The sequence below is a fragment of the Tachypleus tridentatus genome, chromosome 2 (assembly GCF_004210375.1).
Source record: "Tachypleus tridentatus isolate NWPU-2018 chromosome 2, ASM421037v1, whole genome shotgun sequence".
NCBI lineage: Eukaryota > Metazoa > Arthropoda > Merostomata > Xiphosura > Limulidae > Tachypleus > Tachypleus tridentatus.
This window is the reverse complement of record NC_134826.1, coordinates 72,311,793-72,455,971: the sequence shown is the minus strand read 5'-3', so window position 1 is coordinate 72,455,971 and position 144,179 is coordinate 72,311,793. Positions and strand designations below refer to the sequence as shown.

Here is a 144,179-nt window from a genome sequence, read left to right as displayed (position 1 = left end):
CAACCGTCAGTTTTGTTTTTTCACTGCGAAGCACACAAGGCGAATTTAATGATGCAACATGCAGTTGAAGCTTGTGAATGTGTTCGAGATTCTATCCAGTGTGTACATTAACTTGGTGTCTTACTTCAGAGGTCAGGCAGATACAAGACAATCTTTGAAAATATTGTATCGTCAGAGAGCCACAATAGTCCAGTTAAATACATCCGCCCACTGTGTCCAACACGCTGGTTGTGCCGCCTATCTGCAATTACATGTGCTAATGATCACTACAGTGACATTGTTGATTCTTTTTCTGAATTAGCAAATGAAAAATCAGATGTAGCAGTGAAAGCACGAAGTCTGCTGGACAGATTTGACACAGGAAAGACAGTTTTAGGATTGTTGATGGCTCAGCATCCATTAGCTGCATTAGAGGAACTAAACCGAGCATTCCAAGCAAAATCAGCGACAGTATCTGGCATGATTGAAGCATCTGCAGTGACAGTTGAGCAATTGCGGGTATTGCGAACAGAGGAAAATTACAAGATATTTAATGAAACTGAGAAAAAGGTAACTTCCCTAGATCTGGTACCTATTGAACTACCACGCATTCGCAGACCCCCCAGAAGGATCACAGGTGATGGCTTAGCACACTATTCTGCAACAGCTAGAGATTACCAGAGAAGCCAATATTTTGAATTTGTGGACACAGTCATAGAACATCTGACCACTAGACTCAAAGCAGACAACAATTAATTGAGGCAATATCTGGCACTTGAAAACATGATCATATCTGACAAGATTGACAACTCGGTTATAAACTTCTATCCAGAAATCTATGCACAACGGCTCGAGTTTCAGTTGCCCATGTTCAAAGAAACAACAAAAGCAGTATCTCTGAAAGGTGCGAAGGATGCTTTCTGTAAAATGCATGAAACAAGCCAGCAAATGTTTAGTAAAGTGTTTCTTCTCATGAAAAATTTGCTTGTATGTCCAGTATCCAGCTGCGAATGTAAACGCAGCTTTTCCGCATTAAGACAGTTGAAGACGTGGTTAAGGTCAACTATGTCTCAGTGCCGCCTTAACCATGTGGCAGTTTGTCACACTCACAAAGATGAGGTCGACAAAATAAATATAGAAGAGCTTATGAAAGAATTCATAAACAGATCATCACAAAGGAGGTCTACGTTTGGGAACATGTAGACTAGAGGACTAAATGAATCTTACTTTAATCAAAAGTATGAATAAGTACGTGCTACATTGTATTGATGTGTAATTTTCAAGAGTTCGCAAAGACATATTAATTATTTTTATCAAACAACATGAACAGTTTTTCAGTAGATATAAACTTATCAAGGGTAATTACTAATTTTATTAATATTTGAAAACGTAATTCATGCAATGAAAATTATTAGTAACCTTGTCGAGTATAATGGCCAACTTTTATAATGTGCAGTGTGCAGGAATATATTCATATGGCAGTTAATTTGTGACACGTCTTTATTCTATTAACATTTTGAAAACTGTTCACAACACTTCACTTGTACAAACCTACATGGAAACCTTGAAGTATCGTGGCAACAAGATTACTCTGTGACCGCATGTTTACAGCTTTCAGGTTTACGTAATCAGAGATTACCAATTTGTAAATTGAACAGTCCACATAAGTGGTTGCAAAAATCATCCCCCAATCGGGTCTAAAAAATTACGCCCCTGACCACAAGTAGTCTATTGTGTAGATTTACGTTTGACTACAAATGAAAAAACAGTTTTATAACAAAAATTCATTAACTATACGTATAAATAATTACATGAAGAGTAATTTTTCACAATAGAATAACTGAACATTTGTTGTTGTTTGTTTATTCGGACTAACAACGCTAAAATAGAGGGTTTCAATTCTCCGTGGCGATTAGAGTGCAGATAACTTATTTTGTATCTGTGCTAAACCAAACAAGCAAGTAGCAATAAACTGGACATGCCCGTAGGGCATGGGAGGTCATTTGAACCCTCCCACTTCGGAGGAAAATTGAATAAAAAAAGGAAAGAAATATGGATTGAATAGAGAGACAGAAAAATCACCGTAAGAATATAAAGATTGATATTTAACTTCTGTTTTTTCTTCACTCATTTCCTTGCCGTCGGAACACATACATGTCAGTAAACAACTGAACAGTCGATCAAGCGAGATGATTCAGTGACCACTGTCATTCTGTATCAGTTTTTTTGTCCCCTGCTGGTATAGCAGTAAGTCTACGAATTTATACTGCTAAAATCAGCAGTTCGATTCCCTTCGGTAAATTCAGCAGATAACCCCATGTGGCTTTGTTATAAGAAAACACACATCAAATTTTGTTTTCTTTTACGTCTCGTTGTAGTTGAATGATGAAAATATAGAATAATGTTTTTTACTGTTTTACTAATTAATAATTATAAGATAAATATGTAACAGATATATAAACAGAATAAAATTTTATGTTTTTATAATTAATATTTATCTTGTGATAATTTTTCTTAGAATTTTTGTATTTTAATTAGGTTATAAAAATAATTTTTCTTAACTGTATTTAACTATAAATTTACTTATATTTTGTGAATAATTTAATAAAATTTAAAACATTAATTTTTGGCCTTTTTTACATATTTTTAATCCATTTTTTGTTTATTTTAGCCTGAACATGGCATGTGGGATCAGGGAGTTAATTGAATAATGAATATATAGAATACTTTCTTTTTTTTTAAGATTACACTAGGCATTTTCATTTCGCTGATTTTTTTCCCCCTATTTTTGGACTAATCAGTTTTATCTTTTTTCTGTTCTGGGTCTTAGTCGTAATAAGCACAAAGATGCAGGGAAATGACATGCAAGTGGTCGTCACAAAGTCAAATGCTTAGAATGTGAAAAAGTCACGGACAATGACTACAGAAACAGACATATTCAAAGTTGCCACAGTAACATGTTGAAGACCGGTAGAAACCCAATATACTCTGAAATCGTATCAGAATTGCAAAAGAAGATATTAAAGTGTTTTTGTTTTTTATCTACATCATCACTTGCGATGGAAATCAAACCTAATGAACAGTCAGTAGAAGTAGAGACTGATTCAAGCTCTCAAGAAATTACTTTGACTGACCCAATTTTGGCAAAAGCCGAAAGCACTGTTTGAAAGAAACTCTTTTGGAAGAATTGAAACCTCTCATAGTAAACTCTGATTCGTCCAGTGATAATTCAGAAGATGATCAAAATGAAACTATTCAGAAAAGCAGTCAGCAGAAAAAGTTAGTGGTTTTGAACTTGTTGGTCCAAAACAACGACAACATTTCGAATTCCCATCTCAGATTATCTACGGGATTCGCCGATCATTTCAAACTAAGTGGTATAAAGACTTCCCTTGGGTATCTTATCATCAAGATTCTGATTTTGCGACTTGTTACCCTTGAGAGAAGTTTCTCCAAAATCTTGTAAGATATTAACATTTGTTAAATTGTCGAAACCAGAAAGATCGCAAAAACACGCTAAAAGTGGAAGCCACCCAAATTCAATGATAGCATGAATCCGTTCAAAAGCAACAAAAATTGTTCACATTTCTGTACTAATTGAAGCAAAAAACAAAAGGCAAATGAAGTATAACTGAACAAACTTTATTTTTCAAACGTGATAGAAACACTTGTTTTTCTTGCTGAACAAATCATTGTCATTAGGGGGACCGTGTAGATTGTCTTAATGTATGTGATTTTTCTGATGTAAATGGAGGAAATTTTCTTGAACTTTTTGCAACTGTGGAGTAAGAATCTTCATTAGTTTGAGGAAAAGTTCACAGTGCTTGTTGACCGACATAAACAATGGTTGATTTAGAATATTCAAAATGAAATTTAAGTCTGGTTGCGATGAACATGAGAAAATTAATAACCGAAAGTAAAATCCAGTGGTTTTCATGGTTCCATCTGCGATAAAACCATGAATGTCAGTCGTGACAAGCAACTTTCTCTCTGTCTTCGCTACGTTTCATAATGTGTTTGTTTGTTTTTTGGAATTTCGCGCAAAGCTACACGCCCCTCAGATTACGAGTCGAACGCCTTAACTCACCTGGCCATGTCGAGCCCATAATGTGTCATTAAAGAAAAGTGGCATTGAAGAAATGTATTGAAGCTACATTTCTCGCCCTTCTTAAAATTATTTCAAACGATCCCAGCACTTCGACCGTGAATAAAGGCCTTTTAGTTCCAATCTGTTACTTAGAATTCATCTTCATTCTCCTAGTCTTGGAAAAACTTTAAATGCAATTTCATCTTTGTCAACTTACCTCAATAAAAAAAATGGATGTCTTTTTGGCAAGAATATCTGTTGATGCGACAGTCAACACCGTAAGTCACTAGAGACAAACGAAAAATTTCTCGAAGGTATGGGACGAAGCCACAAGTTTGATGAAAGACATAAATAATTCAGGAAGAAGAAGATATCAGTTTCAAAGAACTGACCATTCTTCATCCTGACCACTGAATACCAATAAAACGTGCCTTAGAAGATGGATTTGCCATTTTTTTCCACTATTCAAGATTTTAAACATTTTAAAGAGCAAATTCATTCTCGTGTCGATGTAAATGATCAAAATATTTTTTGCGGGCTCTCTTCTGTTATAATGTAACCAGAAAAAGAAGACGCTACAGATGATATTTCATTATTTTGTGACTTTTATGGACTGAATGCGAATCAGTTATCTTCAGAAAGAAAGATTGTAGTTGGTCTTCTCGATCAAGAAAAACAAAATTCCCATTTGTCTTCTGGATATAATTTGTCAAAATGGATTTATGAGAATGGCATCTCTCAACTCCTTCCAAGTTATTCTGAGTTGGCGCAAATGTTTAGCACTGTTCTAGCCACTTTCTGTTCTGCTGAAAGATTATTCTCTGCTTTACGTCGAATCAAAATTAGTTACGTTCTATCATTAGGCAAAAAAGACTGTCTCATGTCGTCATTTTGAATATTGAACGGGAAATAAATTTTATGATGGAGAACAAAATGGAAGAGGTGATCAATGCATTTGCTCATCAGAAGAATCGTGAAAACTTATTGCTTATTTGAATTTTAGTTGGCCTTATGTTATATGCGTTAGAAAAGTAAAAATATTAACTGCAATGAAAAATACATGTTTATGGTTTTGAGTCTTAATAACAAAGATATGATATTACTTTTTCTCAGGTGGGAAATCTGCCCTTCGGACCTGAAACTGGTTGTTTGTGTTTTTATAAACGAATGAATCAAGAGATAACACCAATACATTATAGGCCTTGATCAATCTTGCGTTTCCTGTTCTGAACCTCTAAAGTTATTCTATAATTTTCACAAAATTTTCCAGTACCATGAGTCTGATTCCCTTCGACACCCTTGAAAAGTATTTTGCTACTGTCTTAGTTTGAAATAAGTATTATAAAAAAAACAACAGATATATCTCAGTCCATGTTAGTAAGTTTCTAGCTTTTTTGCTTAAAAAGAAAAATAGGACTATTTTATACATACAGTGAGAATAATTGCCGAACACCAGTACATGATATACTTTACATGAAGTACAGAGATTTCTATGTATTTCACGTTCACTTTCAATAACGACATAGAAAAAGTGCATAATGATGTTTTTGCTTTTTATACTATATATGTACATTTAATTGTATTGTTTTGAATTTGATTTACATATATATATATATATTAAATTATATTGCATATTCTATCATACAACTACACACATTAGGTGGTGCTTCAAGCTCATATTTTATTGAGGCTGTATGTTCAAGCGGGAAAAGAAAGGGAATAAATCCGAGAAATAAAATCTAACTAATCTTTAAGGACAATGTCTGAGCAGGAGGTAATGTTTTCATAAAATTTTTATTTCGAATTCTAAAAATTGTAGTAAGTTAGTTTTTTTTCAAACATTATTATTGCATGTTGAGTTTTGTTACTGTGGTTTAATCACTAAGTATTCTATACATTTGTGTATTGTTTAAAATGATGCATTTTTGTCATTTTAAGTTAACGATTTGTTTTTGGTAACGCATCGCAGTATAATTTCTAGAAATGCATTAGCTTTGTTTGACTTCCCTTTTTTCATCGACATGTTTGTACAATTGATACTACAGTTTGTACAAACGTAAAAGAATTTTGTTCTGCTACTTTAATTAAACAACTAAAAATATTTGACTATGATGATAAAAACAGTTTCACATATACCTGCAGTGACACATTGAGTCTTATGTCTTGTACTTAGGTTAAGAATGAGTGACGTGCAAGTGTATTGTAGTGTCGAGCAACTTTAACTTGAAGCTGAAGTTTAATAATGTAGCCTGTCTCGTGTGATTTTATCCTTTTTATAAAATGTATTTGAAGAACAAATAAGCAAACTCATTTTAATGGATTTGATTTAAAAAAATTACGGAAACGTAAATGGATTTTTAAGTTGAAATATTCACTACAGTAAATGTTAATAAAACATAGAAATTACTGTTAAAACATATTTTAATTTTAATGTTTGCTGCGTGTATTAAAGAACAAATTATAACAATAAATATGAAGAGTTACTTATATTTTATTTGAAAGATATACCTAAGAAAGAAACTTAAAATAATTTTAGATGAAGGAAAATGAACAGGAATACAGTTTAAATTTGTTTTCCAAGTTAATAAATATATTTTTAAGAAATCAACAGTTACCTGTTTATTAATAAAATGGGAAAATCTTCAAAGTGAGAGATAGCAAAGTTTACACTAGATCTCTTTTGTATAAATCATTTAATATGGATAGTTAGAAATAACACCATGATGTTAGATTAAGATGAAATGTGTTTATAAAATCAACAATTTGTTTTAGTACAATGATAACAGCATCTGATTTAATGTACTTCACGTTGTGACATTAGAGGGACTTAGGTTACAGAAATTTCATCATATAATATACTTCATATATAGATACAGTAATGTTCTTTCAAGCTAAAGATATTAGAGGTATAAAGTAAAAAGAAACATTCTGGCCATTGGAAATCTCGGTTGCACATCTGGCAAATTTACCTGGTTATTCTGTGGTCCTTCAGTTTCAGTGAAATAAGTAGGTTCATAAGATGTTGATTTGGTAAATAGTTAAATAAGAAATAGGTTTTAATACAGAATCATAAAGTGCCAATATTGTATTTTATTTCTTTTATCTGTCCATTTTTGTCACAGAATGAAACTGCATTTGTAGACGTAGTACGAGACTTCAGTTTCTTCCAACACATATTTACCTTTCTTTTCTATAATATGCTGGAATGTTTGCTTTACTTCTTAATATCTCATTTACAAATACTTATTTTGTTTATGTATAGTCCTAGATAAAGTATAAAGCAGTTAATAGGAATATTAATTGTATACATGATCATCAAACCTTGAGGTGTTGTACACATCCCAAGTTTTATGCTTGTATAACAACTAATCTCCATATATTTTTAATCTCTCATTGCAAAATTTGCATGTCAATTCAGTCATCCTACTTCTTACACCACTGCTGTAAAGATACATTTGCAGATAAGTTTAAAAGTGCCACATGTGAACTGACAGAGGTAGGTTATTTAGAAAGATGTCATTTGCAGAAGTTTCAGTGTGTGAATTTGTAAGCTTATGGTAGAAACATAAAATTATTTCTTGTTTTATGTTTAGAATACACATTCACCTTTCCATTTGCTGGAAAATGTTTTTATTTAGAACGAGATTGCCTTGCTGTTTTTGTGGCAGTCAGCTGGGGTTGATCTTAATGCTAGAAAACTGTGTTGCATCTTTGCAACTAAAACTTGAAGGTTCTCAAACATTTGCTAGTACACTCTTAAAAAGTAAGGTTTACTGAGTATCATTACATCCACTTTACATGCACGTGGCTCACCTAAACTAATAAGATTCTGAGAACAGATGATTACTGTAGTCAAGACTGACCGGATAGTTTCACCTACAGCTGGCATTCCAGTTGTGATTGTAATTTGAACTGTTTGGCATATCCAGACTAAGCATCAGGAAATGGGCAAGGCAATTATTGCATTGACTATCTAGCTGAAACCTAAACTAATAAAATTCTGAGAACAGATGATTACTGTAGTCAAGACTGACTGGATAGTTTCACCTACAGCTCTCATTCCAGTTGTGATTGTAATTTGAACTGTTTGGCATATCCAGACTAAGCATCAGGAAATGGGCAAGGCAATTATTGCATTGACTAGCTAGCTGAACTCATGCCATTTATCCTCTGTAGTCCTATTTTGTTCATCCAGGTGTTTGTGGCCTGAATACACTGATGATCATCCCAAATAAGCATCATTTAATTTTTGTGAAATAGTTTCAGGTAATTAAATTCAGTTCTGATGTTCAAAAGTATTTGAAAATAAAATGTTTACATATTTATAATAATAAAAGGATATATCTGTGAGTATAAAAAGAATCTATAAACCTAAAATTTTTGTCACCCATACTAAGTGTGTCCAGAGGGTGTTCATCTGGGTATTATTAGTTATCCATGTGCTTGTGCATGTTCATCTTTTAATTGAGGCAAGCTTGTGAAAAACCTCATAGAAAAGAAGTGGTTACTTATAACTTCTAATATATATGACTGCCAGTGCTGTTTGGTAAATAGTGTGTTCAAACAATGGCTTACAAAAGTATAACCTAAGATTGTTGTTAGTCTATGTACTGAAAGTATAGAATGAAGTATATAAACTACATAAACTACAAAATTTAAAAGAAATATTTCTTAATTTAGAATCTCCATTGATTAAAGAGGTTTGTTACTGGTTTTTTATTAAGTTTAAAATTAAATTGATATTTTTATTCTGAGGACATTTTATTCACTTGGCATTAGGCTAGGTTATCTCACATTATATCTAAAGTTTAGGCTTGTTTATTAATTTTATTAGCTCATACCAACATTCACAATATTTACAAGGTTTTGATGGACTGCTTGCTCCCCTGTGAATAAAATTGTAAGGATCAGACATTAATTGAGCCATAACAAATCATAATAGGCTCTGATAAAATGTAATAATTTATTATATCAAATATAAAAATATTTAATGAGGAGATAAAGTTTGTTGATGATAAATAATTTGCTGTACTTTCTTTACAACATGGTTTCTAGGAAATAAAATTTCTTTGACTGTTCTATGCTAAAAGAGGTTTGGAATTTACATGGTGATCTAGAATATATCAACCTAATAACCTAAATAAAGCTAAGTACATAAACGGTAGTTTATGTAAATGAGATACATGTATAGTTATTAATAATTAATACAAGGAATTAGTTTTGACATAATTATCATTAATTTTAGATTGAATTCCAGTTTTAACCGTGGTAAAATGATCATTATAGCCCTAGTTCTTTATATATATATTTCTCCTTATCTGTCTAAGTTTGGCCAAGATAATTAATTATAAATGTAGTTGACTTGATTTAAATTAATCTTTGTTTTTAATTGTTTTTCACATTTTTATTGACAGATTGTTACAACCACAGATGCACTGCCAAAAGAGAGTGGGCCTACAGACAAGGTATTCTAAAATAGTAATTGTATCAGGTTACAGTTAAAAATCAAAGGTCAAATTATTTATTTTTTAAGCAGTGAAATTGTGAATAGGAAAGTTAAGGGTTTGTTTTCTGACTTTTTTTTTCCTACGAATGTTTTTGGTTTTATATCATTTTAGATTCCATAAGAATGGAAGTGTGTTACTTTTTACCATTGCAAATAATGTTCCAGTTTAGTACTATTATCTTGTAATGACTTATCCAAATGGGCAAATATTTTGTGTACATTTTCTCACCTCAAGTAGACTTTAGTGGTTATATAAATGTATGTACAGTTTCACCTTTCTGTAGCAGTATAATTCATCCACAGATGTTTTCACCTTTCTGTAGCAGTATAATTCATCCACAGATGTTTTCACCTTTCTGTAGCAGTATAATTCATCCACAGATGTTTTCTTTTTCGTGACATTGATTTTGTAGTTACTTTCTTTTGCATGTTAAGGTCTGAGAACTTAACATTTTTCTCCTCGGTTTACATGCTTTAGTTACAGCAGTTTGTGGCAGAGTAGTCTCATTTGGGTTTTCAAAACCTAGAAAATGAGTACAAAATTCTCAGCATCAGAAAAGTCTTGCATCTTAGGAATGGTTCAGCTTCACAATTAAGTTGCGTGAGAGATGGTTGTCAGAATTTTTATGATCTCTTTAACTCAAAATGAAATAAAGCACAGGTGTTTAAAAACCTAGTTTTAGGTTTCAGGCTTGTCAGTTTGTCTGAATTAAATATGCAGGATGATATAAGGAAGTAATAATATATTAGCATTAAAAAAACTGTTAGATGCTTTGTACCCTAATTCTGATGTCACAGCTGAAATCAATTAAAAATTACACATTACCAACCTGATTAAACTCTTGCTCTAACAGCCACTGTTGAGCCAGTTAGTAAGATAGAAATCATTTGGATAATGACAAGTTTGTTGTATCTTGAAGATGCTGGATTTTGGATGATATACATCATCAGCACTTTTTCAGTGTTTTACTGGCATTAAAACTACATTCAATTATTGAAGTTAAATAACCAAGCTACTATTTCTACTAAAGTTTCTTAACTTTCTTTAAAAAGGAGCCATTCAGTTCAGTTATGCATTTATATTGTCACATATTTAGTGACAGGTAACTTAGTATGGTTTTGATAGTTAATTCAATGTTACAATAAAATAATTCTTATTAACACATTATTCAAGAGGTTTAATTACATTCTTGATTCTCTGAGTTAATTTTCCTTTTAATAGGGTACTTTTAATGTTACTACTTCACCAGCAAGGAAGAACAGTGAAGAGAAGGTAACTTATTAATAATTACTTGTCTATATTTAAATTTACTCTAAAAATTCATGTGTGTGAAATTCATTTTTAATATTTTCTGTTGAGAGTAAACCTTATTTTAGAAGGGTTTTTTAGACTTTAAATGACAAATGTAGGTAAGTTTGATTTCACTTAATGTATTGCATTGTGAAGAATAAAAACTGAATCATCTACAAATAATTAATCACGATTCTAACAAATTCTTAAATTTAGAACCAAAAGGAAAAGTTAATACATATTAGAAATGGGTTTGTTTTGGATTTGGCAAGATTAATATGACAGCTTATTGCTTTCCATCTTGGAACTGTTTTTCAGTTCTTGTATCAGAGCTTAGCTTGTTGAAGAAAAAATCAATATTTTAGCTTAAGAATGCAACATTATTATTTTTTTAAAGATCAGAACAGTGTGGAGGAAAACATAGTTAATGAAACTTACTTTGGCTTTAGTTGCATATTTCAAGAGGTTTAACTATAGCTAACTGAAAAACAGTTTGTGAAATCAAGTTAGACCAACATAGAGGTAGAAAATTTCAGTCACACGTCAGTAAGTTCCCTTCTGAGCCAATCAAAATTAATATTGTTCGTGAGATGAATTGCGGCATTTTCGTAGAATAATTATTGGTAAAAAGTGGTTAGATTAGCAAATTTTAACATAAAACAGCCATTGAGTTTTGGTTTGGTAACACTACAATTCCAGCAGTGACTTTTATCATGTTGCTTAGCAACAAAAATATAACCTAATATTGTTGTAAGAATAAAATGAAACATATATACAACAAAAACTGGTAAAATATTTGTTGATTTCTAGATTTAGTCTGTTGATTAAAGTGATTATATATAATTATATAACAGAAAATAACTTAATTCACAAACAATTTAAGTTTTCAGTTGAATGGATATTTTTACTTTACGAATTTTATACACTTGGCTCTAGGCTAAGTGATGTTGAAGTATGTCTTTACTTTTGGCTCATCACATAAACACTCGCTACACTTATAAGGTTTCATGGGGCATACATTCTTCATGGGCCCCTTGCACCACTGCAACTAAAATCGTGATGGGCAGACATTAATCGAAATATTCCATCTGGATAAAAGCATTTTGGCTTTCATAATGACTCCTATTTGGAAAAGTCAAGGGCCGGGTAACATGCATGCACACACACACTAGCTTTTATATGGGTTAGAGATTAGATTCAATCTTCTTAACTGTAAAAGTGGAAGTAGAGATAGAATTATTTACAAAATGAAAGCGTATGTTCTTTGTAAATCAAGGTGTTAATAGTGTAATGTTATTAAACCTTTTATCGTCTATTAAAATTACAACTTTAAAATATGTAGAAAAATAATTTTGTAGCCCACAATCTGCTTAGACTTGATGTGATTGCAGAATCTTTATAATGATGTTTTTGTGTAGGATGAAGACATCCCAGCTAGCCCTGATATTCACTTTGAACCTGTAGTAAAGCTTCCACTTGTGACCCTGAAGACCTTGGAAGAAGAAGAGGAGGAAATTATTAGAATGTTAGTTATTACAAATAAGGACTTGTTAGTAACAAAGTAATATTATAATTGACTGTAGGCTTTAAACTCTTGAAACTGTGCATATAAATTACAGGGGTAATGGGGCAGAAAGTTTTCATTTTGTGTGATCAGTTGTCAGATGTTTTGATGTGTGACATTTTTTGGGAATATTGCATAGTGTCAGCAAACAAACAAACAAAAAATGGCAAAAGAACCTTTGTGTTACACTTTTTACAAATGAATACGAGTTTGTTTAACCCTGTACAGTCACTTTGATTGTAACTAGAACTTTACATTTTGTAACTTGGAATGTAATGAGCACATCTTCATTAAATAGAAGTTTTGAGTATTTGTACATCATTTTTCAATTAAGTATTCTTATTAATGATTTTTTCTAAATTTAGGGAGCCTTTAATGGGTGAAAGGTGATTTATATACAGTGGAACCCCTCTAAACAGCCTCCCCTCAGATTCAGTCACTTCATGAAAGCAGTCATTCAGTCGCAGTCCCTTTTTTGTTTACATAATCCCTAATGATGTACAGTGGAACCCCTCTAATCAGGCCAGTTTGTCTCAGTCCTAAAGGTGGCTGCTTCAGAGGGGTTCCACTGTACAAGAATTTAAAGTGTAACAGTCAGTTCCATTTATTTAGTCGTAGCTTGTAACCTTTTTCGTCTACTTTAATTTTATTGTACTATGAACTTTCATTTAGCAAGTGGAAAGCAATTAATTTCAGAGGTAATTTGTGATAAACAATCAGATTAAATTGTGTGGTACTTATATTGTGGGTTTCCCCAGTGAGTTATCATGAATTATTTTAAGCCTTGTTACTTTGTCAGTTATTAATGTATATTACACAAGGAGGTTTGAGTAAACAAGTGACAGCAAATGAAAGAAAGGGTGGGAGGGGCTTATATGATGGGTTTTATAAACTGACACTTAGAGTTTGATATTATATATTCTTCATTGTCAATATATGTTGATTGTGGCTTCTATTACTTCTTGGTTGTTTTATTTATTGTTTTTTTCATATAGCCGTGCAAAACTGTTCAGGTACGACTCGAAAGAACAACCACCTGAGTGGAAAGAGAGAGGAACTGGAGATGTGAAAATACTGAAATCGTCACTGAATGGCTCATGCCGTATTCTGATGAGGAGAGACAAAACTATGAAAATTTGTGCTAATCACTACAGTAAGAAGTTTTGAAACATTTGTTAGATTAGTGCATCAGTAATAATATACCTGTCATACTTGAATATTTCCAGGTACATGAAAAAAATTCACCTACAGTTATGTGATTTAGATTTGTCTGAAAACTTAACTTCAGCATTAGGTGGTGTTTTTTGTTACTGGAGATTGCTCGATATTTTATAGATGGAAATATGTATAGCAACTGTAATGAAGCCATTATAAATAATTAGAGTAATACAACCACTATAAGTAATAGTTTGAAGATTATATATTAAATTGCTATGTTTGTTACTAAGTTCACGAGTGTAGTTTTTATTTACCCAGGTAGTTTGCTCTGATCAGAAGTTAAGTGTTTGGAGGTTACAAGGGTGAGTGTTAGTAATGTGGTGAACCCCACTCCCAGTAACTGTGGCAATTAAAGATTTCATCTTGTAACTTATCCCATTTTATTTGAACGTAAAGCTGTGCTAAATAGAAGTCTAATCTAGAACAGTTTTGGACTCTTATGAGTCCAGAACAAATTTTGCATTTTTTGAAGTTTTAAAGCAAAAATTTGTTTGAGGAATTTTAATGGCATATTCAGTACTTCGTGTTTTTTCAGGAATGAAACTGTGGTCACACAATATGTCACTAATTTAGCACCTCTCTCTCTCTCTTTTTATTTTCTTAATTCACCCAATCAGCACGTGTTTCGACTTTGATGGGACAAGAAACAGTTAGTTCAAGCAATACTGTCAAGTTATAATCTGTGATGATGAGAAAACCCACTTGTAGAGAAAATTATATATGTAAAAACGGCTGGTATGAGTAGAGAAAGCACTATGTAGAGGAGCGAACAACGTTTCAAACTTTGGTTATTGTCAGGTTTACAAAGAAAGAGGTGACTGACCAATAGTTGACCACGTTTAAATGTGGTCAACTAAGTGTAGGAATGTAGTGTGTGCTTAGATGTTGGATATATTTATTGATATAGGTATAAAGGAGTTCTTTTGTATTGGTTTATTTTGGGCTTGAGTTGTATAAGTAAGGCTTCTTTAATTTTCCATTTATTTATGTTTGTTTTTTTATTTAGTATTTGAGTGTTTTCTATGGTTATGTTGTGTTTATTTGATTTGCAGTGTTCGAAAACGTGTGAAGATTACTCTTTGTGTTCATTGAATGTGGTTTCCATTTTCCTACTTTTTTTCCAATATAGAAGTCATGGCAGTTATCACATTGTATTTTATAAATAATGTTGGTGTTTGTCAGTGTAGTTTTTACTTAGTATGGAGTTTAGTTTTGTCCTAGGTTTTTGAATAAATTTGGTATTAACTGGAATATCATATTTTTTTAATACCAGATTTATTCAAAAACCAGGCACTTTTTTTTTTTTTTGAACCTTGCGATGACCAAAGAAAGTCGAAATGTTGTTTGCTTCTCTACATAGTGCTTCCTCTATCTATACCAGCCATTTTTACACATATAATACTGTCAAGTGGTTGTTGATATAATGTGATTGTTAGCATTCACATTGCTGTGAAAGTAAATAAATATACATTACTTGGTACAAACAGTAGTGAAGTTAGACAAACATGGCTCTTAAACTTAAGTGCTTGTCAGTTGTATCACGTATATTCTTAAAATAGTAATTCAATAGTATTTTGAAAACAAGTCTACAATTGTAATGACATGTCCTTTGATCCCTGACCACAGGAAAACTGTAATGATAGAGATAAGATCTTGCATATGGGTAACATACTTATTGACTACAAGACACATTCTTGAACGACTAAAAGGAAATGCTTACTATCTGATTGTGGTGCCCCCTAGAAACATGAGAATAAAATCACTCTCAAAGCTCATGATTGTATCTTAATTTGTTCATCAAAGTCAGGTTACTGCAATGTACTGTAATTCTTTTTACAAAGTCCTTAAAAAAAAATGGAAGTTTCTGTAACATTCTGGCAGTTAATTTGTTATATATTAGGGTGGTTTTGGGGAATACTGCTTGATTTGTGTTATGACTTTTTAAGTATTTGTTGAACTTTATCCAGGCTTATTAGTGTAGTCTTAAAATAATTGTTTACAGCATATCAAAATCAAAATTTTGTGTAGAAAGCGATGATATTTTAAACTAAATTATGTATTTGTACCAATACTCGTAATTTTGTGTGGGTACGTATATGTTACCAAAGCTTACATATAAAAAGTTTGATTACAGCATTTATATTTTTTAAACTGATTTTGATTATGATGTTCATAGTTTTCTCAACAGTATTTAATTATATAATGTTATTAATACAGTTTTCATGGTGAGTCTGATTGCAGTATTTATAGTTTTAAGGGTGTGTTTTATGTAATTCTTTGAAAAATTTCAAAGCTGCTGTGACTTTTTTTTAAAAAACTGAGTTTTGTACAATTGTTCCTTTTATTCAGAAGTTAATTAGGCAAATATTTAATCTGTGCCTAAGAGTTGTAAAATACATTTTTCCATTTCAGTCCAACCTTACATGGCACTGAAACCCAACTGTGGAAGTGACAGAGCATGGGTGTGGAGCACACCTGCTGACTTTGCAGATGAAGAAACAAAACCAGAACTTTTAGCTATTCGATTTGCGACTGCGGAAAGTAAGCTTTCCTCACTTCTTTCTATGTGCTTTTATTTTCTTGTAGGAAATTTGTAAGATCTCAATGGCATTAAAAAAAACAAACAAACTTATGACATGCAATTAAGACCTTTTGATGTATGAATAAATAGCATTAAACATAAGGTAGATTTCATCTTTAATTCACTGTTAAGTGTTCTTCTAAGTGTTACCTTGTTGGAAGTTTTACTGAGGGTTGATTATTGTATTTTTAAATAATTTTGGTTGTGTGGGTCATCAAGATATGTGATAACCAGCTGTTATAAGGTTGTGATGGAATGGAATGTATGTTTATCATTTCACAGACAGCAATGTTACTGAAGATTGATCCTTTTGGAAAGTGTGCAAGAACCACTTCTAGCACAAAATGTCCAAACACTCACACCACAAAACTATGTTCAAATTGTACATTTAGAATTTCCAAGATGGGTGTATTTTGCCTTTGACATATTTGTGTGTTAAAGATTTGAAATGTGTTAAAAAGAACTGATTATTTCAAAAATGTCTGGTTATTTCATATCTGTATTTTTCATTTGATTTTCAAAAACCATAATTATATAAAGTAATTTATGAGTAACTTTGTGTTTATTTATTATATAACAAAAATACACATTACTTAGTACTTGATGTGATGTGTAAGGTTGTATAGCTTGGGCAGGATTTGTTGGCAGGTGATGTTTATAAGAGAAAGTATAATGTCAAAACATGTTTACATCAAAATGTGTATGATAATGTATACTGTCAGTAAATTTCAGGTTAAGTTTAAAAAAAAAAAATGAAATGAATGTTAATTGACAGTAACTAATAGTGTTGCATGTAAGGGTTTCTGAGGCTATAGCACTGCTTGTTGCCCAAGAATGTTTGTAGAAACAGTTGAACTTGCACCAGTAAATAATCGAATACTTTATGTTTACCTATCTTTAAATTAATCCATTGGATATCTAGTTTATCATAAAAACAAGGAAGTAGGGACAGGAAAGAATAAAGACAAAAGATCATTAATTGTATCTCGACAGGATTAAAGTAATAGTTCAGATATTGTTTTGAATTTGTTGATTTTCAGTGTAGCACTTGAATTCAAGGTTGTAACTTTTGTGAAGAGTGTATATTACATATGTTTACATATTACTACTATTTAGGAATAAATTATTAAGGGACCATTTTCAAAAATTGAAAGAGATGAACAGGGGGCCACTGTATTTGATTCAGTACATGAGCGACATCTTAGCAAAATAAAAATATATGTGGTTCTTATTTTATATTTTAGCTTCTTAATATCAGTAATTTTAGTTTCTAATTTATATAAAACAACAGGCTTAGTATTTTGACATCAGAAACATCTGATTTAAACAGTGCTATATTCAACATATACCATATGACTCACTACAATCTTATATTTGTGTTCCTTTAACATTTCCTTTTAAATTAAGAATCTAACTCGTATATAGTGTTAAAGTTTTAATTATTATTTATAGTTTGATTCCAAACTTATTGACATACATTGATAAATTAGTAGATGAATAAAATTTTGAATACAAATCAACAAACAAGATAACATGGCCTTCCGTTACCTATCACAAAAGGGTTAATTAAACGCATTCACTACTTGGTATTAATGAACTATATATCTGGATCTGTGGGTAGTTTTTTTAATGTATTCTATAGATGTTGAAATACAAGTTTACAGCATGTAGGGTTGGCAACAGGAAGCTTTGTGCATGTACGGACATCACAGAATATTACTGACCCACAAGAAATGTGTGTTTTTAAAAAGTATTACATTATCAAATGTTTCATGTAGTAATTGTAAGTGTTAAAATATGTAATGTTGGTTACATTATAATAACATCATGTGTGTGAATTAAAATTTAATAATTGATTATTACTATTGTAAACAAATGGATGAACTGCATTTATATGCATTGTGGTTAAATTTCAATAAGTTGACAACAGTATGTGATTAATCAAACTGTGACAGTTGAAGTACAGTCTGACTTATTTTTATTAACATGCATGCCATTTTTCCGCTGAAACGCGGATTTCCGCGGTTTTCAAACAGCCAACGATCACCCACAAGATTCGTGTAAATTCGAGGAGAAAATATGAGCGATTTGGGGGCCGGGTAGGTGGTTTTTGAGGAGAAATCATATTTTTTCAATGTTTATTGCAGAAACAAAAAATTGACCGCCATCTTGGAGGCAGTCTCGTCGCAGGTCTCGTTGTCTGGTATCGTGTGCATACCAGATGATAAAATATTCTCTATGCTCCAAAGAAACAACAGCGATTGAAATGTTTAAAAGCATTTCTGCAGCATAGCAGAAGTTGATATCAGTGACTGAAAAACATTTTATTATTATCTGCAGCATACAGTGCCAGTGGTTTATTTTAAAGCATATCATTAATTTTATTTTGAAGCAATGTCAAAGCTTTCCTTGATTTGCTGTTTCAGTTTGTATTGTGAAAGAATGAAAAATATACTGATATTGAGGTACCAGTAATTTACTGACAAGATTATATAGATGAACAATTTGAATTGTAGGTAGTCATGATTAGTCAAAAGAGTAATTTTATGTGATTTGAAAATTGTATGGAATATATGCAGCAGAGAAGTAGTTATTGGCAATGACTGTAAAACATTTAATTGGCAGCATACCAGTAGTTGATGATGATGATGTTATTGATGACAAAAAGGATAATAATGAAATGATTTGTATTTGAAATATTTACTGAGTTATTTTGGCTTTATTAACTCATATTACTAATATATTTTGATTTAGAAAAAAATTAAACTGAATAAATAGCAAATAAACAATCTTAAATTTCATTTATTTACTTTTTATTTTATTTGTTAATTTTAGATATTTTGATATATCTTCTAAAAAATGAATGCAAATTAAAAGAATAAATCAATCTGCTAAAAACTGTAAATGAAAGGCATGCCCCCGGACCCCCCTAGTCAGGCGCGGCTGTGGCGCCTCTGGCGCCAGGCTATATACCTTTTCTTCTTTTTTTCATAAATGTCATTGGCATGCCTGTATTAAACAACTAATGTTTTCAAATTTCAATGATATGTAATAGATTTAATAAAATAGTCAAGGAGCAGTATTACTAGTTCAGGAAAAGATCTGACAAACATTTGGGAATTTGATACTGTCCAAGATATGGGAACTGTGACTGATTGTATAAATCATTTTGCACAAAAGTAAACTAGAAGATACTGTTGACATTTACTTAAAAATAGTGGTCGTGCCTCATCATACATAGAATACAGAAATCTGATTCTCTTAGTCACTTATTTAATTAGAAGCAATTTAAACAGTACAAAAAATAATAATTTTTCCTCTTTTTTTTATGTTGTAGATGCTCAGAAATTTAAAACTGCATTTGAGGAAGCTAGAAAGTGGACCATAGATCATTTAGTTTCAGATGAAGAAACGGAGATAAAAGGTTGTGTAATGTTTAGCTTAAGGTTGATAGTACATTGTGAATAATGGGATATGTTAAAGTAATTGTTATTAAAATGTACTATAAAAACTAAGCACTTTTTTATTATTAATTACGATGTTTCACTTGAAAGGTAGGAGTGTAATGTAGATATGTGTGATTCCTTGATCTCTGTACCTAGACTGTTTTGTTGTTTTAGTGTTGATAGATTGTGAAACTTGCTTTGTTTTCAGGATTCTTCAAAGTTACAAAATTTTTACACAACTAAAAAATGTAGAATATAAATTATGGGTACCTCAAGTCTTATTTTTGGTAGCTTTAAAGTAAATTTGAATATTAGTGGTAACATTTGTTCATATTTTAAGTATTGAGAATATCCCCAACATTAGGTTGTGATTAAAACAGATTAAAGTTGGTAACTCATATCTTCTCCCACATTCTTGGATTTCAAGAATGTTAATTTGTTTAGGCTTCCAGAAAATTTTGTTCATGAAGTAAAGTAATATAGAGAGATATTTCTGCTTAATTACAAAATATTATCCCGATTTAATTAGGACCTACTTTAATGTGGATTAATGTTTTCTACTTTATTATGATCTTGTTTTCCATATCACTAAATGTGCTAGCCATTTCACCTGAGGGGACCTTATAAAGTAATGGTCAATATTTGTTTTTAATGATAAAAGAGTAGCCCAAAAGTTGGTCAGTTGTTTTCACTAGTTACCTTCCATCTCTATGCTAAATTAGGGACAGCTACAGCTAGTGCAGATAGCCCTCAAACAACCTTGTGAGAAATTAAAAACACATAAATGGTCTTGTATATAAACCAAATTGTTGATCTCTTACAAAGTTAACTGTTTTAAAGATGGATCATAAACCAACAAAAAACACTTGGAAATAAGACTTAAGAAAAGGTGTGGAACACTAATCAAATGATATGGATGATGGTACAAATATTGATTCAAAGATAACTTTTCATATTTTTACTTCTAGAATAATGTAAAATTTTAAGAAAATGTAATTTTAAACTGTCTTAAAATTTTTCAATTTAATAATTCCTGTATCCTTTATCACTTGACAACAATACATTCTTTGCATTTAGAAGTTTGTTTTATTTTGTTTTACTAAAAGTAAATCACATTTTTTGTTGTTTTTTTTAATAATGTAAGGTTTTTACTTGTGAGGATATAAATGGTTATTGTTTACTCTTGGTATTTATTGGGTTAAAAATTGTATTTAACTTAATCATCATCTTTTTCAATGAACTTGTAGTGGAATTGTGTGGTTGTTAAAATATCATGTATTTTAAGATAAATGACAATTATGTTTTTGAATGAATGATAAACCAAACTTTTTATAAATAATAAAAAATTACTGATATAAATGTTGTATTTATTATTTTAGATGAAAAGCAGTTGGCTGCAAATGGAGAGTCGGATGAGGTGACTGAAAAATTCGAAGAATTGAAAGTTGAAGAGGATGCATTGATACCTGGCCAACGAAGCAGTACAACAGAGAAGTCGAATTATACATCGGAAAATGCTGCAGAAGACCAGAAGAGATGAAACTAATCATTTCACCATTCTGTTTATACATAACTTCAAGTACGACAGGACACACTTAATAATAAGGTTTCTGCCATTTTTGGCATTCAGGGACCAGTTTTTACATCTCCCTTCATACTACTCCAAAGCCAGGACAACTCATATTAATGTTATCATGCAGTGTTTCGTCTCAGCTTGCTTTGAGTGTAATGTATAAGAACTTCTGTAAATTTGTTTCTTTCCTTTTTTAAGGGTATTTAGTGTTACTTGTATTTAGAATTGGAAATGATAATAAATTCCACTCTGAATTTGTCAAGAAAAACAGTTATTCCTTTAATTTTTTCTGATGTGGTGAATAAAAACAAATGTAGTGATTGGTCAAATTCTGGTTACATGTCGTTTATTACATCCTGTAGTGCACGTGATGTTTATTTTGTTCCAGATGATTATTGTAAACTGTTCATGAAACAGGAGTTTTCAACTGTAGAATTAAATATTAATAAAATGTCAGAGAAATTTGGGTTAATGAAATCGTGACTAGTGACATCTTGTTATTAGTATTTTTCTGTTTGGTCAGGTGTGTGACTGACTGTTTAGTGGTAACATTAACCATGGATTCTCAAATTTAGTTTAAATTGCTTCAAAATCGCATTTTGTACTTTGAAGTTGCATGACAGACATGATGGTCAAATCCCACTGTGGGAAGGACAGTTGCTACATGAATTCAGTGTTACTACGAGTAGAACCTTGAGGGTTTATAGTGAAGGGGTGGTGTAGATGTTGACGGGGGAGAACGTTAAATACCTCGGTGCTAGCAATTTTATCTTGGGAGAGCTATCAAATTCCTGGAACTCACAAAAGGTGTTCATGGCTCCACGTTTTATCTGAGAATGAGCTTTTAAGCTTCGAAACCTGCATCTTCTAAAATAGTTAGTGGTCATAGGTCTTGAATATGGTCGTATTAGATAATATATAATTTTTCTCCCTATCCTGGTGAGTATTGACATATCGTAGTGAGCTCCCTTAACCTATAATAATGAAGACATTATTAATCAGTTTTCGTTAAATACTAATTTTTACATCTGTTTTATATAGAAATAACAAGGAATTTATTTATAACTATGCAGTTATTTTAAGGGAAAAAGTTGAAATAAACTTTGGCTCAGATAAATGTTACATACGCTTTCGGGCTTAAATTATACCAATATGGAAGATAGCATGGAGAAATCTAAGCAAGTGCATTCAAAGCAATGAAGTAAGCAAAATACAATAAACCAAGAATTTCACTGATCATTCAAATAATGATGGATGACAAGTATTTGTATTATTTAAAAAAAAAATATCAAGGCAAGTAAGTCAAAATGGCAACATTAAGAAAAAAGACAGCAGTCGGTTATTGTGGAGGACATGTCTCGTGGTTTTAATAACATTAAAGTATGTAAGGAAATTAAAAAAATTTTCCTAGTGTTAGTTTCTGACATTAAGAGGTTAAAGAAATACTAATGTATTTTTTAAAATCAAGAACAGCTATTGTTATGGAAAACTTAGATAAATGGTTGGCCTATAAAAACGTTTAATAATGGACAAATTATTAAGTTACCTTATGCTAATGCAGAGTCAAAAAGTAGTATTACTCTGAGGTCAATCATAGTATGAATCTAGAAGTAGAATGATTAAATTGAATAGGCTGGAACAAGTAGAGCAGAAATGAAAAGTTGAAGAACAAGTAAACCTACAACTTTAAATAATGTTAAAAAATTAGAATAAAAAACTTCAAGACTGACGAATTCAGAAGTTCTACAATCCTTCATTGTTATAAATGCTAAAAACCGTTGTTTGGTGACAAGTGCATTGGTATCATGAAGTGTGAGTGGTCATAGGGTAAAACATTCAGCTATGTTTCAAGGGAGCAAACCAAACATGTAAATTGTAATGGAAATCACCATGTTAGTTCGAAACTAAAATATAATATAAAAAGAAGGAAAGACTTACAGTACTCCCCAAAAAATTATAAGAGGAAACCGTGCTAAAGTTCTAAGGTAGCGAAATCAAATTCACTGCACACATACAAAAATAAAGAGCTTATAAATGAGTGTAAGATAGAATTAATTTATAGTATTTTATTAACACGACTGAAGTACTGATTAATATTAAATATTCAAGGAAATGTTGAAGTAATATTCTTAAACGTGTCATACGACTTAAAGTCGGACACAAAAATAACAGCTATGAATCATGATTTTGTACCTCAAAATAATGGCACATAAGAAGTACTCTTGGGCTACTCTTTCACCAACGAATAGTGGTATTGACCGTTACACTATAATGCCCCCCACGGCTGAAATGGCGAGCGTGTTCGGTGCGAAGGGGTCTCAAACTTGCGACCCTCAGATAACGAGTCAAGTGCTTTAACCACCTGGCCTTAAAAAAGAAAGAAGAATGCATCTGAAAAGTTGTTATCTAGATTTTGAAAAAATATGTTTTGTTTCTTTGGAATTTCACGCAAAGCTACACGAGGGCTATCTGCACTAGCCGTCCCTAATTTAGCAGTGTAAGAAAAGAGGGAAGGCAGCTAGTCATCACCACCCACCCCCAACTCTTAGGGTAGTCTTTTACCGTAGAATAGTGGGATTGACCGTCACATTATAACACCCTTACTGTTGAAAGGGCGAGCAATTTTGGTGCGACGAGGATTCGAACCCGGGACCCTCAGAATGCGAGTCGAACGCCTTAACCCACCGGGCTATGTCGGGCCGTGAAGTTATGTAATAAAAAAAAACAGTTAAAGAATTAATTAGAAATCAACAATTTAAGGATTGCAATTTTTTGTTCTGAATTAGATAAATAAAAAGCAATTTATTTAAAAATATAATGGCCGATATAACTGACGGCAGCATAAATCCTAAATTTAATAATAAGTGGCATAATTATATTAATGAGAGATGAAATAAAGATAATAGATTGAAACCTGTATTCCCTATATGTATTAGAGAATATATAATTGAAGAAGACAAACTATTAAAGTTTAATAACAATAATATTACTTCAATGAAAAATACTTAAAGTCGTCAAAGATATAAAATAAGAACACGACACCAGGATGGGATAATATACAATATACCATGCTTAAAGATTGTAATAGCAAAATATATAATAACATAGCTGATATTTTTCTCTGTTCTATAAATTTGGTTATATCCCAAAATATAGAAATATAGTTTAATAACTGTGATGTTACAACTTAATAAACTAAAGAGTTTTTCTGCAGTTACAAACCAATTAGTCTAACCAGCTATTTATGTACAAGTTTTGAAAAAGAAAAATTATAGATTAATAAATATATTGGGGAAAGTAACGTACTAAATCCTTACCAAGATAGTGCCAGAAAAATTATAAAACATTTGATCATTTTATTACACTTACAGAGTTTATAATTAATGTATTCAATTATAAAAATCCAACAGGTACAACATTATCAAACTTCAAAAAGGCGTTCGATAAGATCTAGCATAATAGACTGGTCTATAAATTAATCACTGATTTTAGATTTTCCAATTCCTTAGTTAGATGGATAAATAACTTTATAAAAGGCAAGCAAAATTAAATTAGAACAAATAATAAATTATGTGATGGTTATTCTCCCGAATTGGTACTTTTCCAGGGGACAGTACTAAGTCCATTATTATTTAATTTATATATCAATAATATACTACGTCAAGATCCTGATAAAGATGATATTAATATAGCACAGTATGCTCATGTTATACTTTTTTTGGTAACTAAACATTTTGTATCTAGAATAATCAAAAACCTATAGTTAGATGTAATAGATTTCGAAACATGATGGGCCCGGCAAGGCCAGGTGGGTTAAGGCGTTCGACTCGTAATCTTAGGGTCACGGGTTCGAATTTCGGTCGCACCAAACATGCTCGCCCTTTCAGCCATGGGGGCATTATAGCCCTCGAGTAGCTTTGTGCGGAATTAAAAACAAACAAACAAACGAATCATGTTGCAAACTTTGGAAAATCTACTTAAACGCAGATAAGACTATATTTATTCTTTTCCATGAGAAAGGTTCAGCATGGTTCCGATATTTGAAAAAGCTATTTCACATCCTAAACATGTGAAAACTGTGCATCTCTTTATCCACCAAGATGAGAATGCAACAGCTCCTTCTATACCTGCTGACTAAAAAAAAACCCACTAAATTACTAATTGTAGCTACACTTGTACAGGTCGGAGATGTACCATTGGATTTGTAGGAGATAAAATCATAGTACTACAGGATGCAGGAGATCTTTTAATGGAAAATGTTCAATCTTCCGATACGGGTCTGTGCAAGTGTAATGAAAAGTCAGGGATACGAGTTAAACATGAAATAGTTATTGCTTATCTCTTGAAAGGTAAACAATTTGAAGTGAGAATTCGCAATTTCATTCGAATCTTTATTTTTCACTTAGAAACAACTTTCACTATCATAGTATTCTAATTAATGTGAGTTATTATCAATTTAAACTGCCCTGCATGGTCAGGTGGTTGGGGCGCTGTATTCGTAATCTGAGGGTTGCGAGTTCGAATCGTTGTCACCCCCAAACATATTTACCCTTTCTGCCGCGGGGACCTTTATGATGTTGTAGTCAGTTCCACTATTCGTTGGTAAAAGAGTAGTCTAAGAGTTGGTGGTGGGTGGTGATGACTAACTGTTTTCCTTTAGGAAACCCTCCAAGATACCCAGTCTTTAATATACAACGTTTCGATTAATCATAGTAATTTGAATTACATTACTTTTAAATCCCCGGCATATATATACGTTGGTACTAAGAAACACCTTGTTATCAAACACTATATTGGCTTTACACAGACAGTTTCGAACAGAAAGAATATTTTTAAAATTTATGAATATAGACATTATGGAGAAAGGAGTGGTGTGAAATTCAGTTAAGCATTTGAGTTTGTACATCTTGGGGTTTTTGTACATCTATTTCAGTTTTTACCATAAGCTCTATATTTCTATTTTATTCGTTCAATTCAGGGAGGAAAGTAGAAAGGATTTCGCTGCGATAGAACAGACCATTAACTCGCTTTTATGTAGTGAAACCAAAGTGATGACGAGAAACCCATTTGAAGTAAAAATGTATTCTCAAGACTGCTGGTTTCGGTATTAGAGCTTTAATTAAAACAAAGTACAGAACAACATTTCGACTTTCTTAGTTCATCTTCAGGTTAACAAAGAGAGAGTTTGAAACTGACCATTGCCGGGCGCATGTCTTAAGGACGAGAGTATAAACGGGTACGGGATTGTAGGGAGCGTTGCAGTAAGATGTTAGGTTATTAATTAGTATAGATATAAAGGTGTTCCTAAGAAAGTCGAAACGTTGTTCTGTGTTTTATTTTAATTAAAGTGCTAATACCCATACCAGCCCTCTTGAGAATACATATGATGGAGCTAGAATTGTTTCTTCTAGAGTATTTATTTCTCGTTCTTTTAGTATAGTTCATAGAAAACTACTTACAACGATGAGCTCGTGTTTTTTTTTGTTTTTGAAATTGTATCTCTTTTTGTTGTTGTTCTATATTTCTTTAAACCTTTGTCCGTGTTTAAATTTGTTTTGGGTTGAGTTGTTTGGAATTAAGCAGAAAGCTACACAAGGAGCCATCTGTGTTCCGCCCATTACAAGTATTGAAATGCGGTTTCTAAGATTAAGTCAGCAGACATTTTGCTGTACCAGTGGTGCGCAACAGGTTTGCGAAATATGGCACAACAATTTGTGGTTATTACTTTTCACTGTTTGAAACAGTATAAAACTGTGTTGGTAATATAGAAGTATTTTATACATAATTTTATAGTTGTTATTATTATTATCTAAACATTTGTAAATAATTTAAACCTTTAATAATAAAACTTATTCATTTTATAATTATTCTTTTAAATTTATAAGTTTTTATTAATAGTAATTTTAATTTTCAGCACATATTTTCAACACAATTACAAATCAAATAGTTTGTATCTTAAAATATTTTCTCCTTTGGGTTCCAGTACGTATTTATACTTGTTGTTGTAGGCAGTAATCGATGCTGTATCTTTTTGCTCTGCGCAACCTCTCTAACCAATCAAAATTTCCGTCAGTCACGCTTATTTAAGATGGCAGCATGTTTTGGTCAAGATGCGGACGAAAGTGTTTCAGATGAAAATTGTGCTTTACATTCACAGTTTTGGATTACTTCGTTTAATCAGATTATTGTAAAAAATGTCAGCCCGACAACTGTAATGTCCAGTACTAGCAGTAGTAGTAAAAACCAAGAAATCAGTGAAGTATGTTCTTAATTTTAAAGTTAAGAAATATAGACTTAAGAATGTTTGATCGGTCGACTGTCAGTGAGCACTGTTAGGCCTGAATATTTTGAGTACTGCTATCATTCATTCACGTTTAAGCTAGCATAACTATCAATATCTCTGTAATTACAATATAATTATGTCGTCTGTGCTGTTTGCGAGTGGACATAAGTTAGGTGAACCTTTATTTGAAAACCTAAAATTAGCGGTTGGTGAATTTTAATGCGTAATTCCTTTCATAGATTTGAAGTTTATTAGTAAATTTTTATTTTCATTACAGTACAAGTAAGTCCCTTAACCTGTATAAAAATTATATCATCATTTATACAAAAACTGATTTAAAATTGATGCCGTAATACCATAAGTTTACCTGTGTGACAGTTTTTGGGTATACGAGTTGACTATAACGTGTTTTCACTTCACTTTGCTTGTACAGGTTCATACATTGTTTATTAACTTAGTAGCAGTTTTGGGTCTCCAATATAATGTTAAGGGGTATAATTTGGTATTAAATAGTGAAAAAAACCAAAAACAAACAAATTGCACACTATTAAATTTCACAGTCAAAAAATGAGTAATGTACACTGTAGTTTGAATTATTTGTTTAATAATTGTACTGTTAAAGTGTCCTTTACGCAATGCAAGTGATTCATCAAAACAACACTAACAAAATTGCAAACTAACACTAATTAAAATTAACTTTGTAGGTATTTGCATTAAATTAAGTTTTTATTATAAAATTAGCCAAATTTTATAAAGTACTGAAAACTTACAAAATTGAGTTGCCATCCAGTGATTGCAGTTAATCTGATGTTTAAAATGTATACTGTCAAGATAACATGACTTGATGTACAGAGGTCTTGAGTGTTGAATCATTTGAGACACATGTTCATCCTCCAAATTTTAATCCTTTCTGATTATATGAGCTCAGATGAATGTTAAAAAAATAATTTTATAAATGCGTACAGTAGACTTTAAAATCCATGTATTAACTGTTTGTTTTTTAATTGTTAAAGATGTTATATTTTTGTGGTAAGTAATTTCTCTATTATCAGATTATAGCACCAGATTGTTGGACAACAAAACAAGTCAATGAAACTTGCAGGTGCTCAGTTGGTTTCAAGAAATAAATTTCTTATTTATGTCATATATTTAATAACCTTGTCTTTATTTTCCACAGAAGTCCAAAAAGGAAACAGATGCTGCTTTAGCTGAATTACGTGAAGATGAACTGCAGAAACTACTAGAAGAAGCAGTTACTTTTAACAGACCCAGTAGCGAAGACAGTTACTTGCTCCAGAAGTTAAAAGAAGAACATGCTGAACTGTGTAAGGATGTCAACCAACACACAGCACTCAAAACAGATGTTTCAGGTGCATGTCGAAACCGACAGTCACGAAACTGTGTTAGCAGGACATCTTCCAAGAATAAAAGTGTGTATATGAATAATTTCTTCTCTTGTGACTCTGGCATCTGGGAAAATGTTACCAAAACGGGCGAGACCTTTGTTCAAAAGAGAACTGGGATATCGGGACAAAGCAGAGAGGACTTCATTGTTATGGAAGGGTCAAAACAACTTAAGTCTCGGTCTTATTTAGATTTAACTGATACCAAATCGTACGATCCCTTTGATGTGACATGGTCATCAGGGAAAGGAAGGAGGAGTAAAGGTGTTAGGGTTGAGCGTGCCAAGTCTCTGTCAGATGCTCCTTCAGAGGTTAAATTTCTTAAGGACAGCTCTTTTCCAGTTAATAGGACAAGTGATTTATCATGTGAAATGATTTCATCTAGCCTAGATGCCAAATCTAAGTTGGATGCTTCCAAGAACTTGGATAAAAAGTTATTCCATATTCCTTCCAGTCAAAGTGATCCTTCTAGTCCTGAACTTGGTGGATTGTTTAATCACCATGGTAGCTCTGTGTTAATTGAGAAACAGGAAGGAACTGTAGGTATAGTAGATCTTTTCACCCAGGTTAACTCTTCTATGTGTCGACAAGAGCTTAGAAACAGCAGTCAAACACAAGAATTTGAACTGAAGGAAATAAGGAAGAGTGTGGAAGAACCTCAGTTGTTTAAATCATCTCTGTCATCTCGTGACAGTCACTACACGAGATGTAAAAGTAATGATGGTGCAGGTGATAGTTGCTCTGGTAGAGTAGAAGTTGACAATGAGACAGCAATGCCTTGTAAGGTAGGATTGTAAGTTTTAAGTTTCGTATTTGTGCATTGATAAAAGATTGTATGGCTACTTTATTGTGAAGAGAAAATTTTGGAAATATTTTAATAATCCTATGAAGTTTGATTTATTCTCTTTTAAAAAAACAACACATAAAGATCCCGTGAGATGTTGACTTGCAGTACTATTGACAACACATAAAGATCCCGTGAGATGTTGACTTGCAGTACTATTGACAACACATAAAGATCCCGTGAGATGTTGACTTGCAGTACTATTGACAACACATAAAGATCCCGTGAGATGTTGACTTGAAGTACTATTGACAACACACAAAGATCTTGTGAGATGTTGACTCGCAGTACTATTGACAACACACAAAGATCTTGTGAGATGTTGACTCGCAGTACTATTGACAACACACAAAGATCTTGTGAGATGTTGACTTGCAGTACTGTTGACAACACACAAAGATCTTGTGAGATGTTGACTTGCAGTACTATTGACAACACATAAAGATCCCGTGAGATGTTGACTTGCAGTACTATTGACAACACATAAAGATCCCGTGAGATGTTGACTTGCAGTACTATTGACAACACACAAAGATCTTGTGAGATGTTGACTCGCAGTACTATTGACAACACATAAAGATCCCGTGAGATGTTGACTTGCAGTACTATTGACAACACACAAAGATCTTGTGAGATGTTGACTCGCAGTACTATTGACAACACATAAAGATCCCGTGAGATGTTGACTTGCAGTACTATTGACAACACACAAAGATCTTGTGAGATGTTGACTCGCAGTACTATTGACAACACATAAAGATCCCGTGAGATGTTGACTCGCAGTACTATTGACAACACATAAAGATCCCGTGAGATGTTGACTCGCAGTACTATTGACAACACACAAAGATCTTGTGAGATGTTGACTCGCAGTACTATTGACAACACACAAAGATCTTGTGAGATGTTGACTCGCAGTACTATTGACAACACACAAAGATCCTGTGAGATGTTGACTCGCAGTACTATTGACAACACACAAAGATCTTGTGAGATGTTGACTCGCAGTACTATTGACAACACACAAAGATCTTGTGAGATGTTGACTCGCAGTACTATTGACAACACACAAAGATCTTGTGAGATGTTGACTCGCAGTACTATTGACAACACACAAAGATCTCGTGAGATGTTGACTCAAGAGTACTATTGACAACACACAAAGATCTTGTGAGATGTTGACTCGCAGTACTATTGACAACACACAAAGATCTCGTGAGATGTTGACTCGCAGTACTATTGACAACACACAAAGATCTCGTGAGATGTTGACTTGCAGTACTATTGACAACACACATAGATCTTGTGAGATGTTGACTTGCAGTACTATTGACATAAACTCATTTATCAACTATATGTGTATACACTCATATCTCTTTTTGTTTTACAGGTCTATTAATTAAAATAAACACTAGAAGACAATTAGTACAATTGTAGAGGTAATGAACACAAAGCAAAGGATGTGTGTATTAGAAAGATCAAAACATCAAACATCCTAGCTTTACAATTAGAAGTGAGAAAGGAGTAAATGGCCTTTTATGAGGATGGTGGGGATATATTATATGCTAAGGGAGGAAACTGGAGTGTCCTGAGAAAACCTACTTTTATTGGTTGAGTGCTGAATAATTTACCCAACCAGTGTTCAAACTGGATGTCTATAAAGGGATAGGAGAGTGATTAGTGTGACTGTGAATGGATCTTGTTAAATTAATAAAGATTATAAAACTAAATCTTGAGAATCTTCACTAAATTTGGGACAATTTGGTTTGTCCATAACACCCTTGGACCAGAGACAACAAGGGACAATTTGTTTTTATCCATGTTACTGTTAGGCTACAGACAGCAAAGGGACAACTTAATTTGTTCAAGTTATCAGTGGGCTAAGGACAGTAAGGTTACTTCATCTAGGCTGTCCTCATACACACCCATCCTTGGGAAAGTAAGAAATCAAAGTTTCTGCCTACATAAAAAAAATCAAAAAAATCATAAACTCCCATCTTAAACTTCTGTAAAATACTGTTCTGTACTGCCACCCAGCATCAACATATTCCATGAGTCAGTCAACCTTTTAGTAAAATAAAACTGGCCCAGTTGGAGTCTAGTTTGTCTTTTTTCAAATCTTCAACTCATGTCCTCTTATCCTATTATTTTTAGACTATAACATGTAAAAGTCAGAGGCCTTTATTTTGTCGATTCTTGATAACTTGTATGCTTCAAAAAGATTGTATCTTAACCTTTTTTTCTCAGTAGAAAACTGAGAGATCTTAATTTCTGGTAGTATAATCCTTCCATCACTGGAGTCATCCTGATGGACTTCCTCTAAATCCTTTCCAATAATTCAGTTTTCTATCATCCAGAGGAAAACTTGGTAATGTTTCACATGTAGTCTAACTAGTGATATGTATAGAAATAATTACCTCTTATATTTTTTAATCAGTGTTTATAAGTATGTCTTGCTACTAGCAACAAAACACTGATGTCTCTAGTAACCTATTTTACCATTATGCCAAATTTCGAGATTAGATTTTACTTCTTTAGCGTGTGGTAAATGTTTCTAAAGTCCAGTTTTTGTCCAGTTAACAGTGAACTGTGGCATGGTAATATTTGTTTTTTCAAACAGCTTATACTGACTATTAATAGAAAATAAAGGTTATCCATTAAGTTGTATATTTGCACAAAAATAATTAAATAAGATATTTTCACTTTTAAGAATAAAATAATAAAAAAATAAAAATAAGAAGTTAAGACATAACTTTAGAAGCAAGAGGGATTGTACTTGTTAAGACATTGTCTAAGATGATGCAAAAAAAAACACTTAAGTTTAAAGAGGGTGAGAATTACTTCCGTAACATTCTCCCTCGATGTGGATTCCTGTACGTGGTGAGGGGACCTCCCAGAGAAGGTTCTGTTCTTACAGTTTATCTCCTCTGGGATTTAAACATCCACCTGCATGTTTGCCGTGCGTGGTAACCCGTGAAGGGGCAGAGAGAATCCTGGTGGTTGAGGGGTCCAGTTCCAACACCACTTTGGCCTTCAATTTCTCTAAACAGGCAGTCTTGGAGTGGCCCCCCAGGATTAATTGGCTAGTCCATTTGGGCCATGGTCAACTGAGAACCAGCATAGAACATCCACAACAGGTGTTGTGGACATTGTGTCTGACACTGGTGTTTAGGTATGGTGCTCACGAAACCCCGACGTCACTGCAGTACCCTTAAGGCACTGTAGTGTGTCCCCTTGTAGGGCTCCATGGTGTGTGGGGTCAGTGGGCACCTAAAAATTTTCTATTTATTATGGGTACTCCTAAAACAAAAAAATAACACAGCTTGAAACCATCGAGAAAAACCCGACTACTGGAAAACGACCACACATTGATGAATCTGTACAACCTAACTCACCACGTGAATCTGTCCTGCGATTCCTAATTTTGCATTCCTTAAATGACAAACCTCTAGGGCAGGTGTCCCCATTTTTTATTCAGAAGGGCTTGCTGGCTCCCCTAAATCAGTAAAAAAGCCACATTCGAGAGATATCTTAGTGGAAACATCATCACAGCATTCCAAACTTCTCCTGACATCAAAAGCCTTGGGGGACATACCCATTGAAGTTAATCCTCATTCCACTTTGAATACTTCCAGAGGTGTCATAGTTGAAAGAGATTTAAGGACTGTCCCTGAATCGGAGATCCTCGCAGGTCTCACCATCCAAGGTGTCACAGCAGTATGCCGAATCTTCAATCGAAATTATGGAATTATGGAACCAACAAATGTTCTAATACTAACATTTACTGTACCATGTCCTCCCCCACAATAAAAGCAGGATATCTGAATTGTAAGGTACGACCTTATATTCCAAATCCTGTAGGATGTTTCTGTTTTCAAGATTTGGTCATTCAAAACAATCTTGCCGTGGTTCCTTGACCAGTGCCCGTTGTGGTGGTAAAGACCATAATGCCACCGAATGCCGACTCAAACCACATTGTATAAACTGTAATGGTATTCATTGTTCTTATTTTATCTCTTGCCCTAAATGGGTAGAAGACAAAGATGTACAACGTCTTAAGACGGTTAATGATCTCATTTACACAGAGGTTCAAAAATTATTATTACCTATTTTGACCAGAACTTATGCTGCTATAACCCATTCTACTACTACAGTAGGAGTCCAAACAGACCTTACCTGATCCCCTACACAATCTTCACCAGCAAATCTTAATGAAACACTTCCCAAAATAATAGTTCACGAATCAGTGTCTCCTTCCATCTCTGTCGTGACCACACCTTCCAGTCATTGCCAAATTTCACCTTCTTCAAGTCAAGAAGTTTCCATGGGGTCTCCCTCTCTTGTTACCCCAAAAATTAAACAACTTGTCCGCACCCTCAATCATTAGTATGTGTACTGATAAATTCAGACCCGACCATTCGAGCTAGAGCAGAATCCATAGAAGGTGATAGACCCACATCCAGTAAAGAAAAAAAAAATGTGGTTGTAAGCAGGACTCTCTACCATCTTCTCCTCTGAAATAATTACATATGGCCACACTAATCCAATGGAACTGTTGAGGTTTCCAGTCAAATGTGACTGACATCAAAGATCTGATTCACTTTTATCATCCTATGTGTCTTTCTTTGCAGGAAACATTTCTACAGCCTACAAATACAGTTACTATCTGCCACTATTCATTATACTAGAATGACAGGCTATGTGTAGGATGGGGACATGGAGTTGCATTGCTGGTTGATCAGCATGTGTCCACCCGGTCCCTGTCACTGACCACACCCTTGGAGGCTGTATCCATCTGTGTTTCCTTGGGTTGTACCATCACTATTTGCTCTCTATACCTCACACCTGAAATGCATTTATAATCAATCAGATCTCCATACCCTCATTGAGCAACTGCCTACCCCATTTTTAATCTTGGGAGATTTCAATGGGCATAATTCCCTTTGGGGTGGCTCCCATATTGATATGAGAGGGCACGCCATAGAGCATATGCTTCTGAACCACAACCTGACTCTTTACATATATTTTCATGCACCTATTCAGTCATTTACAGCTATAGATCTTTCTATCTGTTCCCCTTCGCTACTCTCTCACTTTTCTCAGGAAGTTAACATTAATCCACGAGGTAGTGATAATTTTCCTATCATCTTACAAGAGATTGGCTGTGATCAGTACCACCCGACTCCTGTACCTTAGTGAAAGTTGGTCCAGGCCAACTGGCCTTCTTTCACTACTCTCTCAGAACTTGATCCTGCCATCTTGTGTAAATCATCCATAGATGATTGTGTAGCAGCAGTAACCAACAGTATTATACAAGCTGCTACTCGATGTATCCATAAAACCTCGACATGTACCCTACAGAATTCTCGCCCTTGGTAGAATTCTGCCTGTTCTATAACACAGAAAACTCGGAAGCATGCTTGGGATAAATTTCGAAGATACCCAACGGTCTCAAACCGCATTGCATTTCAGCAAGCCCGTGCAAACACTCAGCAAGTTAGATGTCAAAGCCAAAAGGAATCTTTGATTAAATATGCCTCCAGCATTTCTTCAACCACCAGCACAAATGTTATATGGGAAGAGATCTGGAGGGTGAGTGGGAGATATACTTCTGCTCCCCCCTCTCTATCTTAATATCTGATGGCCATGAAGTTGTAGATGCACAGAGCATTGCCAGTATTCTTGGGGACTTCCTTTCTCGTGTATCTAGCTCTTGAAACTTATCCCCTTCCTTTTTAGTCATTAAAACACAGGTGGAGCATCTGCCTCTTTCCTTTTCAACTGACCCTTTCTATGACTACAATCGCCCTTTTACACTGATGGAACTCAAACTTGTTATTCATCGGTCTGGCAATACATCAGTCGGACCTGATAATATACATTATGAGATGTTACACCACCTCTCCCAGAACTATTCTCCTAGCTGCCTTTAATTAGATATGGCAGGAAAATGTCTATCCAGATGCTTGGGGACAAGTTATCATACTCCCTATTCTGAAACCTGGAAAGGATCCAATGATTCCTTTGATTTACCTTCACATTGCTTTGACAAGTTGTCTCAGTAAGATCTTAGAGAGGATAATCAATGCCTGCCTTGTTTGGTTTCCTGAATCAAACAACCTCCTCTCACCTACTCAGTGTGGGTTCCAAAGACAACACTTTACGATAGACCACTTAATTCGCCTTGAAATATCAATCAGAGAAGTCTTTTTAAGGTGACAACATCTTGTTACAGTTTTTTTTTATTTAGAAAAAGCTTATGACATGGAGATATGGCATCTTACGAGACCTTCATTTGTATGGATTGCATGGCAACTTACCCCTTTTCATCCAGCCATTCTTAATGAAGTGCTGATTCCAAGTCCGTGTGGGCTCAACACTTTCTCATTTTTTCCCACAGGAACTTGCGTCTCTCTGGGCTGTATTCTGAGTGTCACCCTTTTCATTCTAAAGATTAATGCCATCAGTGAACAGCTACCCCCTACAGTTGCAAATGGTCTTTTTGTTGATGACTTTCACATCTCATGTCAGTCATCAAACATGAGGTTTATTGAATGGCAGCTACAAACTGCAATCAACCAGATACTGAAGTTGACCATGGCAAATGGTTTTAAACTTTCACTCTCTAAAACCATTTGTATACATTTCTGCCACAAATGGGGAATCCACCCAGATCCAGAACTCCGTCTTGATGATGTTGTACTTTCTGTCATCCTTGAAGCAAAGTTCTTAGGTCTTATATTTGATTGTAAATTAAATTTTATATAACACATCAAGCATCTTCTTATCAAATGTCTAAAAGCATTGAACATTCTATGTGTCCTCTCTTCTACTTCTTGCTTCAGATCAATACTCCATGCTTAAAATTTATCATGCCTCGTCTGATACAAACTTGACTATGGGCCTGTGGTTTATGGTTCTTCGAGAACCTCAGTACTAAAAATGTTGGTTCCTGTTCATCACCAGGGACTTAGGCTTTGCATTGGAGCTTTTCATACTTCTCCCGTGTAAAGTCTGTACGTGGAATCTCATGAACTCCCTCTGTATATTCGCCACTTGCAACTGTCTTTAATGTATGCTTCCAAACTTCGATCCTTACCACAGCATCCTACCTGGAGTTGTGTTTTCCAACCACAATGGACCACACTTTTTGTTAACAGAAAATCTGCCATTGTTCCTTTTAGTCTCTGTATCTATGTACAACTGGAAGATTTGGATTTATCCTTGAATAACATTGCAGTTTCATCAAATCAGCCTATTTCACCATGGCAAATTACTGTCCCCAATTGTAACCTATCTTTGAGTCATCTGAGGAAAGTAGACACACCTGATTGGGAAATATCACTCTTTCTTTGCTGAACATCTTTTATATGATACATCCATTCCCATATATACAGATGGTTCGAAATTGGGTGACTCAGTGGGCTCAGCTATGGTTTGTGACAGTTCAATTGTGGTACACAGACTCCCCCTTACAGTTTCTGTTTTCACTGCCGAATTGTATGCCATCTCTCCAAATTGTACAATGTATACGGACTCACTCAGCTGTCTATTGGCTCTGGAATCATTCTATGATAGTCAACACCCTCTTCTCATCAATATTGAAAATAAACTGTCCCATCAAGCTCTCTCTTCTGTCTCTGCCCAATTCTTTTGGATGCCAGGTCATGTTGGTATTTGTGGGAATGAGCTGGCCGACAGAGCAGCACAGTCTGTCTGTTCTAAATCTATTATCCCAGTACCCATTCCATACATGGACTATGGTCCAGTTATCAAATCCAGACTGTATACCAGATGGCAGGCAACCTGGAATGAGCAACACAATAACAAGCTTTTTCAAATCAAACCTCTCAGTCTTTGGCCCTCTTGCTTCTGTAAGGATTGAAGAGAGGAAGTTGTCTAGGCAAGTCTACGCATTGGTCACAGTTTTTTAACCCACCACTTCCTTTTATCTGGAACTGCTGCACCAATGTGTGGTCTATGTAGCACTCAGATCACAATCATCCACATTTTATTATCATGCCGTCGTTACAACGTAGAACAACAACACCATTTTAAAGATATTTGTAAGGCAGGTTTGCCCTTGACTTTGGCCCATGTTATAGGTGATACTGCCTATCTCACTCATGTTTTTACATTTTTAAGAGCCATTGGTCTTTTACACTTAAGGTTTTTTATTGGACTACATAGTGTTTTGGCATGATTTCTTTTACACATGTTAATGTTTTAACATGATTTCTTTTATACATTTCAATTTTTATTTTGACTTGAACCCAAGACTGGAAAGGCCAACTTCAGGTGACTGACTGCAATTTTAATCTTGTTGCTTCAGTCTTCCTGGCAAGTCTTAGTTTTACACATTTTAGTTTTTATTTTTCTTTTGAACTGAACCCAGGACTGGAAAGGCCAACTTCAGGTGACTGTCAGCAAGGGTGTACTTCTTGCTTCAGTCTTCTTGGCAGTTCCTAATTTTACATATTTTACTTTTTACCTTAATTGCCCTATAACCTATACTGTACCACATTTTGTCTGGCACAGATAGCCTTGTAGCTTTGTGCCAACAGACATTGAATACCTGCCTACCTTAACATTCACCTTATGAACTGTGTGGCTAAGAAATGAGCACCAGAATTTACTTGTGATGTAATAACTGTTATCTGTTGGTTTTTAAGTAATTAGTTAAAAACATTTAATTATTAGTAGTGTAATTATGTAATATGAACTGTTTTGTCATCGTAAAATTAAAACTTGAATACCTTATATGTTTTCTAAATTGCATGAAACACTTGAATTTTTGTGAAGATTCAAGCTGCTTATCACAAAGAAATCTAAAGCAGATGGAAAGTTTTGAATATAAAATTAGATTATGTTAAACTGGGAACTTTCATAGGCTTGCGTGAGTGACCAGGACTTGTAAAGTAAAGAACAGGAAAGACTTTCAGAATAATCTATCTGTTGCTTAAGTTAGTATTTCAACTTCTTGTTGTTTACATAGTTAGAAATATGGGAGAGAGAATAATTATATGGTTCTGATGTTTGTCAAACACGTAACAATAAATTTAATTTTTTTAAAGTTTTAATAGTAAAGTGCTAATATAACAAAGAATTTTGTGTGTAGATGAGGTTTGTTGGAATGGCCAGTGTAGAACCACCTGATAATGTGATTTCTTTTTTTTAAATTTTTACTGAGATAAATGGCCAGTAGGTCAGATGGCTCTAGTATATTATGTTTCTATGTCTATTAACGTTATGTTAAAAGAGTTTGTGCCTTTAAATCTTGCCATTCTATGCTCGGTGTAATAAATAAAACTCCTATTATAAATGCTAAGGATGAATATTTATTATGACTTTAAAAAATCTTTCAGTGAATATTGACTCAAGAGACAATGATCTTTGTACATGTCTGAATTTGGGCCAACATTCAGAAGTTAGTGAAATTGCAAGTTGTACATGTTTAGCCCCATGTTATAGTCATTACTTCAGAAACAATAAATATGATGTAATTGTTTATACATGTAGATAAAAATTGTTGGTGTAGAGTCATGGTAAAATAAATTATAAGATTTGTTTTCCTGGAATTGCTTTTCAAAAACAATGAGACCATGTCTTGTTTCTGTAAAAGACAGAGGATAAACATTTCACTCTGCAATCTATTTTCTTCTGTTAAAAGTGTTTTGGTTTTTTTCAGGATGAGTGTTGTTATTGTTTTAATGCTGCAAGTTCTTTATTTGTCTTATTTTACTGTTTCTATCACATGTATTATGCAGCTGTTAGACTGTAATGTTGAACCTTCAGAGAAGAATACAGACAGGAAAATCCAACTAGAAGCAAGTTATGGTCGACCCCAGGTTGGAGGAAACATCATAAACATAGGAATAAGATCCTCATATTCTATTCTTGATGGTACGACCATTTCTTTACAAAAATGAATGTATTTTAAATGCTATAGCCTGTCCTTCTAACTCAGATTGTCATTGTTTAAATACACTTTGTTCATTTTCACTAAGTGTTAAGAGTAAACTACCTAACAATATTTACAGTGATATAGCATTATCAAAGTTGTATTTGTGATTACAGATGGCCATTGATGATATGAGTAATCGCTTTGGTGAAATAGAAGTGAGGTGTTACAACTTTTAATCTGTGTGGAAAGTGGATTTAATCTGTGTTTAATGTGTTGGTTAGTAACTGTAGGAAAGTGTCTTTATGGTCAGTAAATTTCATCAATCATTTCCTACAGAGGAGGTCTTTCTGGAACAGTCAAGTTTTCTTTTATCTAGTAAAAATAGTCCTTACAATTTCTGTATCATCAATCATTTAATACTATGTTATTTCCTATAAGGGGTCTTCCTTTTATATCTGTCTTTAAATACTTTTAACATAATAAAAATATTTTTATATGAATTTGGAAGATTTGTGTATTTTTTATTCAAATGAAATTACTTCTATAGAACTTGTGAAGCAGTTACGAAGATAGTGATTTATGCTTGTGATAAAGTTTTATTAATGAAATTAATACTACAGACATGATCTGTATGTGATTCCTGTTAAACCAGCTGTTTGTATTAAGAGTCTTTACTTCTGAATTAAAGTTACAAAATGAGGCTTAAAGTGTATAAACTGCTTGGGAATATTAACTGAAATTTGTTTCTTGATAAAAAGGAAGATTTAGAGGAGATCTGATTGAAGTGTTAAGATTGTTAACGGAATTGATAGCACTGATGAATCATATTTTTTCTAACTTAATTGTGAGAATAGTTGGATGAGAGGATGTAAATATAAATCTTTGTAGAGAGAGACGGATTCTTTTTTCCAACATGTTAGTTAGCGTTTAGATGTGATGGATACAATTAATTTATGGAAAGGCTTGATAAATATTTTCGTGACGAGGGCTGGCTTTGAATATTTTATTTTTTGAAATTTAGTTTATTGGATCATCTAGACGGAGTAAAAGGTCCTTTTTTGTTCTTAGGTTGTGTAATATGTACCAATATGGCTGACTTGTTTTTTTGTACTATTCACTATTGGTGTGGGATGACATGATTCATCACAGTTTGAGTAATTTTTTGTATTTTTACATATTGCTCTCTGCAAAGACTTGTCTGAAAAAGTCTTTTCTGTCAGTGAGTATTAGGATTAACTGCAATATTAGTGGTATTTTAGAATTTTTGTATATGATGTTTGTTGTTAGGTAACCTACAAAACCATAAAACTAAAAGTAATATAGTGCATCAAAACCTTAGGAAAATGTATTTAAAGAAAAGTTTATTTGCACATAAGTTGTGTTGCAACATTTAATGTGGATTGATAAACTTACGATGTGGAGGGAGGGTATTTCTCAGTGATGGTCAAATTTTAATTTAATTTAGGAAATTTGGACTGACTGTAGTCCATCATAAAAGTGTACAGTAATATTTTGTCTGCATTAAAGAAAAACATACGTAACTCTTCCTTTGTGGGATGGATGGAATCAACCCAGCTCATAACCATGAGAGTTAAGTATAATATGATTCTAGATGATGTATGTGTACAAACTTTTTCTGGATATTGGTAAACATTACAAGGCTTTCATACACACAATATCAGGTTTTGAATTAGATATTAAGATTTTTTCATTAAAGATTTTCTCCTAAAAATATTTTCTTTAGAATTTGTTGAATATCCACCATGCAGAGTAATTTTCATTTTAAGATTTAAAATATTTTTATGCTTAAAAAAATTTCATATTTTAGGGTCTGAAGTCTTTATAATCTCCAGATAATTATGAAATATTTTTAAGAAAAAACTATTTTATCTATAATTTTCACTATTGAATCAGACTGTATGTGTGCAGTAGATTTGACCATAAAAAATTAAATATAAACAAATTATGCTTTTTTCTTTATAGAGTGAGTACAAATTATAACACAAATGTTTAGTCTAAATAGCTTAAATGTCACAACATTATACATTTATATATATTTATTTTTATTATATTGACCTCTTGACCATTGCAATATCTCGGCAAATACAAATAGGACAAGTTATTTTATATTCCAGCTTTTCACCATCAATATTGTGAGATCTAATTCATATAAAACTATAGTTTATATTTTAACAACCTAAACATCTAATTTGACCACTGCTGCATTCAATGCCCCATTTGACACAAAAAAAATTGAAGTTTAGGTTGTTTTTTTAATATTTACTTTTAAATTATGAAAATAAATAATGTATAATACTAAAATTTGAAGTATACCAACTTTATAAAATAGTTATTCAGTTAAATTTTGAATGCAAGTCAACAAACACAATGATAATGTCTTTGACCTATGACCAGAGCAAGAACCATCTTGACATGGTTAAGCCACTGTGCATTGGACCAACTCCATATTAGTGAAGGAATATGGACTGTAATTTTGAATTTATATATACCTATAACGTATGTTTAGTAAAATGTACATATGTGTTGTATACAGAAAATTAGGTGTGTTGTAATAGTAATTGTACTCGAGACATGTTTGTGAAATGATATCAGTTCCATTCAGATTGACAAGTTTGAGTACAAGGTGGTGGGCAGAGAACAGATAGCTTTGTGCTTAGTAACAGGTACAAATTTTGCTGTACTAAATGAATAATTATTGAATAGTAACTTGATACAAAAGTCAGTGTTATGTTGGTCAGAGGTAATTCTGTCATTCCTTTGTTCCCAAATTTATAAGTAACAAGCATTGAACATCACTTGAACTTCTTCAAATAAAATTAGTTAGGTTAAACTCTTTATAAAATGTATCTCATTTTAATTTGTTATTCATTTTTATACTGTTGCTGTACAGATTGATTTGTTTTCTAAGTTTAGTTTTGTGTTTAGGACTAACCTAAACATACCAAGCTAGCTGAATATTATTGGATTTAAGGCTGAAGATACTGTTAGCAGCAAGTGTGTCCAACTGATGAAACAATGCATTATAATCTTTATAAGTAAATATATAAGAATAGTTTTTTTTTGGTATTAATGACCCAGTTGATTTTTTTAGGTTCAGTCTGGGTACATAGCTGTCACTGGTTGTTGTACAGTATAGGTCCAGTAGTCTGTCTGGAGATTAGGAAAAGGGATCCTTTATCAAAATAATGAAACTCAAGTGCCAGCAGTTTGAAAATTATAGAGAGTATAAATACTTTGAAGTAAATAGTTTGAACTAGCACTGTCTGTAATGTCACAGCTGGCATGATGAGGTCTGGTATTAGTAAAAGGCCTTGTTGACACTGGATGTAGCAGATATAGTGTGGATGACATTTTTTTTACACTTTTTTATTTTCACTTATAATTTTTTAGAACATATAGCCCACAGACTAAACCATAAAACATGCAAAAATAATTCCAGTTTTGTTCAGTATTTACTAAAACATAGCCAGTTCCTTCTATTTTACTGTGTGAATACATTATTGTAGAAAATTTTCTGCTTGTTTCTAAACTTGTGGTGAAACTTTTGTACTTAAGACTGAAATGATTATAAAGAAATTTGTGAAATACATGAATGATTATTTGTGGAAAAGTACGAGTAAATATAGTTATGGTGAGAAAATGATTGGCATTTCAGGGATACATTTGCACTTGATTTTAGTGAACAAAAGTGACCCCAGGTTTAAATACTGAAATTAGGTACTGGCCCAAATAGATGTGGTTGATTATTTGCCAGGATTGATATTAAACTTAACTTTTAAAAGTTTAAAAGGTGGATCACCACATATAATGTCAAAATTTTAAAATGAAAAGTTGAGATTGGGTGGAATTTAAGTTAAATTAACCAGTTATGCACTGTGTAACCAGTTATACAACTCAAACATTTTCACTTAATGAAACAATGTTTTTGTTACAAGGGGATAAACAATATTTTATTGTATTATTATGATATGATAAAAACCTTAAGCCTAGTTTATGCAGAGTCATTAAATGATCTCACATAAGAACTAAAGTTTTTGTAACCCTTTCTTGCAAGTTACAGATTGTGCACTAAAATCCTAATAAACCTGTCAGTTAAATTTATAATTTATGGATTTCAAATGGATGTAGAAGGTCACTTTAAAATAAATCCAAATGTCATTATTATGGGTCTTTAAGTAATAATCATGAAACATAAGGATTATATGGAGATAAAAAATTCTTTAGTCTTCTAAAAACAGACAGTGATGGAGTTCTTTTTTTTTCCTGTCTCCTGTTCTTTATGCCTCTATTTAGGTTTTATAATTCTATCTGTTACAGAAGGTCTGTATTTGAGTGACCAGTCAATAAATAAAAGTGAGAATAAAACCCAGAAGAAGAAAAAGAAAGGACAGTGGTCAGGTATTGTGTTGTCCACTAATGTATATACAAAAACATTCAATGAGGAGAATTTCTCTTATATTAAGTCATTATATTGACAAACTGTTATTACCAGTCAGTTAATGGAAACTACTTTCATACAAAGGTTTTGGTTTTTTGTTTTGAAAAATTAAAGTCTTTGATACTTGGTGACTAATAGAAGTAGCTAAATTATGTTCACCAGCAAGATATAATTGTAGACTTTAGTTCTTGAGTTGCTGTGAACACTGTAGCTATAATATTTAATATTTTTTATTTAAATGTATCTTGTTTGGTTTTCTTGTGATGATTAAGTGTGTAAATTTTGTAATTAGTTTTTTTTCCCTCAGAAACGTGGTTTTTAAAATATTAAAGATGTTTGGACAATTAACAAGCTAAGCTTCTACAATTGGTAGCTGAAAAATTGAAATGTATGTTTGTGTATGTGGGTTACAGTATAAAATTTACATATAAATACAGATGGGTGGAATTGGAAGTAAATGAGACTATTTAGGTTGATCACTTGTGGTGTTTTTTTTGTGACACCTTTGAAATGAAAAGTTAATAGATGTAGGTTGTTTATCAAGACTTTTGACGAATTTCTTAGACCTACCTTTAACTAATAGGTTCACCAGTTATATTTTTCTAGTTAATCTCAGAATATGTAAAACTATAAGGTATAACATAGTTATATTTCACAAGATCAAAATCTAATCTATTTTCTTCAGCAATGTTGATGTAATAAAGTGATTGTTAAGTGAAAGAAGAGCCACAGCATATAGTGAATTGGTAATTGGACATTGTGTTCTTGGCAGATTTGAGTAGTTTCTAAGTGGATATTTGATAAGTGACACTTTAAATTGTTAATTTAAAATTGCTGACACAAAAATTGTCAAGAAAATAGTAACATTAAAAGTATGAACTTAAAACTGAGACAATTTCTGCATGTTTGACAAATGTCTTCAAACTGAAACAACTTACTTTTTAATTTAAAAAATCTGTTAACATTTGTGTATATTAAGTTCTATCATTTCTATTTTATTTTAATATATATTGTTTAATCATGTCTTAAGCATGATTTCAAGTTAGAATTGGTTCAGTATAGTTTTTAATTAAATTTATTGTGATTAAAAAGTATTTAAAGAGAAAACTTTGCTTGTACAAGATTGGAAGGAACATTCTTTTTCACATTTTCAATAATTTTAATGAACTTTTATATTTTTCAGAAGATGGTAGGATTTTATCTATAGATACCAATGGAAACAAATCAGATGCTAGTGAATTATTTTCTTCTGAAGCTCATCATGACAGAGTAAGCAGGAAAACCAAACGTTTCCGTGGAAATGCAGACAATCAAAATGTTATGCTTGCAAAGGATATTGCTGGTCACAGATGGGAGGAAAACATTGATTCACTGCTGGCATACATCAATTCGTCTGATAAGAAATCAAAAGGAGTAACATATGGTAACAACAATACTCTTGGACACTCCAGTTTATCAAAATCTTCAGTTAGTCAAGAACTCGAAAAGAAAAAAGATAAAGTAACCTCAAGGGACATGAAAAATGTGCAGAACCTTAAAAATATTACAAATGTAAAAAAAATTAGCAAGTTTAATAATGCATGCAATTTTTCCAGAAGTGAAGATGATGAACATATAAGAAATGAAGATCTTGAACAAAGTGAGACTTCAGGGAAATGCAATTTTTTCAATAATCCATTTAATAATTTTGTTTTGGAAAGGATAACAAAAACTAAGAGTTTGGATTGTACTTCCTCAGGTTTTGATATAAATTGTTTTGATTATGAAAGTCAAGAAAAACTTAAGACCTCTGGACCTAAACCTGGTGTAATAAATAACAGTAGTTCCTCTGAGCCAGTATTTTTCCACAGCAGTTCTTCATCTGGTTTTACTAAAGATTTTTATTCATTTGCAGAAGTGAGTCAAGAGCCTCTGGAAGAGACAGGGTTTCGTGTCGTGGTGAAGAAGAAACATAAGAAATATTTGCCAACAAAATCTTTAGATGGTTTCCGTACACACAGTCATGTTGGTGGTGCAAATAAATACTGCCCTGAAAAACCCACAAATCATAATTCCTGCAGTGAATTTGTGTTGTTAAATCTACCTTTGTCACACCGAAGTCAGAGAGGAAGACAGGATTCTTCCCGCCGAAAATCAACTAGTAGTGTTCCTCCTTCGGAACACTCATCAGCAGAAAACTCTGATTTAGATAGTGTCCACTCTCTGCCGGTATGTAGTTCTGCCCCACTACAAACATCGATTCATCTTCATAACACACCTTCTTCATATTCATCTACTCTGCAAGCATCCTATGCAGATATTACACGAATGTCAGTGATTTCTTCAGGAGAAAAAGTGAAGTCCTCCAATAAACTGAGTGAAAATGACCCCAACACAATATTTTGTCTACCACCTCCAGATAAAAACTTTGGTTTGGAATTTGGTATAGAGTGTAATCTTGTAGATGATACTTTTTGTTCAATTAAAGATAATCAATCAGGTGGCATTACTGATCTTGTGAGTAAGTCATCCAACCAAGATCCTCAGGTTCTTTTGTCTTCACTCAGTGACACAAACTTTGTTACAAAGAGTTTTAAACCACTAGTAGGTGTAGAAAACCTTTCTATTCCTGCAACCCCTGTATCGGTGCCAGTATGCTCGACAAAAACTAACAAACTTTTAATCTCCAACCAGGTTAAGCCTCCTGAAAAACGCATTTATATGCCTAGCAAACGGAACTGTGCATTTCAAGAGTTTTCAAAAGAAAGAGACAAATTGGTAGGAGTTACCACAGAACTTGACTCTGAATGTCCACCTGTTGTTATTATGGATAATTATGCTCCTGGTGAACATGTGTGTGATCTCACTTTTGGCTTTGAGGTCAATGAACAGTTGCTTCGTATGAGCCTTGGGGAAAATTATGTCAGGGTGGTGACCAGTCTTGGTTCCCACTTGCAAATATGTCCCGACATCTACTCAACAGAACCAAATAATGATAAGTGTGCTACATCCAACTGCATTGGTAGATTTCTCACAGGAAACACCAATTTTTCTGAAGATTTTCAACCTTGTTCTTATGATGGAGTTATTACCCTATCAGGACGTCTCGTACGGTGGCGAGAATCACCAGTAAATGTTGATACATTTAATTATGACCATATTGTGCAGTTTTTTGGAATGAGTAAGTGTTGCATAATCAACATTGTTCTGTTTTTCCTGATAACTTGCTTGTATAACACCATTTTTTTAAGAAGCTCCTGTCCTTTTCAGGTAAGATACTTGTCTTGCAGGTTGTGTAAACAATATAAAGTATTAATTCATACTTGAGTTTGAAAATCTCTGGATTTTCCCATGCTGTGAGCTGTATTCAATTAATTCCTGATAAGTTGATTTATGTAAATGAATATTCCTTTGTATATCAAATTGGATCAGAATAATTGAGACCTTTTTTTGTAAACTATCTTATAGCAAGTCAAGTTACCTTCTAAACACAAAGAGAATATTTCTTTTTTAATTGCTGTTTATTATTATTAATTATTATAAATCAAACCTTTCCAATTCTATTTATTTTTGGTTTGACTATGAATTTGCAAGAGTTTTGGGAGGCATGTTTTTTAAGGTTATTTATTCGTCATTGTATGAAACTTAACTCATTGATTTTTGTAAAATAGAATGGGATACTGGCGCATGTTTTAAGAAGTTTGCCCACATTTCATACTTCACACATTGAGTAACAAAAACACATACAATAAAGTACGTTGAGACTATGTAATGGTTGTACTTTGCACTGTGTAATGCACACAAACAGTGTATCTCCCAGTGTATATGATGCTCAAGGTAGTGGTTAATAAGTTCCATAATTGCAAATAAAGTGGAAATTATCAATAATTTATAAAATCATAAAACGAAAACCACCAGTCATGACACCAATTTAGATACTTCTCAGTAATATGCTAAAGTAATTGCTAAACATTGTCATGACTAGCAGTTTTATGGGTTTGTCTCTTTCTAAAATTTATTAGTACAGGTATATATAACTGGAAACTGTTAGCTTTTAACTGGTAACTAACTAAACCTTCTTCATTTACTGTGCATTATTTACACAATAAGGTTACTGTGTAAGCTTGTGTTTAAATAAATCTGAATAAATATTTTAAAGAATCCACGGAAGTTTTAACAGTCTTTCACACATCACTATGGCTGAAGTTTACTCAAAGGAAAAGAAACAGAATAATTTACAGAATAATTTCAGCTAATTATTCTGCAGTAAATAGTTTAATTTTAGGCTAGGTGAGCTGTAATGAGACTCTGTTATAATTTAAACCATAAGTTCAAGGAGTATTAAAGATATGGTTTGAAATGTTCAGTAACAATATTTAAATGTATTAAAAGAGAATTTACACAAGTTCCAAAACATTAATTTGTGAAATTCTGCTTATAACATTTTTGTGCATTTTAATTAAATTTTATTTTTCTGTTTATTTTTTCAGGTTGGGAGAAAGTACTGAATGATTACAATAAAGGTGAGGATTGTTTCACACATGTCAGTTGTTCAGGATTGTCCTTTAGTAAATTAACCATGTCAGTGGCATGAAACTTAATTTAGTATTATAAAAACTGTTGAAACAATCTGTGACACGTAAGTGGCGTGAAACCTAGTTCAGTATTATAAAAACTATTGAAACAATCTGTGACATGAACCCTTGGTGTGGATTCCTGTATGTGATGAGGGGACCTCCCAGGGAAGGTTTATGTTTTTTCAGTTTACATCCCCTGGGATCTAAACATCCACCCACGTGTTTGCCGTGTGTGGCAACCCGTGAAGGGTAGGAGAGGATCCTGCTGGTTAAGGGGTCCAACCATAACACACCACTATGGCCTTGAATTCCTGTAGATGGGCAGTCTTGAGGTGGCCCCCTTGGATCAGTCGGCTGGGCCACTCGGGCAAGGGTCAAGCAAGTACCAGAGTTGGATGTTCTTAACAGGTGTTGTGGACATTATATCTGATGCTGGTATTTTGGTATAGTGCTCACGAAACCCTGGCGTTGCTGCAGTGTCCTTGTTTGATGTAGTGCACCCCCTCATAGGGCTCCATGGTAGGTGGGGTCAGTGGGCACCAAAATTTCCCTCTTTATTATGGATACTCCAATTAAAAATCTTAATAAAATAGTGAAAAAACAGTCTATGGGTAAATGACCACATCTTGAATATTCTGAGCAGCAATCCTCACCATCTGTACCACCTGTTGTGCCTCATTTTCTTATATTGCATTCACTTTCAGACAAACCTTTAGGGCAGATGTCTCCCTTTTTCATTCAGAAGGGTTTAGAGGGACTTTCTGGCTCTCCCAAGTCAGTAAAAAAGCTTTAGTCTGGTGACATATTAGTGGAAACATCTACATCTCAACACAGTGAATTTCTTTTGTATTCAAAGGCAATTGGAGATATACCTATTGAGGTTACACCTCTTGCTACTTTGAATTCATCATGAGGAATTGTTGAGAGGGATTTGAAGAACAAACCAAAGTCTGAGATTCTTGCTGGTTTCTCCACCCAAGGAGTTTCTACAGTGAGGCGTATCTCTACTCGCTAAGATGGAATTATCATACTGACCAGTGTCCTCATCCTCACCTTTACATTGCCACATCTGCCTGCCACCATCAAAGCAGGTTATCTTAATTGCAGGGTATGGCCATACATTCCAAACCCTCTTTGATGTTTCCAGTGTCAACGGTTCAGTCACTCGAAGACGTCATGTGCTCGTTACAGTGGCAAGGACCTTGAAACCTACGAGTGTGAAACTGACCCTCGTTGCATCAATTGAAATGGCTCTCACCCATCCTACTTTTGTTCTTGCCTTAAATGGTTGGAAGAAAAAGAGGTGCAGCGTTTGAAAACGATTCATAACATTACCTATCCTGAGTCTCGAAAATTGCTGTCCACCACCTCATCTCGGACGTATGCTGCTGCACTTTATTCCACAACTACTGTGGGAGTGCAGACAGATCTCTCTGTGTCTCCAAAAGAATTGTTTTCAAACCAAATGAAAAGTCTTTTGACCTTCATGGCTAAAATAGTTGATGAATCAACTTCAACACCCATCTCTGTCCCTAACATACATTCCAGCAAATCCCAAGATCCACTTCCTTTGGTTCCGAATATGGGCACTTCCTCGGATACATCTCCTCCCATGATGTAAAGTAATCGTTCGTCAGTCTCTGGAATCCCCTTCCAACAGCAAAGACCTGCCCAATCCACCCAGGGCAGGATCCATGGAGGTCAATAGACCTCCCTCAAATAAGGACAGTAAGGAAAAAAGACATGGTCATAAACAGAAAGGTTCACCACCCAGTTCGCCTACACGTAAATAAAAGTGGCCACCCTGATACAATGGAACTGTCAAGGTTTACATTCTAATCTGGATGACATCAAAAAACTGATTATTTCCTACCATCCTGTTTGTCTTACCTTACAGAAAACTTTTCTTAAACCTGCCAATACAGTCACCTTTCAGCAGTTTTCTTTGTACAGAAATAACAGGCTGTGTGATGGAGGGGTGACACGTTTGGTTTATCAGCATGTGCCCACTCTGTCTTTGCCACTCAACACAACCTTGGAGGCTATACCCATTCGTGTTTCCTTGGGTCATACCATCACTGTTTGTTCCCTCTACCTGTCAACTGGAGAGACATATGATCAATCAGACCTTGATGTTCTCATTGAACAGTTGCTATCTCCCTTTTTCATCCTGAGGGACATTAATGGACATCACCCATCTGGGGAAGTGCTGATATTGATGGGATGAGTTACTTCATAGATCATATGCTCTCTGATCACAACTTTTCTCTTTTCAATACTGGTTCTTCTACATATTTCCATGTACCTAGTCAGTTCTTTACTGCTATTGGTCTCTCAGTTTACTCCCCTTCATTATTTTCCCATTTTCATGGAGGGTTGATAATAATTCACGAGGCAGTGATTATATTTCTATAATCTAGAGAGAGACTGACCATGGTTGATGCCACCTGACCCACGTGCCCCAGTGGAAGCTGGATCAGTCAAACTGGCCCTCTTTCACTGCTCTTGCAGAACTTGATCCTGCCATCAATAGACGACTGTGTGGCACCAGTAACTGACTGTATTATACAAGCAGCTGCTCAATGTATTCCTAAAATCTGAACACGTTTTCCACTATATCCTCTTCCATGGTGGAATCCTGCCTGCCACATGGCATGGAAGGCTCAAAAATGAGCCTGGGATACTTTCCGTACATATACTACACTCTAGAACCGCATCGCTTTCCAGCGGGCCCGTGCACATGCTCGATGGGTGAGACGTCAAAGCCAGAAGGAATCTTGGATGAAGTTCACAACCAGCATATCTTCTACTACCAGTTCCAAAGTCATATGGGACAAGATTCGAAAGGTCAGTGGGCAATATAACTCTGTTCCCCTCTCGATCTTGCTCTCTGGTGGCTAGGAAGTGGCTGATACCCAGAGCATCACCGATACTTTAGGTGAAAGCTTTTGCAGGGTATCTAGCACTTCTGCCTCTTCTTCCACCTTTTTAGCCATCAAGACTTGGGCAGAGCAATCACCTCTTTTCTTTCGAGCTGATTGTCTCTTTGACTATAATCGTCTCTTTACACTGGTGGAACGTAAACTGACCCTTCGTTGGACTGGCAATACACCGATTGGACCTGATGATATACATTATGAGATGCTGTGCCATCTATCTCCTGCTTCTCTTGCTATCCTTCTGATTGTTTTCAATTGGATCTGGCAGGAGAATGTTTTTCCTGATGCCTGGCACCAGGCTATTGTCCTACCTTTCTCAAAGCCTGGGAAGGATCCCAAGATTCCTTCAAACTACCGTCCAATTGCTTTGACAAGCTGTCTCTGTAAGGTCTTACAGAGGATGGTTAATGCTCATCTTGTTTGGTTCCTCAAATCAAACAACCTCCTCTCGCCCACCCAGTGTGGGTTCTGACGACAACGTTCTACCATGGACCACTTGATTTGACTTGAAATGTCAATCAGAGAAGCCTTTCTCAAACGACAATATCTTGTGTCAATATTCTTTGACATTGAGAAGGCTTATGATACAAAGACCTCCGTATATATGGGTTACGTGAACATTTGCCCATTTTTATTTAAAATGTTTTAATGGACAGGAGATTCTGAGTTTGTGTGGGTTCTACACTTTACCATTCTTTTTTTTCTGCAGAAGTGTGAAGTCCCTCAGAGCTGTGTTCTGAGTGTCACACTTTTCAGTGTAATAATTTATGCCATCGCTGAACAACTCCCTCCCACTGTCTCAAATGGTCTCTATGTCGACGACTTTCACATCTCATGTCAGTCGTCAAACATGAGGTATACTGAGTGGCAGCTACAGGCTGCCCTCAATTGTTTACCGAAGTGATCCACAGCAAACGGCTTTACCTTCTTTCTCTCTAAAACTGTTTGCATGCACTTTTGCCACCAACGGGGTATTCACCCTGATCCTGAACTCCGTATCAGTGAAGTTATGCTACCTTTGGTCCCTGAAACTATGTTCTTGGGGCTTATCTTTGATTGTAAGCTGACCTTTATACCACACATCAAGCAGCTACTGGTCAAATGTACAAGAGCACTGAACATCCTCTGTTTCCTCTCTTCCACCACTTGGGGAGCAGACCGACGTTCTGTGCTAAAGATATGTCGTGCTCTTATTCGATTAAGACTCGACTGTGGATCACTGGTCTGTGGCTCTGCCAGACCAACAGCCTTAATGATGCAAGACCCTATTCATCATCAAGGACTTTGGCTCTGCACTGGGGCTTTCCACACTTCCCCATTTCAGAGCTTATACATAGTCTCATGAACCTTTTTTTGTCTCTGCCATTTGCAACTGTCTTTACTATATGCTTCAAAACTTTGTTCTTTACCAAAGCATCCCACCTGGGGTTGTGTTTTCCTTCCTCGATGGGCCATGTTTTTTCAGACAATGTTCTGCCATTGCTCCTTTTAGCCTTTGTATCCAGGTGCAGTTGGATGAATTGGGTCTGTTCTTGGATAACATTGCTGTATCCACTGGGCAACCCATCTCACCATGGCTTCTTACAGTCCCCAATTGTGACCTATCTTTAAGTCATCTGAGAAAAGTAGAAACTCCTCATTGGAAATACTGTATAAGTAGGAATGGACGGATGGTTCGAAATCAGGTGACTGTGTGGGCTCTGCCATGGATTGTTCTGGTTGGTGGTTGTGCACAGAATCCCCTCTACAGCTTCTGTGTTCACTGCTGAACTGTACACCATTTCTCTTGCCCTGGATCACATAGAAGCTAAGCAGTACTCAAACTGCACTATTTATACTGACTCACTCAGTTCTCTACTGGCCCTGAAATCGCTTCACGTTAGTTCTCACCCTGTTTACGCCGATATTCAAACTGACTGGCCCATTTCTCTTTAACATCTACTTCTGTCCTGTTTCTCTTGACACTGGGCCACGTTGGTATTTGCAGGAACGAGCTCACCAACACTGCAGCTAAGTCTATCTGCTCTGGCACTATCACCGATGTGCCTGTCCTATACATGGATTTTGGTCCTGTATTCAAGGCTTGGCTCCATGCCAGGTGGCAGTCAACTTGGAGTGAGCAACACAAAAACAATCTTTTTCAAATAAAACTCTCTGTTTGACTTTGGCCATCTTGCTTCCTTAAGGATTGGAAAGAGGAAGTTGTTCTAACTAGACTATGCATTGGTCACAATTTTTTAACTCATCGTTTTCTTTTATCTGGAACTGATACACTAGTGTGTAGTTTGTGTAACACTCAGATCACTGTAAGCCACATTTTACTTTCTTGTCATCGTTACGACTCTCAACGACGGCACCATTTTAAGCATGTTATGTCCCAAGATTTGTCCATAACATTAGACAGTGTTATTGGTGATGGTGACACTGTCCACCTTGGTAATGTAGCTCCCTTTTAAAAATCACAGTTCATCTAGTTCGATTTGAAATTAGAAACTGGCTGTAACATTAAATAACTCAAAACCAGGACTGGAAAGATCAACTTCAGGTGACTGTCAATGGTTTTTGTTCTTACCTGTTAGGCTTCCTGGCGAATTATGATTATTACAGTTATGCTACAGAAAGTCCTTTACAACTTGAATTACTGTTTTTTTTCTCTTAAAGTTGTACACTAGATGTGAACATTGGTTTTTATGCTATTTATGTTTTGTTTTTTAACTTTATTTTGTTTTACCTTAGTTTACTTTTATGAATTTTATTGAATTTACTTTTAACCAGATGTTTGGTGCAGATAGCCAAACTGCTTTTTGCCATAAAACACTAAATCAACCAACTGTAACATGTCAGTAGCATGAAACCTAGTTTTGTATTATAGGAACTGTTGAAACAATCTGTGACATGTCAGTGGCATGAAACCTAGTTTATTTTGTGACATGAAATTTGATTTTTTTAAAAATTCTTCTATAAAAAAAATCTATTTTATGTGTATTTTTAAACTGATTAATAACCATATATACAATTCAAAGACAATCAAGGACCTGCTGGTCCAACTATATCGTCTCATTCACTGAACTAAGCTAAACTACTCCAAGCCAATCCTTATCGTTCCAATATTTATCTAGCCTTCACTTAAACCCCATAAAATTAACTGCATCTATCACATCTGAAGGCAACCCACTCCAAAAGCTACCAGCCATTTTAGAAAAATAAAGCTATCTCAGGTGAAGATGATTCCTACCCTAACAATATTTATATTTGTGTTCCCTGAGCCTTACCATTGAGTATCAAGAGATGATTCATCAACACTATGAATTCCCTTAATTTTACATGCTTTAATCAGATCCTGTATAACATTTTTTTTATTTCAAGAGAAAACTATTTTGGAAATCTTAGCATATCCTTGTATGACAACTCTTCCATCTCAGGCATTATCCTGGTAGATCTGTCCTGAATCCTTTCAAAAAAAAAAAAAATCCATCTTAAGGTAAGAAGCCCAAGACTGAATATAATATTCCAGCTGTGATCTCAACCAATGAACTATACAATGGTATTATATACTCTTTAGACTTGTATTCATTATTTCTGCAGATACAGGGTGTTCGGAAAGTCACTGTGCAGTTTTGTAATCATATGTCTATTCAGTCTATTTCAAGCCAGCAACTGATATCAGTGTTTAGAAACAAAATAAGAAGGATCCAGGCCTGTATTGATGCCAACAGGGGTCACTTTCAACATTGTTTATAATTGTCATTCACATTTACCTCCTGTATTCTATATTGAAATATGCCTATTAATAAATACATAAGTGCACAGTGACTTTTCAAACACCCTGTACAAAGTAAGTTACTGTATGGCCTACCATTAGCCAAATTAGATTGCTTGGATGATTAAGAGACTTACCAACAGAATATTTTTCTTCCATAAAATTTGTTAAGGTTATTCTCATCAAAATTATTCTCCTAATTCAAACTGGGATTTCTCACTCTTTTAAATTTATATCTGCTATGTATTTGCCTAGCTTGTCAAATTTTTTTTTAATCAACAGCATCTCCTTCATATTCAGCAACATACAATATTATCAGCAAATTAAAATAATTTGTTGACTGTTCCATCATCTACCACTGATGCAAACACACACCTGAGGTGTTCCCCACTTGTGACATGAATCCAGTTTCATTTATACAACTCCACTTTCTAACTTTCTACCCAGTTTTCTGTTCAATGAGCAAAACCATCCATCACAACTATAGATACATTTTTTGCTTAAAAAAATCCTTTCACATTGCTCTTTTTCAAGTACTTTCTGAAAATCCAGATACTATGAAACCCACACCTTCATCTAAGTTTCAGTGAGATAAGATTTTTCCTTAATAAAACCATGTAAACCATCAAACAAAAATTCAACCTTTGGTAAAGTTTTTTTCATCACACCAGTGGTGTAAATCTAGTTACCAGGACAGTTATTATCACTTTTCTTGAAATAAAGTGACATTATCTAACTTCTAATCTTTTGGCACCTGTCCACTATTCAAGGACTTAAAGAACAAAAGTGACCTTCATATCCAGTCCATAACCATGCTGTTTGTAGCTTTATCATTCTTTAAACTTCCCAATTTCTTTTAATTATCTCAGAATTAATGCAATAATCTTCTTCATTGTATCTAACTAACAATTGTTACGTGCCAGGAATATTGTTTAAATCATTATTAGAGAGAACTGAAAAAAACATAGAATTTGATAACCGAGGCATTCCTTAATGATCAAGTATTATTATTCTTTTAGAGGCCCTTCTCCTGTTCTGACATTCAACTTATTCTTACTGTGAAAGAGTTCTTATTAATCTTTACATTTTCACTCAACCTGGTTTCCCATTTGTCTGACTGTATTGATTATTTGTAGTTCTTCACATCTACCATCATTGCAGTAAATTTCAACTCTTGTATTTGCAATTTCCTTCCTTTTATTTTATTTTTTATACAATCCCTTGTGGGTAAACTTGTAGCCATTCTTTATTCTATATGGAACATGGCTATTTTGAGTATTGAATAATGTATTTAAAAACCTTTCCACATTTGATCGGTATTTCCTCTCACTAAAAATAACTTTGTTTGTGACTACTTGTTATTGGACATTTTTACCTCTTGTACCAGCCAATATTGTTTTGAATGTTCTCTTAAAGGTTATTAGTGATGTGAATTTCTTCTGAGCATAATATGGCACTTGTATTGTAGTAGTTTTGTCCTTGTAACTTTGTTATGTATTGCCAGTATATTGGTTTCCAGTAGTCGTAGACTAGTGATCTAAAGTCGTTAAAGGTCTCCTTCCATTTGTGTAGATATGGAAACAAAGTAATATAAGCTTAGAAAGTTAAAATGTGTTTTTGAACAATTTTCTATACATTTACATTCACTTTTCTTTCTTTTTTAAAGCTTGAGAAAACATTTATAATGCGTAATTTATTTAAATGTGTCATCTTAAACTTAAGGAACTAAAATGTATTTCAGAATTTGTATTATTATTAACTATGTTTTAGTGCCAAGTCTGTTCACATAATTAGATAAAAAAAAAGTCCAATTAAATTTTAAATGCAACATTGTAAAAAAGATCATAACATGCACTTTTACCTTCCTGTATCCAGGGGATTAAACTTCCTATTTTATTATAATAAAATATTATATTTTTAACGCATACTGATAAACTTAGTTTTAGCCCTCTTTTAGGTTGTGCGTGTTTGAGATGACTGGATGCTACTCATAAGAAAAAAATTACTAAGACTTTAAGAGAGCAATGAATGCAGTAGCTGAGTTACATCTGTATGGTTAATGCCATAAAATCAGTAAAGTAGGGAAACTGTTAGTTCATCATTTATAATAGTTCAGTTAAATTGATGTAATTTGCATAAATATAAAGAAAGAGTCTATAAAAGTAATTGCAAGGACAAAGTGTACAAATGAAACATTAATATCTCTAAATTAATTAATTTTGAAATTGAATCTAATAAATATTTGTGATTAAACCTTATTATTATATTACAGTAGATATTTGCCAATTTTCCACTGACTTATCTGGGATTATTATCATGTTTTTGTGATTTAATGAGGTTTATCCTTCGATACTCACACTGACTTGTGAGCATTCTCAAAATAAGTCTTTAAGTTAAAAATGTAGCCTAAAGTAAAATTAATTTGTCTCCCAATTTTTCATGTCATATGATACAGATTTTGTTTCTTAATGTTTTGTAATATTTAATATGATAATAACATCAAGTGTATTTTGCTGAACATCAAATCTGAAAGATTCTAATTCTGAAATCAATGTTTCAAAAACAGTGGTGTAAACAGCACAATAAGCCCCTTGTACAGCTTTGTGTTTAACACACAAACAAACCAAGGTAAAGAGAATTAGTTCTGCAAATATAATAGAAAAAGGATTTAAAAAATTACTTATTATACGTGATGAAATATCTTATTACAGTGTAGTTTAAATATTTGAATTAAGGTTTGTTAATTGTATTCCACATTCTAAACAGACAAACATTTCTTATTCAATGTAAACTAGCTTATGAAATATTTTGATTTATTGTAAAGTTCACATTATGATTTAGGTTGTTCCAAGAATTCAACTTCAAATACAAGCAGGGTGAGATACTACACAGAACTGGTCGACATTGGTGTTGAGGTAAAAGTAGCGTTACCTCCCAACAACAAGTAGAAGGAAAAAATGTTGTTGCTGCAAGGACTTGTGTCTGTTTCGATTAAATGTTGCTTGTGATGTGTTGGTAAATGAAGAATGGCCAGAGTGATGAATATTCAGTGTCCTAGCTTTGAGAATATGTTGCTCTTTTGTCACTGAGTCAAGTATGTGCGAAATCTCAAGTGCTCCTTATACAGTTTTGTGCTAAACGTTGTCTCTAACTTCTACGGAGCTTTCTTGGCTGATTATAACTGTTTATTTTTTACTGCCACCATCTTTGTGTTAGCAGATCTTTACAGTGAAGCAATGGTTTTGGTGACAGAACTGTTGTACTTCTGGGAAAACATTTCAGTATAATAAAAGGTTGAATTTAATGCTGTGATTGTAGATTTGTGCTAATACAGAACCCTCGGTGGTTTGTCATTTATAGTTTGAGTCAGATGAACTGAAGAAGTGATGTTCAATCTGCCAGTTTATATGCACACTTAGTATAAACCTTATAATTGTTTTTATTCTGCTCTTTTTGAGCGTCCATTTAATTTATTTAGCTGTTCTCTTTTAGTGCTGAACTGAAAATGAAAAAGACAGTTCTACATGTTACTGTTAAAAAAACTTGCATGGCACGTTGAAAAAAAGACAATTCAAATACTGACTACATTTCCAGTTAAAACTTGTTGGATAAATGAAATGTGTGTACATTTGAAAGTGTTTAATAATTTAATAAAATTGTATTGAAAAGAAAATATATTTAAAAAAATTATATTAAAACTGTGTAGTGTTTCTTGGACAAGAAACTGAACTGTTATTTAGTGAAAAATTGAAATGAGTGGCAATTAGTGATACATTTCATATATTTCCTCACTCTTGCATTTGTAAAATGTATTTGTAGCATTTTGACCATGTGAAATTGTTTTGCATTCCCATGGCATTGTGGACTTCACAACTACGAACTTTTTTTCTCTGACCATCTAGTAAAGCATTTATTAAAATAATTCATATATTTATGTAAGATCCATCACTGTTTGTTTTCCTCAGATTGTTGTATCCGTGTTGTTTTCTTGTTTTTATTTATGTTTTAGCTCAAGGAATTTTTTTCTTCTGATGACATCATTATTTATTTTTAAAATATTTTTGGCTGTGGTTTACATAAATGTGTACAAGTTGTTACAAGGAAGAAAATACAGTCTTGACATATTCAAGTAAAACTATTTAAAAGTGAACTTCTATGTGTGGCAAAATCCCATGATTTTCATGGGGAAAAAAACAAACTCATCTAGAATTAAATTTAGTCATAAACAGGTAAACTTCAGTATTATTAGCTTGTACTCAATTTTCCTTGTTTTGTTTATTTATCAAACGATTTTATGTTTCTCTTGAAACCCACTATAAGCTCAATTGAGCAGTTAGCTGTCAGGCTGCAATAACAGAAAATTATATAAACCTGTTGTGAATGAAAAGAAAACAGCATTTTCTGTCAGTAATGATCCAATGCAGGTTAATGTGCACCAATAATGCTGTTGTTTCAGCAATTTCCTTATTCACCTTGATCACATGTAGAACAAGGCACTTTCTCCTAGTTGTGCTGTTTATGTAGTCTATGACATTGTATATATTCTTATGTAAGCCACATTACCTCACATCTGAGGTGAAAAAAGAATTTGATGGTTATGATATGCACGTGAAGGTACAGTTATTTTTGCAATGAACCTGAAATTTTTGTTGCAATGTTTTCAAAATTAAAAGATAGTTGTCTCAGTAAAATATCTAATTACTAATGACTATATTCTTTTATTAGTAATTAGTAATTGTTTTCCTTAATGAACTCTTACAAAATTAAGCTACAAAGGTTTGTTGAACTGGAAATATTTTGGTTTTCTCTCAAAAAAATGTAATTAAAGGTTACTAGGATGATTTTTTGAAACAAATGCATATTAAGTGTATAAAAAAAATGAGTAATTTTTTTATTTAATTAGAAATGTTTTTGATCTATTATTATTTCAGGAAAAAATCATTAAAGGTATTGCATTATGTTAAATAAACCAAGTTTCTAAGCCTTATTAAAACTGAAGTGTTGTGTATTTAATTTGCATAAAAACTATGTAGCACATTTTGTTTGTAACTTGTACAACTAGATGCAGTTACTAAGAGTAGTCATGAAACTTCATATTGTTAAGATAAAGGTTTAAAAAACTTTAGAATTTAAGACAGATTTTTAAATATTTCTTAGAACCAAATTTTTCATATGGTAAATATTTGTTTAAAAAAGCAATATTTGAGTAAGATGGTAAATGTGTTAAGTGGCATTTCAATAAGATTGTTTATTTATTAATTTATCTGTATTGTTAACAAGAATATTTATATAATAATATATAATTATATATATTAATATATTTGATGAAATTAGTGTAAATTTTTAGCTATAAAAATTAACCTAAAATCATATCTTTTTTGTTGAGCATTAATATTTGTACGTACTGGTGTTGGGTTGAGACCCTATGTTTAACAGTGTTTTTAAAATGTAATCTTTGATAAATTATTCAATGCACTTCAACTTGAGTACATAACTTCTGTATTTAAAATAATGAGCATTGACTTCTTAGTGCAAAACTGTGATCTTTAAACTAGTTCATAAGCACACAAAATATAATAATGTAGTTATTCTTAAAATCAAATGTTTATTTTCTGTCTGGCATAGGAGGGGCCACCCTGTGTATAAGTAATTTCCATGTTACCCCAAAAAAAAAAAAAAAAAAGTTTACAAGCTGAAGTTTTGAACAAGTTTTATTTATTATTTCTATTTTGAAACTAAGCTTATTTTATGGTTTATTTAATTACCTATATGTTCATTTTAAGTTGAAGATGGATAGAAAGTTTTACTGTTTTCAGAATCTTACCTTAGACATACTTAAGAAATTCTGTAAAAGTTTGAAGAAATTTCAGATGTTTTGCTATGCTTATGTGAAATAGAAAGTTAAGTTTGGTTACCATCCTTTTAAATTATGTTCAGTGTGAAATATCAAATTACCAGATCTTGAAATGCACACCAGTTATGGCATTAAAACACTAAGCCTAGATATTGTTAGAAATGATAAAAACAGTATATAACAATACATCATCCTTTATCTTATCTTGTTTACTTCATGATTGGTTTATATATTCTTTTACTGCTTATTGTTTACAGAACATTGAAACAGTTGACTCTACTAATGTTACTCAAATGTACATCAAGGTTGTAAGTAGTTTGAGAAATAAATTTAATTGGTACATTATTATCACATTATTCTAACAGAAGTCAAGTTATAAATCCAAATTTGATGGGAAGAAATCTACTTTTTTTTAGAAGATAAAATTAGGAAATGGCTTGAAAGGGTAGAGAAAGAATCTTACAAATGTGCAATGTGTCATTAAGCTTGTGATGGTGGTGAAACATTGTTCAGTTATAAAAAATAGTTTCTTTTATTACCTATTCAGATTGTTTTGAACTTTATTTAAGAAGTGTTCTCAATTCCCATAGTAATTTTTCCCACCACCTGGTAAATGAAAAGAAAAAAAAAACATTTTCATGAAATAAAGCTTTGTATGATATTTAATTGTATGCTGTTATGGACCATTTTTGTTTGGTACAATTATTCTGTTTTAGGAGTAAGTTAAAAGATAAAGTTCTGATTTATGTATTTAGCATGCTTTGATCAGAAGAAGTGAAAAAAACTAAGGTTTGGTACAATAGTCATTTGTATAATGTTACTTAGCAGAATGTAACACCATAACAAGTGTAAGGTGGTATAAAAATAATAAATAAGAGCAAGTAACTCATTATTTTACAGAATACTAATTAGCTTGTGTATTGTACCTCATTAATAAAAAATAATCCATTCCATTTGTTTTTCAATTTTTAAATAGGAAATTTCATGCTAATATGATGGATACTTTTAACTGATAGGTTTCAGTTTTGGTATCTGCAGTGTGTATGTGGCTTACAAAGGATGCAAGTTACTGGAAGAAAAAATCTGGAACAAATAAAAATCTGAAATACAGTGGTGCCTGAGTATCTTTCTATATGTCGGATAAGTTACATAAAAGTCCATGCTGTTAAATACACTGAATCTTCAGTATTGTGAACAACAAGTAACACTTTCATAGTATTTCAATATTTAATGGTTTATTGTAACAATATTTTCAAATGGCTTCCACAATATCCTTGTTAGACTTTGAAAATAGAATTCAACAATCACAGGCTAATCACATAAGATGTTTGTACACATTTCTCCCAGTCTTTTGGTGGGTCACTGGTGAGTTTATGGATTTACAATGTAAACATTTTGAGGTTTGTTATCCCATGGTAGACACAATAGGTAGAACATTGTGGCTTTCTTCTAAAACAAATAGTATTTATATTAATATGTGAGTAACTGCAATATCAGTAATTTTTATTTTCTCTAGTCAATTTATATACATATATTTTAATGTTTTTTCTAAATATTAGTGATCCATAAGCTTATTTTAATTTATGTATGTGTGTGTGTGTGTGTGTGTGTGTATATATATATACACACTTGATTAATTCAGGATTGTTTGTTACTCATTTCAACAGAGTTCACAACGATTTTAATATCCTACAAGAAATTTATTGACGATAAATCATTCAGCCTTAACATTTTCATTGCCAAATGACAAGTTTCTAATGAATGGAAAATAATTACTGTTTAAACCATGAAATCCGGCCAAACATTAGAGAGCGACAATCCCGAAATTTGTAATTTTTAAAGATTATGTTTGTGTAAATTACGTACTACCGAGATATTTGTCCCAGTGCACAGGCGATATAAAATTGGACATTTCAAAAACCCTGGCCTCTATTGCTGATAGATTAATGAAAATTATGTAATTTAACTAAAACTAATTTGACTATGTTCAAAATGCACGTACTCTTCACTTATTCCATCAGCTTTGAAATAATTCTTTAATCACCACATACTTAGAAAAAAACTACGCAGAAAAACGAAAATGTTATAAACAAAACTACGTATGCATTTTGAAAAATGCTTAAATAGCAGTGTTGTGCCTTTTCAATGTATTTAGGTAAGGAAATTGAAAACATAAGTTGGATGTTAAAACAAATTTTTAAATATTTCGATTGTATTAAGAATAAAAAGTGGTAATAAACGTTTACTTTGCTTCATGTTTCAAGGCAATAATTCCTGTCATATTTGACTGGTTTTGATACAAGGGAATTCAAAGGTGTAATAACCGATCAAATGTGTAAATTATCCCCATTTACTTCTGCAGGTATTGCAAAGGAGGCCCTGCATGGCCAGGTGGTTATAGGCACTCGACTCGTAATCCGAGGATCGCGAGTTTGAATCCACGTCAAACTAAACATGCTCGCCCTTTCAGCCGTGGGTACGTTATAACGTGACGTTCAATCCTACTATTCGTTGGTAAAAGAGTGGGTGGTGATGACTAGCTGCCTTCCCTCTAGTCTTACACTATTAAATTAGGGACGGCTAGCGCAGATAGCCCTCGTATAGCTTTGCGCGAAATTAACAGCCAAAGTTATACATAAACGAATCACTTTTACAAACTTCAGCTAAATTTTTAGGTTTAACTTACGATACGAAATTAACGTGGATACATCATACTGACAAAATCCTGACTAGAATCTGGAAAAGAGCAAATTATGCAAGAAGTCTATCAGGTAAAAATCCAGGCACATCACCTGATAATATAATAAAAATCTACAAAAGATACATTAGACCTATAATAGAATACACATGTCCAGCCTGGATAACATAACACAAAACAATTACACAAACTACAAAAATACATAATTTTACTTAACTTTAGCTTATAACGTACCACGCTGTACTTCATCCACATTCATGCACAAGTATGCAAACATAGAGACAGTATCTGATAGACTCTTGCATAATACACTAAATTTTTATAAAATTTGGCATAAAAATGATTTATTATGTGATCGCGACAGATATAACATACATGATAAATATAGCCCTATGTACCTCTCTCCTATGAATATATATTTAAGAAATATAAATCAAGCTAGCCACCATGCACTAGACGCTTAAAACTCATGGTGTGTTTTGAACGTGTTTTTAGGTGGTCTTTAAATATCTCTGCTTTGGTTGTTTTCAATTTCGCGCAAAGCTACTCGAGGGTTATTGCGCTAGCCGTCTCTATTTTAGCAGTGTAAGACTAAAGGGAAGGCATCTAGTCATCACCACCCACCGCCAACTCTTGGGCTACTCTTTTACCAACGAATAGTGGGATTGACCGTAACATTATATCGTCCCCACGGCAGAAAGGGCGAGTATGGTTTGGTGTGACAGGGATTCGAGCCCGCGACCCTCAGATTACGAGTCGAGTGCCTTAGCCACCTGGCCATGCCGAGCCAAATAGCTCTGCTTTTTATAGGTTAGTGTAAGCTGTTTTGCCATGTGACTCAAGTGGTGGATTCTCTTTGTTTGTTTCTCCTGTGTTGGTATGTCTTTTCAAGTGTGTCCAGAATTGTTTTGGATCTATTCTGTGATTTAATTGTGAGTAGAAGGTTTCCCAACTGTCTTGTTTTTGTTGTCGGATTTTATTTCTTATATTATTTCTTATAGTGTTTATTTGTGTTTTTAGTGTCGGATTTCGATTTTGTATGTACTGTCTGCGTAGTTTTCTTCTCTCTTTTATTAAGTGGAGGTGGTACGTACTCGGAGACAAAAAAGTTATTTAATTCTCCCGCGATAAATACCAGAGTACCAGTGGTATATTTAGTTTCGCTAGTTTGAGGGTGGGGTATGAACATGATTTCAAACATGGTAACCCAGGTATCTAAGGGAAGTCAGGAACCAAATTCGGGTTTAGCGACTTAAAAACACATTCATTTCTAGACCTTCGTCGTATCTGGATAACCTTCCGAGCGGGCCTGGCATGGCCAAGCGCGTAAGGCGTGCGACTCATAATCCGAGGGTCGCGGGTTCGCGCCCGCGTCGCGCTAAATATGCTCGCCCTCCCAGCCGTGGGGGTGTATAATGTGACGGTCAACCCCACTATTCGTTGGTAAAAGAGTAGCCCAAGAGTTGGCGGTGGGTGGTGATGACTAGCTGCCTTCCCTCTAGTCTTACACTACTAAATTAGGGACGGCTAGCACAGATAGCCCTCGAGTAGCTTTGTGCGAAATTCCAAAACAAACAAACAAACCTTCCGAGCGAGATAGCTTTAACTCCCTCTTTGTGATAAAAATATTTCCTTGGACACCCTGTGTCTTTATTATAGCCTTAAAGCCGTGGGAGAAATTCAAAGACGAAGAAATAACCTCGATTAATATCAGCCCCGGCATGGTCAAGCGTATTAAGGCGTGCGAATCGTAATCAGAGGGTCGGGGGTCGCATCCCCGTCGGGCCAAACATGCTCGCTCTTTCAGCCGTGGGGGCGTTATAATGTGACGGTCAATCCCACTATTCGTTGGTAAAAGAGTAGCCCAAGAGTTGGCGGTGGGTGGTGATGACTAGCTGCCTTCCTTCTAGTCTTATACTGCTAAATTAGGGACGGCTAGCACAGATAGCCCTCGACTAGCTTTGTGCGAAATTAAAAAACAAACAATCGATTAATATTTGAATTTTCAATTTAAAAATGTAGTTTCAATTAAATAGACCTCTACCGTTAAAAACACAATCTAGCAGTTTTTATGTTCTTAAATTACGCGCCAAAGCCGGAAGTTGCATCGTAGCCCCAGTGAAGTAGTACAGAGTTGAGTTCAAATAGTGCTATTAATTTGGAGGAGGTGGGTGAACGATCAAGTTTTATTAGAAATACCCGAATTAAATAAGGGAACTTTGTAGTAAGATTAACGTAAGTAATTTTTTGTAACCTTTCTATAATATTTATACTTTAATAAAACAACTATGAAACTTGAACATTTCACTAGAAAAGATAGATGCTCATTTATTTTATACTAAAATAGAATTAACATTGTATTAGTAATATTTAGCAAACTAGCAGTTGTAACTAATAAAACAACAAGTGCTAATACAGACTTAAGAACAAACTTGTTTATAACTTCCAATTTGGGGAATGATTTTGCTTACAAGTTAAATTTTAAAGATCAGGTACGTCTTTAATATCTGATTCCGAAAACCTAACCGAACGTTAGGGTTACCATCTTCGAAAGCATGTTAAGTTTAGGCTTAAGAAAGAGAGCATTGTTCTGTTAATGTTATGGATCAATAATGAATAACTTTAAAGAATTACTTGCCTTACAGATTTATTTATGTAAAATAAAACAATTATGTTAGTACCAGACTATTTCACTTTGTTAAAATGTTCAGTCCCCGTATTGCAAAGTAATGTTACTATAATGCTGGGTAAGTACTTTGTACAAAGAATTTCAGAAGGTTTTCCGGCATTTGATTAAATCTCCAATTCAGTTGCACAATCTACATAAGGTAATTTTTCTCGTTTATTCAAAATATTCGTGTTTAAAAACTTGAAACCAAAATTTTACGATTCTTTATTTCTACATGCAACAAAACGTGAAATCTAATTGAGAAATGATCACTTTCACCCTGATGTTCCACATTCTCTACCCTTTCGAGTATTTCTTTATTAGAAGTTAACAATAAATACAGAATATTATTGTTTCTAGTTGGGTCCCCAGCCAGTTGGTGAAGAAAACCATCATGAACAGTTTCTGAAACTTGCTAATAATCTCACTAACAATGTCATATTTTCCAGTCTGTATGCTTTACATATGTTCTGTACACGTTAGTAGTAAATGAAACAAATGTGTATAATGTTGATAGACTGATCTTACTGGAACACCTAGGCGTATGTTAATTTTATCATAAAAAGATGTGGTAAATTAACTAAACAAAAGACTCGTTGGTAAATAGTATTGTAGTTAAGTGCAATATTATGTCACTATTAATAGACACATTATGGTCTTGGATTTCTTTGCTTGTTGAAATTGGGATTCACTGATTCACTATTTATATAATAAACTTTTTAAAGGGATAGAAACAAGTAAGGCATTGACTATATAATATGGGTGTTTGCATCTTGTCACTTGTGCTTAAAATTAGTGATTAATTTTCTGGTGTGTTAAATTAATAAGTTAACAAATCTTTCAGTGTATTATATAATTTTAAGATAACAGACATCATGCACATTAGCTGAAGAAGTAACTAAGTTACTATTATTATCTAATGTAATTTTTTGTGTTGAGTCAAACATTCTCTACATGTATATACATTATTTCTAATAGCTGGGAAACATGCAGCAGAATCAAGCTGACCTTGGAGATGGAATACCTACTTTCAAAGTATGGATACGTTAAGAGTATTTGATATTTTACTGTTGCCATATTGGTGGTTGAAATTGAGGTTTGACTTTACTATGATTGTAATTGAACTGGTTTGATTGTTCAGTGTCTTGCCACCTTATTAGTTTAACCATTTTTGAAGACAGCTTAGTCCAGTAGTCAATCACCTTGTTACATAAATAAAACTAGTTTAGCCTTCCTTTACAAAATTTTAAATATCTCCCTTCCAGTTCTGTTAGTTTTAGAATATAGCACAAAGAAATCAGTCTTTTTGTGAGTACCCCAGGTAACATACCTGATCTTTGATCTTCACCTGAAAGTAGTTGATGGCCCTAGTGGTGCCATTATCTGGATGTAATCTTGTGGTATTTCCATCTGCTGATGTTATCTGTTAGACAAATAAAAAGTATCTGCAAGAAAACAAATGACTGACGCACAAACAAACCACAAGTCGGCAAAGTAAAATCTTTATTCACAGTAGAAAATAACAAGCTCTTACTGGCTATACATGAGAAATGTAAGATTTGTCATACCACGATTTTCTAATAAAACAAATTACTAAAATGTGGTATACCATAATTCCAAATAGTATCCCAATCATTACATACATTAGGGAAAAAAAAAATTCTACAAATTTTACTACTGTGTCATCCCTTGATGTGTCACTCACCTTCAGAGCCAAAGTGTATAACTTTTTGGGAACTGTTAATTATAAAGAATGGTGCGACATGTAGAACACCATGAAAGTTTAGAGCAGTTGCCTGAATATATTTAATCATCCTACACCAGTTTGGAAAATATGAAATTGATATCTGAAAATTTATCAGTTTTTCTACATAGCTTTAATAGCTACATGATTTTGGTCAGTTCCTATATTCAATAAAAACATTTCAATTAGTATTGAAATGTTAAGGGCACAATAGAAAGAAAACAAACATTTGTAATCTTGGTGGTTACATACTTCAGCTTTCAGTAATCAAAACTTCTAAATGCAAGAGTTATTGGAGATGGTTTGTATAACACTTCTATTTGTAGTGTGTTCTGGTTGGTGATGGAGGAACAGGCAAAACAACTTTTGTGAAGAGACACCTGACAGGAGAATTTGAAAAAAAATATGTTGGTAAGTTTTGTTTTTGTTTTCTCCATTATTGTTTATTGCCTTAGAATAGGGGAAGCTAACATAACATTATGTTGTAATAAATATTAGCTGGTAAATTACTGAGGTTTCTTGTGTTCTAAATCAAATGTTTATGTGGCATGTTGGGCTTAAGTTTAAAAGCAATTGACAAAATAGAAGAGGGGAAAAAATACTTCTATTTAAATACCTCACATTTTACTACAGTTAACAAAGTTTAAGTTTCAGGTCTAACTACCCTTGTTCATTAACTGATTTTGTAGATTGATCCTTCTTGTTATTAAGTGTTACATTTGTTTATAAACAACCAGAATAAAACTGATGATTATCTAATTGTGGTGACATCAGTTAGCTTATAATGGCTAGACTTGTTCTAATGTTATAATTTGCAGTGCATCCATTTCAGCAAGTAATTGTTACAAACTTCATTTTGATGTTAGTTGACGAGTAACTGCTATTTTTAGTAACAGCTGGATGGTTAGTCTAGGACCTGTTGGCATTGATTACATTGTCTAGTGTCATTGTAAACTAATTGGTTAACTCCTCAAAAATAATCAACCAATGAGGATTATTGTTCCATGTTGTTACTGTTTTATATTAATGTTATTCGAGTTTTGTGATGATAATTATAATCCATTAATTATATGCATAAGGCCTCTATTTTTAGTCATGACATAATGGCTGCTAGAATGGGTTCATCATCTCTTGACTTATTTCAGATGTAATTACAGTTTTGGACTCATATGGTCAAACCCTTTTGGTTGATGTATTGACCTTGCTGAAGGTCTTGTATATTAATTTATTCTAATCCTGTGTATAATTTCCAGTGCTGTTACCATTGAAGATTCCCTCTTCTTACTAAAGATTTGTCTGAATTTGAGACCTTTATTGATTCAGTTTGAATGAAAGGTGATAGACATGCTATAAGAATTAAAATACTATTAATATTTACATTTCATAAATAGTTTCCATATTTCATTTGTATAATCACTAGAACCTCTAATTAGTATGAGTTAAAAGTACATTTTTTCCATAATTACAGCAAATTGTACCGGACGGACACAATTATGTATCTTTCAACCTTTTCACTTGTAGTTTTATTGCTCGACAGTGTACTTTAGGCCTTCTCACAGTATGAAAAAACAATATTTCAGCAGAAAGTAGTAGTGTTATCAGATGAATCAGGTTACAGTCACGTGACCATGTAGCACAAGCTTCCTCATGGGGTGATCATATTGTGTGTGTTTTATATTTGTTTTATTACTTAACCTAATAAGTCTAATTTTTACATTTGTTATTTTTGCTCAAAAATATATTACAATAAATAAATATGGATGAAAACAAGGAATATACCACATTATCCTTGACACCATTTTCACTTGGGTGCTGTGCTTTTGTTGTAACCCTACTTCTCACTGTTACAGTTGTCCAAAACTAATTTATGTATCTTTCAAACATATATTTTAGAACACGCACAATATTCCAAAACTATTGTTATGTATCGGGTAAGTAAAGTACAAATAGGTTAATTTCCATACTATTTGGAACATTGACTTCATTCAGCACATATTAATGGGAGAATTCAGCATGTAAGATGTGCTACATGACAGAAGATTGAGAATTTATTTCAATATTTTCCTTTGAAAGTAAGAAATTAAAACTTTAGTTTAAAAATTTAAATTGTAAACTGTTTGACAAGTTTAATGATATACATTGATGATGATGTATTTTAATTAAATGTTGAAAGTAAATTTGTAAAATCAGAAGTTTGAAATATAAGTTCATTCCGCACCTAGGGTTTACAAGTTTGAGGTGCACGGTTCATTTCGCACCTAGGGTTTACAAGTTTGAGGTGCATGGTTTATTCCACATACTATCTGAGGTTTACAAGCTTGGTGATTAATTATCAAATTCTACTAATAACTCTCTCCTGCACTTGTTTCTAATACACTAAAAACTGAACAAGGTGACTTTCACACTCAAAGCTAAGTAGGTCTTAATAAACTAGCTTACAACAGATATAGACTAATAAGATGACACAAGATCCATTTATCTACTGTTGTTGTCCAGAGAAACTACTAGTCTTAATTACTCGTAACTGCTATCCATATAATTACTCAGTGGTGATGTTTGGTATACATGTACTAAGTAACTGCTTTGGGCTCCAGTTCAGGGAGATGATTTAATCAGGATTTTGAATTTTGCCTAGTTAGATTTGTATTACATTCTTTAAAAATAAAACCAATATAAGAAATTAATAACAAAGAATTATTGTAACATCTGGGAAGTTTTCAGAGTTAAAAGTTGATCAAACATTGTTCCAGTCAACTAGGGCCTGGGGTCTGTTGGTTGTCTTTAGTGCCAGTCATTACTTTGGAAAAGGTCTGTTAGAGCTAAAAACTGAACATTGTTGCACTCAACTAGGGCCCAGGGTCTGTTAGTTGTCCTTAGTTGCCAGTCATTACTTTGGAGAAGGTCTGTAGAGCTAAACACTGATTTAAAAAAAAAAAAAAAATGTTGCAGTCCACTTGGGCTCAGGTTGGTTGTCCTCAGTATCAGTCATTACTTTGGAAAAGGTCTGTTAGAGCTAAAAACTGAATATTGTTGCACTCAACTAGGGCCCAGGGTCTGTTAGTTGTCCTAAGTTGCCAGTCATTACTTTGGAAAAGGTCTGTAGAGCTAAACACTGATCAAACATTGTTTGAGTCAACTAGGGCCCAGGGTTTCTTGGCTGTCCTTAGTTGCCAGTCGTTACTCGTTAGAGCTAAAAACTGATTTAAAAAAAAAAAAAATTGTTGCAGTCCACTTGGGCTCAGGTTGGTTGTCCTCAGTATCAGTCATTACTTTGGAAAAGGTTTGAAATTTCATTTGATCACATAATTTGACTGTGTTAGAAAAGTGTTGGAGACAATTCTATTAATCAAAGTACTGTTCATGTATGTTGTTATTGGTTCATCACAGTACTGTTTTATTTCATGTGGACTTGTATTTTTCAACAGGTAAATGTTGTGTTGGTTTTGGCTCTTTTTTGTTGTAATAATGCAGTTTATTTCTTGTCCCCTCCAAACATTTTGTATGAAATACCATTACTTGGAGCTTCTGATTTGCTGGCACTGCTATTGAAATTACCAAACAAAAACTACCAGCCACACCATATTTTGCAAACCATTCCACAAATTCAAAGACATTTTGCCTATTAACCAGCCTCGGTCCAGGCTTTCATATTTTATTAACTTCCTTCAATATTTAGGATATTATCCCCATCATGTGTCTATGTTCTTAATAGACTTAAATTTTATCTTATTTTTAAATTGTCTGTACATTAATATTTTAAATAGATTTGTTTCAGAAAATTAACTGTAGTTTAGTCTGAAGTAGTATTTAAGACTAATGACTGTTCAGAATTCATTGAACTATCTTCTGCACATATTCCATCAAAGAATTGCTAAAAACTTTAACAGCAAGTTATCTGTAAAATATTTTGTGACAAGAGTCCTTGATGTTTTAGCTTCAAGATCCTCACTTAATCTGTACATGTTCAACTACTACTTGTAGTTAATACCCTAATCTTAGTTGACAAAACAATATAGGAAGGTGCAAGTGTGCTGATAGGATTAGTTCTGGATAAAATTGTATTACATTTGAACTTTGTATTGTTACATTAATATCTAAAGTAATTAACTTACCTATTTGCTTTCAGTTTTCTTGCTGATATGAAAAATATGCTTATGTTGCTTGTAATGTAAAGCTACAAAAACTCAAACAATTATCCATTTTGTCATACTTTAATTTTTGTATCAAATTGGTATATGATGAACTTGAAACTGGCATTTGCTGAGACATTTTACTAATGTTTGAAATCTAGGACACAAAGCAGTGTTATTTTTGGTAAATAATCTGAGGTGAAAACATTTAGTTCTGTGTCCCTTGTTCTGAATTCAAGTTTGATTTACCAAGGCTGCTTTGTAAAGTTGCCAATACATAAGCTATTTGTTGTAAATTAAGAATGGAAAAGGGTCATTGTTACAGTTGATTCCCAACTATAATTTAAAAATGCTTTTTTATCACTTGTTTTTATTGTGATGAAACAGTTTAGTTTGTAAATGCATTCCACAATGTAAATCGTTTTTCCAGCTACTCTTGGTGTCGAAGTTCATCCATTGTTATTTCACACAAACCGTGGTCCAGTCAGGTTTAACGTGTGGGACACGGCAGGACAAGAAAAATTTGGAGGCTTACGCGATGGGTACTACATTCAGGGTTAGTTTCCAAAGTCATCCATAAATCTTGGTTGTTTTTGTGTTAAAAACAAAATAGTGTTTACATTTTGTATTATATTTTAATTAGTTTAATTGAATCTACTTTGAGGATTTCTTTTTGTAAGTGTTTTACTTGTTTATTTAGGTCAGTGTGCCATTATCATGTTTGATGTAACATCAAGGGTTACTTACAAAAATGTCCCTAACTGGCATAGAGATTTGGTGCGAGTTTGTGAAAAGATACCCATTGTCCTTTGTGGAAATAAAGTAGACATCAAAGACAGAAAGGTTAAAGCAAAATCAATTGTGTTCCACAGAAAAAAGAATATTCAGGTATGTATAAGTGGTGAACAATGGTAGTGGTTGCTGTCGTGTAGAACTACTTGTGTATGTAATGGGAAATAAACTACCATACATTTAAAAAAAAAATGTATTTATACATAATAACTAAGTTTAAATTTACATTAGATGTTGATGTTGAAGTAACAAGTATGAAATGACCAGTGAAATCACTTTCATAAAAAAAATTAATGAATGTGAAATAATCATATTAATAAATTAAATTATTCCATTATTTATAGTTCTTGCTCTGTGTCTGCTGTACTTTGTAAAAGCTTCTCTATTTGGTATACATTATTATTTTTAGCATACTTAAACTTTTTCTTTGATTATTCATTTTAACAAAAATAACACTTTTGGTAAGATAGTAACAAGTTTATAGTCATGAGCAGAGCTAAGATTATTGGTGCAGGTTCAGTATTTATTTGGAATTTTAAAGGAATGTTTGTGTGGATATCCATAGATTTCCTGTTTTGCATAACTGACAAATGCAAGCTGTGGAACTTAGTGATGTAAGTTTTAACCGTGATTGGGTTTGTATTAACTTGTACGACATGTTTTTTAGAATATTTCATGAAAAAAATAAATAAATTAGTGACTTTTGTTACTATCTTTATTGAAAGTATTACGATATCAGTGCCAAGAGCAACTACAACTTCGAAAAGCCTTTTCTGTGGTTGGCTAGGAAGTTAATTGGAGATCCAAATCTAGAATTTGTGGCTATGCCCGCTCTTGCTCCACCAGAGGTTGCCATGGATCCAGAATGGCAGGCTAAACTGGAGAATGAAGTGAAGGTAGGTGATAAAACAAGGTGACACTAGTTATTAGAAAGTATCATTTGACGTTAATTATACTGAAAGGAAAATGTCTTATTGAATGTTTTCTATAAGAATGAGATTAACTGTTTTAAAAAAATAAAAACAAACAACTTGTGTATGTTAAGTTTTAGCTTGATTGTTATTCATCATAATAAAATATAACAAATTAGTTTGTTCTAATCAATCAATGATTAACGTTAAGGTTGTTTAGGAGAACACATACTTGATTTATGTCCCAACTTGGATAAGTTAGTACTTCCTAAAAGAAGGCTTAGTAAGTTAATGTTAGTGTGCTGCAGCAGGTGAAGGTGCTGTATGGACATGTTGGTGCAAATACTAGTTATAACCCCTGTTACTTTTTATATACATTTAGCTTCCTTTATACCTTACACTGATAAATTAGGCTTAGTAATCTGTATTTTGGTTACAAATGCATATTTAGGATTTTTTTGACATAAAACATATGATAATGAATGTGTGAGGTGAGATGGTAAAGTTATTTCTCAAGATAGCTTTTCTGTAAGGCTGTGATTGTTGAATGTTACTTAATGTATGTAGAAACAATGTTGATAGAAATGTTTCGTTTTTCAGGAGGCCCAGAATACTTCCTTGCCTGATGATGACGACGATGACCTATGAAGATTGAATCTGTTCTAGATTATGTAATCTTCAATAGAATGTATCTAAATGTTGTCAGTCTAATAATTGAAAAAAAAAAGTTGCATGCATTGCTTTGTCGTTTGTACAGAAGCTATTAAAATTGTTTTAAATCATTTATGATCCCCATACAGTAACATTTTGCTGCAAGGTAGCATCTAGACCAGCTGTACAGTACTCTTGTAGCAGAACAAAACTGTTACTTAGCACAGTGTTTAATCAGGACTTTAGTTATGAAATAAACTTAATTATTTACTTTATTGATAACCTCTGATTTTGGTATGTGATAAGTTTACATCAGTTATTAAATCTGGTTTTCACAGTTTCTTCAAACTTATTTCGATTGCTTAACTCTGTAGTGATGTTAAAATTTATTTTGCTGGAATCAATAAATACAGTTTTCAACAAATCATGATGAGAAGTTTTGTTTTGAAAAGTTTCCAAATTTTTGAGACATCAATATTACATTGTTTGTTTGGTTTGTAACATGTAGTTAAATGTATGTAAAACAAATCCTGTTACTTATTTCTTAACTTTTTCCATTTCTGATTCTATCATTCTGTACCAATATAAATATGAAATATACAAATCTTATCCTTTCAAATTTGCATCTTTTACTGTTCTAACATGTTTGTTAAAAAACAAAATCTTGTAAAGTTTGACTTTCTCATAACTTGAATTTGCTGTATGCGTGACATTGTTATACAATTATTCACTACACAGTTGAAATCCTGTCTTTTTTTGTGATATTGCACATTTTAATGACTATAGTGGTTGAGCTTGAAAGTTTCTGAAAACTTGTATATTAGGAAGTATTGTAAAGTGTTTCCACTTTACCATTTTTACCCTACTTTAACTCGGGTACATTTAAATAAATCTTGAAAAAAAACCTATAAAAAAGCACTGTATTATCACATTTGGGAAAAAACAAAATAGGTAAATATGTATCTGCACTTCCACTTCAAGAAATGAACAAAAATTTCCCTTTTACACACTAAATTAAAATTTCAACTATCTAGTTTACACTGACAACATGCAGGTCTTAGATAAGTATCATAAGAAAACCCATTGCACAAAGAAATGCACTAAAACTTAGGGTTGTGATTCACTTCCTTTCAAATTTATGAAATTTTGTGTAGAATGTGACTTGATTTCTTTCTTTTTGCCAGTTTAACTTTTTTTATGCTAAGTAAACTTTAATTTTGAATAACAATATAAAATTGCTGTTCAATTTTGTCTAACATGACAAAATGAAGTACACAGAACAAGTTATGTATTATAAAATTACTGATTCAACAGATCTATGTATGTATAGTGCTAATTGCATAAAATTATTTACAAGTAAATATTTGTAAGTATGCAATTGTGAAAAAGCTAATTCTGTGAACTATATACATCTAAGATGCAGTTTTCAAGTAATGTCCAGTGTGTTAGAAACAACACTACAAGTTACAAACTTTAAAATGTCGTATGCACACAAACATTCAAGAATATGGAATACAATAGAAAAAATGTTTTAACGGACAGAAAAAATGTGGATTCTCAAAAGAATTGTATCTATTCCAAGTAATCATCATTTTAGGTTATTGCCAAAGCCCCTATCAATCAAATCTTTTATTTGTGTGTGTAATAGTTGGAGATAGGCTTTGAATAAACAAAAAGTGGCTAAAAGTAATTAAGGAAAATCAGGTTTGAATTTTGGTTGAAGCTGGACATTTTCCTTTTTTTTTTTTTTTTTCTCTCTCTCTATCATTGCAAAATTATGACTAATCATTTAAACCCACCAAATAGGTTTACTTGTCAACTTTCTGGTTAATAATTAATGAAACATGATTAAATTTTCAAAGAAAATGATCAAGTTCGTTGGCTAAAGGACAAAGAAATTCAATCACTCTTACCCACACTGTGATATCCAAGACACTCAATCACTTATCCACACTGATGATAATGGTAAGGGAACAAGAAGCTCAATCACTCATATCTACATGATGATAATGGTGAGAACAAGAAGCTCAATCATTCATATCCACACTGATAATAATGATTAGGAAAAAAAAATTACTGATATCCACATTGATAATAATAATTGTAAGAAACTCATATCTACAATGATGGTAAGGAACAAGAAACTAAATCATTCAATTCTACACTGATAATAATGGTGAGGAACAAAATCATTCATATCTACACTGGTAATAATAATAATGGCAAGAAACTCAATCACTCATATCTACACTGATAATAATGGTAAGGAAAAAGATATTTAATCACTGATAATAAGTTTCTTTGGTGGATTCTCTTTGTTTGTTTTTCCTGTGTTGGTATGTCTTTTCAAGTGTGTCCAGAATTGTTTTGGATCTATTCTGTGATTTAATTGTGAGTAGAAGGTTTCTCAACTGTCTTGTTTTTGTTGTCGGATTTTATTTCTTATATTATTTCTTATAGTGTTTATTTGTGTTTTTAGTGTCGGATTTCGATTTTGTATGTACTGTCTGCGTAGTTTTCTTCTCTCTTTTATTAAGTGGAGGTGGTACGTACTCGGAGACAAAAAAGTTATTCAATTCTCCCGCGACAAATCCCAGAGTACCAGTGGTATATTTAGTTTCGCTAGTTTGAGGGTGGGGTATGAACATGATTTCAAACATGGTAACCCAGGTATCTAAGGGAAGTCAGGAACCAAATTCGGGTTTAGCGACTTAAAAACACATTCATTTCTAGACCTTCGTCGTATCTGGACAACCTTCCGAGCGAGATAGCTTTAACTCCCTCTTTGTGATAAAAATACCTCCTTGGACACCCCGTGTCTTTATTATAGCCTTAAAGCCGTGGGAGAAATTCAAAGACGAAGAAATAACCTCGATTAATATCAGGCCCGGCATGGTCAAGCGTATTAAGGCGTGCGAATCGTAATCAGAGGGTCGGGGGTCGCATCCCCGTCGGGCCAAACATGCTCGCTCTTTCAGCCGTGGGGGCGTTATAATGTGACGGTCAATCCCACTATTCGTTGGTAAAAGAGTAGCCCAAGAGTTGGCGATGGGTGGTGATGACTAGCTGCCTTCCTTCTAGTCTTACACTGCTAAATTAGGGACGGCTAGCACAGATAGCCCTCGAGTAGCTTTGTGCGAAATTAAAAAACAAACAATCGATTAATATTTGAATTTTCAATTTAAAAATGTAGTTTCAATTAAGTAGACCTCTACCGTTAAAAACACAATCTAGCAGTTTTTATGTTTTTAAATTACGCGCCAAAGCCGGAAGTTGCATCGTAGCCCCAGTGAAGTAGTACAGAGTTGAGTTCAAATAGTGCTATTAATTTGGAGGAGTTGGGTGAACGATCAAGTTTTATTAGAAATACCCGAATAAAATAAGGGAACTTTGTAGTAAGATTAACGTAAGTAATTTTTTGTAACCTTTCTATAATATTTATACTTTAATAAAACAACTATGAAACTTGAACATTTCACTAGAAAAGATAGATGCTCATTTATTTTATACTAAAATAGAATTAACATTGTATTAGTAATATTTAGCAAACTAGCAGTTGTAACTAATAAAACAAGTGCTAATACAGACTTAAGAACAAACTTGTTTATAACTTCCAATTTGGGGAATGATTTTGCTTACAAGTTAAATTTTAAAGATCAGGTACGTCTTTAATATCTGATTCCGAAAACCTAACCGAACGTTAGGGTTACCATCTTCGAAAGCATGTTAAGTTTAGGCTTAAGAAAGAGAGCATTGTTCTGTTAATGTTATGGATCAATAATGAATAACTTTAAAGAATTACTTGCCTTACAGATTTATTTATGTAAAATAAAACAATTACGTTAGTACCAGACTATTTCACTTTGTTAAAATGTTCAGTCCCCGTATTGCAAAGTAATGTTACTATAATGCTGGGTAAGTACTTTGTACAAAGAATTTCAGAGGGTTTTCCGGCATTTGATTAAATCTCCAATTCAGTTGCACAATCTACATAAGGTAATTTTTCTCGTTTATTCAAAATATTCGTGTTTAAAAACTTGAAACCAAAATTTTACGATTCTTTATTTCTACATGCAACAAAACGTGAAATCTAATTGAGAAATGATCACTTTCACCCTGATGTTCCACATTCTCTACCCTTTCGAGTATTTCTTTATTAGAAGTTAACAATAAATACAGAATATTATTGTTTCTAGTTGGGCCCCAGCCAGTTGGTGAAGAAAACCATCATGAACAGTTTCTGAAACTTGCTAATAATCTCACTAACAATGTCATATTTTCCAGTCTGTATGCTTTACATATGTTCTGTACACGTTAGTAGTAAGTGAAACAAATGTGTATAATATTGATAGACTGATCTTACTGGAACACCTAGGCGTATGTTAATTTTATCATAAAAAGATGTGGTAAATTAACTAAACAAAAGACTCGTTGGTAAATAGTATTGTAGTTAAGTGCAATATTATGTCACTATTAATAGACACATTATGGTCTTGGATTTCTTTGCTTGTTGAAATTGGGATTCACTGATTCACTATTTATATAATAAACTTTTTAAAGGGATAGAAACAAGTAAGGCATTGACTATATAATATGGATGTTTGCATCTTGTCACTTGTGCTTAAAATTAGTGATTAATTTTCTGGTGTGTTAAATTAATAAGTTAACAAATCTTTCAGTGTATTATATAATTTTAAGATAACAGACATCATGCACATTAGCTGAAGAAGTAACTAAGTTACTATTATTATCTAATGTAATTTTTTGTGTTGAGTCAAACATTCTCTACATGTATATACATTATTTCTAATAGCTGGGAAACATGCAGCAGAATCAAGCTGACCTTGGAGATGGAATACCTACTTTCAAAGTATGGATACGTTAAGAGTATTTGATATTTTACTGTTGCCATATTGGTGGTTGAAATTGAGGTTTGACTTTACTATGATTGTAATTGAACTGGTTTGATTGTTCAGTGTCTTGCCACCTTATTAGTTTAACCATTTTTTGAAGACAGCTTAGTCCAGTAGTCAATCACCTTGTTACATAAATAAAACTAGTTTAGCCTTCCTTTACAAAATTTTAAATATCTCCCTTCCAGTTCTGTTAGTTTTAGAATATAGCACAAAGAAATCAGTCTTTTTGTGAGTACCCCAGGTAACATACCTGATCTTTGATCTTCACCTGAAAGTAGTTGATGGCCCTAGTGGTGCCATTATCTGGATGTAATCTTGTGGTATTTCCATCTGCTGATGTTATCTGTTAGACAAATAAAAAGTATCTGCAAGAAAACAAATGACTGACGCACAAACAAACCACAAGTCGACAAAGTAAAATCTTTATTCACAGAAGAAAATAACAAGCTCTTACTGGCTATACATGAGAAATGTAAGATTTGTCATACCACGATTTTCTAATAAAACAAATTACTAAAATGTGGTATACCATAATTCCAAATAGTATCCCAATCATTACATACATTAGGGAAAAAAAAAATTCTACAAATTTTACTACTGTGTCATCCCTTGATGTGTCACTCACCTTCAGAGCCAAAGTGTATAACTTTTTTGGGAACTGTTAATTATAAAGAATGGTGCGACATGTAGAACACCATGAAAGTTTAGAGCAGTTGCCTGAATATATTTAATCATCCTACACCAGTTTGGAAAATATGAAATTGATATCTGAAAATTTATCAGTTTTTCTACATAGCTTTAATAGCTACATGATTTTGGTCAGTTCCTATATTCAATAAAAACATTTCAATTAGTATTGAAATGTTAAGGGCACAATATCAGCTTTTATTTTTTGGTTACATTTAACAAATTAAAAAAAACAAAAACATTGCTATTAGTGTTAACATCATCAGTCAGCTCTAAGTCCTTTTAAATATTTTAATTAAATCCATGGTCTTCCTCTAGATTTGTAATTATTCCACCTATTTAATGTAATTGTATTTATTCTGTGTCCTTTGTCTTTGATAAGCCAGTTAGGTTTGATTGTTGTTGTTATTTTCCTTTATTTTAAGGCTTATCTTGAATTACAAGCAGTTTATTTTAAAACATTTAAATGTGACCTACGTAATGTTTAATGGTTTATCCCAAATGATGGTGAATTTTTTTAACATGTAAATGTTTTTTTTTAATGAAGTGTTTCCCTACTTGTAGCCATTTCCTTGTTAGTGGGTAACAGTAGAACAGCATCTTGCCAATTTGTCTCTCTGGCTGTTTGTTACAGAACCATTCTGAACTGCCACAAGAAATGTCTCCCTCACTCTGATTTCATACGATCTCAGTCATTGTATCTGATATAAGACTCGGTAATTTTGTTAGTAAAAACCCTGTTTTAATAATGTAATTCCTCGTTCACCTCTGTGTGATCATATGATGCGTAACAAGTGCTGGCTAAAATATTTATGCTTCTTTTAAAAATCTGATTGCAGCTTGCACAGATTTGTCTGCTTGACTCCTGATTTTTATGTTGTCAGTTCCAAAATGTAAACACCCCATCCCCATTTTGGAAAGTCTACCAGTTTTAAATAACTTGTACCTGGAATTTTAAAATAACTTCTACTACCAGTGTTCACCAAATCTAACCACGTTTTAGAAATTGTCATCATCTGAGTTTTCTGTTTCATTTAGAGCCCAAAAAATAATAACTAATTATTTTTGTACTGAACATTTATTTTTAATGTAAAATTAAAACTTTTATTAAATTTTACTCTAAATCTATTAAACCAACCTCCTGTCTTAGCTGTTCTGTCAATTGAAGTTTTCCCAATTTTTCTTTGGTATGCAAGTATAGTTTAAAACAATCTGTAATGAATATATGTAGAACTTCTTTCAACAACTTAACCTCCTTAAATGGAGGTTATTTTTTCCAGATAATTCACTTCTGTAAAATCATTTACCTGATTTTCTAGTTACATCCAGTATAATATTACATTTCAAACCTTGGATCCTGCTAAGTAAATTATTAAAACTGCATTCAACCTGAGGAAGAATTTCTGCCAGGGCAACACATCTAATTTGACTTTAAACTTTTCAAGGAGTACATAATTTTTAAGTAGCTACTTAATTTACAGTTTTCAAGCTTGTTTACTTCTGTATATGAAAAGAAGTTCTTTCTAGGTGTGTAATTAAGTTGCTTCATTCAGTGACCTCTAGTACATGGATGTTAAACAAATTCAGTGCTACTACAGCTAGTAGTCTCTGTAGATATCATCATTGTTTTACCTTTCATATATTTGTAGTTGGCACCAGTTGTTATAAATAATGCTTTTAAAGTAACAAAGTACCATTGAATAATGTTTTGGGGACATATAATTGACTTGAAATGAGTTCCAACAATCAAAACTAGTGCCATTATAACCTAAATTTAGGGTACTCTTTTGGAACACATAACTTAAGTTATTTTCTGGACAAAAATGTGGACAGATAAATCATTTAGCAAGAAATTGTTTTGGTGAGTTGTCATAACAGTGACAATGATAGTATCTGTGTAGACCATGCTTTAATAGCACCAAAAACTTTTGCATATTTTGTGGAAAATCTTTGTTTTGCGTTCCAAAAGAAACGAGTGGAGTCTGAAAATGTGCTTTATTAATGACAGGCAACCTTTCTAAAACAGGCTCGACTATCCTAAGTAGGTTGGTGCCATATTAGAACTGATGTGCATTCTTGTCAGATTAATTTTAAGAGGAGAATACTTCTATTATGAAAATTAGTACAAGTAAATATATATATGTTTGAAGTATGCAAAACATGTGACAAGGTTTAAGTTGTCAAAGCTTAGTTGATCTATAAATTGAAAGGTATGGGATTGTAAAACATTTGTAAGGTTAATATCCTTATCATAACAAACATCAGACTGAAAGAATGGTGTTGTGTTGTATAAAGTTAGTGTTTGTCTATGATTGAAGATTCATGATATCGAAACAGTATTGTAGTATTAATAAATATTCAAATATCAAGTTAAGATGGATTATACATCTTAAATATAATCCATTTTTTACTGTCTTCCAGACTATGGCACTGATTGTTGACTGTTCTTTTAGCCTGACTTGATTTCATTTCTGTACTATTGGTTGGGCTGTCATTTATATATAAATTTTACATAAGTATCTTGTGTTAAAGTATTTCTCAACGACCCTTGCATTTAAACCAGCAGTTTAAGAGAATTTGGGATGAAGACCAAGTCATGAAATCTTTTGGAATTATGATGAATAAAGATTTCATATAAGTGTTAGTGGGCAAAAAGATTCATCATTTCTCTTACCTCCAGACTAACTTCTACACTAAACATAGATGTAAGTTTTTAATTGAGTACTTCTCATTTTGAATCTAGTCTTTTAAAAAGATTTATTCTAAAATGCAATTTTTTTTTTTCATCTGCTAGATTGTTTTTATTAGGTTAATGATATCTAATGAGGAGCAATAAATGAAAATAGTTTAAACTAGTTTTTACAAGTTTAGGGTTGTTACATTAAGAATGGGGAAAAAAGACAGTCCCCCCCCCAAAGAAAACAAACATTTGTAATCTTGGTGGTTACATACTTTAGATTTCAGTAATCAAAACTTCTAAATGCAAGAGATATTGGAGATGGTTTGTATAACACTTCTATTTGTAGTGTGTTCTGGTTGGTGATGGAGGAACAGGCAAAACAACTTTTGTGAAGAGACACCTGACAGGAGAATTTGAAAAAAAATATGTTGGTAAGTTTTGTTTTTGTTTTCTCCATTATTGTTTATTGCCTTAGAATAGGGGAAGCTAACATAACATTTGTTGTAATAAATATTAGCTGGTAAATTACTGAGGTTTCTTGTGTTCTAAATCAAATGTTTATGTGGCATGTTGGGCTTAAGTTTAAAAGCAATTGACAAAATAGAAGAGGGGAAAAAATACTTCTATTTAAATACCTCACATTTTACTACAGTTAACAAAGTTTAAGTTTCAGGTCTAACTACCCTTGTTCATTAACTGATTTTGTAGATTGATCCTTCTTGTTATTAAGTGTTACATTTGTTTATAAACAACCAGAATAAAACTGATGATTATCTTATTGTGGTGACATCAGTTAGCTTATAATGGCTAGACTTGTTCTAATGTTGTAATTTGCAATGCATCCATTTCAGTAAGTAATTGTTACAAACTTCATTTTGATGTTAGTTGATGAGTAACTGCTATTTTTAGTAACAGCTGGATGGTTAGTCTAGGACCTGTTGGCATTGATTACATTGTCTAGTGTCATTGTAAACTAATTGGTTAACTCCTCAAAATTAATCAACCAATGAGGATTATTGTTCCATGTTGTTACTGTTTTATATTAATGTTATTCGAGTTTTGTGATGATAATTATAATCTATTAATTATATGCATAAGGCCTCTATTTTTAGTCATGACATAATGGCTGCTAGAATGGGTTCATCATCTCTTGACTTATTTCAGATGTAATTACAGTTTTGGACTCATATGGTCAAACCCTTTTGGTTGATGTATTGACCTTGCTGAAGGTCTTGTATATTAATTTATTCTAATCCTGTGTATAATTTCCAGTGCTGTTACCATTGAAGATTCCCTCTTCTTACTAAAGGTTTGTCTGAATTTGAGACCTTTATTGATTCAGTTTGAATGAAAGGTGATAGACATGCTATAAGAATTAAAATACTATTAATATTTACATTTCATAAATAGTTTCCATATTTCATTTGTATAATCACTAGAACCTCTAATTAGTATGAGTTAAAAGTACATTTTTTCCATAATTACAGCAAATTGTACCGGACGGACACAATTATGTATCTTTCAACCTTTTCACTTGTAGTTTTATTGCTCGACAGTGTACTTTAGGCCTTCTCACAGTATGAAAAAACAATATTTCAGCAGAAAGTAGTAGTGTTATCAGATGAATCAGGTTACAGTCACGTGACCATGTAGCACAAGCTTCCTCATGGGGTGATCATATTGTGTGTGTTTTACATTTGTTTTATTACTTAACCTAATAAGTCTAATTTTTACATTTGTTATTTTTGCTCAAAAATATATTACAATAAATAAATATGGATGAAAACAAGGAATATACCACATTATCCTTGACACCATTTTCACTTGGGTGCTGTGCTTTTGTTGTAACCCTACTTCTCACTGTTACAGTTGTCCAAAACTAATTTATGTATCTTTCAAACATATATTTTAGAACACGCACAATATTCCAAAACTATTGTTATGTATCGGGTAAGTAAAGTACAAATAGGTTAATTTCCATACTATTTGGAACATTGACTTCATTCAGCGCATATTAATGGGAGAATTCAGCATGTAAGATGTGCTACATGACAGAAGATTGAGAATTTATTTCAATATTTTCCTTTGAAAGTAAGAAATTAAAACTTTAGTTTAAAAATTTAAATTGTAAACTGTTTGACAAGTTTAATGATATACATTGATGATGATGTAGTTTAATTAAATGTTGAAAGTAAATTTGTAAAATCAGAAGTTTGAAATATAAGTTCATTCCGCACCTAGGGTTTACAAGTTTGAGGTGTACGGTTCATTCCGCACCTAGGGTTTACAAGTTTGAGGTGCACGGTTCATTCCGCACCTAGGGTTTACAAGTTTGAGGTGCACGGTTCATTCGCACCTAGGGTTTACAAGTTTGAGGTGCACGGTTCATTCCGCACCTAGGGTTTACAAGTTTGAGGTGCACGGTTCATTCCGCACCTAGGGTTTACAAGTTTGAGGTGCACGGTTCATTCCGCACCTAGGGTTTACAAGTTTGAGGTGCACGGTTCATTCCGCACCTAGGGTTTACAAGTTTGAGGTGCACGGTTCATTTCGCACCTAGGGTTTACAAGTTTGAGGTGCACGGTTCATTCCGCACCTAGGGTTTACAAGTTTGAGGTGCACGGTTCATTCGCACCTAGGGTTTACAAGTTTGAGGTGCACGGTTCATTCCGCACCTAGGGTTTACAAGTTTGAGGTGCACGGTTCATTCGCACCTAGGGTTTACAAGTTTGAGGTGCACGGTTCATTCCGCACCTAGGGTTTACAAGTTTGAGGTGCACGGTTCATTCCGCACCTAGGGTTTACAAGTTTGAGGTGCACGGTTCATTCCGCACCTAGGGTTTACAAGTTTGAGGTGCAGTTCATTCCGCACCTAGGGTTTACAAGTTTGAGGTGCAGTTCATTCCGCACCTAGGGTTTACAAGTTTGAGGTGCAGTTCATTCCGCACCTAGGGTTTACAAGTTTGAGATGCACGGTTCATTCAACCTAGGGTTTACAAGTTTGAGGTGTACGGTTCATTCCGCACCTAGGGTTTACAAGTTTGAGGTGCACGGTTCATTCCGCACCTAGGGTTTACAAGTTTGAGGTGCACGGTTCATTCTGCACCTAGGGTTTACAAGTTTGAGGTGCACGGTTCATTCCGCACCTAGGGTTTACAAGTTTGAGGTGCAGTTCATTCCGCACCTAGGGTTTACAAGTTTGAGGTGTACGGTTCATTCCGCACCTAGGGTTTACAAGTTTGAGGTGCACGGTTCATTCCGAACCTAGGGTTTACAAGTTTGAGGTGCACGGTTCATTCCGCACCTAGGGTTTACAAGTTTGAGGTGCACGGTTCATTCCGCACCTAGGGTTTACAAGTTTGAGGTGCACGGTTCATTTTGAACCTAGGGTTTACAAGTTTGAGGTGTTCGGTTCATTCCGCACCTAGGGTTTACAAGTTTGAGGTGCACGGTTCATTCTGCACCTAGGGTTTACAAGTTTGAGGTGCACGGTTTATTCCGCACCTAGGGTTTACAAGTTTGAGGTGCATGGTTTATTCCACATACTATCTAAGGTTTACAAGCTTGGTGATTAATTATCAAATTCTACTAATAACCCTCTCCTGCACTTGTTTCTAATACACTAAAAACTGAACAAGGTGACTTTCACACTCAAAGCTAAGTAGGTCTTAATAAACTAGCTTACAACAAATATAGACTAATAAGATGACACAAGATCCATTTATCTACTGTTGTTGTCCATCAGAGAAACTACTAGTCTTAATTACTCGTAACTGCTATCCATATAATTACTCAGTGGTGATGCTTGGTATACATGTACTAAGTAACTGCTTGGGGCTCCAGTTCAGGGAGATGATTTAATCAGGATTTTGAATTTTGCCTAGTTAAATTTGTATTACATTCTTTAAAAATAAAACCAATATAAGAAATTAATAACAAAGAATTATTGTAACATCTGGGAAGTTTTCAGAGTTAAAAGTTGATCAAACATTGTTCCAGTCAACTAGGGCCTGGGGTCTGTTGGTTGTCTTTAGTGCCAGTCATTACTTTGGAAAAGGTCTGTTAGAGCTAAAAACTGAATATTGTTGCACTCAACTAGGGCCCAGGGTCTGTTAGTTGTCCTAAGTTGCCAGTCATTACTTTGGAAAAGGTCTGTAGAGCTAAACACTGATCAAACATTGTTTGAGTCAACTAGGGCCCAGGGTTTCTTGGCTGTCCTTAGTTGCCAGTCGTTACTTTGGAAAAGGTCTGTAGAGCTAAAAACTGATTTAAGAAAAAAAAAAATTGTTGCAGTCCACTTGGGCTCAGGTTGGTTGTCCTCAGTATCAGTCATTACTTTGGAAAAGGTTTGAAATTTCATTTGATCACATAATTTGACTGTGTTAGAAAAGTGTTGGAGACAATTCTATTAATCAAAGTACTGTTCATGTATGTTGTTATTGGTTCATCACAGTACTGTTTTATTTCATGTGGACTTGTATTTTTCAACAGGTAAATGTTGTGTTGGTTTTGGCTCTTTTTTGTTGTAATAATGCAGTTTATTTCTTGTCCCCTCAAACATTTTGTATGAAATACCATTACTTGGAGCTTCTGATTTGCTGGCACTGCTATTGAAATTACCAAACAAAAACTACCAGCCACACCATATTTTGCAAACCATTCCACAAATTCAAAGACATTTTGCCTATTAACCAGCCTCGGTCCAGGCTTTCATATTTTATTAACTTCCTTCAATATTTAGGATATTATCCCCATCATGTGTCTATGTTCTTAATAGACTTAAATTTTATCTTATTTTTAAATTGTCTGTACATTAATATTTTAAATAGATTTGTTTCAGAAAATTAACTGTAGTTTAGTCTGAAGTAGTATTTAAGACTAATGACTGTTCAGAATTCATTGAACTATCTTCTGCACATATTCCATCAAAGAATTGCTAAAAACTTTAACAGCAAGTTATCTGTAAAATATTTTGTGACAAGAGTCCTTGATGTTTTAGCTTCAAGATCCTCACTTAATCTGTACATGTTCAACTACTACTTGTAGTTAATACCCTAATCTTATTTGACAAAACAATATAGGAAGGTGCAAGTGTGCTGATAGGATTAGTTCTGGATAAAATTGTATTACATTTGAACTTTGTATTGTTACATTAATATCTAAAGTAATTAACTTACCTATTTGCTTTCAGTTTTCTTGCTGATATGAAAAATATGCTTATGTTGCTTGTAATGTAAAGCTACAAAAACTCAAACAATTATCCATTTTGTCATACTTTAATTTTTGTATCAAATTGGTATATGATGAACTTGAAACTGGCATTTGCTGAGACATTTTACTAATGTTTGAAATCTAGGACACAAAGCAGTGTTATTTTTGGTAAATAATCTGAGGTGAAAACATTTAGTTCTGTGTCCCTTGTTCTGAATTCAAGTTTGATTTACCAAGGCTGCTTTGTAAAGTTGCCAATACATAAGCTATTTGTTGTAAATTAAGAATGGAAAAGGGTCATTGTTACAGTTGATTCCCAACTATAATTTAAAAAATGCTTTTTTATCACTTGTTTTTATTGTGATGAAACAGTTTAGTTTGTAAATGCATTCCACAATGTAAATCGTTTTTCCAGCTACTCTTGGTGTCGAAGTTCATCCATTGTTATTTCACACAAACCGTGGTCCAGTCAGGTTTAACGTGTGGGACACGGCAGGACAAGAAAAATTTGGAGGCTTACGCGATGGGTACTACATTCAGGGTTAGTTTCCAAAGTCATCCATAAATCTTGGTTGTTTTTGTGTTAAAAACAAAATAGTGTTTACATTTTGTATTATATTTTAATTAGTTTAATTGAATCTACTTTGAGGATTTCTTTTTGTAAGTGTTTTACTTGTTTATTTAGGTCAGTGTGCCATTATCATGTTTGATGTAACATCAAGGGTTACTTACAAAAATGTCCCTAACTGGCATAGAGATTTGGTGCGAGTTTGTGAAAAGATACACATTGTCCTTTGTGGAAATAAAGTAGACATCAAAGACAGAAAGGTTAAAGCAAAATCAATTGTGTTCCACAGAAAAAATAATCTTCAGGTATGTATAAGTGGTGAACAATGGTAGTGGTTGCTGTCATGGAGAACTACTTGTGTATGTAATGGGAAATAAACTACCATACATTTAAAAAAAATTGTATTTATACATAATAACTAAGTTTAAATTCACAGGTGATGTTGAAGTAACAAGTATGAAATGACCAGTGAAATCACTTTCATAAAAAAAATTAATGAATGTGAAATAATCATATTAATAAATTAAATTATTCCATTATTTATAGTTCTTGCTCTGTGTCTGCTGTACTTTGTAAAAGCTTCTCTATTTGGTATATATTATTATTTTTAGCATACTTAAACTTTTTCTTTGATTATTCATTTTAACAAAAATAACACTTTTGGTATGTTAGTAACAAGTTTATAGTCATGAGCAGAGCTAAGATTATTGGTGCAGGTTCAGTATTTATTTGGAATTTTAAAAGGAATGTTTGTGTGGATATCCATAGATTTCCTGTTTTGCATAACTGACAAACGCAAGCTGTGGAACTTAGTGATGTAAGTTTTAACCGTGATTGGGTTTGTATTAACTTGTACGACGTGTTTTTTAGAATATTTCATGAAAAAATAAATAAATTAGTGACTTTTGTTACTATATTTATTGAAAGTATTACGATATCAGTGCCAAGAGCAACTACAACTTCGAAAAGCCTTTTCTGTGGTTGGCTAGGAAGTTAATTGGAGATCCAAATCTAGAATTTGTGGCTATGCCAGCTCTTGCTCCACCAGAGGTTGCCATGGATCCAGAATGGCAGGCTAAACTGGAGAATGAAATGAAGGTAGGTGATAAAACAAGGTGACACTAGTCATTAGAAAGTATCATTTGACGTTAATTATACTGAAAGGAAAATGTCTTATTGAATGTTTTCTATAAGAATGAGATTAACTGTTTTAAAAAAATAAAAACAAACAACTTGTGTATGTTAAGTTTTAGCTTGATTGTTATTCATCATAATAAAATATAACAAATTAGTTTGTTCTAATCAATCAATGATTAACGTTAAGGTTGTTTAGGAGAACACATACTTGATTTATGTCCCAACTTGGGATAAGTTAGTACTTCCTAAAAGAAGGCTTAGTAAGTTAATGTTAGTGTGCTGCAGCAGGTGAAGGTGCTGTATGGACATGTTGGTGCAAATACTAGTTATAACCCCTGTTACTTTTTATATACATTTAGCTTCCTTTATACCTTACACTGATAAATTAGGCTTAGTAATCTGTATTTTGGGTACAAATGCATATCCAGGATTTTTTTGACATAAAACATATGATAATGAATGTGTGAGGTGAGATGGTAAAGTTATTTCTCAAGATAGCTTTTCTGTAAGGCTGTGATTGTTGAATGTTACTTAATGTATGTAGAAACAATGTTGATAGAAATGTTTCGTTTTTTCAGGAGGCCCAGAATACTTCCTTGCCTGATGATGACGACGATGACCTATGAAGATTGAATCTGTTCTAGAATATGTAATCTTCAATAGAATGTATCTAAATGTTGTCAGTCTAATAACTGAAGAAGAAAAAAGTTGCATGCATTGCTTTGTCGTTTGTACAGAAGCTATTAAAATTGTTTTAAATCATTTATGATCCCCATACAGTAACATTTTGCTGCAAGGTAGCATCTAGACCAGCTGTACAGTACTCTTGTAGCAGAACAAAACTGTTACTTAGCACAGTGTTTAATCAGGACTTTAGTTATAAAATAAACTTAATTATTTACTTTATTGATAACCTCTGATTTTGGTATGTGATAAGTTTACATCAGTTATTAAATCTGGTTCTCACAGTTTCTTCAAACTTATTTCGATTGCTTAACTCTGTAGTGATGTTAAAATTTATTTTGCTGGAATCAATAAATACAGTTTTCAACAAATCATGATGAGAAGTTTTGTTTTGAAAAGTTTCCAAATTTTTGAGACATCAATATTACATTGTTTGTTTGGTTTGTAACATGTAGTTAAATGTATGTAAAACAAATCCTGTTACTTATTTCTTAACTTTTTCCATTTCTGATTCTATCATTCTGTACCAATATAAATATGAAATATACAAATCTTATCCTTTCAAATTTGCATCTTTTACTGTTCTAACATGTTTGTTAAAAAACAAAATCTTGTAAAGTTTGACTTTCTCATAACTTGAATTTGCTGTATGTGTGACATTGTTATACAATTATTCACTACACAGTTGAAATCCTGTCTTTTTTTTGTGATATTGCACATTTTAATGACAAATATAGTGGTTGAGCTTGAAAGTTTCTGAAAACTTGTATATTAGGAAGTATTGTAAAGTGTTTCCACTTTACCATTTTTACCCTACTTTAACTCGGGTACATTTAAATAAATCTTGAAAAAAACCTATAAAAAAGCACTGTATTATCACATTTGGGAAAAAACAAAATAGGTAAATATGTATCTACACTTCCACTTCAAGAAATGAACAAAAATTTCCCTTTTACACACTAAATTAAAATTTCAACTATCTAGTTTACACTGACAACATGCAGGTCTTAGATAAGTATCATAAGAAAACCCATTGCACAAAGAAATGCACTAAAACTTAGGGTTGTGATTCACTTCCTTTCAAATTTATGAAATTTTGTGTAGAATGTGACTTGATTTCTTTTTTTTTGCTAGTTTAACTTTTTTTATGCTAAGTAAACTTTAATTTTGAATAACAATATAAAATTGCTGTTCAATTTTGTCTAACATGACAAAATGAAGTACACAGAACAAGTTATGTATTATAAAATTACTGATTCAACAGATCTATGTATGTATAGTGCTAATTTCATAAAATTATTTACAAGTAAATATTTGTAAGTATGCAATTGTGAAAAAGCTAATTCTGTGAACTATATACATCTAAGATGCAGTTTTCAAGTAATGTCCAGTGTGTTAGAAACAACACTACAAGTCATAAACTTTAAAATGTCGTATGCACACAAACATTCAAGAATATGGAATACAATAGAAAAAATGTTTTAACGGACAGAAAAAATGTGGATTCTCAAAAGAATTGTATCTATTCCAAGTAATCATCATTTTAGGTTATTGCCAAAGCCCCTATCAATCAAATCTTTTATTTGTGTGTGTAATAGTTGGAGATAGGCTGTGAATAAACAAAAAGTGGTTAAAAGTACTTAAGGAAAATCAGGTTTGAATTTTGGTTGAAACTGGACATTTTCCTCTTTTTTTTTTTTTTTTCTCTATCATTGCAAAATATGACTAATCATTTAAACCCACCAAATAGGTTTACTTGTCAACTTTCTGGTTAATAATTAATGAAACATGATCAAATTTTCAAAGAAAATGATCGTCAAGTTCGTTGGCTAAAGGACAAAGAAATTCAATCACTCTTATCCATACTGTGATATACAAGACACTCAAGGACAAAGAAATTCAATCACTCATATCTACATGATGATAATGGTGAGAACAAGAACCTCAATCATTCATATCCACACTGATAATAATGATTAGGAAAAAAAAATCACTGATATTCACATTGATAATAATAATTGTAAGAAACTCTATATCTCATATCTACAATGATGGTAAGGAACAAGAAACTAAATCACTCAATTCTACACTGATAATAATGGTAAGGAAAAAGATATTCAATCACTGATAATAATAATTTTAAGAAAAAAGAAACTATCTTATATCTACACAGATAATAAAAGCAAGGGACAAGAAACTGAATCACTCTTTATCTATACTGATAATTATAATAATGGTACAGAAGAAGAAAGTTAATCACTCATATCTACACTGATAATAATGGTGAGAATAAATAAACTTAATCTCATATCTACACTGATAGATGGTAAGTAATAAGAAACTCATACCCATATAATTATGAGAAGTATAAATACTTTATTGAATAAATGATTGTTCAAGTTATGAAAAATTATTAATAGTTGTCAAGTATCTTTTATTTTTATTTGTTAAAAAAACAGAAATAATCATTATAGCCAAAAAAAGAAAAGAAACATGAAGATGTTTTATTTACAATATAGGTTTTAGAAATCCAAACTGTTTCTTGTCTTATAACAATGAGCTCGAGTTCAATAGCATGCATTCAACAAATACATTGTGGATTTAATTTAATAAGCTTAATAAAAACAAACAAATAGGTACGTAATTAATAATTAGACATACGTCTTATTAATTCAATTAATTCAAAATTATTTTATTTTGAAGAGGGTAACTTAGAATGGAGTGCTTCCATCACTTCATGAACATACCATTTACAAACACTGTTCACACTTTAGACAACAACAAATAAGCCTAAAAAAAATATAAATACCCAACAGATTGTTACATGTATTTAAAAGTACATGCTAAAACTTCAAAAAACTTATGCAAAAAAGAAATCCAGAGTATTTTATTATTATTATCATAATATATTAGTTCATTTCATATGAAATTGCTGATTGTATAGGTAAAAATTAAAATGTCATAATATTAATAAACACCAATTTTATTAATCAAAATATGATCCATTTGCTGTAATGGTTTTCTCCCAGTGGGATACTGATGAAAATATCCTGTCTCTAAGAAAGAAAAACTCCATTGTTTTAAAGACAATAAACTCTTCAAAGGCTTTGACAGTAGTTTCTTGATTCTTAAATATTTTGTTCTAGAAAAACAGCTTCAAGTGCTGGAAAAGGTGATAATCAGTTAAGATGCATGACAATGATGGATGTTTAATCATTTGGAGATAGATGAGTGTGGTGGATGTTTAATCAGTTCAAGATAGATGAGCATGGTGGATGTTTAATCATTTGGAGATAGGTGAGCATGGTGGATGTTTGATCAGTTGGAGATACATGAGTGTGGTGGACGTTTAATCAGTTGGAGATAGATGAGCATGGTGGATGTTTAATCAGTTGGAGATAGGTGAGCATGGTGGATGTTTAATCAGTTGGAGATAAGTGAGCATGGTGGATGTTTAATCAGTTGGAGATAGGTGAGCATGATGGATGTTTAATCGGTTGGAGATAGGTGAGCATGGTGGATGTTTAATCAGTTGGAGATACATGAGTGTGGTGGATGTTTGATCAGTTGGAGATACATGAGTGTGGTGGACGTTTGATCAGTTGGAGATACATGAGTGTGGTGGATGTTTGATCAGTTGGAGATACATGAGTGTGGTGGACGTTTAATCAGTTGGAGATAGGTGAGCATGGTGGACGTTTAATTAGTTGGAGATAAGTGAGCATGATGGATGTTTAATCTGTTGGAGATAAGTGAGCATGATGGATGTTTAATCTGTTGGAGATAGGTGAGCATGGTGGACGTTTAATCAGTTGGAGATAAGTGAGCATGGTGGATGTTTAATCAGTTGGAGATAGGTGAGCATGATGGATGTTTAATCAGTTGGAGATAGGTGAGCATGGTGGATGTTTAATCGGTTGGAGATAGGTGAGTGTGGTAGATGTTTAATTAGTTGGAGATATACGAGTACAATGGATATTCCAAAATTTCATATTTCAGTTCTCTCAATGTTGCAACCTCGGCTACATTTTTTTCTAATTTGGATTCATACAAAGAAGTATTCTCAATTCTTTTGAAGATATCATCTTGTATAGGGCTCCAAAGAAACAATAACAATTATAATACAACTTGGCATGACAGTCAAATGAAAAGCTTAGCACTCTTGTCAAATTACTGTATCCATCTTATCCTAATTATAGTCGCTCTTCAATTGGCCATTTCATATGAAACTATTTAACATAAAGACGTGTAGTAAAATGATATTAAAAGTATAATGGTACACTTATTTTAAAAAATTATATCTTAAAATAACTTTGTGACACATGAAACTTCCAATATTGAAGTGAAGTTTTTTGTTACAATCAATCTTGTCACTACTGACTATTATCAACATTAACTTCTTAGTTATACATAATAACTAAAAAAAGGAAGAAAAGACAGAGATATGACATCATAATATATCAATAAGAAAAAAGTTACTCAAACTGTTGTCACATAAGTTCAAGCAGCACCTACTCAATTAAACCTAATCTACACATAAATCACTTTTTATTTTCCCTTCTGAATAATACACAGAAAAAATGCAGTATGTCCTTGAAAAAGAATTAATGATAATATGTACTAGAAACACAGTAACACCAAAAATGTTTTTAATTACAGATATTTTGGACTTGTCTCAAATTTCACCATAACCATTAAAACTTTAAAATGCAATCCACAATATTTTAAGTATAAAAAAAATAAAGAAACAATGTCATTTATTAAATGAAAAGCTTTTGATACAACAAAAATTTCTGTAACAAAATACATTTATTGTTACCAATATCCTTGTGTTTGTTACAAAATGTCATTTTCTGCTTGATGACTTAATATTTTTTATACATCTTTATACTCCAAGTTGTAAAACACATAAAGAACAAATATAGAAACTCCTAAATTGTCTTTGTCTTTTAAACACAATCAAGTATCAGCAATAAATAGTACATACTTCAATTTCAGTACTAAACTTATGACTAAATGGCTGAAAAACTATGGGTGCATATAAGAAAACCAGAGACATGTTCATGTGCAAAAAAATTTGAAAATGTATTCAACAGAGATATTTATAGAGCTAAAATTACTGCATATACAAATAACTGTATAGAAAAACTAATAATATATTTGATGGGCATTAATAAACTACTTTTTTGACATATTTTCTGTTCCTAACTTTTTTTTGTTTTCACAAGTGAAATTATTTCTTTATGTTAAGAACATACAACTAATATTCTATTGATGAAATATCCTATGAGTGTGTTTATTGTCATCTTATGAAATATTATGTATCTATGAAAATATATTATTACTAAAAAACACATTGGTTGTTTGTGCAGTTCTGTTTAGCCTATTCTTATTGTCAGTTTTTAAACAAGTGATTAGGTGCATAGTGAATTACAGTAATCATGTACAGTTATTTACATCTTATGACATAACATGAAAATCCATGCCATCAATATCACACATGATGTAATTTACCATCCGTGAACCATGAAACAGTAGCATGGAATGAGAGTACTTTCCACTTATCTGTCACAGTACCTTCAGCTAAAATATTAAACTGACTTTGACATAATCAAATTCAGCAGCTTTTTTGATCAATTGTGTTAAAGCATGGTGAAAGTATTATAATATTACACAGTAGTGGAACAGTAAACATCCTAATTTACTAATACTTTGTGTGAGAAAAACCATAACATAACATATAAGTATAGTAGAATAACAATAAAAGATTTTGCTAGTTTCTCAATTTTAATATTTATTCACTAGCTGACAGAATGAAGTCCTATTAATTTGTATTAAAACAACACTGTCTACAAATCTTCAATGCTCTATTGCCAAATTTTTAAAAGCTTTTATATGTTTTTCAGATCCACTAGTTTCCATAATATATACCTTCACATAATAATTCAAAGTTCTGTGTATAAGTAACTGTTTTATGATTATTTTTATGAGATGCTGCTCAGTGTGTTGAACTTTCAATCACTGATGCAGCAATGAATAAAAATAATGGAAACAGTTTTAAACTGGTGTGAATTTAAGTAACATTAGTCAACATTTATCTACCTTGCTCATCTGAACTAAGATCCTTTAAACCCAGTTTTCACTCTACTATTAGTACGGTGACGCATAAATATCTAATGAAACTATCAAAAAATCATAGTATTTATTTATCCATATTCTCTTTTATCTTCTGTTGCTAAATCAAAAGTAAAGGTTCAATATACTTAAAAACAATAAAAAGAAGTTACACCTGGGCCTAAAATGTTTGAAACTTGACTGAGAAACCACAGGAACACTGCCTACAGAGAACAAACTCAGCTTCTGAAGAAATGGGGAAGACTGGCAGTTTGCTGTTACATGCCGAGATTTCCACCTAACGTTGACACAGGATTACCACACATATCATGATCTTCTTCTAAAGAAGAAAAAATAAAATACATAAAATAAGGTAGAAACAAATATTACATAAAGATCTATGAAACCTGAGGTTTTCAAAGTCCTACTAAAGATAAAAAACTGATTCATGATAACAAAATATACCTTAGTAAGGATTATTTCTCTGCCACAGTAGTTAAAATATTTAATTTATAATTACTACATTATTATTTAAAGCTCTTCTTCTATTTAATTTTAAATCAAAATAATTTTCACAAAATTTTGTGAAATGGAAATGTAACAACTACATTTATCAGCAGTTTCATATTTATAGAAAAGAAAATAACATTAGAAATGGCGAGATCAATAATTAACAATTCCACTGTTTTATTAAATAAAACTCTTCCAATAAATCACAGCTATTTGCTAATAACAGCCTTTTTTCTCACATTTGTTTATAAGTTTATGAACCTATTGTTAAGTTATTTATAAAGTGACATACAAATTTTCTATATGATAAGAATGTTGATGCCCTAACATCTAGTACACATTTATACCTGTAAATAACATTGAAAAATTTGTAAATAGAACACAGACACTACATTTATGTATATATAAGAATGATAAATGTATATACTCAATACACCCACCTTCATAAATAAAAAATGTATACATGTCTTAATATATTTAACATGCTTTTATTTATATATTCAGTTCTGAGGTGCAGAATATGAACTACCATAACAATTAAATGTCAGTGCAAGAAATAGTTCTAGTACAAAAACAACTTTTACTTGGTTTCTTTTAGAAGTGGGATTACACGCTAATTTGCTTTGTCTGTTTCTGAAATAATCCAATTTATTATGTTTCAATAACAAATAAACTTTTTATAGTCTTCAGTTTATATTTTTTTATGTACAACCTTTTTCAGAATAACTTATTACCGTGATTATTTGACAAAGGTGAAAAGTAACAGTTTTAAGCAATAAAAATGCAGACCAAACCACATGCTACTGCATACAAGCAATATAATACTTATTATTTTTTTGTAATTACTAGGAGAGCTGTTTGTGCCTCTTTGAAAATAATTCTATACATATGTTCAAAATTGAACAATTAAAAACATCTATAAAATAACGATAGTATTGGGTATGTTTTCACCGAAATTCAAAAAACTTTTACTAATGACCGATTTTATCAGTGATCATAAGATGTTGTTCATAACTTTAATCTTTATCATTTAAGACTTGAAAACATTGTGCACAAGAAAATATACAAGTGGTAAAACGTACTTAGAATCTCTGTCACTTGCAGATCTTCAATGCAAAAAAATAAATAACCAAATACATGCATAAAGTAATGAACTTAACAATTCTTACAATTTATACAAGTTTTTAGTGTAAACCTACTGACTAGTTGTGTGTTGCTCTATTCTGAAGAAGTTAGATCAATTTCTCATCATGAGGAAAGAAGTAGATGTCTACTCAAGCACCCCCTCGTGAGATACTTGATTATTCAGCACCAGCACAGACAGCTTGAACATGATATAAGCTCAAAAATTATTTTTCCAACTGGTATATTAGTATGCACGAGGAGTTCTTAGATCAGAATTGATCTTTAAGCCCTACATAGGAAAGTCTGGGGTTGTCAGGGTGTAACTATTTATGACATGAAATTATCAGCCCATCATAAGACAATAAATAGTACTAGTGAGCAGTGGGAACTGGTTCTTTCTTCACATTTCCTCTAAAGAATACAGATCACAATTTTGGGTCATACTAGTTGTATGCTGGTTTTTTTTTTAATTTTGCTGAAAAATACACGAGGATCGTCTGTGCTAGCATCCCTAAATTAACAGTGTAAGACTAGAGGGAAGGTAGCTAGTCATCAACACCCACTGCCAAGCCTCGGTCTACTCTTTTATCAACAAATAGTGGGGCTTATTGTAACTTTATAACACCTCCATGGCTGAAAGGGTGAGCATGTTTGTTTGGTATTCATCAATGTCAAATTTGTTCAGTATTTCAAAAAAAAAAAAAAAGTACATGATTGTAAGATAAGGTAAATTATTACTTAAATTATAATTAATTAATAATAATAATTAATTTAATAATAATTAAATTAAATAATTCAGTATTTCAAAAAAAAAGTACATGATTGTAAGATACAATAAATTATTACTTAAACTGTATTAGAGACCAGGTTTTAAACCTGTCATGAGTAATATACTTGCAAATGGAGATGATCTACATCTAACTAGGCCATCACGGCCATCTAATTTAAAAGCTGTTTAGCCTCAAGGGTCAGTTTCAGAAACAAGTCTCCAAAGCAGACTTCCACAACCAACATTAGTTCAAAAAAACTTTTATCAACAAACAGTCAAAAATATCATTGTGTGATGCACAACCCCTTATTTCAACAATTTAACATTGTGCCAATGCTGTGATGTCTGCTTGTGGTGGATGAACTCTTTAACTAAAATATCCATCATTTCATATGTCAGCCATTGCAATGAAAGATTGTGTGCAGTAATTTGTTACTTCTTTAGAATTAATAAGTATTAGTAAAAAGGTAATGTACAAATATGGCAGGTTTTATAGGATTTAATAACAAATTTTTACAAAAGAGAAATTCAGCATTATAAAGTAATTTCATTCTTTCTCTTTTCATTCTTTTTACAACTGTGAAAAAAATAAAAATATTCTTTTAATCCTACAGTCCCTGAATATTAATATTGTGTAATTTTGTGTAACTTGTAAAACAATGGAAGTTTTAAAAAGACTACAATCAAGCTAGGCTTAATACAATACAAAATTTTATTATCACAATCAGAGGTCAATATGAATGTTTACCAGAATACCTTAAATAATGATATTTTAATACAATATAATAATTTATAAAAACATCAAAGTATGTTTCAAACTACACCAATGATAATTCACAACAAACTACAGAATATATAATTTTGTAGTGAAATTAATAAAAAATATTAGTAAAAAATGATATGTTAAGAAATTTAAAGTAACAACATAATACATACATAGCAAACACAATGCACATTAATAAACTGTGTCCTGAAAAATACTTAATATTTTTATGACATTTTTTTATTTCTAGAGATCATTTATTTCATACCTTATCTCAGAACTACTTAATATATTAATTGATATCAGAATCATTGCACATTTAAATGTAACCTCTCAAGAGAATGACAAAATTCTTCAATAAAAAATTTAAATATTAGGATCGACACAATCCTAAGTTTCAACTTATCAAACAAAATATTTTCCTTTACTATTTTATTGTGTGAATTATTTTTCATGCAGAAAAACAAATCTGTACCCAATCTGTCACACACACAAATAAATCAAAAATCAGTTTTACTTAAAAAAACATGTTTCTACACAGCATAAAAAATATTCTTATATTAAATATTTATGTTTGATATAAGAAAATGTATTAACCAAACTCAAGATTTTCAACTGATTAAACAGTCAGCTTATTATTTAATTACCAATAAATGCAACAGCAGACAACAATATAAAAACACAAACAGAATTGGACACGAAAGTGATTTGCATTCTTACAACTATATGTGAACACTATTCTGTATTACACACAGTGTGTCTGTTTTATAAATGCTTGCAAAATACCAAAAACAAACTTGTTTTTTATATTGTGGAAATTAATTTTTGGGAGTATTTTTAAAGGAACGTCATTCTCATTAAACATTTAAAAAAATTACCTGTAACCATAACAAGTTACTGTAATGAGTGTCAAACACTTCACCATAATATAAGCTTCCTTTTACAGTTGAAATATAAATAACAAAAGCCTAGATAATGTTTACAGAAACTTTATTTCATTACCCAGACAAAGAAATGAATATGTTGTCATCATGCATTAACACTTGAGAGTTTTATTCTTATCTGCAGTAACATTTAAGATGTTTTCTACATTGTGTTGGTGTGATCATGACATACCACAAGAAAGATAATAAAACACTAAAGTTGAATCTTCAAGTGGTAATTTCCATAAAATGTAACAGATCATGTGTGCCCGTAACACCCCAATAAATGAATTTCTTTTATAAATAATTCAGGCAGGTTATTGATGATCAACAACAAGTGGCAACTGGCTGGTACAACATACACTTGTAGATAAATAAAGTTTTGAAGAAGTAATCTATAAAGTAGTTTAGGTGAACAGGTAGCCATTTTGAAAGCCTTTTGTCTATTTCACCTTTGTTTTTTTCAGTATGGATATTCTAGTGGAGTTTGAAGCAAAATATCGGTACAAAGATTTCAGTTTTTTAATAGATTATAAGTTGGCAAATAAGATTACATGAACAACGTATAGATAGTTTTAGTCTGTGTCTCCAAAATTTGTAACAAAATAATTATCTCCATCTGCTAGGCTAAAATTTATGTACTTATTGGTGAAAAAGGTTTATGAAAGAATATGTAATTTATATCATAACCCTGTGAAAGGAAAACTGTACATTTGTTGTTAAATAGCACAACAAAAACATTTAAACACATAACAGAAAAATATAGTTGAGTTTCATTTTGTATGTATTTCTTAAAACCTATGTAGGCCTGATAAAAGTATAAATAATGGATAAAGAACAATGTCTCACCTCTATGATCACTGACTGTTGTTTTAAAACAAACTTTTGATGTTGCTTTGTTATTTGTAAATACAGAATTTTGCTAAAATTTGGTGTTACTTTGATAAAACATAAGATGCATACTTTGTTAAAAATTATAAGACTTGAATGCAGTAATCAAATGAAGATCAACCACCAAAATTTTTCTAATTTTTATAAATATTCAAGAAGATTTTTTAACAATGTTTCAACTGCTCCAAGCTTTTCTTTACATAAAATGAATCATCATTTTTTTGTTCTGCATTCAGACAAAACTTTTTTTTTTTCGTATAAATATGCCTTTTGTAGTTTTCAGTCACTTTAAGAAAATTCTTTGTTTCTTGTGTTTGACTGAAAGATGTATTTGACAACTGTTTTATTAAAATAGAACCATTTTTTCTTAATGAGATGCCAATTTTATGCAATGAAGTGCCTAAATTTTTTGCAACATGTAACTTCTCATTTTGAAAAATAAAATTATTACTAAATTACCCATCTAATTCAATTTTCACTTGAAAACAAACAAACTTTCAAGATGTCTTAAAAACGTAATAAAAAATATTTAGCTGAGACATTGTCCTTTTCTTTCCTAAAACCCAGTGAGAAAAATATCCATATTCTACACATATAACATTTTGTAAATCAGAATAAGAATGCATATATATGTATAATTTTCAGATCTACATGCTGCATAATGCTGACATTGATGTAACTCTTGCCCATCAAAGGCACCTTCAGAATAAAGTGATATAAATTAACTCTCTTTACATTACTACAGGGTGATGAAAAATTAGCAGACTACCATGATATTTCTAAGACCTCCACCCTCTTACTGTAAGTTTTCAAAATTAAATTCATGTTCCATTCGTTTTTACTTGTCACAAAATCAGGTTGTAAGTCATTAACCTTTCAATAGCACATGGAAGTATTATGATATTAAAACAATAATTTGAACAACACTAACAGTACGGTCTAAAGAAAACTATGGTGATATGTAGCTTCTGAATCATCTTCTGTGTATAATTTATTAATGAGGTAGGAAAATTAACAATGGTTACTGACATGTTCCTTTTATTGTTAAGCAAATATTAAACCAGTCTAAGAGTTGTTATACACTTCAAAATAAACATACACAATCCAATATTACTGAAACAAATAGTCTTGATGGAATGATACAGATTTTGCACAGCATCTAATTTTCGAGAAGGGTCATGGGAAGAAATTTAAGTACATGCATACAAACCTGTGTATCTTTATCGTATCAGGGGGTGTGGAACTTTCTCTATTGTTTTTTAAGACAAATATTTTCAAGATACTGAAAACAGAATTACTGATTCAGAAAGGTTTTTCTTCTGCAATTGATTAACAAAGTCTTGTCTACACAAGTTGAAAAATAATAATAATAAAGTTCCTGTTTATTACAAAATTCCTTTTATTTCAAAACTGTTCAAAAATTTGAAACTAATTTGTGCTTTTCTTGGCAGAAAGTATGGGCAAGTCCTATCAAAGAAATACCATGACTCTAATACCTTACTGTCTTGTGTGTCAAATAAGTTGTGAAAGACACAATGAGTTTCATTGAAGGAACCCACAGAAAAGTTTCTACTTGTATTAAAGAATATAATAAACCTGTTTCCCAGGTTTATGAACACAGGTACAAACACAATCATTCATTCTAATTTGTTCAAGTCAAAATTCTCAATACAGAAAAATATTCAATTACCCATAAAATAAAAATGCATTTTTAATTACACATTTTGAACCTAAAATTCACAAATACTCTGGTATACAACTGTATCTCTTATAACCTGTGTTAAAACTTTCAAGGTTGTATCATTGTATAATTGTAATTCGTCTTTTCTGTTTTTAAGATGATATCAAAACACAACAAAACTATCTTAATCTAATGAGAGTAAACCTAACATATATCCAAGTAATGTTTAGAATGCACGTTACTCTGTGAGACAGCTGAAACTGTCTTGCTCAAATATTAATAATTTTGAAAACAATCTTAAAACCCCTATTGTTTCCAACACTGACCTTTAACCAAGGTCAAGCTCTAGACTCATGCCACAAACATAATCCTGACCTAGATAATACTTTATACTAACTTCAAACAACTAGTGATTCATCACCAAAATGATACAATGTACATCATTTTTATTTCTTCACATTTTCTTTCACTTTTGGCTTATTAAATTATTTAGTTGCTCATCATTTTTATCAATTAATAGCCAGATAACCATTGTTAACTTCAACCAATCATTAAACAATATATAAATCTTTTACATTTTGTGTGTTTCCCAGATTATGAGTCCACTTGATGAAAGTTGAAACTTTGTAACAATACATAATATATTCAATTTATCCAACAAAAAACAAGTTTGTATTGGAAACAACATAAATAGTAAAGAAATATATAACTAAACTTTAAGAAAGGATATGCATTTCAAATAAATGGACAATGATAAAATCTATCAGTCCATTAAATGTTGTTTAGGCCAGAATTTTAGTTACCGACAGTTCCAAAAAATATGGTAAGGTTAACTACATTCTGTTAGACCTTAAACAGATGCAACTACCAGAGTTCTGTTGATTTACAAAAACCAGGAGCAATTCCAACAAAATGACCAGTTTTCAAAACCTTGAAATAGGTCTATCAAAATAAAAGTGTTTTGAAGGTGTGTACAAATGTCTGTTTGTATAAGATGCAGTTCTGAAAACATTCCAAGATAAAACATTGAAAACCCTTTCTATGCAATTCTGAATTATGAGAATAACCTCAACAAAATAACCTTTTGGAAGCACCATCTGTCCACTTTCAGAAGCATAATCATACAGTATCTTAATTACTTTAATATATGCTTGTTGTATTGACACAAGTTTTTCTTGTGTGAATTTTCTATTCATTTGTAAAGAACTTGCCCGTTCATCATTAAACATGAATGGATCATATTGGCAGTTGAAACTGGTGGAGGATATTCATTCTTTTGAGATATTCTACAGAAGTTGTAGTGCATATTGGAAGGATTGAAATATATAGGCAATAAGGTTAGATTTAATAAAAAAAAACATTTTTGAAATAAAAACAAATAAATGTTTTATTTCAGTCAACGTTTCACCTTTGTCAGATTCACCAGAGTTAGCAGAACAAAAAGACGCTCTTTGAGAACACTGGCTAAAATATTTTTTTTATTAGTATTATTTATAAAATAAAGGTTCTTTTTTAAATTTTTCTCTTTTTGTGAGTAACTTCCCTTTTAAATTATTTCCTCTGTCAACAGAAGTACTTCTTCAGGAATACTTGGGACGGGGCAACGACCTTTCTCATTTTACTTAAAAAACAAAAGCTATATAAATGTTTAAAACTTTCCATTAACTCAAGTTATATTCACTATAATGAGTTTTAAATTTGCAACAAATACAAGATAATTCTATTTCTTTAGTACTTTTCTAAAAAAATGCTATCAAAATATAAATATTTTCACTTGTTCTTTACAGAGTGTGTCATTGATGACATGATTTCAGTTTCAGATGTTAACATTATCATCAAAATCAAACACAACTAGTTGACACTGTTCTTACAGTTAAGGTTTTACAACTTGGTGCCAGATCTATTACCTTCTCATATTTGTAAGACCAACAGTCACTTCAGCTGGTGTTTATTTGTTGAGACAGTAGTGACTGGCTGCTGGATCTATTATCTTCTTATCTTTGTAAGACCAACAGTCACTTCAGCTGGTGTTTATTTGTTGAGACAGTAGTGACTGGCTGCTGGATCTATTATCTTCTCATCTTTGTAAGACCAACAGTCACTTCAGTTGGTGTTTATTTGTTGAGACAGTAGTGACTGGCTGCTGGATCTATTATCTTCCCATCTTTGTAAGATCAACAGTCACTTCCACTGGTGTTTATTTGTTGAGACAGTAGTGACTGGCTGCTGGATCTATTATCTTCTCATCTTTGTAAGACCAACAGTCACTTCTGCTGGTGTTTATTTGTTGAGACAGTAGTGACTGGCTGCTGGATCTATTATCTTCTTATCTTTGTAAGACCAACAGTCACTTCAGCTGGTGTTTATTCATTGAGACAGTAGTGACTGGCTGCTGGATCTATTATCTTCCCATCTTTGTAAGACCAACAGTCACTTCAGCTGGTGTTTATTTGTTGAGACAGTAGTCAGTGGCTGATCTGTTATCTCTCTATTTTCATTAACTGTATCTTCATTAATCTATAACTGTGACATTCCAGTGTGTATTAAGGTGAACCATAATCACTTATAATCAGTCTCATTTTGAAAATGAAAGGGAATAGTTTATCCAAAGTTATTTAAAATAATAAAAAAATTACCCATCTGTTATTCATAAAAACACCTACTCAGTATACTTTTCTTCTTATTACAAGTAAAAAAAAAAAAAAAGAAAGCACAAGCACACAGCCACGGGTTGCAGCACATTTCTATTGCTTTATATTTAGAACGTACTCTTGAGAATAACTAGCGCTTTTTATAGCTCTGAATCAAACACTGAAGGAAAGTTGGAAGACATACTGAAAACCCCAGACACAAGTTGTGTCCAGGTAATAAAGCAGTTGTTTGGTCAGAGGATGTTTAAAGATGCAGTATCTTCCAATCCATCATGAACTAGTGTCATATAACTCCAATAGAGCCAAGAATAATTAAAGTTAGAACTCCAATCACCACTAGTAGCAGGATTACAATAATGATTTTTTTCTAGGGAAATAAAAAATAAAAGTAAACAAGCTAATAAACTCAAAATAAAATGAACATAACTAATTGAAATTAATTTGAATAACTAGGATATTATACATTAATATATATATATATACACACACACAATTAATTGCTGTCATGTTAAAGATATTTTTATACAATATATAAGAATAAAAATTTCTCAACAAAACAAAACATTCATTGCAGTATTCATACAAGTCAGTTAATATTTAACAAGCAACTAAAAATCATATCTATTAAACACAAAACAAGAACTGATAATGAAAAATCTGGACAAAATGAAATACTAATGATAAAACAAAAAGTCCATAAATACAACTTGAAGCCTAAAACACATTAATTACAAGCTTATCAAATGTCTGTATAGAAAACTTCAGTGCATAACATCTTGCAATGGAAATATGTTATTATTTCCCATCACTAATCCAGAACTACTCACCAGAGGGAAGGTAGCCTATCATCAGCATGCTACCAGCCACACAAAGAGATTTGTTATCACTGTTATAATACACCCACAGCTGAAAGTTTAGGGGGGGGGGATATTTCATGGAACTGAACCCAGCTTGTTAGCTCCAGGATTCAAAGTGTTATTACAGAATCAATCAATGCTCACTGAGGAGGAGACAAAAAGTGGAATATATTCCAAGAAAGACTTTTACAAAGAAAGGCAACAATGGCATTCACACTTAAAGAAAAGTATTAATGCCAAGTTTTACAGAATGTTACAAAATGAATTTTATTTGGAGAAACTACAAACATTAAAGATATGGTATCAGTGTCTTACCTTTCTAGCTTTGCTCTGGTACACGATTGCCTTCTTCGTGTCCTGTTTAGCAGCTTCTATGAAGTCTTTTGCATGTTCCACTTGATATTCGATTCTATCAATCATTTCTCCCTATAGAAGGAGGATGAAATGTTACAAGTACTTTAAATATTAAAATAAATGCAATGATAATTTTGGTGAAATATGTATAACTGATTCTGGATCAAACTTCATAGTTACATAACTGAGCTAAAAATAAAGGAAATTGTACATTTCAAAAATACTTGATTTATTAACAACTACAGTTTCACCAGTGAAGATATCAGTGTCATTAGTGGCAAATCCACTGCTGTTAATGAATGAAATACTTGTGAAACTTACAATTCTCTTTGGTTTTTACCTTAATTCTGGAAATAGACACAAATCTACTAGTTAGATGAATCTTCAGTGAAAACTGTAAACAGAGTTAAATAAACAACACAGCATATGAAATAAATAAAAAAATAAGGCACAAAAACCAATAAGTCTGATGATATGATGGAGTAGTGTCATCCATTTATAAGTATGGACTAAAATAATGATGATATGATGGAATACTGTCATCTATTTATAAGTATAGACTAAAATAATGATATGATGGAGTACTGTCATCCATTTATAAGTATGGACTAAAATGATGATATGATGAAATACTGTCATCCATTTATAGATATGGATTAAAATAACGATATGATGGAGTACTGTCATCCATTTATAGATATGGACTAAAATAATGATATGATGGAGTACTGTCATCCATTTATAGGTATGGACTAAAATAATAATGATACAATGGAGTACTGTCATTTATTTATAGGTATGGATTAAAATAATGATATGATGGAATACTGTCATCCATTTATAGGTATGGATTAAAATAATGATGGAGTACTGTCATCCATTTATAGGTATGGATTAAAATAATGATATGATGGAGTACTGTCATCCATTTATAGGTATGGACTAAATGATGATATGATGGAGTAATGCCATTCATTTATAGGTATGGATTAAAATAATGATATGATGGAGCAATGTCATCCATTTACAGATTAAAAAACAAAAAATTCTGTGGCAGGTATTTAGTTTTAAAGGAAGATGAACTTCCCAAGTGGTTTATTCAGAGATATATATTTATATCCCCCCTTACCCTGCTCACAATACAATTTTGATGTGTACATTGAAAATTTGGATTAAATTGTCCTTGTTTTTGTTTCATATCAGATGATTGTGAAGATTGCCATAGTGAAGATAGCTTCAAAGAAAAGCAGCAGAAAAAGTCCAGTTGGTTAAATGTGGCAAAGAGAAAGCAATCCAAGCTTGACAGAAGAATGAAAAAAAGCAAATCAACTATATATCAAATGCCCCATGGTCAGGGCAACAGGGTGGCTGGGATCTGTAAATACAAATGCCTCAGAGTTTGCTGTTGGGGGAAACGGGAGTACCCCGAGATAACCCACTTTCACAAGATAGGTGCCGAATATTCTACCTGTCCTCTGCAATGCTGGAATATAAAAAACCCATCAAATAATGATTAGTAAATCAATCAATATATTGTGTTCAGTATTACTTTATGATGTCTTGGAGGTCAGATATGCATTGTATGGGATATTATTTTGTGTGGGGCACTTGTCATGGTATGTAATTTGGCAGTTAAGGAGTAACGTGTCTCTGCATTTTCATAGCATTTGTAGGCTATTGTTGTAAGACGATCTGTGAGAAGAGGTATGTCGCCAATTTCGTGCATGTATTTGATAGGAGTGTATTTAGGTAGTCTTAGTGCCTTTCTTAGGACTTTGTTCTGTTGGAGTTGAAGTGATGTAGCTGTGGTTCTATGTTTGCATGTTCTATGTGATCTGTGAGAAGATTTCGTGCATGTATGTGATAGGAGTGTATTTAGCTAGTCTTAGTGCCATTCTTAGGACTTTGTTCTGTTGGAGTTGAAGTGATGTGGCTATGGTTTTTTGCATGTTCTATGTGATTTGAACACTGTACTTGATTATAGGATGAATGTAAGCTTTGTAAATTTTAATGATATTGTTAGGTGTGCATCCTTTGTCGTTTCCTGTTATAAGTTTTATATGATAGACTCTATTACTAATAGATTTGTTGACAGTTTTGAAATTGTGTGTCCAGGAGAGTCGTGAGTCAAAAGTTATTCCTAGAAATTTGGCATACAAGTTTAATTGTATTGTATTGTTTTCTAATTTGAGATTTTTTCAGTTTTTGTTATGTTAATTAAGGCTGTGGCTAAATGCAATGGCATTGGTTTTGTGTGGATTTAACAGGATTTTCCAGTCGTTGCACCATTTGAGTATAGCATTAAGTGTTTCTTGTATTCTGTTGCTTGCAATTGTTGGGTTTTGCACCACACTCCAGACAGCTATGTCATCAGCGTATTGTGAGAAATATGTACAAGTCAAGTCTGGGAAAGGTATGTTGTTCACAAAAATTGTGTGTAATAGAGAATATAGGACAGAGCCTTGGGGTACACCAGCAGTTATATTAAATATCTTGGATAAGGTGTTGTTTACCTTAATCACAGCAGTAAGGTCAGTTAGGAAGTTTGAGATCCATGATCCATCTGATAATTTTCTGGTTAGTGTTTAAAAAATATATTCGGTATCTAATGGCATTGTGCCACGCTGAATCAAAGGCTTTCTTAATATAAAGAAAAACAGCAATAGTTGTTTGGTTGTTGTTGAAAGACTTGTATGTCAATTCTGTAAGTCTGGTCAAGTGATCGGTAGTCTGTCTTCCTTTACGGGAGGAGTTTTGAATTTCAGGAACAAAGTTATTGTTTTTGCAAAATGAAAGCAGTCTTCTTGAAATTATTCTTTCCAGAAGTTTACCAGTGTGTAACAGTATTTAGTCCAATTTTCTTTTTTGAAAATACTTATGTGGTGTTTAATTAGAGCATGTGTTTTATTTATTTGTGGTTTAAGTGTTTCATCTCTGTTCCTCATGTATAGTCGCCTACATTTTTTGCATTCTTTAATAAGTTTATGTATTTCTGACATTAATGTCCAGTATTGCATGGAAGTATTCTTGTATGATGAGGGGACAACTAATTCATAGGTAGTGTCATCCATTTATAGGTATGGACTAAAATAATGATGAAATGGTGGATACTGTCATCAATTTATAGCTATGGATTAAAATATTGACATGATGGAATAATGTCATCCATTTATAGGTGTGGACTAAAATAATTATGATATTATGGAGTACTGTCACCCATTTATAGGTGTGGACTAAAATAATTATGATATTATGGAGTACTGTCACCCATTTATAGGTGTGGACTAAATTAATTATGACATGATGGAATAATGTCATCCATTTATAGGTATGGACTAAAATAATTATGATATTATGGAGTACTGTCACCCATTTATAGGTGTGGACTAAAATAATTATGATATTATGGAGTACTGTCACCCATTTATAGGTGTGAACTAAATTAATGATGACATGATGGAATAATGTCATCATTTATAGGTGTGGACTAAAATAATTATGATATTATGGAGTACTGTCACCCATTTATAGGTGTGGACTAAAATAATTATGATATTATGGAGTACTGTCACCCATTTATAGGTGTGGACTAAATTAATTATGACATGATGGAATAATGTCATCCATTTATAGGTATGGACTAAAATAATTATGATATTATGGAGTACTGTCACCCATTTATAGGTGTGGACTAAAATAATTATGATATTATGGAGTACTGTCACCCATTTATAGGTGTGAACTAAATTAATGATGACATGATGGAATAATGTCATCATTTATAGGTATGGACTAAAATAATTATGATATTATGGAGTACTGTCACCCATTTATAGGTATGGACTAAAATAATGATATGATGGAGTTATGCCATTCATTTATAGGTATGGATTAAAATATTATGGAGTACTATCTACTATTTATAGGTATGGACTAAATTAATGATGACATGATGGAATAATGTCATCCATTTATAGGTATGAATTAAAATTAGGATATGATGGAGTACTGCATTCTATTTGTAGGTATGGACTAAAATAATGATGATATTGTGGAGTACTGTCATCCATTTATAGGTGTGGACTAAATTAATGATGACATAATGGAGTACTGTCAGCCATTTATAGGTATGGACTAAATTAATGATGACATAATGGAGTACTGTCATCCATTTATAGGTGTGGAGTAAATTAATGATGGCATGATGGAATAATGTCATCCATTTATAGGTATGGACTAAATTAATGATGACATAATGGAGTACTGTCATCCATTTATAGGTGTGGACTAAATTAATGATGGCATGATGGAGTACTGTCATCCATTTATAGGTGTGGACTAAATTAATGATGACATAATGGAGTACTGTCATTCATTTATAGGTATGGACTAAATTAATGATGACATAATGGAGTACTGTCATCCATTTATAGGTGTGGACTAAATTAATGATGACATAATGGAGTACTGTCATCCATTTATAAGTGTGGACTAAATTAATAATGACATAATGGAGTACTGTCATCCATTTATAGGTGTGGACTAAATTGATGATGACATAATGGAGTACTGTCATCCATTTATAGGTGTGGACTAAAATAATGATATAATGGAGTACTATCATCCATTTTTTGGTATGGCCTAAGAATAATAAATATAAAACATTAAAATCATTTCAAAGTAATGACTATACATTTCAATGTATCATGTCATTTTCACTCCTAACGTGTAGAATCTTTATTTTGAAATATTTTGTGTAGTGATTTTAACATTGTATATTTATTCTTTTAACATTGTGCACAAGTGTTTATATACATATATATCAAGCATGAGCTGTATCCAGGTAGATATAGTTCTAATAATAATGTATTCTTCTCACCATAAAATATCTTTAAAAATGAAAAGTAAGTAATACAGAGAGTTCTTCAAATCTACACACCCATCAAGTAAGATCCAGAAATACATAAACTAACCCAGTAAGTTTTGTAAGAAGAAAGTCCTAGCTGGAGTTGGTAGGTATATGCAGTTGATTTTATTTCCTATGAGACACAGTCATGTCTAAATGGTTGTAATTGGAATGTGAGCATTATTTTCCCATCATCATAGTATAGTCATTTTCAATATGATTACTCCAGACACACACACACACTTAAAAAAATGTATATACATAATTATTGATGTAAGAAAAGGTTTAAAATGCTTCTGTTAAGAAAAATTCCTTGATATATCACAATAAAAAGCTGTGTTTAAAATATAAAAGTAAATACAAGTTTGTAATTAATCAGTTTTGTTTTGTTTTTGTATGGTAAGGTCAGCTCCAGTACAGTTCTCAAATTTTAACAGAATAAGACTGGAAGCAAATGCAATTCCTATACAGCCAATTATCTGATACTTTGCCACTGACATTGCAGATATATCCATCAAGCATTTCGCACAAGGAACAATTTTTTTTAACTTATTCAATAATACTTTGAAAGCTTCATTAAGCTAATTGACCTCATAAGGTGGATAAAGTTTAGATTCTTGCATAGAAGATAAGGTGCAAAATAACATAATTATTTGAAACAGACCCTGTGTTCAAAGAATTTTACTATCATTCTGTTGTCAACAACAACAGATATTAAAGAGAAGCCTAAAATTACAAAGAACATAAATGAATAAAAGGATTATATATATATCTTTTCTAAATCATCCATAAAACACTCTAGAAGGTTTCATGGTGAGGTATCCACAGTTCTTGCAGCTGAAAGATTAGTCTTCATCTTATTCCACAGATATTGAATATTTATAGAGATTGAAAGCATTATATCAAAGTGAATTTGAGGCCCAATTGTGTTGCTATGCCTGGACTTACTGTATTTTACAACTGTGTATCCTAAGAATAACCCTGCATTGTAGATTCCACTGCAAAAGGCACCAGTATAAGGCTGTTATGTTCAATACACGATTTCCACAATCCATCTTATGTGTGAAAACAGGAGTTTTGTTTCAATAGTCTGATAGCACAGAAATACTCAAGCACTGCATCCCACAACTTAACTTGGATGTCTTCATATGGAACAGCATAAATACCTATTTCATTCTCCAGCTGCTTGATGTACACAACAACTGTGGGGAGGTATGACAAAAAGCCTATCTTGATGAACCCATATTCCACTGGCCTTATTTCCAAATGAAGATTCTTTGCAATTATGTTGTATACTATTGCCTGGTGCTCTTGGAAAGTTTTTGTTGCTAAACTTTGTTTTTGCAGATTATCATTTGTAACAAGATGCTACACTTTGACCATCTCATCTGAGGTATGACTTGTTAGAAGTCTCTTTTTCAACTGTCATGAATACCCAAGATGATCTGTATTCCTTTGTTACAAATGCACTTATGTACAAAAGATAGCTCCATCTTAGAAAATCTCATTATTTAATTACAACAAATATCTTTGGAAAGGGCTGTTACATACTCTTCCTAAAGTGATTAGTTTTTAGTGGCAAAACACAAGCTATAAAATGACAAACAGTGTCAAAATGTAGTATTAATACATGCTATTCCACATAGACTTTATGTCAACTGTGACTGTTATATTACATGCTGATTTGAATATTTAAAATCACTTTAATAAAATATAGTCAACCCTTTGTATTCTTCTAACTATGGCTTGACATGGTAGTAAACATTCCTCAAACTTTTCACTGATAACTTTGAATGTCTAAAATATCAAAACTTGAAAGTGTGAACTGATAATCACAAATAACCTTGTTAAAATGTTCTAATCCATGTTACATTACAAAAGGTGCCATAATAAACCCATTTCATAAGTTTTAAATTTTTCTATTTAACTTCTAGATATTACAAGTTTGAGCAATTAACAATTCATTTACAAAATACTAGCAACAACAGAGATATGTACAAAAGAGATATGTACAATCAAATCATATTATTACTTTATAAGTTATTTCTTGTCGAAATCTTTAAAATGTATTGCATTTTTCTTCATATCCACCTTACCTTTTATTATGAATCAAAATCTGTCCAATAATAAGTGTTTGACTGTATTTTCAACTACCAACAAGTCAACATTTTGCTGGAATGTAAGAATAATGCTAGCCTTGTGAAAAACATCAAAGAAATATGAGAAAAAGTTGTGTCAGGTAAGGAAGGTATCAACAAGTGTTAAAATTATGTTATTTAACTCCCTGTTTACAATTTCACAAGGCCTGTACATACATTCCTTAACACTACACAACTTCCTTCACCTCAGAAACAGGAAGTGAACCATGAACCCTGAGATTCACAGTCCAGAAGTGTAAACAACTGGGCCAGGTCTTGTCTATTAAAAAAAATCTTTAATGTTTTTTCTTTTTTAATCAGCTTTTAATAACTTAGGAGTACAAATGCAATTGAAATGAGAACTAGAAACCATCAGACAAAAACCTTTTCACCTGCCTCTCCACAAGCATTGCCATGTCCATGAACATATCATGAAGCTCTCGAATGCTGTTTTCTAACTTGATTATGTCATTGTGACAAGTGTCAATATCTGCCAGTGTCTGTTTGGCTTGTTGTGTTTCCATGATAATCTTCAGAGAGAAGAGGAAGATATATATATATAAACATGCACACAAACACATAATGATAAGACAGATCACCGAGAATTATTTCTATGAACATTATCAGATTCTTTGATTTTTATACTGACAAGTTTTAGAAAAAAAAGAATTTATTTAATTATTCTTCACTGGGCTTCAATTGTGCCACAGAAGTACAGAACTCAGAAGGCTTAAAGATGTAATACAACCGAGTAGTTGTCAGAAGTTAAACATTATAAATTATTATTCTATATTGTAAATACAGTGTGGAAAAAAATTAATTCTGGGGATGGAGAATTTTTTTATTTGTTTTTTTGAAGTTCAACACAAAGCTACATAATAGACTATTTGTACTATGCACACAAGAGGTACTGAAACCCAGTTTTTTAGCTTTATAAGTCTGCAGAACTACTGCCAAGCCAGTGGAGAGAAAGGACAAAGCAGCCACATTGGAGGATTAGTGAATCTAGTATGACTTCTGATAACATATATTATAGAAATAAGTAACAGACGAAGTCACACTTCCATAATAAGGCACACAATTATGTTAAACTTGTTTTTATCAAAGTACAAGCATGCAGCATTTTTCATAGCTTAATAACAAAGTCACACTTCCATAATGCTTACTTATCTCTAACTGTCGTTGGATTTGTGCTTTACATCTTTCTCTGTAGTCAGTCTGAGTTTTATTATAATCTGTCATCACTTCCACAAATTTCTGTGACAACATTGAATGCTGAAAAAAAACTATATATATATATGCTGGTTAGTGCTTTGTACTTAATATTTTCACTAGCAATAATACATTCATTTCAAATCAGCTTTCTCAATAACTACTGAAGTGAAGACTAGAAACCATCAGGGAAAGATGGTGAACAAGTTAATTAACATAAGTACGTATGTTTGTCAATATAATTTATGAACATACTTTAATGGACTCCACACAATGTTTAGTGTTTCTAAGCAAAATTATGCCTAATTACAAACAGTTTACATTAAACTGACATTTACAATGATAACACACATCAATATTAAGTTAATAAATTATGTGTAAATGATAGCAATGGTTAAAAAAAATTTATGTAACAAAGAACATTCAGAGACAATTTACCAGATCTGTAAATCTGAGGTTGTTAAACGTAATCAACAGCTGAATTTTTCTAAAACAGAGCACTAAACAGATATTTTTGTTTACATTTTTCTCAAATGTAAACTCGGCACTTGTGCAAAAACCTCCAAGAATAATTTTCTTCCTTGTTAAAGTTAGTTAATTTTCCCACCTCAAGTTATTATTGTTTTATAATAGATATAAATATCTATTTTTTTTCAAAGCTTACTTCACAGTAGCTGACAAAAGGATGTTGTGTTATTATTTCACTGCTCTACTTCTGACATTCTCCTAACACAAGGAACAAATGTTATGTAATATCAAAAATCATTTTAAAGTAAAATATTTACTGAAAAATAAATATATACTAGAAATTTGTTTATTATATGTATGAAGTTTAGCTACATCTTTTATTTACTACAGTAATCCTGTATTTATATAGCATTTAAACAACATAACATAGATGCTTTCAATTTATCCTGACAAATTATTCAGCCAACAAGTTGTTTAAAATATTATATGAATCCTACACTTATTATTTTGAAAGGCCCTCATCCAGAGTTATTGATGATGTAAAGAAATTCCTTAAAACCAGAAAAAACAATGACAAGTGACAACCTGAATAACAGACTGGGTTTTAAATTTATTTGTTAGTAAGTTGTTTGTTTCTTAAGTTTTATGCAAAAATACTCGAGGGACCTTTACTAACCATCCCTAATTTTGAAGACAGACTTAACAATGGAATATGACCCATGCTTCAAATGTATCCACTGCCACTATTTGTTTATTTTTGGCAGTATCAGAACATAAACCATGGAACATCAGATCTACAGTTCAGTATGCTAACCACAAGAATACACTTGGCCTGTGTACTAATAACTAAGCCTTGTTTTTTTCTAATAGCATATTACTAGACATTTTAACACTTTTTTTAAGATGTATTTAAAACAGGTGAGTTTATTGGACCCAAAAAGGTCTTTTATAGTTTACTCAAGTTTAGTCACATATGCTAAGTTTATATCCCAGGGACTTTTTAATAAACTCACAAGAAAGAAGGGCTTATAAGATATAGATAAAAGTTTTAATTTTTTGGTATTCCATACTAAATGTTTTAGTGGAATACACAAAACATTTATCATACAAAGTTTAAAACTTACTATGCTCAGTGTATATTTATTTTTAACATTGATGTTTGTTTTAGTTAAATACATATTTACAAGGGTATGTAACTTATATTGTTAAATGTGTATTGTGAAAGTCATGCTTGTTCTCAAAACTTGTAGGAGACTCTCAAGTGTAAGAACCAACAATGTGCAATATCAGTAATCTTGCCTAAGCTGAAATTTCTAGAAAATCTTTTCACAAGCTTATAAAAGGTAACCAACACATTGGGGATACAGCTTAATATTGTTGGTCTGCTACAGTTAGTAAACTATAAACCATGGAAGCTATAACTGTGATAAACATTTATTAATCAGAAATCTACAGATATTTGACCATGAACATTTATAGATTTTGAACACTATAAGCTGTTCAACTTCAGAGAATTATATGAGACATTAGTATTGTTATGAGGACATCAGATATTTTTCTTTGTCAAAAGTGAGTTGTAAACCATATGAAACTAACCAAGAATAGAACTAGTCAGCTTTCCTATCAAGATAAGTGTACCTGGATATCAATATAGAACCATTGATAACACATTCAGTTCCAGACCAGACAGAAGACTCAGTATTGTTTATAAGTTTGTAAAACTCTTGTATAAAAATTATTATTTGTAATAACTATTATAAATTGTATTTTTGTTTGTATATTAAAATATATTGGTGTTAAGAAAGAAAATTGTATGGGTCAATCTTATTGGCAAACATCATAAATATGATATATAGACATTTAATTACCTTATAAATTAAAATTAAAATTTTTTGTTATGTGAAATCATAATACATTAACATACGTAAGACAATAAATTGGAGTTATCTGAGATAGATTATATTATATAACAAGTTACAAATTCTTTTTAACATTCTAATTCATAAAAATCACATGCCTCGCTTAGTTCTTAAATAAAAAAGCAATTTTTCAACTCATTTCACAAAGATTTACCTGTGTCTTTCTAATACGGAAGCCAGCTGACATCATGCTAGTTTGTTCTAACTGTTCTAGATTCTGCTCCATAACTAAAGGATAAATACAAAGTTATGAGAAAATTATGAAGGAGTTTGATAATGAGTAGCACAATGTAGTAAAAAACATAAAAGTATATGAGCTGTCTAACCATACATTAAAAAACATAAAAGTATATGAGCTGTCTAACCATACATTAAAAAAACATAAAAGTATATGAGCTGTCTAACCATACATTAAAAAAAACATAAAAGTATATGAGCTGTCTAACCATACATTAAAAAAACATAAAAGTATATGAGCTGTCTAATCATACATTAAAAAAACATAAAAGTATATGAGCTGTCTAATCATACATTAAAAAAACATAAAAGTATATGAGCTGTCTAACCATACATTAAAAAAAATAAAAGTATATGAGCTGTCTAATCATACATTAAAAAAAATAAAAGTATATGAGCTGTCTAATCATACATTAAAAAAAAATAAAAGTATATGAGCTGTCTAACCATACATTAAAAAAACATAAAAGTATATGAGCTGTCTAATCATACATTAAAAAAACATAAAAGTATATGAGCTGTCTAACCATACATTAAAAAAACATAAAAGTATATGAGCTGTCTAACCATACATTAAAAAAACATAAAAGTATATGAGCTGTCTAATCATACATTAAAAAAAAAAAAAAGTAAAGTATATGAGCTGTCTAACCATACATTAAAAAAAACATAAAAGTATATGAGCTGTCTAATCATACATTAAAAAAAAATAAAAGTATATGAGCTGTCTAATCATACATTAAAAAAATAAAAGTATATGAGCTGTCTAATCATACATTAAAAAAAATTAAAAGTATATGAGCTGTCTAATCATACATTAAAAAAAAAAAGCTGTATATGAGCTGTCTAATCATACATTAAAAAAAAAATAAAAGTATATGAGCTGTCTAATCATACATTAATCATACATTAAAAAAACGTATATGAGCTGTCTAACCATACATTAAAAAAAAATAAAAGTATATGAGCTGTCTAATCATACATTAAAAAAAAATAAAAAGTATATGAGCTGTCTAATCATACATTAAAAAAAAATAAAAGTATATGAGCTGTCTAACCATACATTAATCAAACATAAAAGTATATGAGCTGTCTAACCATACATTAAAAAAAAAAAAAAGTATATGAGCTGTCTAATCATACATTAAAAAAAAATAAAAGTATATGAGCTGTCTAATCATACATTAAAAAAAATAAAAGTATATGAGCTGTCTAATCATACATTAAAAAAAAATAAAAGTATATGAGCTGTCTAATCATACATTAAAAAAAAAAAATATGAATACATTAAAAGTATATGAGCTGTCTAATCATACATTAAAAAAAAAAAAAGTATATGAGCTGTCTAATCATACATTAAAAAACGTATATGAGCTGTCTAATCATACATTAAAAAACGTATATATGAGCTGTCTAACCATACATTAAAAAAAAATAAAAGTATATGAGCTGTCTAATCATACATTAAAAAAAATAAAAGTATATGAGCTGTCTAATCATACATTAAAAAAAAATAAAAGTATATGAGCTGTCTAATCATACATTAAAAAAACGTATATGAGCTGTCTAATCATACATTAAAAAAAATAAAAGTATATGAGCTGTCTAATCATACATTAAAAGAGAAAATGTTGTTTCTACAACAACCTTATTTATTTTTTAACTTGCTTCTCACTTTGTTTGAAGACTTTTTAATATCAGCCATTAGATCTTCCAGCTCCTGTTTCATCTCTGAACATATAAAAATCTTTGCTTTTATATCAGAATTTCATTCCAAATTAATCAAAAATGGCAAAGTGTTTATCAGTAAGGAGAAAAATTAAATTAGTATTTAGAATAAAAATTTTCATGAAATGTTAAAATTCATTAACCTGAAAAATAGATATTTTAATTTTATTTTAAAAAGGTTTTACATAAACAAATTACTAAGTAATTATTTAAACAATTTATTATTTGGTATAAAAGTTTATTTCTTGCAGCCATACATTTTAATTAGCTTTACACACAAGTTCATTGATCAGTTAAATTTTTTTGTCAAGCACATAAATTGGTGTTTTAAAACTAAGTGTTTTATTTTTAGGTTTCATGATTGACTTTACAGTTGAAACTTTGTTTGCACAAAAACTATATTTTTAGGATTTTTACAATCCTTTTCTGAAAGATGTCAAATTCAAGATGTACAAGACAGTTTAAAACAAATTTTTCCCTCTCAACTCATTCACTGTTGATTAAGTTATAGCAAAACTTAATGTACTTTGCTCATCTCAATTTTATAACAGTTTGAGATAAGGTGGTGTTATTATTAGTTATTTCATCAGTTTTAAATTATAACTTAGGAGAGCTTCCAGAGTTGGAAAGGCTGTTTTGTGCATGTTCCTTGACTATGGTAGCTAGAGTTTGGGTGATTGATCTAACATAGTCATGACTACAGCATGGACGTGTGTAATGATATACCACTGGTGATTTTTTGAAGGAGGTATTGTCTTTAAGAAAGGAAAACATTACATATTTAATTTGTTCTGTTTAAAGATTACTCTCAGGCTCACTTGGGAGTAGGTCAGTCATAAAATACTCATGACTTTATTTATTGGTTTGTTGCCATGACAACCAGTGAAGTGTAACATCAAGGAGATTAAATATTTGGGAACGTTGAAGTCTGGAATCTTTGGGTTGTAAACTTTGTATATTCAAATATACTTTTGTACAGGTATGCTAGATGGATGACACTTTTAATCAAATATTTTTAAATATTGGTAACTTCATCAGGAAAATTACAACAACAGCATACATATGTATGAAAAACTAATTATATGAAGTAAGTCATAATGCTATTGTTTTTATTCTATGGGTTTTAGTATTTACATTTTAAAACTATCTCTCAAGTTTACAGAATAAAGGAAAGCTACAGTGCAGACATTTTTTGTGCATTTCACACTATCAATGCAGATAATTTGTTTTTATGTATATGTCTGTGTGTGTGTGAATATATACCTCAAGACTTTTGTACAAATTATAATACTTCAATATAAAACAGAGAATAATTGCTGTTGTATTGGTTTGAATTTTAAACCACCATAAAAAAATGTTACTCCCTAAAGACATTTCTTCTATTACAGTAGAGTGTACAAACTTTATTATAATAAAATACTTAACAATATAACATCATTTAAGAGTGTAGCAAGAAATATCAGTGTTTTCCATACTATTATACACAAATGTTGAAGTTGTTTAACACAAAAAATTATGTGATGATAAAAACCTTTTTTCCACTGGTTAATCTAAGGTTAGTTCTGCATTTTAACTTAGGTTTAACTTAAAAATTTTAGCAGTAACACTTGACTTTCTATCCAACTAAATTTTTTAAAATATTTTTATTGCTTATAAAAAATAAACCATGTAATTTACCATGTTAGCTAGGTTTAAACTAATATTACACTATTTCAATGTAAATTAACTATTCTTACATCACAAATACATTGCTTTTTAAAATAAATCAAATCTGTGTTGATGTTTCATACATAACATAACCAGTTTGAAATATTCCCAGGTTACTACTATATTTTTTCATTACTAAGGTATTTCAACCAATGTTTTTACAATCTTTCTATACATTTCACAGAATGTTTAATGAAGCTCTATTACATCTTTGACAACTTTCTTTTGGTGAAATAAGATATTTGTTATTTTTTAAATTATATACTAAATATTCAATAAACACAGATTACTTTCATCTGTTTCGGGTGCTGAAAGAATAGTACTGTGTTTTTTCTTTACTTCCTCAACATTGGTTTCAATTTTTTCAACATTTTCTCTGATTTCTTCAACCTAAGTTTCAATAAACTTCAGATTAAAACAATGGATTTATGAAATGTTTATAAATACACTTAAATCATAAATAAACACACACAAAATACACCTCTGAATAAAAATTTCATGTTTATCTCAAAACTGTTTAATATCCAAATAAAATATCTGGAGAAACGAACTTGTGTATACATACAAGTTTACAACAAAATATTAACAATTGTCAACACAATCTACTGTTTTTTATATTTTGAAAGTCCTATCCCTATACTAACTAAGTACAAGACTGAACTACCACACACATTTCTACTGTTCGAATTTTACTCACCATAAACACACTGTATTTTTATAGGTATTTCAAAAATAAATAACTTTTATCAGTCCTTCATTTCAATACACATAAAGAGATATAAATTGCTCACCTAGGAAGAAGAAACAAAACAAAAACACAAGGAGTAAAAAAAAAACCTGAAATTCTAACATGTAATTTGAATGGATAAACAAGGAATACTACACAATGACAAGAAACTCACTTAAAGTAAGTGTATTCTAAAGACAACTGGCATAGGTATGTTTGATTAAAATAAAGTAAAAAACAATGTTTCAACCTTCTTAAGTCACCTAAATAAGAATTAATTCAAAATCTACAAAAAATATTTTTCACAAGTTGTACCAATAAAATAATCTTCCTTCATTCAAAATAACAAAATCATTTTCTAAATTCACTGCATTTTATATTAATATCTCATTTCAACTTAAATTCAGAGTGCTAGTTATTACATACAGTCTCAATATGATTTTTGTACCACATTTCTCACATATAGTTTGCCTTTTCTCTATCTTTACAAACTGATCAATGCCAAAATTCCTTGACATTGTGTGTATATCAACTGTAATTCAAATATTTTTAGACTTTTTATTCTCTATTCTTTTGCTTCTTACCAGAGTTTAACAGACTGTTCCAAAGGTTTTATGTTTAACCAATTTGCTAGTCAATCTGAATGAATGAAGGATACCAATATGGGCATTAATATACAAATTTAATTGCATGCTTACAATGCAATTAAATCTGTAAATTAATGAATACAGACAATTTAAAATGATACCTTCTGTAATTAACAATGACTTAATGTGACAGAAATGGGGTACAAATTTTGTTTCACAACCTCATTATTAATCAAAAGCACATCTAGATTTTCAGTGATGTCGAGAAACCCACTTGTTGAAAAATTTATATGCAAAAACGGCTCGTTTGGGTTGAGAAAATATTTTACATTTTTGTACCTGACATCAGCAAACAAATAACCAACATTTGGCAAAAATTAGTAACAAAATATGACATTCCAGTTAATACCAAATTTATTCAAAAACCAGGCACAAAACTGAGGTCTATACTATGTAAAAACTACACTGACAAACACCACACCAACATTATTTATAAAATACAATGTGATAACTGCCACGACTTCTATATTGGAGAAACAAGTAGAAAAATGGAAACCAGATTCAAAGAACATAAAAAGTCACCTTCACACGTTTTCGAACACTGCAAGTCAAATAAACACAACATAACCATAGAAAACACTCAAATACTAAATAAAGAAACAAACATAAACAAATGCAAAATTAAAGAAGCCTTACTTATACAACAACTTAAACCCAAAATAAACCAATATAAAGGAACGCCTTTATACCTATATTAATATAATAAAATAAATAAAATTATATATTCAAACATCTAATACCGCCCTCTACATTTCGACACATAGTTACACAACCCCTTTCAAACATGTGGTCAGCTTCCGGTCAGTTACCTCTTTCTTTGTGAACCTGACGATGACCAAAGAAGGTCGAAACGTTGTTCGCTCTTCTACGTAAAATATTTTCTCAATCCAAGCGAGCCGTTTTTGCATATAAACATCTAGATTTTATTTGGAAAATGTGAATTTTAGTACATTGTTTAGTGGAATGAATATAATTTGCAAGTAGAAACATTCTGTATGAAAACAAAAGTTTATATGAGGCATGATATAAAAAAATAATTAAATTACAACACTAATATAGCTAGAAAATTCAGTGAATGGTGATTGGCAAAAAATTGTCTGCTTAGGAGTACAAGAGCTAATAAAGCTCACACAGTGACAACTAAGATTTTAAATTTTTTTTAGCTTTAAATACAATGAAGAATTTCACCTCTTGAAAGAACTCTTCCATGTGTTTCTCGCCCACACTGTCTTTCACAGAAACAGCCACATCATCATCCCCTTGAGCCTACAAATGAAGAAAACATTCACATACAAACAACAACAATTCTTCAGTCAGAACAAAGGTAATGATGCATTACTTGCATAATCATCTTTAAGATGCTAAAGAAAAAAAATCAGTTATTGGAGAACAGATACATATAAAGGGAAAAATTTTCAAATTTGACATCAATTTACTATTATTAATGTACTACATACAGAAAGGTTTATTCTTTACAGTACATATGATTATATAATTAAAGAACCTGGTCAAAAGTACAACACTTATAAGTAATGACTTTAAGGGGACATAAACAAACTAGTATTGCAGGAGTATAAACATGGTTAACTGTTTTATTTTATGACTTTAAAAAACTAATTACACTAAATACAAATACATATTTAACAGCATACAGTCACACACATAAAACTCATTACCAGTGAACCTCGTAAAAAAAATTAGGCTGTTATTTATTTTTAATTTATAATGAATAAAATATTTGTATTTGATAAAACACAAAATATCAAAGGTTTAATAAATGAATAAATTTGTATGTAGTTTACTGTTGGTCAACATTTCAAGATTTTTAGACTTACATCATTTATTTTTCAAATGTTTTTTGTATGTTTAGTCTAGCAATATTTGCTTAAACAGAGTGATTACCCTAGTGTTATTTGGTTTGGGTAAGACTAACCTTTTGACCACTTGGCTTATTATTAATGTTACATTTAATTTTTATTTTTAGGTAGTACTAGCAATAGGTTACTCAACATGTTAAATGAAATATTAGTACAGTGAGCTATCATAACTTCTGGCTGTTAAAGAAGAAGAATTTATATCAGGAGTTAAAATTATTGTTTCTGTTGTTTGGTATGTGCTGGGGATTTAATATACTAGTAAAGTATTTAAATTAGCAATTAGTTACTTGCAGAGAAGTAATGAATATCATAGCTGTGATAAAAATAACTATTAATTTATGTTATATCTTAGAAATAACCTACAGACTATGAAATAGTTTAACTTCAGTTAAACATACAATTACCAGACAACTAATGAGATGTATACAAAGATAATGGCCTAATTTTATGCTTCTTTAATTAATAAACAACACTAATTATAATTCAGTTATGCATGTACTGTTTCTCAGTATCCCACTGAAGTACTTACTGGTTCATTTTTGGAGAGAAAGTATCAGTCAATTAATGTTTGAAATCTACCAAGTTATTAAATATTGGTGGAACCATTTTTAAAGATCTACGTATGTAAGCCAAGAAGACTGTTATAATACATCATCTACACTACATCTGTCTTGTCCAGTGTTGGCAATACCTTCTGTTTAATAAGAGTTCATCAGACTAACTAGAATGTTACAGATATAACACTTGTCTAGGTACCTACTTATATTATCATTTTTTTATGAGAAATGACTCTTACGGTGTGAACCAGATTAAATAAGATAAATGTCATTATAAATTTTACTTCATTTAGAACTCAAATTTTTAGAGTAAATATCAATAATAAATTATTATTTATTTACTTTATTGTTATCAATAGGTTCTTTGAATTAGCTTTACTTTGAATCAGAATAACTAAGTTTTGTTCGTGTACAAGTATTTCTACATCTCTATATTTTTATTCAGTATAGTAATTCTGGTACTTAATTAAATCTTTCCAAATTCTTTTTTAAGTTCCAATCAAATAATTAACACACAAGTATAATTTAGTGACATTCCAGCAACCTACTCTAAACTGTTTCCCAATAATTAATTAACTTATTAAACATTTAACTTTTATATGGTGTACTTTATCAAAATCTCTATGTTAAAACATTACTTGAGAATGTAAACACACTATCAGTCAACAATATAAATCACATTTCAAAGTAAACAAACTAGCATTACTTACTGCTACTCTTTTCACAACAGATTAAGAGAATAGGGATTAAGGCAACAAAACATGCTTATTGTACTCCTGACACAAGCTTACTATATTTTGAATATATTCTTATCTTTTTAAGTTATAATAAGATATCTTTAAAGAAACAACAGATAACAGATTTATTTCTTCACTGAACATTTGTAGTTATAAAGTAAATTCATAAACTTACTTTCTAAGTTCCAAAGTATATTAATTATTTAAATGAATATATATGATTTTTCTTTATTTTAATGCATTTAAAGTTATAGGTAGATGGACTGTGAAGTCATCCATCAAGTATTATTAATGTATTAGTTTGTTTCATAGTTTTTATTTTCTGTATTATAGTGGCTTTTATGCTATCAAAATATGAAATGTTTACTATGTTTTGGATGAAGAATTAACCCTTTTGCTACAGCCCACAGTCAAAAGCCATGTCATCAAATTTATTAAAATGCATTCAAAATTTTATTAAACTACTAATTTATCAATGTATGTCAATAAGTTTGGAATTAAATTATAGATTACAATTCAAACTTTAATGTTATACATGAGTTAATTTCTTAATTTAAAAGTAAATATTAAAAGAACACATCTAAATATAAGATTATAGTGACTCATGTGGTATGTTGAATGTAGCGTTGTTTAAAATTAATTTTTTAATATTAAAATACTGTGTATATAGTTTTGTATAAATTAAAAACTCAAATTAATAATATTAACAAGCTAAAATATAAAATAAGAACATCTTTTTATTTTGCTGAAATGTGGCTTATGTACTGAATCAAATACACTGGACCCCATTTATCTCTATGTTTGAAAATGGTATGTTATACACTTACTTTGATATGTGATGTGTGAATAACCAATAACTTTTCACAATAATTACAACTTTTCACTCAGACTAGTGATGAAACAGTCTCGATATTTGCACAAACAACTCTTTAATAAAATTATTTTACTAAAAATCTTATTTTTTATACACAAAATACTTGTAATCTTTACTAAAAATCTACCAACTTTTATGAAGATACACATTCTCTATCAAAATTTACTGTGCAAATACTTAATGTGTAGACAAACTCGTATATTATACAGAGCCTGTCACGAAAAGGTTAAAGAAAAACATTGTGTATTTTTTCTTAAAAATAAGTTGAATGCAATAATGCATTAAAATATCTTATTTTGTAATGGAAATCAAAGTAAACAGCACACCGCATCTTGTAAAATATCATGATTAATTATAGTTTGACATTTGTTTAAGCAACATTTTCAGTTTTTGAACATTTGCTAACAAAATATAACAACATAAACAAAAATCTGAAGATTATCATATCCATCTATATGACCAAATGAAGCATATTAAACAGCATTTATGATTATAAAGATAATTTAAACCTGAAGAACACCTCATAAAAATAAAACCAAGGTAGAACTGACATTCAAAAAATGAATTGTGTCACATTGTGGTCTGAAAAAACTAGGACTTCAGAGAATAGATTTTATATAGTTTCTTTGTAACACTTGCACGAATGTAATGACTTGTACTCGTGAGTGTAGCAATATGGAGAAAACTCTATGTACTACAACATTACATTTAAGTTGATAAAAGAGCCATGAATAAGAATATATTAAATTCACAAATGAGATGTAAAAGTGAAAATTGCTTGCATATATAATCTTATGAAAATTCACTAATTTTGACTTTAAAAAATACTTAAATCAGGAAATTTAGTTTTTCGCTCTTATTTATGGATTTTTTTCTTAAACAGTAATTATCTTTTACATAACATACCTCATAATTCATACGACTCCTCAGCTTTTACAGTTTACATCCAAAATTAAAAAAAAAACTATGACTGCATGTTGTTGGCAAGGTTAGTCAAATTTTAAGTATATCAGTATATAAAACACGCCTATTTCTTGCATTATAAATTCTGCTGTGTTACTTGTCTAATATTTATAGTAATAGCAAAAGATTGGTAGCCAACTAGAATAGATAGCCTACGTTCAAATTGGTATAGATTATAAGCAGAGAATAAGGTCGTGGTAACAGTAGAAAATGGGGATAACTTAGTTCGGCCAAACGGCCATTTTTTAACACCTGGAAATGAAATGAAAGTGTAAAGTATAGGCCACAAATACCAATACTGATAGAAGTAATAATAGTAGAACCATACAGCTTTCAAGGAAGCAAGCCGGTCCTTTGTCATTGTGAATGTATTACCACTAGCACTAACGGTCTTAAACTAGAGGATGAAGTCATTTGAAATTTATAGCACCAATTCATTTAAAAGATTTTCTAGCTAATGTGAAAGAAAACATTAACATTTTTGGTCATAATCTTACTTTCTAGCGGTAATCGATTTTCTATCAAAAAACAAGGATAATATACAGCGCTATCTATATTACACTTAAAAATGAAAATAATTTTCTTTAATATATCATACATTTAAAAGTTATGGAGAAACCTCTCACATTTCATTCTCTGTTATGTAATTGACGTTCACATTGTAAATTAGTTTTATCAAACACACTTAGAATAAAGCGTAAGTAGAAATCAATAGTTCTCTTTTTAATTTGTGTAATTTAAGTAAGAACGAAATATACATAAAAAGTTCATATGTGACCGTCGATACAGTAAGAAACAGTGGAATGGTTGCATGCAGGCGCACAGCTAGGACATTTTTAATGAGTGGCTTTATTTCAATTTTTAAATGATGTATTACAGTAATTAAGTGGATTTCTCACTGTTTTAACACAGTTCGTATTAACGACAACTATTCTTAGTGTTTATTTTGAGTAAATACTAATAAGTTATGGCTGAGAGAAGGAAGCTAGTCGCACCCCTACCCATAAAACTCTCTCCCTTATTTGTGCGCTTAGGAGTGTAATATTTTGGTGGATTCATTAATTTATTACGAAACGATTTTCTTTCCAACAAACTGTTTATTTCTGACTCATAAAAAGTAATTTTCGACAGATGCAAATACTACTGTATTTTTGAGAAGCTTTTCGTTTTCATATAACTGTATCATTTAACTTACTATTTTCCCTAATTTTTGCTGTTATAGCAATTTTAGTATAATGTTGAATACCATATTTTAAATTTACGTTTTAAAGATTGTTGTTGTTGTTTTGAATTTCGTGCAAAGCTACTCGAGGGCTATCTGCGCTAGCCTCCCTAATTTAGCAGTGTAAGACTAGAGGGAAGGCAGCTAGTCATCACCACCCACCGCCAACTCTTGGGCTACTTTTACCAACGAATAGTGGGATTGATCGATATATTATAATGCTCCCACGACTGAAAGGGCAAATGTATTTGGTGCGACGGGTATTCGAACCCGCGACCTCAGATAACGACGTCGAGTGCCTAAACCACACGTTTTAAAGAACCTAATACATTATTTCTACCATATTTAAAGACTTCAAAGGTACATATCTTTGAAACTTTTGATTAAGCCTAATTATAGTGATTTATGAAAGATATAATTGTATTCTCGGATTTGTAAAAGTCAATACACGCCATGTCAATTGTTATTGTTTCGTGTGCTTTATATAAATAGCTGGCAAAATATGTATGAAAAAACGTAAAACTAGCTGCACACGACGCGTTAAACCAATCGACAATATAAAATCACAGTTAGCTAAAGAAAACTCAGTAACAGTAAGGAAAAGACAGCAATGTAAACCAAACAAAAAGAACATGAGAAATATTATTTAGGTAAAGAAAAGAACAAACGACTTTTTCAAAAGACACGAAAGAAAAAAAAATAGTAAACTGAGAGAAACATAGATAACGTTTTTTAAAAGAACTTTATCTTTCTGGTGAACAGTTGATTTTTGTGTGACATAAAAGAGTTCAAGTCCAATACAAATTTATATACACTAAACCACAGTCGGACCTTGGAGTTATATCCGACTCTTTTCTTTGTTCATCGCCAACGTTAGTGGATCAGTTTAATACCCACCTTCCTATTACACACCAGTGTTATATATAAGATGCGTAGATAATATTTAGTTCAACGTTTTTCACAAGTCATGTCAAAAACTTAGCAAAAAGGTTTTATAATACATAAAGTCCGTATAATTTTTACGTGTGAGGTGGAAGAAAACAAGTGCATTTTCAAGACGTCCAAGTAAATTAATTAATATATTTACCACTTTTGTTTACCGTATTTAGAGACTTATACAGTGGTTTCTACAGCTTTATACCACCCTTTCTTACACAACTTTGTTCTAAATCTCCTTATCAGAGCGTATACTATCTGTTCTCATAAAGTTTAGAAAATTCAGTGTTAAGAGAAGAAAAGTCGCAAATAGCTTTTTCCTGCAATTTCTTACATAAATACTGAACAAACAAACAAAACCTCACAAAAAACTACACATTGTCTAAGACTATCTCTTATTTTGTTATCATTCCTTTTATTGACAAACAAAACTTGAAAATCAAGATGTATCACTTGCAAACTAAGTTACGTTTAGTATCTAATTCAATAAATTATGGTGTTGTAACAATAAATTACTCACTATATATTCTAGATAAATCTGTAATAATTATTAACATTTCCTATTTAATTTTAACACAACATTCAAGTTTATGTTTCAACAAGCAGCAAGATTACATTTAACATTGTCAATTATGAAATTTAAACAACTTACTTAAAAACATAATATGAATAACAATTACTAATATAAACATCACATAAAAAGATGAATACAAGGTTTGGGAAAGGTACTGTTTATTTAATGTATTTCAGAAATGTTTTCAGGTGCTCTCTTGCACTGTGCCAGTTCATGTACACATTTGTGGTTGTTTATTCCTTCTAGCTTAACTCAATAATTTTTTTGGGGACAGAAACATACCTTATAGTGGTAGCTCTTTCCTTCTTAATTATAATGTTGTTGCTTTTTTGTGTGTAGAAGATATCTATTTGAATTTATAATGAAGTCTGAATTTTGGTTCACACAACTTTCCTTTTGTGTTGTACACCATAAAACAAGGTGCTGAGCAGTCAATGCAAATAAGTTGTTTTCAATAAAGAGTTCAAAACACTGAACACATTTCATCCAGGGCAGGAACCTTCATTCTACTGTTACCACACAGTTAAAATACAGATTTCTTTCTAATTATAAACATTTCAGTCTGCCTTAATACAACTCATTTTCTTAAGTTGAGTTTTCTAAATCCCTTTCAATGTCAGAATCTTCCCAAAAGCTCAGCAAATTTAACTCTCCCTACTTCACTAATTTCATGAGATGAATTTTCTAAAAATATTACTAATTATACATCAGTTGACATCTTGTAGTTGTCTTGAGTTGGGAATGGTCATGCTTGCTGACACTTGCTAAATGATGTGAGAGTTTAACATTTCAAAACAAAAGTAAAAGACTGCCATCTGTGAGTGAACAACAGAACTAGGACACCACAGAAACAGTGTAGACAGACTTGAGCCAAAACAGTGGTGTGATTCATATATATATATAAAACTTGCAATCTGGGAATGTTTTCTTATGACACAGACATACATCCTGGCTGTCTAGGAGATTAAACAACAAGGTATCATGCTAGTGGATCTATCTTTACACTATTTCCAGTCTGTACCTATTCTTCCTGCAGTGAAAAGACAAAAACCTCATATAATGTTCAAAGTTTCACCTGTTTGTAAAACATTTGCATTTTCTTTACCTTCTTAAGTTAATATATATATATATATATATACACACACACACACAGATAATTTTACTTCTTCTTTTTAAACACTTAATAAATGGCTTTATGGTTTTTATTGAAAACATTCCTGTCTTAGAGATTATTCAAATCATTAAGACAAATATTAACTGTCAGGAATCCTTCAACAAATCCAATGAAACAACATATAGTTACAATTTCACAATAGAAAACAGTTGCCATTTAACTTTCATTTTCTTTATAGTACTCAGCCAACCATATGTTCATCTACTTTATAACTTTTCAGTCAATCTCTTAAACACCCAACTAATTAAATTATCAGGAAGCATTTTATTAAATGTCTACTGAGGATCAAAGTTTACCATGCCAACTTGGTCATTGTCATTCAAAAAGACAGAGATGCTATTAAAATATTTCTACAAACTGGTCTAAAGACACTGAATATGACAGTTTGCAACTTGCACTACCAAACAGAAAAGCGACCACTCAAAAATAACATTACAATGCAATATTTTGCAAACAAACATTTGCCTTGTTTTTCAAACAAACTTATTTTTCAAGTATTATTCTTCTGTATTGAACAACAATACTGCTTTATTTCTGATAATTCTTGCTATAGATATTATTCCACATGAAACATCAAATCTGAAACTATATCATTTTCTTAAAACACCCCTTTAAAGTATTTTTTTCTAGTATTGAAATAAACAAGTTTATGCCTTTAATAGTTATGAACCTAAGACATAAACAGCAAAGTAATAATTACATATAGGCCGATCATTCCAAAATGTTTTAAACAGTTGTAACATAAAGTAGTTTTGGTTCATTATAATGACATGCTCTAGCCTAATGATGGCCACAGTATAAAAACTGAAACTTAGTCTCAGTCTGTTAGAAGTAAGCAGGGATGGTTCATTGTAACCCACATTTAACATATGGATTGATGTTTTTTCCTCCATCTGTTTATCACAGGTTTATGTAATATTTGATATGTATAAATCATTTACCTATTTTTAAACAAATTTCAATAGTAGTAGTTGGTAACTAGGTACTCACTTCCTCTTTGTTATAAACTTACAAACCACACTTTTTTTAATATTGTTCAAATGATTCTTACTTTTGTTCATTAAATGGTGAAGATGATACATTGCTTGCCCTTTAACAGAAAGAATAAAACAATTGCAGTACGGTTTTACAAAGAACAAAAGAGTAACCATTAAAAAATGAGACATTCATCTGGAACCTAAGAAACAGAATTTTATTACACAAGTACTGTGATAACTGTTATCTGCTTGAAACTTCCATAATCAATTTTCAGGTGTGAAGATTACAGTGAATCAAGCAATGCTTTAATATGAAACCTTTATATTTAATTTATTTTACAGTTTTAAGAAGTATTATAAAAACATTTAACTTATCTCTTTATCATTTATAAAACATTTCAAAAACACAAATGCACCAAAAATGGTTTAAAATACTGGTTTATTCACTTGTTTTTAATGAAATGCTGTGGATGGTTCAAATTACATAAATTCATCGACATAAAATCCATACACAACTTGAGAAGACATGTAGTTCTATTCCACTGACAGTTCAGTCTTGGAAAACTATTTTCTTCTCTGGAAGATTGGCCGAGCCCTTCCTCTCCCTCTGGCAGCTGTAATGTAATTAAATATGGTGTAATTAATCAAAGTACAGAAAAAACAACACTGTTTGTAAGTAGCAAAAAAGTTTTTTTTAATGATGTTAGGAAAAAATAAAGTATCAACTCAAAAAAGGCTACTCCATGATGACGAGAAAACCCACTTGTAGAGAAAAATATACATGTAAAAATGACTTGTATGGGTAGAGAAAACTATAGAGGAGTGAACAACATTTCAACCTTCTTCAGTCATTGTCAGGTTCACAAAGAAAAAAAGAGGTAACTGACCAATAGCTGACCACATGTTTGAAGACACTTGTGTAATTGAGTGTAGGAATGTAGCGGGTGTGCTTAGATGTTGGATATATTTATTAATATAGATATAAAGGTGTTCCTTTGTACTGGTTTATTTTGGGCTTGAGTTGTTGTTATAAACATTGCCAATCATTTAACCTCTTCTAGACCTCCATCAGACAGAGTTAAGAGTTTTGATACAACAATCTCATAATATCTTGATGGTACTTATAGATGGTTATCTGCAGTTTTAATTCATTATAGTTCATTACAAACTGAACACACTTTCTTAAAGATGTATACTTGCTTTGAATTAATCTAACATTTATATTCTCATTCCTTATGAACTAGCTTCCTGAAAACAAACAATTCATGCAAATAATCTTGATATAATAAATGGGTAAGTCTATGCTAGAAGGTTGTTTATTGTTGTTAACACAGGCCCTCCAAGACGAGAAGCAACACAAAGGGCTTTCTCTTTATTATTCCCTCCATTCACTTTGGAAGTTACTTCAAACTGTGTCCTATATGGCTTCCATGATACATTTCCATCATAGTCTGATAGAGTTTTTTAGTGGATAATGTTGTTCAAGTGGTCTACTGTATGTTTAATTTAACAAGATAGAGGTGTGGCCAAATTAATGTAGGAAATTGCCATGTTTATAGAAAGCAAGGCAGTGGTAATAACAGGTGTAGGCCATATGGGTTATCTAATTCTTTCTTGTATAATTAACAGTGTTAGAGGTAGGAGTTCTCAAACAAATGTGGTTTTGATTACTGCATTTATCAATTCAATTTCCAAATGTTTCATAATTGACATGATCAATGGAATAACAGCATTTCAAAGGGCCTAGGGCAAAACTTTTTTGCACCCCATCCCTTTTAAAACTTTTTCTGTGCTATATAATACTTTGTTCTAAATTTCAGTTTTTAAAAATAAAATTACCAATTTTGACTGACTCTTGGTCAACTACCCCACCTATCACTATGCTACTGCCAAAGATGTTTTGTTTCATACATCAGTGATGTCCTTTCTATATTATCCTGTACATTTTCTGTGGCTTTATCACTTTTTGTTATAACATAGTTATAATTTGATCTTCCATGAAATTTACATCGATTCACAATTCTACAAATGTTGTCTCATTCTTGTAATTTTTCTCTTCATTTCCAGTCTTCTATAAACGTTCTTTCTTCCTGATCTTCTTTCCACAATTTTTCCATTTCATAACATTCTCAATCTTCAACTTATTTTCACCATTTTCAAGTTAAGCCTAATTTTATTTTTGCCAAAATAATCACACTCTTGGAATCAGAATTCTAAAGGTTTCTGTTGTTGGCAAGGTTATTTTGCAATATTTGGTAAAAAGAGTAATGCATGGTTCAGTTCACTTAATAACAGCAAATATTTATTTAACTCGAAGTTCCACAATTAATATCACATTCAACAATAGGCCTAACTTCATAAAATTTGTTTAATATAGAAATTTAATTTACTTGCTAACTTTTCGTTTCTTTGTCAGAACATAAACTCAATATTTGCACCTAAGCTAATTAGATGACTGGAAGTAACATACAGAATAAATCATACAATCAATATTCAATTGTTTAGTGTCTAATAACATAAATGATTCACTCGTGCCTAGCTAGCTTTATTAGTTTATATATATGTACATACATGACTCAAATTGTTTCATTAAATTTGGAAAAGTTCCGGATGTTAAGGCTGTTAACCATGCTACGTCAAACTTCCTTCCAGATAAACAACGAAACAAATTTATTTAACTTAAACTAATTACTAAATTAAAGGCACAAGCAGATCTCAAACACTAAAACTACCATATTCAATACCTTGAGCACGTAATATTGCTGACTTTCCCCTCCCGGCTGCAGCTGCAACCCCTTTACTCCCAGTTTTCTTGAACATAGGAGCATTTTTGAGCATATCAGGCAATATCAAAAATCGTACTTTGCTCCCTCTGATGTATACATTCTCCATTTGTGCTACTCTTCCGTCACGGTAAGTTACTGTAAGGTTAGACATTTGACAATTCATATTGTCTTCGGCTTCCACCAGTTTTCCTCGATACACTTCTCCTGTGTTTGTCTCACACGTTACAATATGACCTTCTGCTTCGTGTAATACTTTAATTGGGACACCAATTGACATTCTTGTATGACACAGTACTACTAAGCAAAACACAAACGAATTTGGATTACTCTAAAAATAACAATTAATGGTAGTTTATTCTTCCAGTATCGACGTATTTCACTTTATTACTATTAGGATTAAGCCTATCACTCTAGTATTACTTATACACCAAAAACCACATACAAAGCTTTTTAGACCCTGATGAATAACAGAGAAGTTACGAAACTTCAGTACTTAAAAGCGCGCGTTAGTAAAACGCAATATTTTCTCCAGTATTATTTTTTTAATTTCTGTATTTACAATTATTATGAATGAAATATCCTTAAGTAATATGTATTCTTATAATTACAAGTTGTAATTAAAATATTATTATTAATATAACTTCAAAATAGCACGAAAATAAATCAATCATAGTAAATATTAAAACATACGGGAATTATACTTGATAAAATAAAGAGTTAATGAAAACGGTACATAATGTATGTGTATGTTTTCTTATATCAAAGCCACATCGAGCTATCTGCTGAGCCCACCAACGTGGAACGTAATAAACAGAATATTCCGGTGAACATACAGTAATCCCGTTTTAACCAATGAGTTATATAAATATAAAGAGAGCGGTGTATACTTTGATAGCTGTAAATGACCAAAGTGCCTTGTGTAATAACAATGTACCGAATCAGAATCCTCTATTTTAGAAACATAATACTGAAACTGTTATTTCTGGAATCGAAGCCTGTCTGTGCTAGCAGTCCTTAACATTGAAGTGACAAACTAGAGGTAATATTGCTAGTGAACACCATCCGTCACTACTATACTCTTTACCAACGAATAGTAGAGTTGACCAAAAGGGCGAGCATGTTTAACGACGAGTTTCGATACCGAGACAGCAGATTACTAGTTGAGCGTACTAACCATCGGGCCATGCCAGGTCTTTTTAATAACTGTTGTATATATAAACTGTACATGCAAAGACAAAACAAAATTCATATACTTAAAATTATCACAAAGTTATGTAATGGACTAATTATTCACTGTTAAACGTGGATATCAAAACACAAGTTTTAGCGATATGCGACCTCAGACTGACTGTAACCAACGAAGGGGCAAGCAACTATTGAAACAAGTGCTAAATAAACTTTCAACAATTGTTTTTGTTTCACTAACTCAAATAATTGCTTCTGATAATAAAAATAACACTAAAGCCTAACACAGAAACCCTTCAACGTTTTATTTTTATTAATTATTTAGAAGCGACTTCCAAAGAAATGTGTGTCTATTGCGAGTTTAAAAACGAAACTTTAATCAATTTCTTCGCTTATTTTTATATACCGTGAATATTTAGCCCACACTATCGTGTGTTTAGACTTGAAATACCTTTTCATCCTCAACATTTGATGCTCGTGTTTCTTCTTTACCAAATTCTTTCTTTCTTTGGAATTTCGAGCAAAGCTACACGAGGGCTATCTGCGCTAGCCGTCTCTAATTTAGCAGTGTAAGACTAAAGGGAAGGCAGCTAGTCATCACCACCCACCGCCAACTTTTGGGATACTCTTTTACCAACGAATAGTGGGATTGACCGTAACATTATAAACCTCCATGGCTGAAAGGGCGAGAATGTTTGGTGCAACGGGGATTCGAACCCGCGATTCTCATATTACGAGTCGAATGCCTTAACCCACTTGGATATGCCGGGTCCTAATCGAAGTTTGTATGAATGACAATTCAATAACTTTAGCGGACTGTTTTGAAAATTTCACAATGAATGTTCAATAAAATTCCAGATATTTCTGCATGAATATATGCCAACACAGATGCAACTCTAATAACATGACAAAACTGTATAATATAGTTTCATTTATGATAAGATTAATTTTGAAGTGCATTCGTAGCTCGCTTTTAGTCAGAAGCTAATGTTGGCAAATGAAATCGTGAGTTTCATAATACACAGCAATAATATTAAGAAAACGATCTATATTTCCAGGTTGGCTATTTACAAGATTTTACAGTTTAATTCAATTAACTTAAATACATAATATAATAACAGAAATTCCGGACATAATTTATTATAAAATATTTTGATTTCGAAACTCTAAACAACATTTGTCTTCCTGACGATCAACGGTAGGTTCACGGGATTTTGGTAAAACAATTTGGCATCGATTGTTTTTTTTTTTTATAGTAGATAGAGACAGCCAAAGAAACAAAAACCAAAACAACAGCATTAATACTGAAGTATGTTTTTATCAATGTTTTTTCCTACTTATTTTTTACTCTAAACGTGGAATCAGGGGCGTAGCCAAAAATAGCAATTGATGGGGGAGTAGTTTGAATGCTTAATGCAAGCGCGCAGGCGCAAAGCCCTGCTAGGAGAGTCCGGGGCATGCCCCCCGGAAAAAGTTTTAATAGAAACATAAAAGAAAAGCCTGAATTATGCATTCTGAGACCATTTTTTGGCAAATTTCAGAATGGCACACTGAGGTGTTTGTCTTATTTTTTTAATCATAAATAAATATATAGGCCTATATATATAATATATAACTTAAAGTTATCAGGCCCAGCAAAGTAGGCCTACAGTCGTGTCATCAACATATAAAATTTAGAGTCACTCAGGAGAGTGCAAAATATATGTATAGTGTCAATAATCTGTATTCAAATATCATGGACAGTGTATGTTCAGATTCCCTGGATTTCAAGAATTAATTTCACAAATAAACAGTGGGTGGCACCGTGGCAGGCTGGCAGCACCATGGCGCTAACCTTGTACCATTGGCGCCATGTATAGTGAATGAAACTCGAGCCATTGTGCAGAGATTTCTCGATAGTAGAATATAACCGAGTTGTCATTCTTGCCAGATGTGATCATGTTCTCAAGTGCCAGATACTGCTTCAAGTCATTGTTGTCTGCATTGAGTCTAGGGGTCAGATGTTCTATGACTGTGTCCACAAATTCAAAATATTGGCTTCTGTAGTAATCTCTAGCTGTTGCAGAATGGTGTGCTGAGCCATCACCTGTGATCCTTCTGAGGGGTCTGCGAATGAGTGGTAGTTCAATAGGTACCAGATCTAGGGAAGTTACCTTTTTCTCAGTTTCATTAAATATCTTGTTGTAATTTTCCTCTGTTTGCAATACCCGCAATTGCTCAACTGTCACTGCAGACGCTTCAATCACGCCAGATACTGTCGCTGATTTTGCTTGGAAAGCACGGTTTAGTTCCTTTAATGCAGCTAATGGATGCTGAGCCATCAACAATCCTAAAACTGTCTTTCCTTTGTCAAATCTGTCCAGCAGACCTCGTGCTTTCACTGCTACATCTGATTTTTCATTTGCTAATTCAGACAAAGAATTAACAATGTCACTGTAGTAATCATTAGCACATGTAATTGCAGATAGGCGGCACAACCAGCGTGTTGGACACAGTGGGCGGATGTATTTAACTGGACTATTGTGGCTCTCTGACGATACAATATTTTCAAAGATTGTCTTGTATTTGCCTGACCTCTGAAGCAAGACACCAAGCAACACCCTTTGGATAGAATCTCGAACACATTCACAAGCTTCAATTGCATGTTGCATTATTAAATTCGCCTTGTGTGCTTCGCAGTGAAAAAACAAAACTGACGGTTGCTTCTCTTATTTTTGCCTGGCATCCACTGTACGCACCACTCATGATAGCGGCTCCATCATAAGTTTGTGCTCTTAATCCTGACAGTGGTAAATTGAGTCTAGTCAGTACATCAAGTATAGTCGAGGATATTGTTTCACCTGTTGTATTTGAAACACTGTACAAACCAAGTAATGTCTCATGGACGTCAAGGTTCTCATCTACGTATCGTACACATATTGCTTCCTGTTCGGCACATGTAACATCTTGAGTGCCATCAACCATTAATGCAAAGATTTTACTTTGCTGCACTTCGTGTGCTATGTTCCTTAGTATTTGATGGCTGAACATCTCCATTACTTCATTCTGAGCCTGGGGTGAGGTGAATGTGGTTTTCTTTGACAGGTAGGCCGTCAACTCAGGATCTTCCTCTTCCAGGAGCTTCATTAACTGCAGGAAGTTCCCTCTGTATCAGTTTGTTCACGTAATGCTAAACCTTGACGCAGTAAGAAACGTAAACTTCTGAATATTTTGACTAGACTTCTTTTGCATTCTTCCTGCTGCTTCTTTTTTCCATCATGTAGCTGGACAGTCACTGGAGATACATCAAGTGAACCTTCTGGTGATATACCGAATCTGTGCTGAGAGGAAGATTGGTGTTCATTGAATTTCTGTTTTGCCTTTTTCCAGTTGCAGAAACCGGTGGATATGAAGGTATACTCCACTGGCCTCTCCAATTTCCCTGTAAAAAGTCCTCTACTATCCGCCTTGGCACAATGAAAGCATATGACCTTTTGAGTCTGATTGTCGAAGTGCAGCCATGGGAACTCATCAAACCACTTGCACTGGAAGTTGATTTTTGAGATTTTGCTTTTTGTCGTGGTATTAGTTGTGTGTCTGGATGATATGGCTTTCCACACTGTATCTGTGGAGTGTCAGATTTTTCATTACTGCATAAACTTGTTTCGCAACTATCTGGTGGTTCATGATGTGCAATAGTTGCACAAGCATTTTCAGTCTCGTCCTCTGATGAACATGGTATTTCCTCTGTATGGCAAGTTTCTATTCCTTTGCTTGAGGTTGTTGGATTATCTGCATCTGCATTCTCATTTATAGTACTGGTAACTGACCTGCAGAACTGTCTAATATCGGAAAGTTTCAGACGCTTGCTTGTCATAATTGGAATCTGTTTCCGAGATGACTCAACAGGCTGAAATACAGTCTTTATTGAAAAACTCTAACGTACAACAAACGAAGATAGAACATAATGGAAGTAGAACTGAACTGTACAATGTATTTAAGTCGAACGCGCGAACCTCACAGTGACTACCGAGCCGACTGACCGCCTGGGCATCGCTGGGACAATAAAGTGTTCTAGTTACAACACAAGTAATTGTATAAATTAATCTGTCTGGATTATTGTTTGCTCACCAGTATAGAGCCAGTGATTTTATAGATGTGTAATGTATAAATCTGTTTAGAATATTGTTTGTTCACCAGTATAGAGCCAGTGTTTTCATAGATATGTAATCTATAAATTTGTCTAAAATATTGTTTGTCCACCAGTATAGAGCCAGTGTTTTTATAGATATGTAATCTATAAATCTGTCAAGAATATTGTTTGACCACCAGTATACAGCCAGTGTTCTTTAATGATATGTAATCTATAAATTTGTCTGGAATATTGTTTGTCCACCAGTATAGAGCCAGTGTTTTTATAGATATGTAATCTATAAATATGTCTAGAATATTGTTTGTCCACCAGTATAGAGCCAGTGATTTTATAGATATGTAATCTACAAATCTGTCTAGATTATTGTTTGTCCACCAGTATAGAGCCAGTGATTTTATAGATATGCAATCTATAAATTTGTCTAGAATATTGTTTGTCCACCAGTATAAAGCCAGTCTTTTTATAGATGTGTAATCTCCAAATCTGTCTAGAATATTATTTGTCCACCAGTATAGAGCTATTTTTTATAGATATGTAATCTACAAATATGTCTAGAATATTGTTTGTTCACCAGTGTAGAGCCAGTGATTTTATAGATATGTAATCTATAAAACTGTCTGGAATATTGTTTTCCCACCAGTATAGAGCCAGTGTTTTTATAGATATGTAATCTATAAATTTGTCTAGAATATTGTTTGTCCACCAGTATAGAGCCAGTGATTTTATAGATATGTAATCTACAAATTTGTCTAGAATATTGTTTGTCCACCAGTATAGAGCGAGTGTTTTCTATAGATATGTAATCTATAAATCTGTCTAGAATATTGTTTGTCCACCAGCATAGAGCCAGTGTTTTTATAGATATGTAATCTATAAATATGTCTAGAATATTGTTTGTTCACCAGTGTAGAGCCAGTGATTTTATAGATATGTAATCTATAAAATTGTCTGGAATATTGTTTTCCCACCAGTATAGAGCCAGTGTTTTTATAGATATGTAATCTATACATTTGTCTGGAATATTGTTTGTCCACCAGTATAGAGCCAGTTTATATAGATATGTATTCTACAAATCTGTCTAGAATATTGTGTATTCACCAGTATAGAACCAGTATTTTTATAGATATGTAATCTACAAATCTGTCTAGAATATTGTTTGTCCACCAGCATAGAGCCAGTTTTTATAGATATGTAATCTATAAATTTGTCTAGAATATTGTTTGTCCACCAGTATAGAGCCAGTGATTTTATAGATATGTAATCTATAAATATGTCTAGAATATTGTTTGTTCACCAGTATAGAGCCAGTGTTTTTATAGATATGTAATCTATAAATTTGTCTAGAATATTGTTTGTCCACCAGTATAGAGCCAGTGATTTTATAGATATGTAATCTATAAATATGTCTAGAATATTGTTTGTTCACCAGTATAGAGCCAGTGATTTTATAGATATGTAATCTATAAATCTGTCTAGAATATTGTTTGTCCACCAGTATAGAGCCAGTGTTTTTATAGATATGTAATCTATAAATTTGTCTAGAATATTGTTTGTTCACCAGTGTAGAGCCAGTGTTTTTATAGATATGTAATCTACAAATCTGTCTAGAATATTGTTTGTCCACCAGTATAGAGCCAGTTTTTATAGATATGTAATCTACAAATTTGTCTAGAATATTGTTTGTCCACCAGTATAGAGCCAGTGATTTTATAGATATGTAATCTATAAATATGTCTAGAATATTGTTTGTTCACCAGTATAGAGCCAGTGTTTTTATAGATATGTAATCTATAAATTTGTCTAGAATATTGTTTGTCCACCAGTATAGAGCCAGTGTTTTTATAGATATGTAATCTATAAATTTGTCTAGAATATTGTTTGTTCACCAGTGTAGAGCCAGTGTTTTTATAGATATGTAATCTATAAAATTGTCTGGAATATTGTTTTCCCACCAGTATAGAGCCAGTGTTTTTATAGATATGTAATCTATACATTTGTCTGGAATATTGTTTGTCCACCAGTTTTTATAGATATGTAATCTACAAATCTGTCTAGAATATTGTGTATCCACCAGTATAGAACCAGTATTTTTATAGATATGTAATCTATAAATTCGTCTAGAATATTGTTTGTCCACCAGTTTCGAGCCAGTGATTTTATAGATATGTAATCTATAAATTTGTCTGGAATATTGTTTGTCCACCAGTATAGAGCCAGTGATTTTATAGATGTTTAATGTATAAATCTGTCTGGAATATTGTTTGTCCACCAGTATAGAGCCAGTGTTGTTATAGATATGTAATCTATAAATTTGTCTAGAATATTGTTTGTCCACCAGTATAGAGCCAGTGATTTTATAGATATGTAATCTATAAATATGTCTAGAATATTGTTTATTCACCAGCATAGAACCAGTGTTTTTATAGATATGTAATCTAGAAATATGTCTAGAATATTGTTTGTTCACCAGTGTAGAGCCAGTGCTTTTATAGATATGTAATCTATAAAATTGTCTAGAATATTGTTTTCCCACCAGTATAGAGCCAGTGTTTTTATAGATATGTAATCTATACATTTGTCTGGAATATTGTTTGTCCAGCAGTTTTTATAGATATGTAATCTATAAATTTGTCTGGAATATTGTTTGTCCACCAGTATAGAGCCAGTGATTTTATAGATGTGTAATCTATAAATCTGTCTGGATTATTGTTTGCCCACCAGTATAGAGCCAGTGATTTTATAGATGTGTAATCTATAAATTTGTCTGGAATATTGTTTGTCCACCAGTATAGAGCCAGTGATTTTATAGATGTGTAATGTATAAATCTGTCTAGAATATTGTGTCCACCAGTATAGAGACAGTGATTTTATAGATGTGTAATCTATAAATTTGTCTAGAATATTGTTTGTACACTAGTATAGAGCCAGTGATTTTATAGATGTGTAATCTATAAATCTGTCTAGAATATTGTTTGTCCACCAGTATAGAGCCAGTGATTTTATAGATATGTAATCTACAAATCTGTCTAGAATATTGTGTATCCACCAGTATAGAACCAGTATTTTTAGAGATATGTAATCTATAAATTCGTCTAGAATATTGTTTGTCCACCAGTTTAGAGCCAGTGATTTTA

At 32.1% G+C, this 144,179-nt stretch overlaps 6 protein-coding genes across 16 annotated transcripts; 4 read left to right on the top strand and 2 right to left on the bottom strand.

Moving 5' to 3' along the window:
* The first annotated feature begins 5,707 nt into the window (after positions 1–5,707).
* Positions 5,708–21,574, top strand: LOC143244211 (ran-specific GTPase-activating protein-like). The gene is made up of 8 exons (XM_076488456.1): positions 5,708–5,840; positions 9,481–9,531; positions 10,795–10,845; positions 12,282–12,388; positions 13,423–13,580; positions 16,058–16,186; positions 19,564–19,650; positions 21,052–21,574. The coding sequence occupies exons 1-8, from the start codon at positions 5,826–5,828 to the stop codon at positions 21,210–21,212; spliced, it is 759 nt and encodes a 252-aa protein (XP_076344571.1). The 5' UTR covers positions 5,708–5,825; the 3' UTR covers positions 21,213–21,574.
* A 5,658-nt stretch (positions 21,575–27,232) lies between these two features.
* Positions 27,233–62,357, top strand: LOC143244215 (uncharacterized). Of its 6 annotated transcripts, none has more exons than XR_013024972.1 (8): positions 27,233–27,504; positions 28,706–29,716; positions 39,543–39,678; positions 44,018–44,098; positions 45,322–47,298; positions 48,608–48,640; positions 55,056–55,177; positions 58,235–62,357. XR_013024972.1 is itself a non-coding variant. In XM_076488467.1 (7 exons), the coding sequence occupies exons 1-7, from the start codon at positions 27,334–27,336 to the stop codon at positions 58,339–58,341; spliced, it is 3,516 nt and encodes a 1,171-aa protein (XP_076344582.1). In that variant the 5' UTR covers positions 27,233–27,333; the 3' UTR covers positions 58,342–62,357. The 6 variants fall into 6 exon arrangements, 3 of the variants coding, with proteins under 3 accessions (XP_076344582.1, XP_076344584.1, XP_076344583.1); XR_013024971.1 differs by having other exon boundaries at positions 55,000–55,177; XR_013024970.1 differs by having other exon boundaries at positions 45,322–47,387.
* A 3,661-nt stretch (positions 62,358–66,018) lies between these two features.
* On the top strand, positions 66,019–75,265 carry LOC143244210 (GTP-binding nuclear protein Ran-like). 2 transcript variants are annotated; one of them, XM_076488455.1, is made up of 7 exons: positions 66,019–66,112; positions 67,592–67,648; positions 68,684–68,768; positions 72,918–73,043; positions 73,188–73,375; positions 74,005–74,175; positions 74,791–75,265. In XM_076488455.1, exons 2-7 carry the CDS (start codon positions 67,601–67,603, stop codon positions 74,836–74,838), a joined length of 666 nt encoding a protein of 221 aa, XP_076344570.1. In that variant the 5' UTR covers positions 66,019–66,112; positions 67,592–67,600; the 3' UTR covers positions 74,839–75,265. The 2 variants fall into 2 exon arrangements, with proteins under 2 accessions (XP_076344570.1, XP_076344569.1); XM_076488454.1 differs by having other exon boundaries at positions 66,040–66,180.
* Positions 75,266–78,097: 2,832 nt separating this feature from the next.
* LOC143244209 (GTP-binding nuclear protein Ran-like) lies at positions 78,098–91,095 on the top strand. The gene is made up of 7 exons (XM_076488453.1): positions 78,098–78,247; positions 79,655–79,711; positions 83,471–83,555; positions 88,751–88,876; positions 89,021–89,208; positions 89,831–90,001; positions 90,619–91,095. Exons 2-7 carry the CDS (start codon positions 79,664–79,666, stop codon positions 90,664–90,666), a joined length of 666 nt encoding a protein of 221 aa, XP_076344568.1. The 5' UTR covers positions 78,098–78,247; positions 79,655–79,663; the 3' UTR covers positions 90,667–91,095.
* A 4,163-nt stretch (positions 91,096–95,258) lies between these two features.
* On the bottom strand, positions 95,259–133,517 carry LOC143244221 (syntaxin-like). 5 transcript variants are annotated; one of them, XM_076488494.1, is made up of 10 exons: positions 133,454–133,517; positions 133,017–133,055; positions 128,388–131,821; positions 124,240–124,317; positions 121,968–122,067; positions 119,899–119,973; positions 118,160–118,233; positions 114,799–114,936; positions 107,324–107,434; positions 95,259–97,178 (listed from the first exon to the last, which is right to left on the bottom strand). In XM_076488494.1, exons 3-10 carry the CDS (start codon positions 128,418–128,420, stop codon positions 97,137–97,139), a joined length of 651 nt encoding a protein of 216 aa, XP_076344609.1. In that variant the 5' UTR covers positions 128,421–131,821; positions 133,017–133,055; positions 133,454–133,517; the 3' UTR covers positions 95,259–97,136. The 5 variants fall into 5 exon arrangements, with proteins under 5 accessions (XP_076344609.1, XP_076344608.1, XP_076344607.1 ...); XM_076488493.1 differs by lacking the exon at positions 95,259–97,178 and adding an exon at positions 99,951–106,518 and having other exon boundaries at positions 128,003–131,821; XM_076488492.1 differs by lacking the exon at positions 95,259–97,178 and adding an exon at positions 99,951–106,518.
* On the bottom strand, positions 133,365–136,221 carry LOC143244222 (small nuclear ribonucleoprotein Sm D3-like). Its single transcript, XM_076488497.1, has 2 exons — positions 135,687–136,221; positions 133,365–133,556 (listed from the first exon to the last, which is right to left on the bottom strand). Exons 1-2 carry the CDS (start codon positions 136,003–136,005, stop codon positions 133,507–133,509), a joined length of 369 nt encoding a protein of 122 aa, XP_076344612.1. The 5' UTR covers positions 136,006–136,221; the 3' UTR covers positions 133,365–133,506.
* Positions 136,222–144,179: the final 7,958 nt, after the last annotated feature.

What these genes read in the sequence shown, in the direction of transcription:
- LOC143244211 (XM_076488456.1), top strand. An exon ending in AATTTGTGCTAATCACTACA is followed by an intron (nt 13,581 to 16,057) that starts GTAAGAAGTTTT and finishes TTTCCATTTCAG; the next exon opens with TCCAACCTTACATGGCACTG. An exon ending in TCGATTTGCGACTGCGGAAA is followed by an intron (nt 16,187 to 19,563) that starts GTAAGCTTTCCT and finishes TTTATGTTGTAG; the next exon opens with ATGCTCAGAAATTTAAAACT.
- LOC143244215 (XM_076488467.1), top strand. Translation starts at nt 27,334, where the DNA reads ATGGCAGCATGTTTTGGTCAAGATGCGGACGAAAGTGTTTCAGATGAA. An exon ending in AGACAGCAATGCCTTGTAAG is followed by an intron (nt 29,717 to 39,542) that starts GTAGGATTGTAA and finishes TGTATTATGCAG; the next exon opens with CTGTTAGACTGTAATGTTGA. An exon ending in ACTGAATGATTACAATAAAG is followed by an intron (nt 48,641 to 58,234) that starts GTGAGGATTGTT and finishes ATTATGATTTAG; the next exon opens with GTTGTTCCAAGAATTCAACT.
- LOC143244210 (XM_076488455.1), top strand. Translation starts at nt 67,601, where the DNA reads ATGCAGCAGAATCAAGCTGACCTTGGAGATGGAATACCTACTTTCAAA. An exon ending in ATTTGAAAAAAAATATGTTG is followed by an intron (nt 68,769 to 72,917) that starts GTAAGTTTTGTT and finishes TCGTTTTTCCAG; the next exon opens with CTACTCTTGGTGTCGAAGTT. An exon ending in AACTGGAGAATGAAGTGAAG is followed by an intron (nt 74,176 to 74,790) that starts GTAGGTGATAAA and finishes TTCGTTTTTCAG; the next exon opens with GAGGCCCAGAATACTTCCTT.
- LOC143244209 (XM_076488453.1), top strand. Translation starts at nt 79,664, where the DNA reads ATGCAGCAGAATCAAGCTGACCTTGGAGATGGAATACCTACTTTCAAA. An exon ending in ATTTGAAAAAAAATATGTTG is followed by an intron (nt 83,556 to 88,750) that starts GTAAGTTTTGTT and finishes TCGTTTTTCCAG; the next exon opens with CTACTCTTGGTGTCGAAGTT. An exon ending in AACTGGAGAATGAAATGAAG is followed by an intron (nt 90,002 to 90,618) that starts GTAGGTGATAAA and finishes TCGTTTTTTCAG; the next exon opens with GAGGCCCAGAATACTTCCTT.
- LOC143244221 (XM_076488492.1), bottom strand. Translation starts at nt 128,420, where the DNA reads ATGACAAAGGACCGGCTTGCTTCCTTGAAAGCT. An exon ending in AGTGAGAAGCAAGTTAAAAA is followed by an intron (nt 118,234 to 119,898) that starts ATAAATAAGGTT and finishes TTTATCCTTTAG; the next exon opens with TTATGGAGCAGAATCTAGAA. An exon ending in TCCGTATTAGAAAGACACAG is followed by an intron (nt 114,937 to 118,159) that starts GTAAATCTTTGT and finishes TTCTCTCTGAAG; the next exon opens with ATTATCATGGAAACACAACA.
- LOC143244222 (XM_076488497.1), bottom strand. Translation starts at nt 136,005, where the DNA reads ATGTCAATTGGTGTCCCAATTAAAGTATTACACGAAGCAGAAGGTCAT. An exon ending in AGCAATATTACGTGCTCAAG is followed by an intron (nt 133,557 to 135,686) that starts GTATTGAATATG and finishes ATTACATTACAG; the next exon opens with CTGCCAGAGGGAGAGGAAGG.